This window comes from Gymnogyps californianus, chromosome 5, assembly GCF_018139145.2.
Source record: "Gymnogyps californianus isolate 813 chromosome 5, ASM1813914v2, whole genome shotgun sequence".
Lineage (NCBI taxonomy): Eukaryota > Metazoa > Chordata > Aves > Accipitriformes > Cathartidae > Gymnogyps > Gymnogyps californianus.
The window spans coordinates 25,003,969-25,125,864 of NC_059475.1; the positions used below are offsets into that span (position 1 = coordinate 25,003,969).

Below are 121,896 nucleotides of genomic sequence, written 5' to 3' on the forward strand. Positions count from 1 at the left end.
TGGCTCCTGCTATGGGAGGATTTATGGGTGCTCTCCCTAGTCCTGCCACAACTCACTGTGAGGTTTTAGGTGAGCTGCTGACACAATCAAAGCATGGAGTAGACACCTGTCCTAAGAATTGACTCTGATAGCCAGACTGCACTGCCTGCAATAACCTTGTCAGAATAAAATGTGCGATCTACAACTTCTACCTGTGGCAAGTTTGGAATAACCACTGTTGGTCCAAGAAGAGTGAGTCTTCCTTTCATTCACACGGCAGAACATATGTCCTAAATCCAAGTTACAGCTGAGTGAAAGAGGAAGAACTACACACAATAGGTGGGTTACGCTGACTAGCTGGCAGGGACAGTTTGTTATCATGCCTTTTGTGACTCTAGTAGCAGCAAACAGGTCATTCTCACTTCAGTCTGATCTCATCAACAGACTAGCAGCCAGCTGCCAAGAAGGTGGAGGCAGAAGCACTCTGTTTCCCAGCCTCGCGCTCGCTGGGAGAAAAAACAGTTGAAGTATGCAGGAACAAATGTATACACGTTGCACATGGGCAATTCTCAGCCCATTCCTTTGCTGTCTCTGTCTAGCACTGGCACAGTTCAAGAATTAGGTCCCCTTAAAACAAGTAACAGAAGACATTCTCTAAATTTCTCTTAAAGATGTAATTGAAGACAGAGTGAGTTTGGCTGCCACACGAAACAAGATTCATGTAGGAAAGGAACTACTTACCCCATGAAATGTCACATTATTCTGGCCTGTGAAGGAAGCCACTTACCAACTTAACAAAAGAACAGAAAGAAAGCGATGGCTTTAGGAGCAAGATGGAGCATGAAGGGAAAAGCAGAAGAGATTGAATAGAAGGAGAAAGTACAACTGAGCACTCTTAAGTCCACTGCCACATAACATAACATGCTCAAACTGATCGATTGAACATAATGTTGTAATGCTAATGAAGAAAAAAGAGAGGTAACTTGGCCATTTCACTATCTGCAGCTACTGCAGTTAATGAAGTTTCGACATTGTGGTTTTCTGTCCTTTTTGTTCCACCCCAGACTAAACCAACATAGAGACAGGACATCCCTGCAAAGCAGCAGGGGCCAAAGAAGCAGATGGGGACAGACTTGTTCCTCGCTAGTTGTGGTTCGCTCTTCACAATATCGTTTCCTGTGCTTTGCCTTGTGCTGTTAAAATTCTTGCAGGCAAGGGAGAGAGGATGGCTTGTAACACAAGCACAACATGTGAGCTGTGACTTTTGTCTTTATTTCTAGCCCAGGTCCCTGAGTCATAGAGTATGTGTTAATTCTCTAAGCAAGAAGATATTCCTCAACTGCTTCAACAGTCACATTTTTAAAAAATAAATCTTCTATTTCTTCCATCAGCTGACAAATTCAGTCTCTCTTTAGATTTTTGTATTATTCTTATTATTGTTCAAATCAAGACAACAGATTTACTGGCACCATAAACTGGAAGACTGACAGAGAGACTCGCACAGAGTGTGCAGTTCATATATTCACCATGCCTGGGCTGGACTGACTGCATCCTCTCAGAAGTAAGAGCTGTTTTTCTTGCTTTTGTCAGATCTTTTTCAGTGCAAGGTTATACAAAGTTATTCACACCACCCGGTAGGAGCAGCTCTCATGAGGAAAGCCCATACTGAATACCATGGCATGCTTTCTGCAGCAATTACCCAGCTGGTGCTGTTTCCACATCTCTGCAGATTTTTGATGACACTAACAGAATGGTAAATCAAAAACAGAACTACCTTCATTTCTGATGCATTAGAAACCTGGTCATTGTGCAGCCTTAGCTCAGTCTTTTTGTACACTTGAAGACAGCTTCTTCTATTTTATTTTGGGATATGCAACAGAAGGGAGAACACCAGATGATTTGCCAAATGGAGAGGAATTAAACTGTTCCAAGTGCTATCTGGAGTTTACTCACAGACACATACGCCCATATCACAAACTGTCTCGCTGCAATATTTTTCCACTAAAACTAGAAGTGGTGCTAGATGCATTATTGTGCATTTCTTCATGAATTACAAGCTTCCTATGTACTCCAATGCCTTTGTATTTGTAATATGTGCCCTGCTGTTTCTGAAATGCATGTTGGTACGTCAGAACCTGGCTGCTGTCAGCAGTGAAAGTGTTAATGCATCAAATACAATAAAGCTGCACAAAAAATAGCACCCCCACCAACTAAGGCTTATTCATTGAGAGGCAGAAAACGCTTTTGTTATCGTTTTGACTAAACTCCTCTGAATTCTCTTACAGTTGTGCTGATTTTTTATGCCACACCCCAGCACCAGCTGTTCACATGCAGTGGGCACCCCTGTATCTTGCAAATGAAGAGCGTTTGCAGGTCTGTAAGTATATTAGAAATGGCTGGGCTTTCAAAGCTGGGCTTGTTCAAATACATAGTCCATCTTGTAATTGACTGTCAGCTTGATTTACAATGGCAGTTTTGATGGGTTTGGAGATTTCAATCCAAAAGGCCCTCTGAAATAAATGAGGGGAAAAGTCAATCCAGTGAGGCAACTCGATTTGTTAATATCATCAAAGAACAGGGAACGGTTTAGGCAACACATCAGCCCCAAATAAAATGCACTCAGGATAGAAGCAGCCCAGACAGAGCCAGTTTATAAAACAAATCACAGCAGCTGTAGAAATTATAGAAGCAGATGGAGGAATGAAGGTCAGAAAGGGGAAATAAAAAAATCAGTCTATTCAGAAGCAAAGCAAGGAATGAGCAACAACATTTAACTTCTGAAGATTTTGACCTTTCAAATGCTTTATGTCATTTGTGGAAGAAGCTTCATAAGAATCCAAATCATGTTATGGGCTTGAAGTAGTGGCATTGTGAATCTTCCCGTCAACCACAGTTTGCTTCAGAAACATCGTGCCTGACCATTTAATTTTTGAAAAATCCTGAAACTCTGGTTAAACATTAGGAAGGGAGGTAAAGGGGAAAGGAAGAAGATGCTGATGGAGACCTCCATGTTCCTTGGCTGGTCTCTGGAACAACAGACCCTCATCTTCACTCCCGAGGCTCTGAACGCCTTGCATTTTGCAGCCATTGCCCTTCCATTTTTAAAGTGAATAGAGGCACTCCAGATGTAGTAAGGTTATCCAAAACTGAGAGGACTAAGGGAAAACCTATTTTGCACCGATTGCAAGAGCTTGTCAGCAGGTGGAAAATGTTAACACCTTGTTTTCCAGCCACAACTTTGTCAAGTCTCACTCCTGTGTTTAAGCTAAATTTCTTTGTTTAGACTAATACACCTGAGATTTTCACTGAACTAGAATCATTCATGGACATTTTTGGCTTTGTTCAGATGTAATAAACAGCAATAAAAAGTAAAGCAAAGCTGACTTCAAAATCTATCACATATTTTATATAGAAACTTATATATTAAAATAGGACAGTTTTTGAAAGAGACCCAACAAATTAATATGTGAATTATGATCTTGATTCTTCATGTAGACCCAACTGACTGATTTGGATAGTTTATTACTTTGCCACTGGGATCCTCCCATCTCCTACTTCTGATTTCTGTGCTTTGCTGTTAGACTACAGGAACTCTGTAAGTCAAACAATTAGCCACATCAGCAAGCAGCTGCTTGGTAATAACAATTTATGCATGCCAGTTTTGAACTTGTCATTGCAAACTGCAAGTGCTGTGGTCAGTCTTTAGGTGTACCAATCCTGTTGGTCAGGCAGGTTAACCCCTTTGGTAACTAAAACATGCACAGACAGACATTTGGTTCAAAATCAAAAGTTTTTCCAAAGTGAACTACAGAATAAGTCTCCATTTATTAGCACTGCAACAAAGTCACCTCTGTCCTCTTGCCACTGAAGAACAAGGGCTTCTGAATGCCTGATTCCAGTCAGCAAGGGGAGCATATACATATGCCCAATATCCAGTCCAAAGTCCCATTCCTAGTGCTCCAATTCCTCTCTTCCCTTGTATAGATAAGGCACTCTTCTTCACTCCTTGAGAAGGTTTAATCATTTCTGGATTTAAAACCCTTTTTCTCTTTTGGGAAATTATGTCCATATTATTTTCAGTGACAATGTTTACAAAAAGTTTTTTTTTTCAACTAAAAAAAGTATATTTTTTAAAGAATATCATTCTGTTCCAATTTCTGTTGAAAAATATTTTACCTTAGAAAATCAGAGGAAAACATAAACCAAAAACAATGTGAAAATATGTGTTTCAAATAAACCAATATATGAAAAAACAGATGGTGCTTTTCATCAATCTTAATTCTTCTTTACATCAATACTCCTGTTTTCCTCATCTTCAGAGCTTACTGCAAGTTCATTTAAGATGCATCACCGTTCTCCTTCCATGACTTCCTATCTTCTTGGCCTCATCATTGAAAACTCTCTTACCTTTCCATTCACATGCATCTCCTAATTTCATATTGATACCTCTTTCCAGTTTCGCACTACTGCCGGAGTGCCTTTCAATCCAGACAAAAATAATGTTCTAGCTTTAAGGCTCTACCACAGTTTCTCCAAATATATCAGCTGTAACTGTGCTCCCTGTTACACAAAACCAGATCCATTAACCAGACATTTTCTTATGATTCCCTTGACTTAATTCATTGAATTTTGTCTTTGGATATTATCACTTACCTGGCAAAAACCTATGGGATCTCATTAAAATTGCTTTCTTTTGCCCTTCTCCAAGAAGAAAATGTAGGACAACCATATTAATTAAAATATAGATACATCCCAAAGTCTCAGCAACATTCCCCATGAGGAACATGCTCATAAAATTCCATCCATTCACATTCCCCAGGATCTGGGTTTATTTTTTTAGCTGTCTGTAGCCCTCTGGGATTGTTGGCTGGGGACTCTGTCTGGAGGAAGGGAGGAACTGCTGAAGCTGCATAATGCTACTGAGATAAATCATTTAGCACATTTCCATATACAAATGGCTTTATTAAAGTCATTTAAATAGGGCCAGAGATGCTGAGGTTCAAAATCTCCGGAGAGGTTAAAAATAAATCCCAATATGGGATTTGACAACAGCAGTCTTCAGGGCACTATTACAGAAAGGGACAATGCAAAGGAGATTCAAACATGGCATTTTGGGATGGTAGAGAAATAATGGAAATAAAGTATAAAGGAAAAGAATCGGAAAGAAGATATGGCTGAAACAGAATTTTCTCAAAATATTGGAAGTCTTTGAAAACATGGTATCATCGGTGTGTTGTGATCAGAGAGTTGACTTAAACTAGATTAAAACGTAAACTAGATGCTTCCTCCAAAGCAGTTGTTCTCTGAAATCTAAAAAAAAAAAAAAAGATTGAGAAAGGATAAAACATAAAATAGCTGGAGTTCCCTGAAAGATGAGATGCAGCAACAGAAAGCCTCTCTGTGAAAGCTTTGTTTCCAGGTTTCTGAAGAGTCACTGCTTTTTGACACGGAACTCTGCTCCCCAGGAAACTCCGTTCCTCAGGACTGTCAAACCCACAGCCTGGCTAGCAAAGTGCAGTTGCTTGGAAAGTAAGTTTCGCTCTGATACTGAAAGAAGAAGTGGCAATTGTTTCTACTGTCTCCATGCTCTGTTCAAAAATGCAAAGACAATGTCTTAGACTGAGAAAAGCTCCTGTGAAACAGTGAAGGATTTCAAAGGATAGCAAGGGAAGACAATGAAAGAAGGAAGGGATGACCAAAGCCAGCTTTCCGCAGAGTACTGGAAGCCTTTGAAATAAACCTGGAAAGGACATTCACCAAGTTCGGTAGCATTTGTATGCTGAGATCTGTATAGACAAAATCAGCCTTTGAGTTCTGTATCTCCTTTGGATCCACCTGCTTCTTGACTACTACTTCTAAGTTCTACTTTGAGGCTGGTATTTTACATGCTGAAAGGAATATGAAAAGAGGGATACAAACTAATGCATGCTCAGTAGAAGCATACATTATGCCTGTGAACATAAAGGAGGGAGGACTGAGGGCTGGAGACTGGCTCAGTGTTCAGGAACAAATCCAAAATTATGCCATTGGCATCAGAATGCCTATTCCAGTTGTTGCTGCTGTAACTGAGAGCAGAATCCAGCTTTCTTTAGTGCTGGTCAAAATTTCTTCATCGTAAATGTGTGTGCCAATTCTGGGTGGTCCAGCATCTTCAGAGAGAGTCTCTACCTGCACCATGGGACTCCTGTTCTTGGGATAGAAAACTAAAAATAATCTGAGGTTTCTGAAGCATCAGTGTTCATATGCTATCCCTCTACAGGAGTCATTGCTCTCCAGCTGAAGTCGGACTTCCTCTTTCACAAATAAATGTGAGCCAGCAACCTGTTTTCTCACCTTCTGCTCAACCTTCCTTCTGCTAATCTGTGTAAAGTACAGTAGGAAATCCAAAATGAAAGGGCAATGCTAGAAACAGACTAACAAAGCAAAGTTCTCCTGTGGAGGCTTTGAAAGTAAGCACCAGGAAACTGGGCAAGTAATAAATGCTACAAGGTTCTTTCTCTAGCAAGGGAAGGAACATGGCCAGGATGCACTGGAGCTCCAGAGCCTGTTTCACTCCAAAATGCCTGAGAGAATTTGCAGTTGCACAGCAGCCGTGATGCTCCCCAGCCAGATGTCCCATAGCACAGCCCTCACCCTGTCAGTGTGTACATGTTGCTCTGCTATCCCATTGTCTACCACAAGAGGATTTCTGTAACATATGGAGTTGCATATCTGGAGCATCCTCTGGGTAGGAAGCTGTTGGAGAGAGCAGGGGAAAAATGCTTGTTGTATCTGCCACTCGGAAACAATTTACCAGGTGCTTACTTGATTTCAGAGCTAGCATATGATTTTTTATTTTATTATTATTTTTTCCCTAGCTGCTGAAAACATTCTTGTTCCTCTTACAAAGAGAGTGGAGCTTATTCAGCTGTCATGAAAATCCATTGACTCATGTTAGAGATACATCTGCCCCTCAGGACTCAAAAGTAAGCAGTCAGACTATTCTGTCATGCAAAGAATCGCACCTGCTCCTAAAATCCTTCCTGGGGTAGAGCATATTCTTCTTCTCACCCACGCAACTAGCAAGCTCCACTAGCTGGTACAGCATAGGAAGCAGAACAATATCTCTGCATCTTCTCCCTCTCACCTCACTTTTTTCCAATCACCATCCCACCTGACTGTATGGGAGCTGCCTGCTGAGTGCTGCTTAGCCCTTCCCAGACATGGAATACAGGAAGGCAATCTCCTGTTCTTCCCCCCCACACTTCCCCCAGCCCCAGTCACTTGCCTGAACACTACCAGACTGAAGCTTACCTTTAGACTGTAAAACCTTAGAGGTCCTCCCAGCTGACAGGGGCTGTGGAAACATAACATCAATCTTAATGGCCTCCTATTGGCAGTATCTAGGATCATCCTTGCCTGCCCACGAGCATTTATTGAGGTCAGTAAAACCACTCTGACATTTATGTGTTGTTTGCAGAAGAAAAGGGATGGCTAAAGACTTACATTGGAGGCTGAGTCTCCGTTTTATCAGGAGCTATTTGAAGAGTACTATTTGAAGAGTCAGACTAGATTTAGCAAGGCGGTTCAGGAGGGATCAATGGAGCTTTATTTCATATAGTCCCAACTTGAGAGGCAGGATTGCTCTACCTGAAATTGCTCTCGAGCTGTTTCTCAGCAGAATACATGTGGATTTTATGCAACTTGCCACCACCTTCTCTCCTTAAAACCCTTTATCTGATGTCTCAAAATTTCAGCCTTTGAGGATACATTATTTGGCTTTTACAAGGTGACCTCTTTGATGCTTCAGGGTGCACACAGAAGCCTGATAGTTGCAAAAAGGCCCAAAGCAACAGTATTAAGTAAGCACAAAAGCCAGGGTTTTCTTTGACGTATAAATAAAAACTGTAAAATTTCCAGGGAGAAGTTCCCATCTTTATTTGTCTCCCAAACAGTCCAGGCAACGGCGGCCTTTATCAAGTCGCTAATACCAGGGATAACACTGTCCCATTTTGGACCATCACAGGAGAGTAGTGCAATCAGGTCAGCAGACAAGAGCATCTGGTTCAGTCACGGCGGCAGCAGCAGCTCAGCCAGGCTGCTCTGCAGCTCACTGAGGCCGAAGCGCCTCGCAGAATAAGCCCCCTCCAGACTCTTCTGTTTGTCCTTTCGAACACCTCAGAGTGGCTATGCCAAGCCAGCCCAGCCTCCTCACCTCATCGGTGAGGTTCAGCAGCTTTCCTTAGCCCAAAACAAGGAAAAGGAGACAAACAAGGTCACTGCTGATAAATAACATTTTCTTCATCCCTCCTCCCCAAAGCCTCAGAGTGCAGAAACTGGGATGTAAGACCTAGGTCCTCTGCTCTGGTGCTGTACCAAGGACCTGTAAAAGTCCTTTTAACTAACATGAGGCTTAAAAGATTAACTCATTGCTGAGACCAGACTGTGATTCTCCTGATTCAGCAGTACTCACTCAGTGTGCCTGAAAAGTGCTTATAAATGTCATCACTCAGAGCCTATGTGGATGACAGATGGAGACAGACAAAGTGGTGATGGCAGGGGTAGAGGGTGCAGTATTTCCTTTCCTTTTTTGTTCCTTAGTCAAACAAATGGCAGTCAAATAACACCCTCCAAACTCCCCCATCTCTGCAAGTTAATGGCAGCTACAAGATGTAACATTCATTAGTTCAATGGTTTGCAATGTAACTCAAGGCTCAGCTGGTATTTTTTATGTGGAATGAGGCAAGAAAATATAATCGGAAGGCTTGGTGGCTGCATGATGCCTATTTCTTATTTCTCTGATTGTACCTGAGAGTTAAGTGTGAAATTTTGCATTAAAAAAAAATGTTATGTTATAGTAACAACCCAATAAACCTGACTGTGGAGCTTTTAAAGAAGCAGAAAGCAATGAACTCTTAGTACTCACTTGTAGGAGTATTTGAAGTAGTCCTTTTAATTAGCTGTTATTCTTGATCACTTTTTCCAATAAATTAATTTTGTACTGGTAAAAAATAACAGAGCAAGAATGTTGGAACCTGAAGTCCTCTAACCAAAGAATAAGTGTGGCACATGCAGCAGCAATACAACCTCTCCATCCTTCATTATTATTGCCATCCTCTTTCTCTTGGTGCCAAAGGAGCAAAGCAACCTGTGTCCTTTCTTTGGGCCATATATATCTTCAGCCAGGTCTTTGCGTGTGGAGCAAGAAATGCCAGGTGTGCTCCTAGGTTACCTTTCTTTAATGCACTGGTTTTAATCCAGCTCTGCTGGCCTGTTGTCTATATCCTCTTTATTCTCTGTGTCAAAAACACTTGCTGTAGGTGCCCGAAATAGCTCCATATGCCTTTTTTCCTATTCTTCTTGGTTGTTACATTCTTCCAGCTTCTTCCTCTGTGTCTACACATCTATTATCATTGACCCTGTCATTTTCTACATTCCAATCACTGTGAACACATCCATAATACAGTTATGGCAATTGTGTCTCTTCGTATCCAACAGCTGCATCTCACCCCAGCAATGTCTGCATTTTGCAATCTGCATCTATGAAAATACAATAGTAATGGACTATAGTGAAAATTCTGTTGCTACCCATAGTGGTTCTCATTTTCTGTCCTTCAATGGGTTTTCTGCTCCTGAAGAAATTATTTTCTTTGCCAACTTGGAAGCTAAAACTTTGCTATTTTTTATGGTGTTTTTTTGCTTAGCTCAGTAATGGTCTGTTGTTATTGTCCAGAAGGGAGCCCCAGGTGGGATCTAGGCCTGAGACATCAGCTGTTTAAACAAGTGGAACGGCTGTCATTAATCTTTGCTTCTGGAGCTCATACCAGGAAAATGGAGCAAGCAGGGAATTGGTTCTCAATAAAAGAAGCGTCCTTCAGCCTTGCACAGTTTCATGTCCAGCCACTAATCAATATATATTGTTCCCATAGATCACAGTAGCGGCAGGTGAGAAATTGCTTGGACTAGAGGCTTGTGTAGAGTGGACATGTGAGGATTTCCCATGCACACTACAGACAAATCCATCTTCTAGAATAAGACTGGAAAGAAGTATCAGGAAAAGGCAAGAGATGATACCAAGGATGTCTGGGAACAGACCCTTTGGGAGGAATATTTAAGACAGGAGGAAAGTCTGGTTCTTGTCATAAGGGTTTTCTTGTACTTCAAAGATCAATACAAATATGTTAGAAGATACAACTTTGCAAAAACACTGGCAGCTGAGAGCTAACTGAAAAGTGTCACCTGCCTGCACACCAGACCCTCCTTGTCTTAGTGCCTTATTCTCACTAGTGTCTCAAACACCTGCATCCTCTGGTCCACACAGGCCATATTTCTCTATATTACTTCTTTGATCTGACTGCCTCACTCTTACCCCTTTCTCCTCTCTCCACTGAATCTCTCTTTGTGACACCGGGGTTGTATTTATCAGCAAAAGTTATTCTTCTTATACAGGAAAATTCCTGAGTGCTATAAGCCAATCCAGCCTCCCTTCGGCACTTGAACTGGCAAAGCAATTGCTACAAGTATGATTTACAACAGCCCATGAGAGTGACCCCAAGATGCAAGAGGCCCATACTGCTTAGATATAGGAATGTAATCTTCAGATTAATGCTGTCTGAGTCCACAGACCTGAGTTCAGTCTGGCTGAGGCATCACACTGAAATTTGGCAGCAAGCCAGAAGTTCCCATCCTGCGCCTGGTTCTTTGTGAACAGCAATCAAAAATCTACGGTTTCAGAACTACATTTCGTACTAGAGGCTTTAGCTACAAGTAAATCATTTTTTCTTCAGGAACAAAGTAAAATATCAGCAACATTTAACTGGCTGTGGTGATCAAAGTCTATGCAAAGGCTGCTATTTCATGGCCCATCACAATCTTATCTCTTTCCACTGCTGGACAGTAGGGCACGCTAGTTCTGGCATACACTGGATTGAGCATCTCTGAAGGAATGGTTTAACGGGCCCAACAGCTGTCTTTTCTGTTAAGAACAGAGGATATCTTAAAGTGGCCCATGATGGAGAATAGAAAGGTTTTAATGGCTGAGAATTTGCCCAGTAGGTAATATAGCCTCTTTGTTTTCAGCTGCTGTGCAGGAGAGGTTACAGCAAGAGGCGTTTCAATTCCCAGAAGGAAAAAAACACTTCTGGTTATATTACCAAGACAAATAGTGCAGTGAAATCAGTTCTGAGAGACAAGAATTGGTCCTGAAAGATTGACAGAGTAAATTTTCAATACAATTCAATTCATATGCTCCTTTGGTACTTTCTGTTTTTTCCTCATAAGCAGGTGGTAGGCAGTGCAGAATGTGGCAAGCTTTTTTATATGATTGATGGTTTAGACGCTTCAATTAAAAGTATGTTTGCATGTTTGAGGAAATCTCTGTGATGAGGGAGAAGGGAGAGCTGTGTGTGCGTAAAGAAGAAAGTCTTATTTTGTGTGTCTATTAGCACCTCTGCTCCTGTTTTAATTCTATCATTATTTGACCAAGGGGATAAGGCACCACAGCACACTGCTGTTGGCTGGAAGTGTGATACCCAGCTCCTCTCCAGTGCAGTGTCCGCACCACCCTGCCAAGGACATGGGGAAATTGAGTGTGAGCTGGGAGTTTTGCCATTGCTGATTGAGACTGGGTGCCATTGTCACACAAGGACTGAACGTGCTGTTCTTGATGCCTTCTGTCACCCGTCTTATCATTCTCTAAGGGCCTGGCTAGGGAGGGATAAATTCAGGGAAGCTGTGTGTCACTACGGGTCTGAGCATTTTAAAAAAGTGAAAAAAAGAAAAAGATTGTTTCTGCTCTGGGACATTATCATCCAGTTCCCTTTTTCTCCTTGAGAACACTGGAAATGCCCACTGCTGGTGTACCTCCTCTTCCAAGCTGAGGAATTCCCTGCTTTGGTTTGGCAGATCTGGGGTCACAGTCCACCCCCCGTGTCCCTGCTGGCTGCCGGGGCTGCGCACGTGGGCTAAGTGGATGCTGCCAGGCTGCTTCTGAGTGCTGGGGCTTCACGCGCATGCTGTTTTGGTTTTACAGACTTTCTAATAAGCGCTAAGGCCAGACACCTTGGATTGCGCTGCTGCTAAAGAGAGCCTGGCTCCTGACAGTGGTTTTGAAAAGGACATTACACCTTTTTTTGCTGAATGAAAATGAGTCATTGAGGATGACACGCAGTGAATATTCAGATTCCCTGCAATTCTTAAGATAAATAAACTTGCTTTTCCTAGAAAAAGTAGCCTGTAACATGTCCTTCGCACATGTTTTTTATGGGATCCAGTATCTTTGGTACGTGGATATTTCTTTTGCCCTGTAAGAAATGAGATTTTGATTGATTAATTTTATAAATGGCCTTTTATTATGGTCATGATTGCTGAGAGTGATCATAAGCAAGTTTTCTTCTTTTGCTTTCACTAGTTTATTACAAATTACACTAAGGAGCATCCCATTGAGTGACTGATACCTTTACTGCCTAAACAATCCTGGGATGAAAAATGCCTGTGTCTGCTGGCTGTGCGAAAAGCAGACTTTTGTAACCATGTTGCTATTAGCTGTATTCTGAGCTGGGAGTTCACTGACAGTTATTTGCAAGGTACTGAAACAACATTGCAAACTGGCTTGGCTCCAGCTGTACTTTGGAAGGAGTGCATAAACAGTGTATATCATTCAAACCCGCCACGTTTCAGAGATGTGCTTTTGTTGTAAATCTGGGATACAGAGCCATGTTAATGTATCCATATGGCTTCCGGACTACAGGTGTTACTTCAGTTAGCTGTCATGTTCTGTTAATCTAAGGGGTGTTCCTACAAAACTGCCTCTCACTAGCTAAATCTGAGTAATCCTCTGGAGGTGCCTCTCTTTCTTTCCCTTGATTATAGATATCTTGGTATATTTTGATCCCCAGTGGAAGTACTTGACTTAAACATCTCAGACGAGATGGAATGAAGCCAGTTGTGTGCATCCCCACTGAGAGCCATGGAAATTGATGCAATCCTGATGTGGTCAGAGAGATTAAGACTGTGCAATTTTTAGCAAGATTGCTAAAGCAGGCAGCATACATCAGGCTGGATCCATAATTTGGGATGCTGAAAATATTCCCATTGGAAGAAACATTATCGCTGGGTCAGAGGGGGCTTGGCCCTCCTGTGTTAGCTTTAAATATATTTAGAGAACAAATCAGGTGAGCAGTCCTTTGTATGGACTTCTGTGGTATTTGGAGCAGGAAGGTGTTTTAATCAACAGAGGCTATCATGGAGTATAAGCCACATTGTTGTATCATCTCCCCCAACTCCCAGCCCCTTGCAGGTTGACAGATTGCTTCTCAGAAAAGTTTCTTGTGGCCATAGGCTCTGTTGCGGGGTGATAAGCCTGGCCTTTCCCTCGTCTGTTGTCTGCACTGACTTAGGTCTGAAATGTACATGCCCAAACCTTACCTGAGTTTCCCTTTATGGCGGCAAAGATAAAACCTGAGACATGCAGCAAGGATGCGGCATTAAATTATTTTGACAGAGCTAAGATTACTTGCCCAGAGTGTCAGTCAGGAGAAAGGAAGAAGACAGCATCAGAAGTACACTGATAAGGCAGCCGAGGCTGGAGTGCAGAGAGGTGTCTTTTGAGGTGGAAATGCAGCAGCCTGGGCATAGAGCTTTTTAGAAGAGGCAGACCTGGTAGCATCTGCAATCCTATGCCTTGAATCCTGCAAGACTCTGAGAGCCCCTGCCCTTTAAATGTCTATGGCTGTTGAAGATAAGCAGGACATGAGCAATGGTAATTAGCATCTCCCTATCTTTTGTATGCAGTCACTCAGTTCCCAGTACCATGGTACATACACCCTAAAACATTGCTGTTTAAGAATGAATAAATCAACTTTTATCTGGATTTCCATATGTTTCTTATAAATATTCATGTATTTAGTTTCACAACACCCTTATTGCTCCTTCAAAACAGGGATTTAAGCACCTGAATGACCTAAATTGCCAGCACAAAGTATTAGTCCTCTGAAGGGACAGGCTAATGCCCCAAAATCTCACCCTAAATAATGGTCTACATCAACTCAGAAACATGTGCAGTATGGAGAAGGGGGCTTGCACAATCTTAACTTCTTGTGCTGTTTCTTAGCCAGAAGACCATCCTTTCTGTGTATTGTTGTTCCAGCATAAACAACGAGACTGTAACTTACTTTGTTTAAATGGAAATAAGTCTTAAAGGAGTGTAGTGAAGTAACAAGGGAAAAAGTTCTACTTAATAGGTATGGTCTGAGCTCTACCTGCATAACTTCATTAAATCTTTTCCAAAAAAGGGGATGCGGGACAGATATTTGGGTTTTTATGCAAATAACCTCACCAAGCAGAGGATCCTTACTGCAGCCTGTGAAATTATTAGCTGCTCACAACACTCATCATAACTCCAAGCACAGCATCTTAGCCACCCATGGCTTCTGACTGTCCACTTGCAAAATCGGTGTCATGCCTTCAGTGCCTTGATCATCGGTAGTTTTTTGCCCTTCTCTGGATGGATGAAGGCGTGAAACTAAGGGGCTATGAATGTTTTTACTTGTTCTTAAAGTTAGAATTCCAGTTCATAGCATTGCCACTAGAATAATTACTTATCAGATTTGTCATTAATTCTAGTTCTTTTTAATGCATTAGCATAGAGGCTGTAAGAACCAAGGGAACAGAAACATTGGAAGCTGCTTCTCACACATCAGTGAAATAATAAAACACTATGAACTGAAAGAGGAACATGAGCTTAAAAGAACAAATTGCATCTGGAAATTTTATTTATGTATCAAAATTAATTATTGCAAGTTCCACCTCGGTAGCACTTGAGGATTTCATTACGAGATCTAATTGGACTTATATGTGCTGTAAAAGTTTTTTATCTTTTAATTGGTAGTAGAGATCAAAGCAAAGAGAATGAGAGACAAACTTGGTATTTGTTCCATAAACTCATCTTCTGGCTTCATTTGCATTTACATGGTTCTTTGGAGCTGCTCACAGCACAGGCTTGTATTAGCATGCCAAAAGAGAATCTGCTCCTGGTCCTTCAGTTCGGTGCTTCAGAAATTCATCAGAGTCATTCAGCCAGTCAGATCTTAATTACCAAAGGATGCTACTTCAAGTCAGCCCTGAGTATCCTGCCTCTCCTCATGCCTCTCTGGATCGTTTGGAAAAAAGACAAGTAGGAGCTGTTGTGCCATTTTACTGCACTGTCCATGGTGAAGCTGCAAGCCTACTTTCCCAAGGGTGAGTGATTCCTTGGAATAGCTCATCTGAATTAAGTTTGTGGGTCTGGACCATAGCCCTTTTAAACTTCACCCAAGCCGGTAGCATGAACATTTTTGGTTGATTCTACCTTAAATGTAGCCAAGCTGAAACAGCTCCTTCAGAGCCCATGGACGTTAGGAATGAGAATGACTGAATTCTGTCTGCACTGCCCAGTGCTGTTGTGTGCATTGACCCCCACTAATGCCCACCCAGCTGGCACCAAAACCAGAAGCACTGTAGCTGTTCTGTCTAATTGGCATAAGTTAAAAATGAAACACATCATACAAAAATGAAAAGCCTGGGAGAACCTCGTCCCCACCACCACTTTTCACGGTACGATCCAACAGTCACTGGAGCTGAAACCACTATGAATGAGGGAAAGTGAAATATCTCTTGAACTGGTGTGGAGATGCTTCTAGAGTCAGTGATGAAGAGCTGGATTCTTCCAGTCCAGTGAATCAATAATAGCTGAATTCATTAATACTGAGGCAGCAGTAGCAGCAACAAGGGGATATAACCCACCACCATCTCAAGACTGCCATGTGCAAAAGCTGGCTAGATGCTAATGCTACTGACACACAGCACACCAAGACAAACAGTGGGTAGAGATGGCCTACATGGTAAAAGCTCCAAGACTAGAGGTAGTGATGAAATGGTGGGTGGCTTTAGGGTCCCGGTGGTGAGATCAACAAGTGACTACACGTTGGTGACACCAAAACATCTCCTCATAAAAGTCAGGCAGCGTTCTTCATCTGAGCTCAAGATGAACTAGCCCAGGTGCATCCCTGGACCTTACATTATAATATCTGACATCAAGCTGTAAGTGGACACAGCAGCAGGAAGGGGAAAAGTGGTATAAAAGGGCCTCTTGAATGTTGAGCATTTATGCTGGCAAGTTGGGAGGCTGAATGAACAACAGCTGCCAAAGAGACTGAAGAGTTTGTGTTGTACTTATCATTCACGTGTTCTTGATTGATTTGTTGTATTTTACCAAAGACTAGCTGTGCCCTTTCTTCCTTTACGCTTTTATTTTATATGCAAACTCAATGTTTACGAGAGAATGCCTGTCAACGTTTCCACTGGGAGGTGTTTAATCTTCCCAATTTTCTGTGTGTTTGAGCCATGTGTGTTACATCTGTAAGAAGCCTACACTGGTACTGGCCACCCAGCCTGGGAGAAAGGTTATATGTGTCAGAAGTGTAACATCTCCCAGCCTCTCCATTTGAAACTGTGAAAGTTTCTGTGAACCTTTCTGGTTCTCCAGCAAAAACAGGTTAGATTTTTTCTAAATTTGCAAATATAAATAACTGGCAAGCTGCATTCACACCACAGACGGAAGCAGAGAGGGTGCAGGAACATTGTTTTCAGAGGCTGTTGACCTCCTTCCTGTCACCTTGCTCTGTCACCTTGCAGTGCTTCACTTTGCCAGGTAGAAAAAGGAGACCACAACATTTACACATAGATTTCCAGAGGGCAGAAGGTCAAACTGTCATTGTTCAGTTGCTTTGGGAACCTTCAGAGAAAGTGACTCAGGAAAGACAAAAGGTGATGCTGACCCCAATGACACCATCATTTTCTCTCTGCGATGGTCCTGGAATGTGTCCTCCACTGAAAAACATCCTGCTTCCCATGGTGTTTGGACAGAAAATGAGTATTAAGGAGGAAGTCTTTCAGGAAGCTGCTTTATTTCTTTCTCTTCAACTCATTCTAACTCTCACCCTCTCCTTGAAATGGCCCAAGGGCTTCAACAGTAGATCCTTCCCTTTCTTTTTCAGATATTAATTAAAGAATTCAATCTTCAATGCATTTATTATGATAAACTAGCCACGCAGTGTAAAGCAATCTAATTTTCCCTACTCCGCAGAGGCCAACAAAATGCCCACTTCGGGGCCTTAATATAATGAAAGAGCTGAAGAGTTATTTAGAGCCACGCTGAAGATTGACGTGTTTGAGTGGGTCATGGGTGCTTTATTACACTCTCATCATTATAAAAAAATGCTTATTCTGTGATGAGTTCCAGGGTGACAGAAAGCAGGCAGAGCATGCTTTATAAAAGCACTTGTAAGAGCAGCCAACATCTCATAGAAAGTATGTGCAGTTCTGTCTCTAAATTATTAGCCTCTCTCAGCTAAACAGCTGCAGAACTGGTTGTGGCCCGAGATACAGATGGGCTACATAGCAGCACATTTCTTCCTGAATCAAATGGTGGTGCACTGTACCAGGCCACATAAACAGACAGATGGGAGGAAAGGCTACAGCTTCTTTCTCATGGTTAGTATGCCCCAGTGGCAATGCTGGGAAGAAAATTTTGCTCTTACCTGGTATTTTTCCTGTCTGAGAAAATGAGGATTTTTGAGATATGATCTTCCTCACTCAACATTAGATAGTCCACATGAAGAAAGCTGTCTGAAATGCCTCCACCTTCAGTTTGTACATTACCAGATACTAGAAAATCCAACCACAATACACAAAACCATAGGAAACCAGACGTCATTAGTTCATTTGCTCTCAGAACTACGTGTTTATTTACAATGGTAATTCTCTTGCAAAGAAGCTCTTCGTTGCATGAAAGTTGTCTTGCATTCATAATCCTCTGCCTGGAACATCCTAATCCTCTGTTTGCACAGGGGTGTCTATACTGTGAAGTGTTAAATCGTTGAAAGAGGACACTTCACAGACCAACTGCCCAAAAATGGCTTTGGAGTTTTGGTGTATCAAAATATACATGGGGGACTGATCTCCCCCTGCCTAGGTAATCATTTTACATCTGTGCAAAATGTACTTCAAGCTTTTCCATTCTGATTCAATTGAGTTCTGACACCCTTTATGCGTTAGTTTAAATGACAGCATAAGTGGCAAGACAACAGAAAATCAAGCGCTGTGATATGGATATGCCAGCTCAAAATGGATAAAGCAATAATAAAAAAGATTAGCATTGTGGCTTTCATGCCAGAAACCCTAATATAATTTACATACTCTACAGGAATCACAGGAAAATAGGGACATAGGGTTGGCAGGGACTGCCTAGGTCATTGAGTCCAGTCCTCTGCTATCGCAGGCAACAATGTCATATAATCCCTTTCATAAATCCTTTGACTTGCCAATGAAATGCAGCGAACACAGGGGAGAACACTGCAGCTGTTCAGAAGAGCACAGAAAAACCCACAGCCTGTTTACAATTAAAAATACAATTGAAGTTATACAGACTTTTAATAGGGATGAACCAAAAAGTTTGGTTTAGTTCATCTCTGACTCCAAACTTTTCTGGCATCCAGGTGGGAAAGGGTTACATGAGAATATCTGATGCAAGAGATTCACATTCCTCTTTCACATATAAAGAGGGAATATGAGAACTGAGATTTGATTTGAGCACCAGCGTGGTCAAAAAGTGCCCATGGATCTTGAATAATCAAGACTGGTTGAAAATTCCCCTTTATATATCACTTGAGGTATATTCAAGATGACATTTGACTAGGTTTCCTGTTGGTTCCAGGAAAGGCTAAACAAATCCAGAAGAGAGAACAGACCAGCTTAATTGCTGTTTTGCACGGGATATCAGAGGCATTCATCTATGACATGGAGAGTTCTGAGAAAACCACAGGTGTTTCCCAGAAACTTGGAAGAGTCTGTTCAATTTGTGATTCAGACATTTAATTTTGTCTTGCTCCTTTGCAAGTTACATATAAATAACCCATTACTAGTTGAGTTGGCTGCCGGAAGGGCCAAATTCAATGGCAAGAGAAAAGGATTAGCTGGAATGGCTTGCTGGGACTGATAAGACTAAACAGTCTGTATTGTAAACTTCTATAGAGTGCATGTCAAGCAGTTTAATCTTTTGCTGCTTCCTTGCCAGTGGCTGATACTTCTGTCTGTATCTTAATAGGGGAAGCATAGGTCTCTCTTTCAGAGCTCTTCCTGCTCCAGACTGTATTATTAGCCAAACTATAAGCAGTACATAATCAAGACATTTGAACCCATGCCAGAAGCAGAAGCCTGGACTGTTTCCTAAGCTGAAGAAGGCTGCTCCCTGCTTGTTCCCTGCAGGAGGCGATTCTCAGTGCTGCATCGAACAAATGAGGAAGAGATTCACAACTGCAGAGGATCTTCTCATCAAGCTTGTTCAGTCTGGACTGAGAAATGGCTGGTTTGGTCAGCACTAGGTAAAAGCTGAGAACGTGTTTCAGTGGCTCCCTGTTGTCACAAACTCAGAGTGAAAAGAGCAGTGAGTTGGTAAGGGAAAAAGTTTAGCCAGTCCACAAACTTTGCCACAAACTTAACTCACTCTCAGATATCTTCACTAGGCACTGGTTCACACCTTTTGAAAAAGACAAAGTGGGAATTGAGGCCAAGCCACTGTGCTTCTCCCAAACTGTCGTGAGATAACACGATGCCTGTAACGTTGTTATAAAGTGAATGTTGCACTTTTACTGTGTATTATACTCAGTTTTCCATAGTATGTGTAAGATTGTATTGTAATTGCAAATTTCTATTATGAAAGGATATAATTATACTAGAGAACCAGTTGCTTGGGATTCTCTGAAGGATGCAGAGACGAAAGAGGCACTACATCAAGGAGCTGGTGCTCATTTGGAATATGTTACAGATGAGATGTTGGGGAAGAGAGGAAAATGGCCAGTTTATAGAGTTGATGTACCATTCTGTCAGAGATGTTAAAGATAACGGGATGTACATAATGAGCTCCTCTGGCCTCTGAGCTTTGGAAAAGAGATGAGAGAAACAAAGAAGGAATGTCAGAAGTAAACTAAGAGTTAAAGCATTGGCAGAAAATAAGTGAACAACTTCTAGCCTGGTTTCAGCAGCTTTTACAGGGCAGATATGCCAAGGAAGATGATGGAACTGAAAATCTAGGGGAATAAAAGAAGTAAGAAAAGTGAAGTTTAGTGTTAAATTTATCTGGAGTGTTCCAGTAATGGCCTGACTTACCAGGAAATTCCTCTTATACTTACTTTGCTCAAAACACAATGTTGATATTTCTGTGTATGTGTATGACAATAATTTCTTGATATTTATACTCAGTAGACTAACCTTTCTGCAACATTCCCGTCTACTTCTGAAAGTTAAATCTTAGTGTATTTTCTCACAGGAATGAACTGGACAGATAGGTAACTGTTCCCTTGCATGTTTCCATGGCCCACACAAAATTGACCCAAACCAGTCATGCACAGAGAGCGTATGCTTTTAAGGGAGGTCAAGAAATGTAGAGGTGAAAAGCATACAGGCAAGTATTTCTAAAGCAAAATAGCCTGGTTTTTGTCAAAATGACTGCAGAAAGAATACCTGAGTGCAAATGCACATGGCAGACTTAGGAAAGGCTTTGTCAGCAGGCAAGCCTATTAAATACGTTTCTTTAAGAAATCCTTAAAATATATCTTTATGTCCTTCTTCAAGAGATTTTAAAAATTTTAAAAATTTAAAAGTACTTTCTTAAAAACTTTTCATTGTAAGGTTCTTTTCTTCTCACTTCCACTATTAAAAATTAAGGCATCCCCTTGTCTTCACTGAAGTGTATTCATCACATATCCCACAAAAGTCCTTTTACTCCCTGATAAACATTATATGTATATTCCCTACATTTCCCTGTCACTTGCTTAGGTCCGTATTTTAATTAGTTCTTTCCCCTTGAAAAAGCAGGGAAACTCAACCATGTACAGTGTTCATAACAGTGTCACAAAATCTTCACACTTTCACCACGGTGAATGTAACCAGTAAGTGAGTGTCCTATAACTTCCATGTCTTGGCGGAAAAACCCTGGAAATACCAGATGCTAGCTGGCCTTCACTTTGATAAAGGAATTTTTAGATTGCTTATTCCAATAAGTGCTGTGCTGATTCTCCTGATCATTACAAATACCATCAATGTCTCACTCCCTGATGCCAGAACAGAAAATGAAGGTGAGGAAATAAGTGCTATGGACCTGAGACAGCACTCCTCATCTCAGGGGCAGGCTATGGTGAGGTGAGCAGGGACTGAGCAGCTGGCCAGGTGATGAGCTGAGAGGCACTGGTCCAATGAGTTCCTGTGGTCCCAGGGGTACACAGACAGACGTGAAAGAGCATCTCAAGCACAGTGCCTTGAAATGCAAGAGAGAGGGCAGATAACCTACACAGCACGTACAAACGGACACAGGGATGGGCCACTCCATACACTGGGTAAGTGTCATGGCACAGCCGTGCCAAGAGGTGGCAAGGCTGATATTTCCTGAGATTAAAGGCAGGGAAGGGATAATTTCTAACAAGAGCAACAACAAGTAACAAAACAAAACAAGGTGAAAAGGGAAAGAGGAAATGAGATAAGGCAAGGAGGTCTTCTAAAGGAGGTCCAAGACAAAGTAATGTAAGTAAGCAAACCAAACCAGGGAGAAAAGGACCAGGTACATTCACCCTTATTCATAAAACTAGGAAAAATGCTCAATGCTGCCACATGTTGGAGAGTAGAGAGAATAAAAGTATAAGGGTTAAAAGAAACAGTAGCTAATTATGATGTACTTCATGCCTCTCCTCCTAGTAGTTATAGCTGCAGCAGCAACTAACTTGCTCCTCTTCCTCTGTTAGGAGAGAGGAATACTCACAAAATGCACTCAGGTAGTGAAGGATCCCCAGTGCCTTTCCTGCAGACTAGCACTGTCTATCCACGGAAAAACCACCTCCCACATCAGTTACCCCAAAGACACACCGTGCTGTTCTGGAGGGAATGAGATGTCGCTTTGGTCTCTGGCCATTCAGTCATCAGCTTCCCTGTTCAGTGCTCTCATAAATGCACTGGTTGATACTAATAGGGATGGACCGAGCAGAGAAATGACTTCTTTCTTTCCCAGCTTTCAGGCTGTGCAGCAATGCTCAGCTGTGTACATGACACATAAAAGCAGTCTGCTCATGGTTGTCTCAAGTCTACCTCCTGCTGGGCAAAGTTCATGTCTATCTGAAGTACAAGAGCAGAGCATATTGCAACTGTGGAAATGTCACCAAATTACAGCAAGGTGAGCATTTGCAAGGGAAAAAAAGGTATGCTAGCCAGCAAGCATTTTCAAAGCATGTTAACAAATCCAGCTAATCTCACATGCCAGCTCTCCCCCACCCCATTCCCATTCCCACTGAATAGACACTAATTGAAAATTATGTTTTCAATGTGAAGCCTTGTTCTAATTTGGTCTTGTTTAGAAGCATTTAAGGATCCTATGGTTTGTTGTATTTCAAAGTGATTTGCATGAACTCCCCGGGGAAGCCAACAAAGGGCACTGTCAACATTTTGCTGGCAGAGAGCAAGGGTTTCTACTCAGAACAGAATATTCATGTGCTCCAAGGAGCACAGATTCTTGGGGTAGAGGAGACAGCTGTAGAGCTCCAGTGCAAAACATCTAGGAAAATGCTGCAATATCTGTTCCTCTCCAGGGTTTTTGGCAGTCCTTTAGCAATCCTAACTTCCCTGGTAGGCACAGGAGAACTCTACTGAGTATTTAAATAATTTTAAAAAAATTTTAATGGGAAAGGTAGAATTGCCAATGCAGTTTAGTTAGGCGTGCTCACAAAAATGGTTTCTGGGCTTTAAGTCACATGTACGCATCACATTGCATACTCTAAAATCTTTTCATGGAATTCTATACACTTCCACACATTTATGACAAATGAGTATACAAAGTATAAAACATTTTGTATTTACCCAACAAAATATGTAATCATGCACTCAGGCATGCATTACACACATGCCTATATATTTGTCACGTGCATGATGCCAGACATTTTGTATGTGTACATGTGTGTGGATTACATTATACATGAGTGTCTTTGCAGATCATACAAGGCACAGGAACAGCCTGCACCTTACAACATGCACCTGCAGGATCTGCATGCAGCCAGCTATGCCAATAAAGTTCAGATTGCTTATATCTGTGTGCATTAATGAAACCTGTGTGGTTTACTACATCTTCCAATCTGTATGTATGCAATACATGCCTGTAGATTAATTTACTTAATACAGTATGGTATTGAGGAGAAAAACATTAAGGAGTACAGTGAAGTCTTCAGAAGACAATTTATTGAACAGAAAGCCCAGTTCCTATTTTTATGAGTTTTTGGATTAGTGTAAGACCTGGTCTACATGCAAAAGTTTAGCTGGCACAGCTAGATTAAGAACGTAACAAACTACCCCATTAATTGACATCCCCATGACAACAAAAGTCTTAGAGCTATGCCAGAAAAAACCTAAAGAGGTTTTTTTTTTTTGGCAGTCTAATTTCTCTAGTTCAAGAAATGGGAGAAGGGAAAAGAATATTTTCCTTCTTTTTTAGGATAATTGGAGATAGAAATTACCATGAAACTTTTTCCAATGTAATAAAGGCCTGAATCTACCTAGGATGATTTCTCTCATTAGAGTGGCTCAGAGTGTTAAAGGGATACTATTTAATTCAAATCTAGTCAAGTTCCAAGCAGAAGGGATCGGCAACTCAGAGATCCTATTTCAAACTATGATTTGGGGCACAGTAAGTGCTGCAGACTGTGGTTTCCATAGCCATGTTTACACAGCCCGCTACAGCCCACAGTATTTCATCCAGGTGGCAGGGACCTTTTATTATTAAGTGCTACTTTGAACATACATTCCAAGTATTCCAGGTATTCCACCCCCATTGCTGGGATTTTTCTGAAGTACCTCTGGAGAACATTGACAAAATGAGCTAAAAACAAACCTCAGATCCTCACGATTCTTCTCTCTCTTTTGTCACTGTCTAGCTCCTTCTGCGTAGCCAGAGTCATTTTCACACTCTCATCAGCCAGCATAGATGAAAACAGTGCCCTGTGCCATTGCAAATGCCACTGCAAATACACAGAAGCTGTGGAGAAGTTTTCACAGCTTGCTGCCATGTGGCTTTAGCACTGCCAATCTGCCACTGTGCTGCGGAGCAGCTCTCACACAGTTTTGGAAGCAGTGGCAACAGCTGTCTCACCAGCAGCAGCCTCAGGAGCACTGGAAGGCACAGGACGTCAGACAGCTCAGCGTGGGAGCTGGATCAGCATCCATGGCTGAAATGCTGGTTCTGAATTTATCAAGCAAGAGGCAAGCGGTGGGGAAGGTCCTGGGACAACCATCAGCATCTACTGAGTTTCCGGGTAAGACAGACCAAATTTTTGGATGTCTGTGCAGGGTTCAGCTCAAAGTCACTGCTACCTGCCCAAGCACCAGAGTTCCTGCAGGTAAGCATGCCATCCTTGTTTGCCCTGGCTCAGTGTGGTGCAGACAGATCAGACTTCTGTGCTGAGGTGGGCAGTGGCATTAAAAAGGTAGTATCAGCAGATGTTACAAGGTTGGCCAATATTCAGAGCTTGTTGAGGGCTTTGTACACACATGGTTGGGAGTCTGAAAAAAAGAAATGTTGGATGTCTGTTCTCTCTTTCTCCTGCACAAGGTGTCAGAGGCTGTTAGAATGAATACCATTGCCTAGGGCTGCAATACCTGGATGAGCACAATGGCAGACTTACTAATATGAATGCAGATGATCTAGAAACAGTCCTGACTCTGATAATGCAGATGATCTAGAAACAGTCCTGACTCTGATAATGCCAGAGACTCTCAAACTCATATTCAACAAAACTGCTGATTTGTTCCTATCACCGTAACAGACCTTAATGTTGTTGGTATTCTCCCTGTAATTCTGGAGAGACTGCTCATCCTTTATGTGTGATTAAATCTTTTACTTGATAACATGCACGCTAGAAAGAAGTTGTTTAATTATTTGTAGCTAAAGGATAACATTAGAAAGCATCCAAGTGTCAAAAGGGGAAATGTTGCTGCTTCGTAGTAAGTGGAAATGCCATGGAGCACTACCTGCTGTTGTTCGAAGCGCCAAGTTTTGCCCAATGTTTGTGAGAACAAGGTGGAAATACTCCATGAGTGCTGGGAGGTAGCAGTGCACAATTCCTTCTCCAAAGTGACAGTTGCTGGGGATATGTACCAAGGGTGCCTTATGTTCCTGCTTCTGGTGATTTTATACTTACGTCTGATTAAACTTGTGGCTGTGTTGCTTTCTTTGTGTAACATTCCATGAATATTGCTATGAATTTCAAGACTTTAACAAGGTATTGAGAGCGAATACTTCATGGATGGTAGCACAAATATTTTATGTAGTTATTTGAAATATTTCACAAAACAGTAGATGAGTATTTTGTATGGTTTGATTTGTGTGATTCCAGAGCTATATCTTATTCAAGTTGTGGAAATACTTCATCAGAATGGCAGGGAATATTTCATGAAATATGCCATGAATATTCATATGAAATTGCATTGAAAGTTTCATGTCTAGCCACACTCCAATGTTTGGAAAGTATGTTTTATGGAACTTTCCTTTTGAAAGTTTCCTAAAAATATTACTACCACTTTTCAATTACATTCATGTTTAATTCAAAACATTTTCGAAAACAGTAACTTTCTTTTTCAGTGACTGTGTAGAAGTGAAAGGGTTTTTCAACAAGTATGAAAAGCAAACCCAGTCATTCCTTTAGTGACATACAGGCCGGAATGACAGGACAGAAAATCCCATAACGAATCACAGTAGTTAATGGCACTGATGTATAATCTCATGAATAGCAACAATTAAAAGAAAGACAAGTACAGAAAGGGGTTCCCTCCCTGGCAGTTGTAAGGGAGTACTTCAGCATTGCAAGCACACTACCACTTCATCTCTAGCTCTTGTACCTGGATGACCAAGACGTCTTCCTTGTCAGTATGACAGTCAGTCCTAGAGCTGCTGGTATTTCATTGCCCTTCCAGGTGGTTTCCTATAAACTGTTGCAATTTCCATATCCTTACTCTTCAACCTCCCCTTGCCCATTTCATTACAACTTTCTAAACGTCCTCCTCCCAGTCTGCCTTCCCAAGGGCCTCTGAACCTCCTCCTTGCCAGGAGTCTAGAAACTGGCTGAAAGTCAACAGTGGGTACAGCTGGGCTACTCCTGTCCTGCTCCAGTACACTGACCCTGAACTGGCAGCATGGAAATAAAAATGCTTGGAGTCAGAATTCAGAGATGAAACCTGCCCTGAGTGAGCCCAGAGAAGCAGTGGGCTCATGTTTAAATGTCCCAGGAGGTACAAGGGATCATGGCATGGCAAGTCGATGATGACCATGTTAGCAGAGAGGCACAATGCAACCGAACTTCAGCCTGTAGAAAATTAACATCCCAATCATTTTATACCTTTTCAAAAGGAGGGTGGCGTACTCGTTATCTCTCCCATTAATATGCCCTAACCAGCATTGTATATGTGTGGAACTTTTCAACAAAAGTAGAATAAACTCAGTATAAACCAGTCATCTGTCCCCCTTCCATAGGTGCTCTTTGTGCTGAACAGTTTGTAGATGCTACGTCCATTTTTAAGTCTTCTTGCCAAATATTATGTTTCACAGTAACATTTTACTACCTTTCGAGATGTTTCCTCTCTATTATTGCTGCGTGAATGTTCCACACACACAAGAGAATCAAATTGACTCTGGCAAGGGCTGAGTTTTCAGTCTTTACACAACCTTGCCTGTGTGGAAAGGCACACAGCATTCTGGGCTCCAAATAGTAGTGCCAATTAACTATCGTTAACATGCAAGGCACAAATGCTTTATTAGGGCTATGGTAGCTTCTGAACTATAGAACAGAGTGAGCATTACTAACAGGTTCACAAATCACTTAAAAGGATAGTCTAAAATTCCTACACACCGTAGCAGGGTAAACAGTAAGACGGGTACAATGAGACTGCTATTACACGTACAAAGGCAGCAACGTGGAAAAAATAGGAAAAAAAAAACCCAACTTTATTTCTCTAATCTCATTTTCCGGCTGAATTTGGAGACGTCACTTGGAACAGCCTAGGTGTAACGTTTTTTTCAGACAGCAACGCAACACGGTTCTCAACACTGCGTGGAAACCGTTTAATAAAGGCTCGGTATTGCTCCGTTGACGGGAGCAGGTACCACTCGACGAGACACCGCCTCCTCTCCTCGGAGCGGGAAGCTGCCAGCGCCGGCGGGAGCCGCGGGGGGGGCGCCCGGCTGCATCTGCGGGGGCAGAGCGCCACCTGCTGGCGCGGAGGGGGCTGCGGGGCCCGCGCTGCGGGGCTCGCGCTGCTCCTCCACGCAGCGGGCGCGGGGGCTGCCGTTCCCCTGGGAAAAAAAGGCGGGCAGCCTCGCCGGGGAGAAATTTTGCAAGACAGTCAGATGACGCTGGAAGGAATCGGGGGGAAATCTGTGCATGGCTGAAGACAGCAGTTCGATGCTTATAGCCGTGCGAGATGCCTTTGGTGTGTGCCCATAAAAGGCTTTACATCTCTGAACATTTTTATGCATTCACTGTATTCCCCCGTGGTATCTGGACACCTTTTTTCTGAAAAACACTAAGAAATTTTTAAGATGGATGGGGGATAATTCCTATATCCCTTCATTTGTAAAACTAAGCTCTATTAGTGACTCAAGTCCAATTCTACAGCATGAGAAACAGAAAATTAGAAGAATTCAGGATCAACTGCTCATCTGGCATAAACCAACAAACAGACTCATTTTCAGACACTTTATTATCCACCGGGTATCTGGCCCACAGAAACCTGCCAGGTTTGGTACCTGAGGATTCACGTGATGCTACAGTGTGAAGTTTTCATTAAGTGTGTCTTCTCCTTCTGTCATGGTCATAATAGAAGTCTATTATTGCCAATGTCTATGGCTTTGTCTAAAGTCTGTCCTCCACCAACGACCAGGGCAGTCGTGGGACAAGAAGAGCAATTTTTTTCCCTCTGAGGAAAAAAAGCAAATTTCATTGATTTCACAAGTAAATTATTTTTCCTCTGGAGAACCTGCTGAAAATTGTGCAGAGATCTGCAATGATGCCAGTGTACATGGATTAGTGGGCAGTGTGCAGGAATGGAAGTCAAATGTATAATGATAACACTTCGTTATCAAATGAGTCTGTACCTTACCATAGGGTTATCTCCACATGCATTGGCATGAGGAGACTGAGAAGAAAGAAGAGAGGAAAATCCTGACTGATGGCCAGATTAATCATATTTCATGAAACTAGAAGGCTTGCACTGCAGAGTCTGAAAAAGCTATGTGTCATTCTCAAATGTCCATTTCAAGCTTTTGATTTTCTAAAGATACATTTCCAAAAATATCCCAACTTTAACAAACCAAGAGATCCCTGACTAACTTTGAAAAATAATTTCAAACAATGTCTCCTAAACTTGTAAGACCATCAGCTCTTCATTCATGTTTCTTCCCTATTAATGCTAAAGACTAATGGTGATTAATTTTAAACAGATTCATTATAAAAAATATTTATTTCATATATTTTCATATATATTTCATATATAAGTGAAAACTAGAGATTGGAAAATGGAAATTTTTGTAAGGAGAGAAAAAATGAAGAGAAGAACGATGTAAAGCAACAAGGAAGTAGGTGAGGGAAAAAAACAAAAGATGACACATGGAAGATCAAAGGACAGAAATAGAACGAACCTCAGAGAAAATATTTTCTTAATGTGGCTCTGAATACCCCTTTTCATTTTGCGTGTTCTCTGTTAGAAAGCTGATGAGCAAAGCTGAATGTATCATTGCCAGAGAAGGTAAAAAAGTGTAATTCTAAAGTATATAATATATGTTATGATACAACATACATAAATGTGATTAAAATAATACATATATACTTAGATATAACAAAATACATAATGTTATTATAGTATTTTGAATTCGCTTACTATCCCACCCCACCCATTAATCTCCCTGTGGTGCCACCAAAGTCCAACAGTTGAGTTCACTTTCCTTTCCCATCACTCTCCAGTATCTCTAGCGCCTGTTCTGCTCCACCACTGAGTGCCAGTCTTTCGCGGAGGGCACACAACCCTTCTCACACCCATTTTCATTCATGCCTACTTCTTCTCGTTTTTTCTCCACTTTTTTCTCCACAGCTCTCATACATACAGTAATGTATAAATGCTACATATTTATCTGATTATCAATGTTTGCTATAGAATATCATCACAGTTTAGTAGCGTGCTGTTGAGGAAAGAAGCAAGAAAAGGAGATAACGAGGCACCTCCATCTATGTAAACGTTTCGGGGGGGTAAAAAGCAATTAAATGGGAGGTTCATCTTTCTTCTTTTCTGGCCAAGTAGTAAAAGCTTGCCATGGCAGTGCTGATAAAGATGATTATGAAGAGTTTTAAAATCTGCATTCAGGTGCAATGCTGCCTGGAAGATGCTGGAGGGCAAGAGATTGACATCTCTTAATATCCGCCAGGCTGCCTGAGGAAGCCGTCCCTTCCTAGAAAATGAAAGGTTCAGGTAAGCTAGTCATGCACGTAGCTCTTTTGATGCATTAAAAATATTTTTTCTCTCATATTACATTTTGTTCCCGCTACTAAGATTAACCAGCATATTCTTTTAAGAAGATTACTTTGGGTAAATGCAATGGTCACAAGCCCACCAAGGGTCAGGCCGTGGTTAGTGCTCTCCTGGATCTGACAGCAGCCACAAGCTTTTGCACCCTCAGAGCCCATCAGAGCATGCAAAAACCGCATGAACCTGCCTGCGGACAGGTAAAGGCACCGGGCCTCAATTCAAAGAGGTGGAGAAAGGTGACTGATGTGGTCACTGCTGCCACTTGCTGAAACACTGTGAGAGCAGAGGAACAACGCAAGGAAGGTAAATGCCTGATGCGCTGTACATCCCTGCATGAGCTCTGGAGAGAGACCGGGGCTTCGAATGCCTCCGAAAGCAGCCTTCATCCTGCTGGAAAGGATATGAAAGAAAGGTCCAGTGTTTTGCTTAGCTCGGCCTCAGGCTGACATGAGGGGAATCCTCTTTCATTTTAAGTGCCTGTGAAATCAGCAGGATGCTAAAGCATCTTGAGATGAGGGGAAGACACTGCTACAGCCTTTTTTTTTTGCCACAATTTATATTTAGGTCATTTGAGCCTAGTGTGTGTGTGCTGCCTCCATTGACATTAGCTGCAGATACTTCGGTTTTTATGTGCTGGAATTAGGGGATATTTTCCCCTGCAGGAAAAGATGAAAGTCACCAAATCACGGGAAACCAGTCTCTTTCTTGCACCAGGAGCTCGGCATACAACAGGCACTTCCCATATGTCTTTCATAGCATTTGTATATGAGACACAAAAAGGGATACAGAAACGGGTAGCTGGGGGAAGACAGCAATCAGGGAAAGGAGGAAGAGTGCAAAGAAAAGCCCAGAAAAAAAAAAGCAAGGCTGCAAAAGGTAAAGGACATGGCACATCCCTGAGCAAACACACACATTCCGTACCACTCCCCTGACACCAGGAAAAGCCGCTGGGTACCGTGGCTCGAGATTGAGGGCAGGCAGATAAAATTCACCTAATTTTGAAATACTTTCACCACCAGGCAGTTGTGAGAGTGCACTATGTTTTGCGCTCCGATTACAAAAACCCAGACACGAGGCGCCACGCAGGAGCCGGGGCACTTCTGTTTACATTGAATAGCCGTTTAATATCACGTAAGCTCCATTGGTATACAACACATTGGGGGGGGAGCGTGGGTGTAGGTGCGCGCAAGGCTCCGCGCACCTACACCCACGCTCCGCTCCGCTCCGCTCCGCTCCGCTCCGCTCCCCTTCCGCCCCGCCTTTAACCCGGCCCGGCAGCTGTACCGCCAGCCGGCTGGGGGCGCTGCGCAGGCGCCGGGACACGGCTGCTCTGGGACTTTCGCCTCGTTGGTGCTGACGGCGGCGGCCTGAGCGGTAGCGGCGGCCTGAGCGGCGGTGGCGTCAGTGGCGGCGGCGTCAGTGGCGGCCTCGGTTGCAGCGGCGGATTCTGCCCCTTCCCCGCCGCACCATGCCCACCGTGGAGGAGCTCTACCGCAACTACGGAATCCTGGCGGACGCCACTGAGACGGCGGGCCAGGTGCGGCGTGGCTGCGGCCTGCAAGGCCTCGCTAGGCCTCGGGCTTGAGTAGTGCGGCAGCGCCGCCGCCGGGGGGAGTTCCGGGCTGGGCGGGCTGAGACGGGGCGGGCGGTGGGCGAGCGGGACGGGATGCCGCCGGAGTGGCTGCTCGCCCCGCTGGACAACCGGCTAGCCCCCGGGGCTGTTCGCGGTGTAGGTTTCCTCACGACCCGGGGCGGGGGCGGGTAGAGATGAGCTTCGCGCCTGCCGTTCTGCAAGGACGGTAGCAGCTCTCGTCGCTTTTGCAGCATCCTCTTCCTGTCTTGTCAGCAGCTCTCCTGTTAAATGTGGCGTCGCGGATATTAACTGGTTATTAGCTAGAGTTAGACTGCCTTTTACGTGGGGGCGGGGAGTTTCGCCTGGCGAATTCAGGTCTTAAAGAAGACACCGGTAGTCATCCAGATGTGATCCAGCACACTTGCAGTTCCGGAGAGCTTCTGGCAGGCTCTCTTGCTAAAAGGCTTGTTGGAGGAAGGTGAAGTCTGTTATGGTTTGATAACTACGTGTAGTTCTTTTCTTTTTTTGCTTAAGGCAGGAATGGAAGGTCGATCCTCACAGCTAAAGGAAGATTTTTACCTGTAAGATCCTGGCAGGATCTGCAGTTTGTTTATACCATTACTGAATTATTCAAAAAAAGAGGATGACTTGGTATATTACCAATACAAAATATTATGGTTAGTTTAAAAAAACTAGTTTTTGAATTGCATTAGGCTCTCATTTTACTGAATGGCTACTTGAAAAAGCCGCAGATAGATACTTTTTTTTTTTTTTTGGTCATAATGTGCATAAGTAGGAAAGTAGCTTTGCACATAGCTAGCAGTGGATTTTAAACTAGATACTACTATGCAAGGTCATTTGGAAAGTTCTTTAGAAGAACAAATATGGTGGTTCTTTGGGTTTTTTTAAAAAAAGAGTTTTTTTCTTTTTAATTCAAGTCCATTCACTTTGCTTGTGTAATTATGCCCTAGTGAAACAAAGCATCCTTGCAGACAGTCCAACAAAAACATCATCTCAGAGCCAACTGAAAAGTGCAACAAAAATGTTGGGAACTATGGGCAGAGATGCAGAATAAAACAGATGCTGTTACTGTGCTGTTTTACAAATACATAGTCCATCATCATTTTGACTATTGTGGGTAGCTTTTGTAAGATAGGAATGGCCATCTTAGGTAGAACAAACTCCAGCACAGTTAAGAAATGCAGCCTGTGACAGGGATCAATAGCAGATGTGTAAGAACCTCCAAGGGGAAGTATAGAGTGATGATTCCTGATATACTCTCCCAGCTTTGCCTCTCTCCAGCTTGTGGGCTTCCAGAGCCAGAGATAGTGTCTTTGTAATTAGTATATCTTGCTAGATTATTCTTCAGTGAACTTCTCTGATGCTTTTTTTAACTGATTATATTTCTGGCATACAAAAGTTCTGTGGCAAAATGTTCTATTACTTCATTAACCTTTGTGAAGGAGTTATCTCCTTTGAACTTGTCATTTCATAATCTTATTTGATGTCTCCAGTTTTTGCATTCTGAGAAGCCATAAGTAATTGTTCCTTATTTATCAGTTTTATCCCACTTATTACTGTATTATCTCTTAACAACCTTATGAACATGATCTCTCACTACAAAAAGTCATAGTCGCCCTGTCTCAAAAAAGAAACTTTGAACATGAGGAGAAGAGCAAGGGGACAACCAGAAGTATGACATTAAGAGGAGTACTTTAAAAGACCAGAAGTATTGAGCTTCTAAAAGAGTGTTTCAGTTGAGAAAGGGGCTCAGGTATGATGAGTCTACCTCATGAGTGGAATGAAGGTGAGAACTTGAAAAAAACTATAACGAAGAAGGCTTAAAATAAAGAGGAAGACGAACTTTTCTCCATAACACATTGTGAAACTTGTCACAGGACATTATAGAGTATGAATTCGTTCAAGAACTAATCTAGAGAAATTAATGGATGATTGGTCAATTGACAGTTATTAAAAATAAAGGTCTGGACACTGTCTCTGGCTTAGGACATTCCTGTGTTAGAGATTGGGAGGAAATGTGCAAAACTGAAGGATCACACTGCTTCTGCAGTTGCCTGCTTTTTTCTTGAGCATTCAGTGCTGCCAGGTACAGGGTAAAACAAACTCCTGCCTGAACTGTATTTTGCCTAAATGATAGGAGTAGTTAGCATGCAGTAATAAAAATTCATGGAACACAAGCTACTCTATTTCATAGCTGTATGAATGCTTTTTTAGTATGTATTAAGTTTAAGTAATTTGTTCCACAAAAAAGTTGTTCTTAATGTGCAGTCTGAGAACTTGTGACTATAATAATGTGTATTTCATTGTTAGTTTGTGCTGGCTCATTCCTGCCTTTGCTGTTGAGTGCACTGTGTTGGCACAGCTACAGAGCAAACCCGATGGGGATGTGGATCAGCTGAAAAGCAACCATTTTTTTCCTTGTTTTTTTTTTTTTCCCCCAGATCAGTGTCCCAATCCAGTTCAGAATCTGGCAACATGGAGAGCTATCAACAAGGTGTAGGGAATGTTTAAGGACTATTGGTACTGAATGTTAAAATACAGCTTACTTGAGAGGGAATTAATGCAGCGTACTGCTTTGTAAATTAGTATCTCTATTTGCTATGGGTAAACTTTTATGTGGAGTAGGGGTGATGATATATGTGGCTCTGGGAAATTGAATGTAAATGAAGCAAAGTGTCCTATGCTGTTGGTGCTGCTGTTCAAAGTAGAATAAGTGGTCTAAAACGTTGTTTTTACAGCCATGAGGAAAATTAATCGTAGAAGGTTCTGATTTTTGCTAGCATCCTAATAATGCTGACTTTTATTTCGCAAACACATAGCTAACCACAACAAAGACTTCTATTTATTCTAAAGTTTCAGTCCTGTAGGCACAAAGTCAGAAATGCCTATGTGATTCTAGTTGGAGCAGCTTGAGAATATTCTACTCTGTTGCTGAAGTGTTTATTTCTATATTTCAAGTGGAGATTTCTTTTTTTTTTATCTAATCTCTGTTAACAGATCTTTTAAGAACTATGTTTTATCTCAGATTAAGTTAACTGCTTGAATAGATGCCAGAGATGCTTTAGTGCAATATATGTTAAAAATCATTCATGATCTGTTCCAGTGACACAGTTGTTGAGAGAGGTAACTCTACTTGAGAGACAATAAACGAGCAGACAGAAGGCAGAAACTCCTCTGCCCAAGTTCAGGGAAGGTGATCATGTCATTCCTTGCATCTGCACTGATCTAATCACAAGTGGTGTGCAAGAGCTGTTAGCCTTAGGGCTGGCACTTTGAACGCTAGGCACTTGAACAGACAGAGTAACCAGAATAACAGTAAAAACCAGTCAATGGAGGCAAATTTTACTACATTGGCACGGTTACATTGGTCTAAGAGATAAATTTATTTCTTTGTATGAAGCTTCTATGATATCGTTCACTTAAATAGTTGAAGTGAATGGGAGAGAAAAAATCGTTTCCTTGTCTTGAGAATACCCCAAGATTTTTCTATTTATGTATTCTGTTTTTCCTCTTTCAGCATAAGGATGCATACCAGGCGATCTTGGATGGTGTGAAAGGAGGTGCCAAGGAGAAGAGACTTGCAGCCCAGTTTATTCCTAAGTTCTTCAAGCATTTTCCTGAGCTAGCTGACTCGGCTATCAATGCCCAGTTGGACCTCTGTGAGGATGAAGATGTTTCTGTAAGAATAAGAACCTTGTAGCAAGTTGATACATTGAATTTATATTTTTTTATTCTTTTCTTTTTTTTTTTTTTTCCATAGGCTATGTCTTTTGGGAGGGGAGGGTTGGTCTTTGGAGAACTTAAGAATACTTAGTTGTATTCCTGCAATAAAAGAATCTATTATGTGATGATATGGGAAGATACATCAGTTTTCATTTGTTTTTATCACTCCCATCAAAGGAATAGCTCTGTTGAAAGAAACTTAGGTACAGTTTATTTTAATATCTATTACATTTTTTCCTTTCAAAAAGCACTTTGTGGTAATTGATTCTAATAAATCGTGTTGGGAGGCAAGAAAATTTTGTTCGCACCTGAGAACCATGGGGAGGTGATTCTGAATGTATTATTCTTGCAGAAGTCTTGAGATGCTTCACACTGCTTCTGTGGTGTTGATAGAAGCTGTACCCAAAGGTTTGAAGCATCTTTGGTTATCAGATCTTAAATGATTTGGGCAGATCATTCAAGGATTTTTATCAGTGCTGGGAACAAAACCTAGAGTTTATCTCTGCCATATGCATAACTGTAAAACTATCCTTCCTGTTAGCAAATAAGACTCCATAGTAACACAGATTCCAGCCCTTTATTTTGTTTATCAAATGAACGATTTTGTGAACAGAGGTGCTGTTTGAATTTGGTTTTTCTCCAGTGCTGCTTAGATCTAAGAAAAATATATTATTTTCTTCATAAATATGTCATAATAATTTCATAACAAATAAGAAGTTTCGACTGCCATTAAAGTCTGAAACTTGAACATTGCTTTCTGAATATGATACTCATGTTAAAAGAATATGTGGTCATATTCTCAGATTTGGCTGATTTTTCTGCCAAACTTGGTAGTTGAATTGCCTGGTGGGGTTTTTTTGTAATTACTTTTTGGTTTTAATTTTTTATTTCTACGATACTGACAATTTTGACAGATCCGGCGGCAAGCAATCAAGGAATTGCCTCAGTTTGCCACTGGAGAAAATCTTCCTCGGGTAGCAGACATACTGACCCAGCTTCTACAGTCAGGTAGGAGACATGGTAGTTTCCTGGCTGATCTCCTTGTGGCACACCTAAAAATGTGTACAATTTTGTTCTGTAAAACATTTTCCGTTGATTCATAATTTGTTACAAAGCAGGCTGTCCCAGTGCCATTCATGTCCTGCTTCTGCTCTTTTCCCCCCTTTATATTTGCTGTACAGTTATGCTGCTACTTCTGCTGAAAGGTCGCTAATTATCCTAATCTAAACTGGAAATCTTTCTTTTAAATATAACAATTTTTTTTTTCATTCAAGTTCTCTGAAAGCATCTGTAGAAAAAGGGGGGGGGGGGGGGGGAGCAAAACAAAAGCCCCTCCAGGTATGGACTGCAGCAAATTGCCTTCTGAAAAAGAGTTACTGGATTTCTAATCCTCGTACTCAGGAACTTTAAAAATCCTGAAGGCATTTTCTTCCATACAGTGCATTTCTGGTACAAAATATTTAATTCCGAATTTAATACACAGTATGTATTTTTTAATGTCAATAAGTTCGAGACTGCTAAATATCAGATGTTCAAATTTGTATTAAAAATGCATGATTAAGTCTCCAGGCTTCTCAGAAGAGACTTTTTTTTTTTTGAGACTTACACGTTTCTTCGTTCAGTTCAAGAGGAAAATTGTTTCTCCCACCTAGAAATACTGTAGATTACTTAAGAGTGTAAAAAGAAATAACTATTTATTTTACCTTAATTGAGTAAAGGTCAGCTTGTTTATTCAGCTATTCCTTAAAATGAGTAAATATATTGATTAATAACTTCCCTTCAAGTTTTCAGTCCTATCAAGTTTGTAATGTTAAAGTTTTGGTAGGGGGGCTGAAGTGGCAAATGCCTTTTTGGTTTGCTTCCAGGTTTCATAATTGTGGCTTTCTACTTCCTCAGTCTAGTAGTCGTTAAAAATACAAGTTATGTTGTTTATAATTAAATGCTGAGGATAGACTACTTCTTGTGTGATATCAGAAATCTTTCTTTGTTTTTCTGCTCTTACGTTTGCATTTCAAGGATATGCATATCAGGTTTTTTCTCTCTTCAGATGATTCTGCAGAATTCAATTTGGTGAACAATGCTTTGCTCAGTATATTTAAGATGGATGCTAAAGGTAAAGGACACATTTTTCTATAAATGTCTTTTGTTAATACTTCCCAGTCTCTAGTAGAATGAGAACAGGACTCAATTTTGTATCTTCTTAGTACAATGCAAAAGTTAGAGACACAGACTCATTGTTTGGTTTTACAAACAATACTGAACTTTTCAATAATTGTGGATCTGAATTATACAGACCAATAAAAGAATGTGGATTCTTATGTCAAGCTACATGAAAATTTTGGTTTTTCTTAAAAGTTAGTATAGCAGTTATTTTAAAATGTGTCATGGAGTCTTACAGGACAAAACTTCTTTCTTCTGCATAGAAGGTTCAGCTCTCAACTTCTAAAATAGTTTGCGTTACCTGATTTATTCTCCATTCAGGGACTTTGGGAGGCTTATTCAGTCAAATTCTTCAGGGAGAGGATATTGTGAGAGAGAGAGCCATCAAGTTCCTCTCTACAAAACTGAAAACCCTGCCTGAGGAGGTGATGACAAAGGAGGTAGAAGAGTTCATATTGACTGAATCAAAGAAGGTGAGTGTCTTATTTCAGTACAAACTTAAGTATTATTAAACCATCCCTTATCACTGGCATTGCTCTGGAGGTCTGTTTGTTTAAACCACATGTAGAGTTAAGCATTGTACAAGTGCAGTCTTCTAGTTGTCCTATTCTGCTACAATTCAAAGTTTGCAGCATTTTTTTTGTGGGAATATTAAAATAATGCTAGGCTCTTCTCATTTTGTAAGAGCGACTTTTATTAGAATTGTAGAATCATTCACGTTGGAAAGGAACTTTGGGAGATCGATCACCTCAGTGAATCATGCTCAGTTGAATTCAGATCAGATTTCTTGGTGCTTTGTCCAGTTGGGTTTTGAAAACCTCTAAGGATGGCGATTTCCCATGCTGTCTGGGCAACCAGCTCCAATGTTTAGTTGTCCTCGACATGATTTTGGTTTTTTTCTTTATCCAGTTGGAACCTTCCATTTCAGTTTTGCATCATTGTCTCATTCTCACCCTGTCCACCTCAGTAAAGAACCTGGCTCCTACTCTTGGTGACTTGCTCTTAAGTATTGAAAGATTACTGTTAGGTCACCTCACCCCCTTATGACTTTTTTCCTTTAGGCTGAAAAAGCCCAGTTTCCTTAGGTTTTCCTCACAGGTCATATGCTCTAGACACTGATCACCTTGTTGGCTGGGCTTTCTAAAGCTTATCAACAGCTTCCTCCTACAGGCAGGCCCGATGCTAGGTGCAGTATTCCAGATTTGGTCTGAGGGCATAGCAAAGGAGAATCCTCGATCCCTTTGCTTCCCTCAGTCTACTGGCTATGCTCTCGTCAGAGCCCAGGACACTGTTCATCACCCAAGGAATGCTGCTGACACTTAGTTTAGCCTGCTGTCCCCTAGGACCCTCAGGGTCTTTTCAACAGAGCAGTTCCCCAGCCAGTCACCCACCAACATGTGCTGATGCAGGGAAGTTAGTTCATCCCAGGTACAGGTCTTTGCATTTGTCTTTGTTGGATTTTGTGAGATTCCTGTGCAGTCTCCAAGCTGAGAAAGATACAAAAAGTATTAAAACAATCAATAATGAGTAGATACTCATATGCTTCAGGCAGAATAAATGTTAAATGATTTTGTTAGATAAAAAATTTGTTTTTAAGGTTAGAGATCAAGAAAAATAATGTTTCCTGTGCACAACTTGATGGCAGTTACTTTAATGGTGCATTGTGTGCACTGAGGTGCATACAATTATACTGCATGTTTTCACGTGTTCCTTTACACTTGTGTTTTTAAATAACTAGAAGCTAAATTTAAATGCTAAATATTTGCATACTTAACCTTTTCAAATCAAGTAGTTTGGCTTGGAGATTTGCAAATTACCACCATAGAAATATGTTTTCTGGTGTTCTGTTAAGGTGCTGGAAGATGTGACGGGCGAGGAATTTGTTCTGTTCATGAAAATATTGTCTGGATTAAAAAGCTTACAGACAGTAAGTGGGAGGCAACAACTAGTGGAGCTGGTAGCCGAACAAGCTGACCTGGAACAAACATTCAATCCATCTGATCCAGATTGTGTGGACAGACTTCTACAGTGTACTCGGCAGGCAGTGCCACTCTTTTCAGTATGTATTTATTTGTTTTGCACGAGGAATATTGTGGAAAGTTAATGGCTGTAGCTTCTCTTTGGTGTTCTCAATGATTATGTTAGAATGACAGCATATCAATACTTCTCCACCTTCAGCTTCTAATGTATTAAAATGTTGGAAGACATCCTTAAAGCCTCCAGATACAAAGAGCTTTTGTGTTATTCTCTGCTCTTCAGTATTTTCTTTCAATTTTAAGATGCTGTAGTGAATTATGACAAGATTCTCTCATTAGGCTTATACATGTATGAGTTTGATTATTTCAAGTCTAGTGCCAGGCAATTGTGCTATTCTTGGGTTATAGGCAATCTTTTCAGCCCCTGTTGCAGAGAGCCTCTGAGTTTAAGCTACCTGGAAGGGTGTCTGCATTTCAGGAGTTAGAGGGAAGTTTAATAAAGCTTTAAGGTATAGCTGTGTGGTAGGCGTTTATAAGGGTGGTGGAGTGATGGGGGAAGAACATTTAACTCCTTCGAACTCAAAGAGTAGCCTGACTAATGTGTGGTGTTTTTTGCAGAAAAACGTTCATTCCACAAAATTTGTTACTTACTTCTGTGAGCATGTTCTGCCAAACCTCAGTTCTTTGACTACTCCAGTGGAGGGTCTTGATATCCAGTTAGAGGTAAGCCAAAGCTAAAATGTCTTTCAAATCATAAAAAATAAGCATCTTAGACAAAGACAGCTATTTTTAAAATTGTGAACTCCTTTCTTAAGTGGTTTTCAGTTCTTGGCTTGGAGGAAAACTAGCTATACTAGAAAAAAAAATCTGCTGTATTGAGGCATGACTGAGCATTGCCTTTTAAAGCATGTGTCATTTGTCCTGAGCTTTTGAGGAAAGGCTAGAATAAGTAGATTGGTGTAATCGCTTTTATATTGCTGTCAATTTTTTTTAAGCATATAGCATTTACTGAAATGATTGTTGCATGGCTTGTGCTAACTTAGCCTCCTAAGGGAGTGGCTGAATGTCTATAATTTTGCTTACATTAATCAGTGCTGCAGCTTCAGTTAGATCTCTGTGAATCTCACTTTGAAGGTGAGCTGTGCTGCAGACAGGGGAGATGAAGTTTTGTTTACTTGTTGACTAATGATGCTTGTTGGGATTAGACACACAAACCTGTGTTTCTCTTTGAGGATATGAAAAACAGACTAGGCATGTTCCTCCTGGTATTCTTTCCTGATGTTTGGGAGGGGTTTAATTGTAATAGCTGACCTCTACTGTGCCAGCCATAATGATGTGATAATCACTTTTAGGTTGAAAGTTAAGCCTTTGTACTTTTCAGTTAACACACAAAAACCTGGCTATCCTTATGTGTAGGTGTTGAAGCTTCTTGCTGAAATGAGTTCATTTTGTGGCGATATGGAAAAGCTTGAATCAAATTTGAAGAAGCTGTTTGATAAATTACTGGTAAGACTAATTCAATTTTTACTCATGTAAAGCACTTTAAAAAAAGTTTTCATCACAACAAGTTATTTTTATCTATTAATCTATTTATCCTTTTTCTAAAGTGGCCATTTCAATGATCGCTCTGTCCATGATATAAGGTCAAATATCATTTTGCAATTCAGAGCCTTTGTAGATAGAGAGCTGTTACCTGCATAATGTTTTTAATCCAGTAAACTCATGTGGGTTTGTTCTTTTTAAATTTTATAGTCATGAGAGACTCATGTTGATCTCATTAAAGGCTGTATCTGCACTGACAATTTTAAGCAAATTCAGTGCTGTTTCAGAAGCATTGGTGCAGTACATTGTTGCTTCCTGTGGTAGCAGTGCTACCGTTACACTTCCTCTGAGTCAGAGGTGTCAAGTCACATGAGTGTAGGCAAACCACCTGCACCAGGACTTCATGCAGCTGTTCATCACGTTAGTATAGGGATGGGGGATACTTCTTAAATTCTCAGCATAAATAAACCCTCCAGTTCAAACACTGGAAAAGAATGGTCAGTCTGCGTAAATGTGTCTCATGCATTTGTTTTTCCTTTCTGTTCATTAGGAGTATATGCCCCTTCCTCCAGAGGAAGCAGAGAATGGAGAAAACGCTGGCAATGAAGAGCCCAAGTTGCAATTCAGTTATGTGGAGTGTTTATTGTATAGTTTCCATCAGCTCGGTCGTAAACTTCCGGACTTCCTCACAGCCAAGCTGAATGCAGAAAAATTGAAAGACTTTAAAATCAGGTAATCATTTAGAGGCAAGTGTTAGAGTTCTGTTAGAAAGTGTGAATTATTATTGTCTGGATGCTAAAGAAGCACAAATCAGATTGATAGAAGACTTATTTTAAGCATTTTTCCTAAGGGGGAAAAAGATGAGATTACAGCTTCCCTTTGCTTATGCTTTTATTTTATGGGAATATGTAAAATTTATTAACAGATTGCTTTTCAATTTTTTTAGGCTACAGTATTTTGCTCGAGGGTTGCAGGTGTATATTCGACAGCTTCGTCTAGCACTTCAAGGAAAAACAGGAGAAGCCTTGAAAACAGAGGAGGTAAGTATTGTTCAGGAATTCTGATTTTTCTAATTGAGCCTACCAAAATAACCATTGGCACACATTAATGGGCTACAGTCTGCTGTAAGCATGCAAATAGATTAAGGGAATAATACTGCTAACATTTATTCCAACTGCATCTTTCCTGATGCTGCATTTTGCAAGCTAAGATGATCTTTTAGTTTCTACTGTTAGCTACTCTCTGCATCCACATGTGTTTGGCTTAACTGTGCTCTGCGTTTTGTTTTGAAGGGGAAATTTTCATATATTGGGGAAAAAAATTTTAGCGGGAAGTACACTGGAACATTAAAAGCAACTAGTTAGTGTAAAACTGCAAGAAGCCTAAAAATAGTTGTAATGAAAACTCAGAAGTGTACACACCTTTCACTAAGAAGAGCAGTCAGTTTAATGTTACGACTTCAAATGCAGTTGGCATAATTTAAAGCTACTAGGTGTTCAGTGATGTTTCTTTTTTTTTTTTTTACAGAACAAGATTAAAGTGGTTGCCTTGAAAATAACCAACAACATTAATGTTTTAATCAAGGTAAGTCCTCACATTATGAAGGAGTAAATTCACACGGTAGAGTAACCTGTGCAGAAAAAAGGAATAGATTTGAACTAAGCTGTATTGTGTTAAGTTAGTCAGTGTTAGCCAGCTCAGGGTTGCTGCTGCTTTACTGTTTCTGAAGAGACATGGATTTGCTCTTTATGCAAGCTGCTTAGCGTTTGCTGCTGTTGTTGGTATAGGGTATTGAGACCTGTTTTTGCAGCACTGTTTGCCCACAGGAGCAGAAGACTTTGCTTTAGGGGTCTCTGGATTCTGGCCAAGCCTTTTTCCTTGTCATTTCCCTTTACTGCAGTGGCACGAGGGGTAAGGAATAGTTTGAAGAGGTGCAAGGAGATGTGAAGGAGGGAGGAGGCAAAGCAAGCTGCTATACAGAACCTTTTTCTCCAAAGAGTCTAGGAGAGATGGGCTGCAGAAACAGACTTCCATCCAGAGCCCTTGAAACCATTCTGATTTCTTCTAACCACCTCTTCCTCTCTTCCTTCACTTCCCATCTCTCGCTCTTAGTCACCGCGATAAACCAAAAACTTTGCCCACAGTATTGAGAAGCCTGTCTCTTACCATCGTAGGGATATCAGATGTCTCCCTGCGGGAGCCATTGTAGTTCATTATAAGATGCTTTATGTGCATAGGGAGAGAGAGAAAGCACATTATGTCAGTATAAGACGCTATTCTGTTAATATAAATCTCATCTGAATTTCCTAGTAAAGTGTATGGGCTAAGGCAGCCAGATAAAGCAGTTAGCTACTGCTGCCTTCTCCCTCTGCCGTGGGACTTCAACAAGGATTTAAAATTGTTGGAAAGTAACTGTTATTCTGGAGTCTCAGTAGGTAGCTAAAATTTTGAAGTGCAATTTACATGAATTTAACTGTAGAATAAACTGTCCAATTTTGATTCCATAGGATCTTTTCCATATTCCTCCTTCTTATAAAAGTACAGTTACACTGTCCTGGAAACCAGTACAGAAGGCAGATGCAAGGTAAGAGTTTTTCATAAAAAAAGAAAACGGTGGTATTAATTTTTTGCTGTTTACAAAATAAAGATCCCAAGCTGTGTATATATAATATACACAGCACATGAGCTAGAAGTTTCACAATCAAATATAACACCCATCCTGGAAGGAATTAAGGCTGTGGAGTGATAATCTTAGTCTTGCTTTAGGAATACAATAGACCAAATCAAGTGGAGACTAGCTTACTTCCTCTTTTGAAGTATTATTCAGGGCATCTTCATTAGCTGCTGCTAGCTTCCAGTGGTTAATCTTTGGGGCTGAACTGCTATTCCTGTACTTGTCACCACAGGGGTATAATGGTCTGTTTTTGTTTTCTTCTGTCAGTCAAAAAAGAGCAAGTGAAGATACAACCTCAAGTTCACCCCCAAAGAAAGCTTCGGCAGGACCAAAAAGGGATGCCAGGCAAATATATAATCCTCCCAGTGGAAAATACAGCAGTAATCTGGGTAGTTTTTCTTACGGTAAGTTAGGCAGCTTGGAAAAACTTTGTCTAGTGACAGTTGTGCCTTGGGGTGGGGGGGAACAAACAAATTAAGCCAACTTACTATCAGGTTCTCGGAAGATCAGATTGTACTGTCACCAATTTTTGTGTGTAATGGTCTCTTTCTAGCTGTTGATCTATTACAGTGCTTGAGTGTTACCAGCCTACAAACTAGACGTCCTTTGCAAGTTAGTTTTAGTAGTGTTTTAATACATAGAGTTAGTAATTGAACTATTGTGTTCTCTATTATGACACACAGCACTCGCACCCCAAATTTCCCATTGGACAGACCAGTTGCTGCAAGTGGCAGAGCTGGGCCGCCTCCTGTCATACGACTGGACCTGTGCTGAATTCCTATTACAGCCACTGCTGATGTTGCAGACCTGATCCAGAACTTCTGGGAATTGCCAGGTTCACTGTGCAGACACACGGTTATGTCCTCATGCTCCCAGTCAGAGTAATGCTGTCTCTCTGCAAGTCATATTTCTGGACAAAACATGAGAGCAGTTGCAGACTGGCTGAATAGGCGCAACAATGGCAGCAACCCATTCTTGTTGTGTTCCCTGTAGGCCCATTGGTCCTACCTCTGTGAAGTGAACAGCCTGCTATGACAAATTATCGTCCATGCCCATAGGTTGAAAAACTGATATAAAGCACTGTCTTATATATAAAACAAAGAGAAAAGATAAAATCTTCTGCAGATTTCTTACTGCAGACTTCAGGTGATGCACCTGTGTCTTTTAAGATAAGTTTGTAATCCTATGGTTCTAAAAATCAGGAAGTTTTCAACCAAAAATTTGTTATTGCTTGCTACTGTTTCTTGTTAGCGAGATGCTTAGGCCTCTGTTCAGCTTTTGATTTCTGTACTCTTTAAAATAAGCACACAGTTCTCTTTGTAGATTTATATGACCTGTATTTTAAGACTGTACATGAAGAGAAAGCATGGAAGGGGAATGAGAGTTTGATATATTTTTCAAACAAATCCAAAGAAACTTTAACAGAATATGTTGTGGGTTTTTTTGCTGTGATCAGATTTGTTCTTAACAAAGGGAAAGGAAAAGTTTTCTACAATATACAGATTGTGGTATCTGTCTGTGTCTAAGATTTTTAATTGTATATAGTTAAGTACCAGCCCAGCAAAAAAACTTAAGTATGCTGGCGATAACTTAATGTTAAGGATAGAAAAGGACAGATAGACTGACAAAGCTGTGGTTTTCCATCATTTCATAAAATCACTAGGAGCAAGTCAGACAAATGCCTCAAGATCGATGTGGTGTTATTGGATGAAAGGATGAGCTAGATAGCCTAATGACATTCTTTACAGACCAGTTTTCAATTCTGTGATAATGGATTGGCCCAAATACAGTTCTAAAATAATGGGACAGTTACGTATCATAGTATTAGTATGCAGAAAGACTACATTTAGTTCAGAGGCGCTAGTTCTCCTGACCTCCTTTTACAATTAGTGGGGTCCATTGTCTGTTGAAGTCAGCCTTCAATACCTCCAGTTATTGCTATTTCATTTTAATCTGTATACAGCATAAAACCTGTATGAACAGTTTTTACTTTTATTTCAGAGCAAAGAGGTGGTTTCCGGGGTGGACGAGGAAGAGGCTGGGGAGGACGTGGCAATCGTAGCCGAGGAAGAATCTACTGAGTAGACTGCTAAATATTCCATGCCCCTGAAGGGCTAAAGTGAAAGTGCTACTCAGCAAGTTTGCTTGGAGTATTGTTTCCTTCAAGGACTGCCTTCCACTAAGACTGACTTAAATGTTCTTTATACCTTTGTATGTATGATCTACTTTTCTAACGGACTACAACTTGTCCATAGTGAAACTACAACTGTATTTTTGGATGCTTACAGTCAGCGGTTTTGGGTTCTTATTTTTGAAGTGTCTTCAGGATTTATCCAAAATTGGAAAAGAGCGTAGATGTTTTATCAAAAGCTACATCTTGACAGTTTGTATATTAACCTAAAAATCAGCTACTGCATAACTGAAACTATATAATTGAGTTTATGTATTAAGTAATGGACAGGAAAGGCATGACAACAGAGATACATGTCAGATAAGCTTAGCAGCTGAAGTAATCCTTTCCTCATCTGTAACCATATTTTGCAATATGTGGAGAAGAGTACCATTCTTAAATTTGCTTTGATTTACTTTTTTAAATGGACTTGAATGAGATACATGCTGGTTTTCTAAAGTTTGCAACATGGATGGAAATTTATTTTGCTTGTAGCATGAAGCAGTCCTTTTACTTAGAGATGTGGAGAATGTGGTGTTTTTTGGTTTGCACATCTTACTCTTCTCCGTGCATTGTAATGCAAAAGTGATGTTTTGCAAATGAATTTTTAATGTTTAATATGAATGTGCATATAGTTATGCCGTGAAATTTCAGTAAATGAACAGGAGAAACAAAACAATAAATGACTAGAATTATTCCAGGAATGGGTAAAGACTGATGCAGTGATTAAGCTTCATAGGCTGGAGCTGGGCCGTAGCAGTACCTGGCTCTTTTCTATGTTTTGCAGATTTCTGCATTAGTTGGCACTTGAGGGTTGTTTTTTTTGTTTTGTGGGTTTTTTGTTTTGTTTTGTTTTGGGGGGTTTTTTTGACCAATACAGTCGCATTTAAAAATATATAAATAAAATTGTATTTTGGGTAACATTGAAAAATTCCAGCTATGTAGTTCAATTCAGGTGGAAAAGTTAACAATTCCATGCTATTTTTTCCATAGCAAGTTGGGATTCTTATTTACTGGTGTACACCCAGAAAATACAATGTAAGAGCACAATGCTTTTTTTTTTTTTTTTTTTTTTTTTATTCTCACCGCTCAATATTTTTACTTCTCAGGTCATTCAACATTATAAAGGAATTAGCAGATAGTAAAAAGAAGTTGGGACAGAGGAAGAGAATTTTAATAAGTGTTCCAGGGTGTGTTGATGTAAAATAGCTTAGGCTTTGGAAGAATGAAGATTATTTCTTATCCTCCCTTTTTTTGTCCAGCCATTTGATATCCACAGACACAGACAAATGCCTGAAAGTGATGTTTCCCTACCTAGCTCCATTTGTATTTGCTTGTGAATCTGACTCAGGTGTCTTCATTAACACACTTTGATATTTATCACTACAATCAGAAGCCCAGAATACCAAAACTATGTCAGAGACATTGATGCTAAATTAGAAGTCTGTTTTTGCTTAAGTCTGGAGCACTAGGCAGCAAACTTTGGACATTCCAGGACATGTGAGCTGACTGTATTTCTGATTACATGCCAGCTGCTAAACTCAGATTTGTCACTAAAACCAACGAACTTGGCAAAGAGCTTTTAAGGACAAATTCGTGAGATCAAAATGTCACTCTGAAAATAGGCACTAGATAGTAATAAGCTTCCATTGGGGAAAAAAAAATAGACATTTTGCACTTGTGGCTATAATATGTGTTTTGAGGGGATTTTAAAATGTAATCTTGAAGCCTAAACATATTTAGACTAATAACTAGGTACTAGCAGCTTGTTTTCTCACTGAATTTTGAGTGAGTTTTCTTTACAGGACTCCTGTTTTTCAGAGGTGATGTGCAAAGTTCTTGTGGCCTCAGAAGTAGTTAGATTCCCCCTCGCTCCAGTTTCATATTTAATTTTAATGCAGTGAGTTGTTGTGGAGACACCTGTTTACCATCTTGTTGAATTGTAAATGTTCCCTTACGCTTTTGGAATAAATTCATTTTGTAATTTTGTTTGGCTCATTGTTTCACAGTTACTCTGCAACATTTTGTGTTGGCTTAGTAAAAGGGTACTGTGGTACCTTTTTGTTTTAGTGACTTACTCCTTAGATTGCTATAGATGTATTGAGCTGTTTGCCACTAAGGAATAGATCTTAGCAAGACTGCATTAGCTGTTTCAACTTTTACGTAATTCAACTTTTAAATGCAAAATTTTGGATAGGAATTTAAATATTCAGCAAAAGCTGCATGTCATACATCTTATTTGGGAATTATCATGTGAAAAGGAGTCATTCATTGTCTTACTCAACCTCCTAGATGTTGACAGTGCAAAAAAATTTGTTAGTATCTTATGATAAAGCAAGAGTGGCTTGGAGTAGCAGCCTGGTTTTTTTGGTGAAATCTGTAATATGCCCAATGTGAAAACTCTGGCAGCAGTAAGGAACTATCATACTTGCGGGAGTATGTTCTCTATCCTGAGAGAAACTGAATCTCTTGCATTAGTTCAACCACTATGACACCATTTGTAAACTGTTTTTTCTTGTTTCTACTTAATGGGTTTGAGTTACAGGCAAATTCTACTGTTTAACAGGCTCTACGAAGCCTGGTGTCCCCAAGCAGCAGAACTGTTTGCAGCTTGCTTGAAAACTTAGAAAGGTCGAACAGACCAAAGTTTGAATTTGGCAGCTTTTAGATCTCGCTCAGGACGGGGAAAACAGGCTGCCGCTGCTGGGTTGGTATTTACCGTTAACCGGAATAGGAAAGGAAAAGTTTAGATTTCTCTGTGTAACTGAAAAGCATTAGAAGGAAAAAGGAGTGATGTGTTTTTCAGAGCTACCTTTAACTGGCTCTTCAGTGAACTGGCATTAATTGTGGACAGCTGCAGGTATAGTTTGCTTTGATTTGGGCAGAAGGCCGTCTCCTCGAGCTGTCGTGGCAAACTAGACAGAAACTGATTTTTCTTTAAATGAAAGCGTTCAGCGCGGCGCCACACGCTGCTGGTTGGCGTTTAAAGTCAGCCTTGAGCTCCAGGCATCGGCTCTGCCTTTCCCGGTGGCTGCTTGAAGTGCACAAAGGCTCAGTTAACGGGACTCGGCTTCCCCGGCTGGGTTAGATGTGCGTGGAGCTGTCGATACGCGGTGCTGCAACACAGAGCCCCCACCCGTGCCTCGGCTCCTGGCGCGGGGGGTGCCGCCGCGATCCGGCCTCGTTCGCCTTGTGGCTGCCCGGCTGCTGCCGGGGGGGGGGGGGGCGGGCGCGCAGCTCCGGCCGGTAGGCTCCTGCCGCCGTCTGAGGTAGCGACTCGGAGCCACCGGTTTGCCGCCGGGGAAACCCAGCCCACGGCCTCTCCCCGCGCCCGTCCCTCCGGAGAGGCGGCACCCCCCCGCAGCGGGAGGCACCGCCCGCTCGGCCCTCCCCCTCCCAAAATGGCGGCAGTGGCGATTCCGGTTCCGGGTGGTGCGGGCAGGCCGGGATTGGGGAAGATGGCGGCGGCAGGAGCGTCCGGGCGGGGCGGGCTGGGGCGGGCGTGGGTCTTCTCTGGCTGGGCGCTGGGCCTGTGCTCGCTACTGGCCTCGGGGACGCGGCCCGCCGCTGCCACCACCCACTGGGTGGTCACCGAGGATGGGAAGATCCAGCAGCAGGTGAGCGGCCCGGAGGGCGCGGGGAGCTGCCCACCACCGCCTGCCCCGGCCCGCTGCGGCGGCAGGGAGAGCCCCTGCCCGCGTCGCCGTTCACCCGCAGCCCCGGCCTGCCCCGAGCCGTGCGGCGGGGGGTCGGGGCCCGTTGGCCTGGTGCGAAGCTCTGCCCGTCCGAAAGCCGCTGCAACCAGCCGGGCGGTGGTGGCGGGGGCTCGCGGCGGCCCCGGCACGGGGGGCTCCCGCGGCGAGCTGGCGTCGCTCGCGAAACGTGGCTTGAAGTCGCCGGAGCCCCGGGGTGAGGCGGCGGGGAGGAACGGTCGGTGGGTCTAAGCGAGCCGAGGACTGACTAACTGGGACTGCGTTTCGAGCAGCGGCGGTTCGTGCTTACCTGCAGCCTCCCCGAAAGCCCGCAGCTCGTTAGGCCGTGCTGCTGAGTAAGCACGAAGCCGGGGTCCTGCTTTGGTCGCGAAAGCAGCAGGACCTCGACCCTCGCCCGCAACCCGGGCTGTGACCTTCCCGTGGAGTTAGGAGCCTTCCCAGCGCCGGCGGTGGCTGCGCTGCCCTTCGCCGTGCGGCCGGTGCCGTCCCCGGAGCGCCCCGCGGGCTCCTTCGCCGTGGCTGGCGCAGCCCGAGTTATGAATGAGTTTGCGATTTTTCACATCCCCGCCGCCCCCGCCCCGGCTGCTTTTCGTTCCTTCTGGAAGTAAGAAAGAGAAACGGTGGGGTGTCTGCTTGGTGCGGAACCACACGCGTGCCCGGTTCTGCAGTAATTTTGTGGGTTTAGTCAAAGCGTCTTACCTTGATACCAGGCTGTGCCTCACGTTCACTAAGTGACTGAAAGAGTCGGTATGTGTTTCATCTTTGGGCTTTTTCTTACTTGCTTTGCTCCATCTTTGTTGCAAGGGGAGCAGCACCAGAAATCCACTTTCGTGTCAGATCTGCTTTGCTCTTAAGCAGAACTGCCGGATCGGTTTCCCTCCGGAGTGGAAGAGTTAATCGCTGTAGCAAGCAGTGTGGCCTTCCCCCCTATAAAAAAGAGTGTGGGAGATATGAGTGTCTGTTAACAGCACCTTCCTTTTGTGAGAATTTTTGGTCGGGCCTCCTGTCAGAAAGCATTAGGGTCCTCAGACAGGTGGAACTGACTTTCTCTGCAGGAAGCCCCTGCTGTCTTTATGGTTCTCAGGCACTTCAGCTGTCTGCATGGATCCAGGCACTCTCTCACCCTAGTTAATCATAAATTAATGAATGACAACACTTCCAGTGCTATCTTACCTCCTTTTCCCACTTTATGTAGTGGGGAAGTGGTGAGAGTATATGATAATGGTCTGGAAGCATCTGTGTGTCTATATTAATTGTATATTATCAAATTTGGGTCAAGTGTTGATTTTGATTATTGCATGAAAAGCAGCTGTGACTTGAAAAAATCTAATTAGTTAAAATGAGTTGAAAATCTGATTAGCTAAATTCAGCACTGATTTTAAGAAATGGCTTTTTATGATGTCAGTTAACTGATGGTACAGGTAGAAGCTTCCACTGAACCATTGCTATGCAGTAAGCTGTTCTATTACAGTTACCAGTGCTTTCTAAGCAGGGGCATTCGCATGTTTCATGTATAAAGTTCTCAAGGTCTATACCTGAGGTGATAAAGTAATATTGGTGGAATAACTTCTCTTACCTGCACGGTCAAAATTAATCTGTCCATTTCCAGCAAGGAAACTCAAATTATAAATATGGTATTACTTGGAATATGAGGAGCCGGATTCTTCAGTAGCTGGGATGTAGTGCTGCTAATTGTCCAGTGAGTTTTTTGTAATAAGATGTATTTCAGTATCTGTCACTGTCATCTCCCTGGCTCTTGTGAAAACGATACTTAAATTTGTGGTTATTGCCATCCCTGCAGAGCACCTCTGAATTTCATTTTTTCCACTTATTTGTATTTTGGGGAATGAGAAGAGTGGGTATTTTCTAGAGTGAACTTGAATGTTCTTTTAAATGCCAAAATGTAATTGTGGTTCAATAGTTAGCAGCAAAACCAACAGATAGTCTCCATTGTCCAGCAATAGGAAGGAATTGTCATTGTCCCACTCTGCACTGGTGCAGCCCCACCTCAAGTACTGTGTGCAGTTTTGGGCGCCTCAATATAGGAAGGGCATCAAACAGTTAGAGTGTCCAGAGGACGGCAACCAAGATGGTGAAGGGTCTTGAGGGTAAGACTTATGAAGAGGAGCTGAGGTCACTTGGCTTGTTCAGCTTGGAGAAGAGAAGGCTGAGGGATGACAGTCTACAGCTTCCTCAAGGGGGGCAGCGGAGGGGGAGGTGCTGATCTCTCCTCTGTGATGACCAGCGATAGGACACGAGGAAATGGAATGAAGCTGCATCAGGGGAAGTTCAGACTGGACATTAGGAAAAGGTTCTTCACTGAGAGGGTGGTCGGTCACTGGAACAGGCTCCCCACGGATGTCGTCATGGCACCAAGCCTGTCAGAGTTCAAGGAGCATCTGGACAATGCTCTTAGTCATATGGTTTAGTTTTAGGTAGTCCTGCGAGGAGCAGGGAGTTGGGCTCGATCTTTATGGCACTGTTCCAACTTGAGTTATTCTGTGATTCATTGGCAATGGGATGCGCTTCATAATTGATTTATCAATTCATTGGTAGAACCACAATATTCCAAAATATTTGAGCTATCTTTCTCCTAGTACCAAGACCTAAGTACTTATTAACAGGATGTAAGCCTAAAATTTCCCTGCAGAGCATCCCTTTGCTTTAATTTTTCAGAATATTCTTCTTTAAGTTGATATTTATCATGAGAACTTGTATTTTTACCAGTACAGTTAGCCATTCAGTCCTTCTCTCCAGCTATTTTTACTTTGTGCATTTTCAGTGGGCCTTTTGTCCACGTTCGTCTCGTAAACACTTTGGCTGTGCAGCTTCCTGTGTTTCTCTGCAGTGTCTGGCGTTTCAGCTTCTCAGTGTATGTGGAGCATTGCCTGTCATCGGCTTCTCTACTAGTTTTAATTAATCTACTCTTGTTTTGAGAAAAATATTGTCCCATCAGATTTTTCCGTAGTACTCTAGTCTCCTTTGAACATCCAAGTATCGATCCATTGTGCTAGTTCTTGCTGCTTGCGCAGCAGCCCAAGTTTGAATTTTGAAGTGCCTTACCTACTAGAAGACAGCTGTGTAAGTCAAGACTTGCATTTGGAATAAGCTTCAGCTCCTGCTGGTTCGGATGCAATAACCTAAATAGGGTCACAGAGTAACACCTCCTGCCCTGCAGCTCAAAGCAGGGCCAACTAGATGCGGTCACTGAGGGCCCTGCCCAGCTAAATTTTGCATCCAGGGGTGGGGATTTGACGACCTTGCTGGGCACCTGGTCCAGTGGTCAGCTGCCTTCAGTGTGAACTTTTTTTTCATCTTTCCTAATCCGAGTTTCCCATGGAGCAACAGACATACGATGCCTCTCACTGTCACACCTCAAGAAGAGTCTGGCTCCATCTTCTCTGTACCCTGCCTTTAGGAAGCTGAAAACAGCAGCAGTATGCCCCTGCAGCTGAGCCAGCCTGCTTCTCTCAGCTGCTCTGTGGGTTACGTGCTCCAGGCCCCTCAACACCTCGAATGGGGTTTGCTGGCCTTGAAACCGGGGACAGAAAGCTGAAGCAGGTGCATTCTCACGGGTGCCTGGTGGAGGGGGATAATCACTCCCCTTGCCCTGCTGGCTCCAGCCTTGCTGCTGCAGCCCAGGATGCAGTTGGCCGCCTCAGCTGCAAGGGCGCGCTGCTGGCTCATTGCCAACTTTTTCCCCACCAGAGCCCAAACACCCTTTTCTGTGAAGCTGTTTTCTGTTCAGCCCCAGCCTTTCCTGCTGCATGGAGCTATTGCATCCCACGTGCTGGGTTTCCGCTTGCTGTTGTTGACTTCACGAGGTCCCTGTCAGCCCGTTTCTCTAGCTTGCTGTCTCTAACCGCAGCCCTGCCCTCCACCATGGCCACCCCTGTCCTGCGTTTGCAGAGGACACCAAGCTTGCTGAGCTTCTTTTTTCCCCTGTTGTTAGTAAAGACATTAAACAGTGTTGGCCCTGGTATTGATCCATGAGGGACACTGCTGATGACCAGCCACTGTTGGACTTTGCACTGCTGATCACAACCCTTCCAGCACAGCAGTCTCTAACTGGAAGTGGATAATACTGTCTGGTGGCTAAGGGCGGTGGTATTACCTAGCATTTACATTATTTTTAGAAATATTAGCATTCTCAGTCTGAAACACGTTTTTAAAGATTGTCACCTTTTTGCAGAGGGACAGGCTTAATCTTCACTTGGACTACCTCAGTTTATCTGAATGAAGCCCATATAATTGATTAAGATGTGGGCAAAACTTAAGTGGTAGTAAGACCCAGATATTTACCCTGCTAGATGAGCCACTAGCTGTGGATGTCCGGATAATCACCAGTGACAAGTGACTTCCCTGCAGCTTTTAGTTTGCTACTGTGAACCTTGTCTTCCTTGTTACCGAAGTGCGCTATGGATGAGGAGCTGAAAGCAGAAGAAGTTACAGATCCTGGCCCATATACAAAATATAGTAGCTGGAATCTGTTTGAGGGAAGAAGGATGAGAATGTTTTATATTATTGCCCTAAAATCTCCACTAGCTGTTTCTCCTTATAGTGCAGCAAGGGTGTAAGCCTTTAATATGAGACTATATTCAAGTGAGATTGATTTTCCTGTGGCATAAGACAGCTAGCAGTACCCTGACTGAGACTTGAGCTGGAATTCTTAGTGGTATAACAACCTGGCAGGGGTGGCAAAATTAAGGCAAACCAAACAATTTTCTGTATATCAGCAAGATCTCACCTAGTAAATGGGAGTGCTTGCTAAGTAGGCCCTGCTGTTCCAGTTTCTAGTGAGCATTTCTGAATGATGAAACAATTTAATTCCCAGCAGTGCATGTAACATTTCGTTGTCTCAGTAAGCCATCAAGAGAAAAGCCATCAAGCTGTATCTGTTGCTCTAGTAGCCTGTTTTCAGGTCAAATACATCATTCTCTGGATCAGTTCATATTCTTCTTTTGGTCTGAGTCCACCTTCAAGTGTGTGTTCCTGCAAAGCCAGGGACTGAGTAATCGTCTCTCTTTAATGAGATTATATCTGCTCAGTGCACATGTTTATAAGCGTTGTCAGTTCACAACTCGCGGTATAAAGTTCAGGCTAATATATAACTGGTTTTAGACAGCGCTTGTCTGCCAGTAGGGAAACTAGCCACTCTACAGAAATACTAGTGTACTTCAAGAGAAGAGAGAACTTGGCGTAAAGAGAGGACAAACAAGTGACAGATTAAATGCAATGCAGGAAGCAGTTTCAGTAGTCATTCATGGCTTTACTGATGGGGACCAGCTGCTGTCATCTCTGAGAGACCTGACATATCAGAGCTGAGGTAGGGTCTTTTTAAAGATCCCTTGATGGAGGCGATTAAAGCCGAGCAAGCTGGCAGGGACTCAAAAGGACTGCCTTTATGTGGACTACTATAAACGCTGAAAAAGTTAATTGTGAGTAACTAAACTGAAAGAAGCAAAGAAACTTCCCAAGCAGATGGTCCAAAGCAGGACTGCAGAAGTGTTGCCAGGAGCAGAGAGCCTCTGAGAAGGAATCTGAGTTGGCAAAAAGTTGGTTTGTTTTGAATGCGCTGTCGTGTGTTTTGAAGTTTGTTAGAGATGATCTGGAGAAGAGAGTGAACAAGCAATGCTGGTTAGCCTGTTTGGGGCTAAGAAGACTAGCCGCTCAATAAACGTGACATCTGAATTTCATGCCGTGCAGTAGTGTGCTTAATTCTGGCTTAGTACAAGTAAAGAGGGGAGACATTACCTAACAGTTGCTTGTTTGGTTGCAGATTTGAATGTGAGTGTGCCTCAAGTTGCAGCAAGGCAAGACAATTCGTGGATGGCTTTAGAGTTGGTTAATGCATTACTAGTGTCTATCATCTGACTGCATATATATGCTAACAGGTTGAGATGAGAAAAGTGGTCCATACACTCAAGACTAGAGGAAAAACAGCCATCCAAAACCAAGGAAAGCTGAAAGTCTAGCGCAGCCAAATAAAAAGCTATTTGCTGCTTACAAAGGCATCTTCTGTGATATATTAAGCAGTTACTCAGTCCTATCTTGAAAATGACAGGTGGATGTTTGCTTTGTTCTTTCTCTAAAGGTTAGTTTGCTTGGCCGTATGACCTCTTTCTTGACTGAATTTCTTATCCTTCCAAGTCTGTTGTGTGCTAAACAAAAAAAAAAAAAAAATGTTCATTCTTACTGAAGCGTGTAACGTAGCATGCCTTCCCCAAAACAGTTGCCAGTAAATGTGCTGCTTTATGAGTGTGTGCAAAGAGACCTAGGCTGGAGGTTGGTGTGAGTCTACTGCACTTCATTAGGTGTCCTCCAACCCCAGGGTGATGAGCTGAAGCATGATGGCTTTGAAGCATAGGTCAGCTTATCCTCAGGAGAAGGGAAACTTGTTCTGTTTTAAAACTTCTCCCTTGATTACCAAAAGACTGTGGGATTTAGGCCTTCCTCTAGTGTGAAAATAGTAATTTAAAAAAAAAACAACCCTTCACTTTAAATTTTCTGCCTTTTCATAAGTATATTTGAAAAGTTTGAACCTTAACACTTTTGTATAGTGAATGGCTGAGATGCTTAATGTTCTTGTCCCCAATGGGGTGCTGCTGACCTAGAACCGCACTTCACCAGCGCTGCCTGCTCGCAGGGGAGCACAGCCTCGTCTTTCTGTATCGCTGTGAAGGTCACGGCTAGATCCAAATTTGATAAAAATAGGCCTTCTGGTAGCCTGTATGTGGAGTGCAGTCAGAAATGCAAATTTTTTGTTCTTTGGGGCAGTGATAGAGGAGAAGTAGCTTTTGCTATTCTCAACTCAAAAGTGAAAGATTTGCATCTGAGGTGGAGGAGCTAAGAGGCAGATCCGAAGGGCCACTGAAATACGGCTGTTGGTGCCCATGCCCTGCCCCTCACATCTGCCACAGTCTAGCAGGTAACCTTATGCCAGGTTTTGACTGCTGACAGCAAAGCCTTGATACAAAAACGTCTGCATTTAGCCCAGCATGGTAATATATGCCAAGGTGGTTCAGTTTGTAAGTCCAGAAGGCCTCAGTGGTGGCTCTGACCGTGTGTAGGCATCGTGTCCCACTCACTCCTCCACCCCTGGTGTTTCTGTACAGCCTTTGTCCTCCGGGCACAGGGTGACTCCCAGGTCCGATTTCTCTTAGCATCCTCACACTTTGATTTCCTGACCTCTCATCCTGTTTTCCGTCACTTTTAAAATAAGGGTAGCACAAACTGACAAGATGATACAAATCAACTGTTCAGAACTGATTATTCCATAGTGAAAGCTGTGCTTGGTGCCTGGCATGCCTTCCCCATATTGTGAGCTTCACAGCAGAAGGATAGCCTGGAAGTGGCCCAAGCACATGTTTGCATGAGGGCCCCATCAAAGCCCAGAAGAGCAAAGTCAGCAAGACTGTGAAATCCGCTGTTATTTCATGTAGCTGAACTCTTTTTTTTTTTTCTTTTCCTTTACATTTAAAGCTGAATCTCTACCTGTTACTAACCCGTTAGGAAATGAGAACCATGGTATAAAGTGCCTGCCCTAAAAATACATCATTGGATAAAGTCATTTCCCTTAAAGTTTAACCAGAAAAAACTAATGGGTTGCCTGCTGTTCATTTGCTGAAGAAATTACTGCTCATGGTTAACTTTTTTTAGGTATCTTGTGAGTCTAATTTTTCCTCTTCTGTACTTTCAACATTAGAACACTTAATACTTTTAGGATTTGGCAGTGAGCAGGAGCAGGAACCAGTCTGCCTTTATGAAAACAAATACTTGTTCATTACAGATGTATATGAATGATCTTTCCATCTCTTGTTTTGATTCAACTGGGTGTATGGCTGGCATCTGTTTTGCTACTGTAGAAAATAAACCTTAGATAGAATATACATGTTGGAAATTTGTTTTTTAGCCTTAAGTATGAACAACAACACATTGCAGACAAGTGGTGTTACAAATAAAGTCTTGTTTTCCTTTGATGTATTTAGATCTGTTATCTACAATATTCATAGCTGATGTGCTCTCTGGAAGTGATCTCAGTTGAGCAGACCTACTCAGTAATACTGCAACTTTGTTAGGTTTAATGTTTGAAGTGCTACAAGTGTTTAAAATTTCTATTTTCCCTGTAGCGCAGCTACTCTTAATAATATTCAAACACTTAATGCTGTTTGTTAACAGATCCTGCAGCTGTTTTTAAATGGCTCGATACTTTATAATAAGTTATAAAAACTCAATTCAACGTCATTTTTCTGTGTGAATTTTTCAGTGACATCCCTTGGAACAACTATGTTCTGACAGTCCCTGCCCATCATTTGGATAAGCCAAAGCATGTATTTTCCAGTTTTGTAGCTTGTCTTGCACTGAAACCTACACAGAATTTTTTGCAGCTTTTTCAGAGATGCCATGGTAGCATCGTGTTGGAGTGTAGAGTATCTCAAGACAGCAAGAATATACCAAAAGGCAAGCATCAGTTTTTAGATCCTTTGCTCCCACTTGAGACTCCAAGGAGTTCCAGCCTATTTGAATTGCCTTCATTTCACAAGTACAATGACAAAAGATCACTATCTATAAAACAAGCCTATAAAACAAGTATGAGGAGCCCATTTTGCTGTATGTCATCATTTGATGTAGTATCTTTCCAGCTTCTTTCTGTCATAATCTGCCTTCTGCATGTAGTAGAAAGCTTGTAGGACATGCAGAGGCACTAACAGCTGTTCCCTTTTTGGTGTTCCTGTGCCTCAGTTAACAGTGGAATTTCCACATTAAAAAAAATGGATTACTCTAAAAAAAAGCCTTACCTAAAAATAGTTGACTGAGGCATTCAGTGACACTTATCTTAAAAATTTACTTCCTGGTGCAATATAACTGGATTGTGGGGAAAAAATATACCAGAAGGTTTGGCAAAACTTACAAGTCTAGTTACTCAGAGACTTTGATATATGCAGGTAACACAGGAGACTCTCTAAAACTTCAGGGTTTGATTCAACTCCGATGTCTTCTTTTTGTTACACAAATTCTGTGTGTTTCTTGTTGAATCAGGTTCTTGGTGTACTTTGTGACAGTGAATAAATTTGAACTGTGCTTTATAAAGAAACTTTCACCTTTGGGCAAAGTTGAACAGAGAACACATTCTAGAAGTGGTTTACTGACAGGCTTTGTGCAGTGTAGCTATAGGAGCCATCAGAGTTTCAAGGAAAGCTTTTCAGCACTATTTTTATCCTGTTTACTATGTTTGAATTGAAGTCAGATTCTTGCATTTCAAGCACTTCATCTTGAGTGTCACGGTTTCAGCACTTTGGAGGAAAAGTAAATGAATGTGGTGCTCTGCCATCAGCCTAATGCTTTGAGTTAAAAATTAGTAAGTTGGAAGAAGCATCTGTTCTGGCGCAGGAGTCTCCACTCTCCTTACCATAAGGCTGTAGGTGCTCTGCAGGTTGACATCTGTTCTGTTTCATCCTGGCAGAGTCTTGTGGGGAGTTGCTTACATTTTGCAAAAGATGAGCTAAATCACAATATCCGTCTGTTTTTCGCTCTTCTGACTCCCCTAATCAGATAAGGCACAACAGACTTTGCATGAAGGGGTGGTAGTATTAGCAGGCCACTGTCCTATATTGCAGAGAAGCGAAGCTACCATTTCTAAAGCAGTTGGAATTTATGGTAATATCCTCAGCTCCTGTCTTAAATGTGACAGGAAGCATCAAATGTGAAGTGGTTTTTAACACTTGGTGGGGGGTGATATCTGCAACTTTCTGTGTGGTAGGGGAGGGACTGTAACACACTGAAAAGAGACAAAGTCCTGCCTGGCAGTAGATTCGATCCTAAGGTAAAAAGAAGCATCTGAGAACACCTGGGTATTTGATTGCAGCTGTTACAGTGTTGAAATAAAACATGACAGCTTTTGAAATAACACCTGCCTTCTACTAAGGTTTTAACTGTTGAAGTCAGATCTATGCTAGTTTCCAGAGCAAAGTTTTGTTCTGTTTTCCTTACTAGTTAATTGTTCAAAAACTGACATTAAATGCAAACACTGTACCACACACATTTTCAGCAGTGCTCAGAACAAATACAAACTTTTATTCATTCCAGCGGTCCCAGGACTGTATCGTCAGCAAGTCTGGTGAAGCTTAGTAAGACGAGGGCCACGTACGTCCTTTATTTCAGAGCAGGAGGCTTTCAATACACAACTATTTGCAAATACCTGAGCTGTCATAAAAGAGGGGAGCTATGGCTATGAGCTAGTAAATGCATACCATTTGTACCGTAAGATCATATGCAATTGTGGATATAATGTGCTCTTTCCTCAAAATGATCCAGTACCATTAATGTTGCTTACTCTTTTCTGTCTGAAGAAATATTTTCTCTAATGGATGCCATGAAGATGTAGTTCAACTGTGCAAAGGCAACAGACATAAAGAAAAGAAAAATAAGTTGATATTTTTATGCAGAACTTCTCTGGTGGAACCAGCCTCTTCTTGTTTTGTTTTAAATACTTTCTTGAAACTGGAGGCATTTCTACAACCAAATCAGTCTCTGGGTGACTATTAAATAGAGGCGGTGTTCTGTAAGAGCACAAGCATGACGTGAGACTGAAGGAAACCAGTATCTTCTAAAATCTACCTAGAGTATTTAGAGTATTTTTCTTGTGGCAAGGAAGGGGTGTAATCCAGAACAGTCTCCAGATATCCATTAAATAAATTTTATTCGGACTGTTGTATTCTGACTGAAGAATTATTTGACAGGTGAGTGAAGCTCAGGGCTTTTCCAAATATTCAGGGTGTTGTCATCTCTTTGGATTTTTCTAAACAGCAGCCCACTGGAAAGTTCTGGCATGTCTTATGATTTTATTCAGGGTATAATTTTCTGGGGTTTGGGATATGGCTGCACTGCAAAGCAGGAAGATGCTAGGTGGCACTCGAGCACAAGCAGCACCAGCAGCAAGGATGGGGCGAAGTGTGAGCACCCAGATGGCAAGCCCTGTGGGGCTCAGAGCGTGCATTCTCGATTTCAGCACGTGCTGCTGCCCACTTATTTTTATCACTGCTGCTACCATTGCCTCTGCTGTGTAGATTATGCAGATATAATATCTTTGTTTGCTACCTACTTACTGTGCTAAATTCTTCATGAGGTGGCATTACTACCCTCGATGGCAAATGCAGTATTGGTGCTCTTCATAGCTGAGTAGGTCAGCTTTGTCTTTTTCCAGCTGTAGAAACCGCTGGCACTGTAAAAGAAAACATGTTTGATCTGGGGAGGGATGTTGTAAAAAGGTGGATTAAGAACCAGAAGTCTTGACAGTATTGCTGGCTGGGTCTGAGAGGAACAGGTTGCAGTTCGAGAGCCACGTGGCTGTTGCTACGGAGAGGGGGATGATGACGTGCTCACCTGAGGCCAATTCAGACTAGCCTGCTGATCTGGCTGAAAACTAATTGTTTAATCTTTTAAGTTATTTTCAGCTGAATTGGCTGGCTTGTTTCTCAGTGGAGTTTTACAGGTAGTAAGAAAAGGGAGGATTCCTCTGCTTGGCAGCAGTGTGGTTTTTTGGATCAATCTAAGCAGATCAGGAAATTGCACTTTAAATTCTATGAAATTCTTAAGTTTGAGCACCATCATCCTCCAGACTGATGCCTGCTGAAGGCCAAGTTGCCATTATTTTCCTCATTTGCAGGCATGATATTGTAACATCTCTTGTGGTTTTCAATTAAGAATCTGTTTTCCTTTGTATCGTACAGCATTTTTTTGTAGAGCTGAATGCTTTTTATTTCTTCAGTTATTGTTTTGCAATGCGTTCATACTGTAAATGTATAAACTGAAGAGTATAAGAACTGATACAGTATATTCAGCTCACTTTTACAAGCTGCCAAAGTGCTCTGAACACATTCGATGTCCTGGCTCAAGTTTCTTCTGCAAACCTTGCATGATTGTCCAGTGTAGCTGCTTAATTTTTCCATTTTAATTCTTTCTCAGAAATTATTGCACGTAAATTGGATTTTTATTTTTAGGAGCTAATAGTAGTCTTTACTCTGATAATTTCTTGCAGTGGAAGTCTTTGAACTTTCAGAGTCAGAAATGATCAAATGTAAATAAATGTAAGGTTGGATTTACTACTAAAGTTTTGGGTTTAGAGCTTTTTATTTACGCACTGCATTGGTCTTAAAGAGATAATGACTGCTAAGGTTATTTAATAATATTAACTTTCTACTGGATTGAAGGGGTTTGCTATTATTAGAAAGTGCTCATTTACTGGTGACAAACTGAGGTCAGATCTGGAAGTGAAAATCTGAAGACTAAATAAAAATATCAATGCATGCTGCTTAACTTGAGATGATTTCCTGGTGGATTGACATAACTTTATGAATTAATCCAGTGACATTGCTGTTCAGTTGTTGTTGTCACTTTGATTTCTGCTGCCAGGTAATAGTTGATAGGAATTTGGTACTTGTTGCATTGCTTTTCTGTCAACCTGTGCATGCTGGATTGGTAACGTGCCATTCCAAATTCCCAAACGCTAAATTCAGACCTAAGTCTCATGAGACTGTTTTATCAAAAATTAAAACCAGAAGCTATCCCTGAATATCATTCTGTTTCTGAATGAATGATAAGCCAAGATCCTTCATCTTTCAGAATAAGGCTTTCTAAATGGTAGTACCTGCATAACTTCGTGCAAAAAGTCACTCCCCAGATGCAGTTTGTCATTGAAAGTGGAGCTGATAGTTGACTTTGCTCTCAGTGACTGTGTAGTATCATGCAAGCAGCCTTTAGTTGTCAGAGGAACAGTGCTATTTTGGAATGGGCGATTAAGTGCTTTAAACACAGTAAAACTTTCCCTTGTTTTCTTTGCAAATTCATCTCTCATTTGCTTGCACATACCACAGTAGTTTCTTTAGCAAATGAGGCATGAACAAGTGCTACATTCAGTACATAACTCGTTTTGTGTGCAGCCAGTTCAAAGTGAGGTGGGGCCCATAGAGGGAAATAAGAAATATGACTGTAAGTAAAATGCTGTAGACTTTAGTACTTCAACTAAAAGCAACGTTAGTTTTTTTGATATGGTATTTTCTGTGGTTCTCTGGATCATTGTGGATACTTGGTCACCCTTTACTGGCAACAGTTAAATCCATAATCTCCAAATTCATAGAGTAAAAATTAACTGGTGTCAGTAACACCTATTATTTTCTATTCATCTGGTGATAGAAGAGAATTAATTTGCTAATGCAGAAAATTAGTTATGCGTAAGTATCTGGACTGTGTAGGTAGCCATCCGCCAAAATGGCCCCATACTAAAAGAAGCAGTTCAGCTTTTGATTTGGAAAGGAGTACTTAGCCAAATTTAGCCAAAATGACCCTTAGGGTTTTTTTGAGGTGGGGGGCATAAAAGGAATAAATGTTTTCATCTTGGAGGATAGGATCCTTAGTAGGGAGGCTTGCGAGGAACATAGATTTCACATTCAGTAGTCCAAAGAAAGTACATTTGAGCTTCTTATCTGACTCACAGCCAAGAGAACATGGCCCAAGGCTCAGTCTGTTGACAGGACACATTAAAATGACCAGGAAATTTGCTGTTGTCTTACTGGAGATGCAGTTCTCTGCAATAAAAGACAGCCCCAGAAATGTGTCCAGGTTGTTTGGCAAGTTGACAAAAAATGAAGAGCTGGAGCTCAGGAGGTTTTACATCTTTATGCAGTAGCTAGTTCCGTATCCTGAAAGCTTGAATGGAAACTGAGCAGATCCAGGAACATCTTGGTGTAGATTGTCTACCATAACAGTCGTTATGTTAAAAATGGGAGATCTTGCTGTCCTTGTAACCCTTCTTCCTCTCATCCTGTCATCACATACTCCTGTCCATTTCCTTGCTTCTGTTCTCATACTCATTGAATCCTCCATGAACTAATTTAATTTACTAGTTCAGATAAAGCAACCAATAGGGAATTGCATCCTGTTCCACTACTGAGTTTGGATTAGCTCACAAGAGAGCCTGGTGGGCACCAGAGCTGGCATGCAGGACTAACTGGTATTGTGCTGACAGGGTGGAGGAAACGGGGCTGGAAGCCTGGAGGTGAGCCTTTCAGCTGTGGTGAGCCTTTGGATCAGCTCAGCTGCTCATACACAGCCTTCTCAACTGTAGTGACTTTCCCCCACCCAGTCAGGCAGCAGAACTGATTTGGCATGAGGACAAGGCTGGGGTATTTCAGCTGTGGAGTGAAGTGCCATAGCTTACTGAGCCCAATTAGGGACCAGTAAAGGTCTGGCATGTAACCACTCTTGTCTGTGACTTACCTATAATGTCACTCTTCATTGAGCTGCCAACTCCCGTGCATAGCTTTGGAACCTGTAGCATGGTCTTCTATACCAGAGTTTTCAGTCTTTGTCTACTGACCTCTTGATTTTGTTCATTTACTTAATCCTGAAGGCAATAGATCTTAATGCTAGGCCAGTGTGTTAAATTGGTTGCATGGAGGAGTTGACTTGAAGCTGAAGTACTTTATGCCTATTGAGGGACATGATGGAGGAATTTTAAAGCTATAAAAGAAAATAGGTTTTTGCAATTGCAATTTAAGGTATCTAGTATTTCAGCAGTAGGTACTCTTAGTAATTTTTTTTGTGACAAATTTACTTTCCTCTTATGCTTAGAATTTGTGCGCCTGAATAAACTAAAATAGGTTTAAAATTAAAGCATGGTTTGAATTGGGTTCTCAAATCACGATGTTGTTCGAAGTACAGATTTAAAATGTGGATGTATTATGAATGCTGAGTGGCCAGAAAACCTCTGAACAGACAAACTAGTTGAATGAACATAACTTCTTACCTTTTAAAATTGCTCTAATTAGGAGAATGTCTTACCTTATGAATTGTTGAAATGTCTTGCAGGTGGATTCACCAATGAACTTGAGGAACCCACATGATTTGGTAATACTAATGAGACAAGAAACAACAGTTAACTACCTCAAAGAACTGGAGGTAAAGCATAATGTTAAGTACTAACTAATTTCTGAAAATACAGAATTTTTTTTATAAGCTTTTTAGTGATAGATTTAGATGGGGAGCAGAAGTCATTACTGGCATAATTGTGCTTCAGTGAAAGGATGAAGAATTCTTCAGATCTCAAGAATTTTGTGCCTCAAGTTTGCTCAGCTGGTTATCAATGTCCCCAGCTGCATCATTCCCTGTTGTTATCCATAAATCCTAACATTTTTAAATAAAGTCATTTAGGTACTGGATTCTGTAGCTGACTACTATATTCCAGAACTATTTGTAGAAGTGTTGTCTTATATTTGTTATAGCTGCTATTTAGAGTACAGCCTGTGCTCCTCTCTGGGTTTGTCAGGCCATTCTTTCCATTGCTCTTTCTGGGACACATCCGAGAGCCAGATCACCTCTGTTTTTCTTCAAACCCATTTATTATTGAAAAAGGGTCTGAAAACACCCTTCTGAAAAGGGCTTTAATGACCTTCGAACTGATAACTTAAACTAAAGTTTAAATATGATATGGGCTGGGCAAGCTAACAGCTCACAGCCTTTCTTCTGGCCATGCAGTTCTTTCTCTTGTGCCAGTTTTGGTTTTGTCAGATTAGCATAACTTGCTAACTGGGAAGTTAGATGAGCATCAGAGGTAGCTTTAGGTGAATGGGAGGAGTGGAAGGGAGGAAAAAAAAGCAGGACTGCCCTTTATGTGACTGTATTCAGCCAGTCTTCCTCATCGAGGTATACTCGTTTTTGTGGTAATGGACATTTTGGCTGTGGATGGAACAACAGTTACAAGCTTTTCAGGACATGAGTTGTGGGTTTGGAAATGACTAATGTACAATTTGTGGCATACAAATGACTTTCAGCAGAAGCTATCTATTGTAAGATCTTGTACAAGTTGCTACTACTGTGTATATCTCTAGTATTGCATAGTAGTGTGTTATCAAATGTATATGGCTTTAATTAAAAATGCAGATTTTCTTCTCATTTCACATATACAAATCCTTATGATATTTAATGAGTTTTCAGTTTGCAGATCTGGGTGAGAATTAAATACAGCTTACTGTGCTGCAACAGATCGTTAGTCCATTGACTGCTCATAGTCATCAATACTTATGAGCTTTATGGGGTGAAAGGTAGCTCCTGAGGCACTTAGGATTCTATACATCATAAGCTGATCTATAGAAATTATTCTCAGTCTCGATTCTTGCATTAGCCTGCCACCTCAGTGGTACTTAGCGTGCTGAATGGTTAAGATCATTTTGTTTGCAATGTCTGATATTATTTCCATGACGTCTTACAGTGGAGGAAAAAGGTCCAAATATGGAAAAGTCGATGTACTGTTAACAACTATTTCTTCTTTTTCTGAATGGCCTACCATGAATTTGGAATGCTATTAGCCCTCTTTTTAGGTACACCAGGAGAAATAAGGGCCTGTTCAAGTCATATTATCTCTAATGAAAGTATTTATATTCCATCTAAATCAAAAAATGTCCTACAGATGTTATAAAATAAGGGAAACATTCCCAAAATTTGAAGAGAGTGGTTTAGATTTTCTTCAAATGGACCTTGTTTTAAGGAAAAAGTTGGACTGTTCAACTCATAGCAACTATAGCATTTGCTTTCATCAGTATACATTCTTCTGTTTCCTTTTTTTTTATTCCTACAGAAACAGTTAGTTGCTCAAAAGATTCATATAGAGGAAAATGAGGACAGAGACACAGGGCTGGAACAAAGGCATAATAAAGAGGATCCGGACTGCATTAAAGCAAAGGTGCCCTTGGGGGACCTAGATCTATATGATGGCACGTACATCACCTTAGAGAGCAAAGATATCCGGTAATAAGATACTTTATATTTTAAGATTTTTACTGAATGAAAAAATCAACAAAACCTCTAAATGCAATTAAAAAGAAAAATACTATCACTGACTGTTCTTTATATGACAGTTGTTTTATTTTGTGTTAGTGTGAAAGAAAATTGAAACAACCTCTGCCACTAATACGAAAGGTCATAACGCAGAAATGCTGTCTCCCCTAAACTGTCCATGTTAGCCCTACCCTGAAACTTCTCCATTCTATTCCCAGCCTCCCAGTCAGTTCTGCCTCTGTAACTCTGTACTGATATGACCAGACATGTGAATTAAACTGAAGTGCATCATGTAGAAGGGGGTTGAATTTGCTTGAGTGTGCTTTGGATGTTTTGAGCTAGATACATTTCTTGTAGTAGGAACTGTCTTGACTTAAATTGGAATGAAATTCTGTTGATTACCAAGCTGTTGAACCTTCTGGTCATACACATATTGCTGTGTTTAGCAAATAAAGGATGTGTGGACAGTCTGCTTGACTTTCAGCTTCATTGGTGATTCCTCTTCACGGCTGACTGTTTTGTTTTTCTAGTTTTATTTTTTTAACATAATCAGATGAGCACTTGAAGTGGGAAAAGATTAATTTTATCCTCAGATACCTTCATTTGGGCTTCTCGCTAATACTTGAGATTTGTTTGTTTGTTTCAGTTGAAGAGTCTTCTAATCTGCAGGCATTGCCATTTGCCTGGCAGACAGGTCATTAATCATAGTAGTGATACACTAGGTTGACGCTGATACATTTTGGAGGCTATCCAAATGTTTTCTATAAAGCAGGCAGAAATTTACTTTATCCTACAGTGGTGACATCCTGATACAACTGAAATCTGGGAAGACATCAGAAATGGTCTAATGTGCTCAAATACAGGATTTTTGTAAGAGTCAAATCAGAATACTGTGTCTGTCAACTACAATACTGTCTCTTACGAACTTTAGCAGTATTTTAATCTGGAGTCTGCTGTGTTATGTTGTTATGCCCTCAGCCCTGAAGACTATATAGACACAAAATCGCCAGTGCCTCCAGACCTGCAGCAGCCAGATTGTACAAAAGTGCTAGATCTTCCATACAGCATTCATGCTTTTCAGCACTTACGGGTAAGCAAGCAAATGCAAGTATGGTTTTTTGGGTCTTTTTTCCCCATCAGCAAGAGGAATAGAAAACTCTTACTGGCAGTTCTCAGTCAAGGTTGAAAGGTATTGTAATCTTTCAAGACTGTTTCAGGCTTTTTTTAAGTCACAGTTGTGCCCTGATTAAAGTACCTGCTAGTAGGAGGACAGTTCCATCAGTTACACAGATCCTGTTTCTCTTTTGTTATTGTTTGCCTTATTTTAGAGAGCAGTTTTAGGAAAATGGAGTATTTTGTTTTCATAACACAGGTTTCATTAGTAAAATGGTAGCTTTCATTGGAAATGCTTCTAACTTGTGAATTGTTTCAGTTGAAAATTGGAGAGTGCTGAACAGGGTTGTTAAACTGTATGAAGATTCAGGGTCAGAAGATTGTTTGCAGGCTTGTTGGTAGCTCCTAACCTACTTGACTGTCTCTTTGGTATCTGAATGCCAAGCCCTAACCCAGAGGATGAGATAATTGTTCTTTACTAGTACAAAGTTCACCAGCTTTAGAAGGGTTACAGTGGAAGTGTGGTGCAAAAACTGTTTTTGTCAACAGTATTATATGAGCAAATTTTCTAATGCAGATGCAGCTTTGGTGCTTATATCTTGATATTTATTTTATTATAAGTCTTTAAAATAACTTTCATCTACAAATAAAGATTTTCTTACGAACAAAACAGGAACTGAAGTTTTCTAGCTCTGTTCCTGGGTCTGGATGTACTTTTGAAACAAGTACGTTCGTTGTTGGGGAAGGAAGAAAAAGGAGATGTAGGGATACTTTCATAGTGTGCATGTAACCTGACAAACATGAGTTAAGTGCTTCAGTGGCCATTAGTGAAATCAATAGCTGCCAGATATACAGTGCTGCCAGAAATGAATATTTCTCCTGTAGCATTCACAAGCAGAGGCTGCTTTTGGCTGCTTCTAGTGTTTGCCTGTCTATAATAATATATATTATTCATCTGTCAAAGGTAACATTATCCTGTCAAGTCCGTAAGATCTTGATATGAAAGGATGATAGGAATGTAAAATAACCAAGCTGTAAATTTTCCTGGGAGTCATGCTCTTGTGTATATTTCTCTACTTTTAGTTAAAGTGTCAGCAAATACCTATATTCAGTTTTTATTTTAGGGTGTCCAAGAAAGAGTTAATCTTTCCGCACCCTTGTTACCTAAAGAAGATCCAATCTTCACATACTTATCACGGAGGCTGGGAAGAAGTATAGAGGAAATAGGTCATCGTATTTACGACGGGCTAATGAAGGTATGAAACCGTAATCTTACTATATGCACAAAAGAGTGCTAGAAAGATTAGATATGCCTGGTACATGCAATCAGATCCAGTACTAGTTTTGCACATGTATTTTTGATTTACATTTCGGTTACAAAAGGCAGACTAAAAACATTTTCTGCTAGGCAAGCAGAGGTAGGAGAAGGCATCAGCAAAGCCAGTAAATAGATACTTACTATCATCTTTAATGACTCATGTATTTGTGTGGTCTGGCAAGCCACACTCATTGCTCTGTCAAGGTAATAAGAGCTTTTAAACAAAAATGCAGGTACATAAAGAACAAAGAAGAAACGATAGTACTGAAATGTGTATGTTTTTATTAAATGCCTTCCTGCAAAATATAGGAACTCTCATTGAACTCCAGCTAAGCTGCTGATGCTTAAACTACTGTCATTTCTCATTTAATCTCATTTTGAATTTTTACGTGTCTGAAAGGCAGAAGTTCTGTTTCTTTAATATATTTATATGCTAGTTCATTATTCCTGAACATTCACAACTATTGCCAAATGGCAGCTTTCCAGAGGAAGAGGATAACTTAGAGCAGGTTTGGTGCTCAGCTTTCCATCCCATAGTAATTAAAGCCCTGATTAACCTTTTAGTTCATGTCTTAGTAGTTAGTACAGTTCATGTGTTTCTCTTTACTGCAGAACTCTTCTTCCTGGGTACTCTATAATATGGCTTCTTTTTACTGGCGAATAAAGAATGAGCCATACCAAGTAGTAGAATGTGCCATGCGTGCCCTTCATTTTTCTTCAAGGTAAGAAATGCTAATAAAGGTATCTTTTCAGATTGCTTTTCTAGTTATCCTAATTAGTAAACAGGTTTAGTTTCTAAGACTGTATCCTAAGGAATAATCCATGTTACTTGTTCTTAGTCTTTATGTGCTATACTAGGCGTATATAGAATTTAGACATTTTCCTATCAAATTACATATATAATATGTGACTGAAGAATGAGTGTATCCTTATGCATGATTCTTACACAGTCTGACCTTCTTTTAATGTCTGTTTTTTCTTTTTTTTTCTTTTCATTTTCTTTTCTTCTTTTAGGCAAAATAAAGATATTGCACTGGTAAATTTGGCAAATATTCTGCACCGGGCTCACTTCTCTGCAGATGCAGCTATTGTGGTCCATGCAGCTCTGGATTACAGTGACTTCTTTACCAGCTATTACACTTTGGGAAATATATACGCAGTAAATACTGTCTTTATTTTCCAAGACTTGTAGAAAACCGAATATTATTTAATCTTTCTGGCCTGCCTTATAATGCTTTACTCTTTTACAATGTATCTTGTGTTCCACATGCATTTCACACTTAATGTTTAAGATTCTGTCAAGATATTTTCATCCAAAAGTCTGTCTTTCAGCAAAGATTTTTATCTGCATTTGGAAATAAATCCCAGGGAAATTCTCCTGCAGCCTCTTTTTAGCAGATATAGTGGCCTGAGTTTCAGAAATGGCAGGCTGCTTGGCACCACAAATTAAAATTTGAGTTAATGACTTCTTTAAAAATGGAATTTTTTTTATTAAATATTACCGAACAATGGCTAATTCTCTCTCTCGGTCATTCTTCAGATGCTTGGAGAGTACAACCACTCAGTCCTGTGTTATGATCATGCTCTACAGGCCAAACCAGGGTTTGAGCAAGCTGTAAAAAGGAAACATGCTGTCCTATGTCAGCAAAAACTTGAGCAAAAATTGGAAGCCCAGCATAGGTAACTAAAGAAGCATCCTAGTGGCAATCTCACTTTTATTGTTCTGTTGCAGCAATTATTTACATTTCAAATAGAATAATGATTTTCAACTTCCTATATTTCTTTGACTATGCAATAAAGTTATTCATAAGAACACTTTAAGAAACCCAAAGTTGAAAATGTGCAACATAGTAGGAAAAGCTGATACTTTAAAAAGCATTCAAAGTAAATCTTTTATACTGTTCAATTTTCAAGATCACTTCAGCGAACATTAAATGAATTGAAGGAATATCAGAAGCAGCATGACCATTACCTTAGGCAACAAGATGTTTTAGACAAGTACAAGCTCATCCAGGAGGAACAGATCTTGAGGAACATCATTCATGAGACACAGATGGCAAAAGAAGCTCAATTAGGTACAACTTTTTAGAGTTCATGCTCGTTATAGCAATGAAGAATGGCACATATTCAGATTAATGTCAGGACATAACTTTTTAATACATTAAGATGGCCCTGAGTGGCTGTTGTGTTTTGCTTATTAAAACAGGGGATTGCAATATGTTCTTGAACAGGGTTTTTTTCGAGACTTTCGAAGACAGAGTTTCCTCTGTGCTGAGTAAATAAATAAAAAGGATTGACCAAATTGGGGGCAGAGGGATTGACTGTATGCTGTCTTTGTCTCCTTGGAAACCTGACTTACATAGTAGAAAAAAATGTTTTGTGCTCTGCAGGGAACCATCAGATTTGTAGACTGGGCAACCAGCAGCATAGCTTGCACTGCCAGTGGGACCAGCCTGTTCGTTATCACCGCGGAGACATTTTTGAAAATGTAGAATATGTTCAGGTTTGTCTGTGAATTGATACCACTGCTTTAAGTTGCATCCCATTTGCCTTATTAGCAAAATAGTTCAATTTTTTTGAGGCTTGACCAAGTGGGTACATTTTGGGTGTGGTAATTATAGTGAGAAATTATTTAGTCTGTTTTCCAGAGTGTGAAGTATTTAATACTAGTTTCCTTTGCTAGTAATACAAGCTGAGATTGACTGTGGATTATAGAAATTTAGAGGGTTTATTGTATAAGACTTTGTTTTACTTGGAAAAGAGAACTATTAGAATTATTTGAATTAAAAAACTTTGTTTTATTCTAAAGGTTTCCTATGAGATACCAGCTGCTTCTATATTGACTCCTTTTTCAGCCTGCATAGAACAGCCAAGTATTTCTTTCTGGGAAGTACAAGAATCCTCACTTGAGGAATTACAGCTTTCTCTTACATAAATATACTACATTTCGGGCATGCTAGCAGGAGCATAACATGTTTAATTTTCCAATTTAGTTTCCTGCAGAGAGGACAAGAAAAAGCATTAGGCAGCTAACGTTAATGAAGAGGCAAAGGTTTTCTAAGGAGTTAGTTTTCTAGTGTACATGTGGTATATGGAACAAGAATTATTCTTTAGCGGAAAGAATATTCCAATATAACAGCTTAAAAGTGTGTTTAAAATAATACTGTATCAATCACGTATCTCTACAGCCTTAAAATGGATCATAATTTCTTTTGTTTATTACACTGTCATATGACTCAAGCTATGCAATTTTTGCATGCTCCTTCCAATTTAATCTTTTTTCCTACCAGAAGGAGCACAAAACTGCCATAAGCAATTAACAAATGGAAGAGCAGAGCTCAATGGTGTTGAATCTAATGAGTGTTTTTGCAGCCCAAAAATAAGGTGTTAGCCTGGTTTTGTGAGTATTTGCTGATTGTATATCTTGAATTAGACAGTGCAGCAAGGAAATCTGATACAGCAATACTGAGAAGTTTTGGAAGCAGGGTGTATACTAATACTGAAAATCCATAACGAAAGCCACTCAAGCAACACCACTGCTGTGTTAGAGCTACAGATGAAGCTTATGGCTTCATTTATTTTGCAATGTGGAATGTGTTCTGGAGTTTCCCCTTAACTAGTTTAAGAAACAGGAATAATTATTTTTAATTATGCTATGTTTTCTTCTTGGATGTTCTTCCTATTATAGTAATTAAAAATTCAGATTATCAAGATATTTTTGCAAGCCATGAGTCTTAGTAACTCTGACTTGAACTAGAGCTATGCAGTCTGGATATGTAGATTTTGTTTGTGGTCTGTTAGAAATGTTTGCTCAGTACCTTTTAGCATTTTTTTGGTGATTTGCACTTGTGTTTTCATTGCTGACTTATTTACAACATGAATATTACTTTTCCATGGTGTAAGTCGATCAAGAGGCTTAAATTTCCTTTTTTTTTTTCCTGCTACCTGAATTTCAGCTCATCAGTGAGGCTTAACTACATAAATGGTGGGGGAAAAAAATAATGTGCAGAAATTCAGCCAGTAATATACCATCTCTTTTCCTTATTAAATATTGTTTTTCTGTTGCTTCTAGTTTGGTGAAGACTCTTCGACTTCTAGTATGACATCTGTAAATTTGGATCTTCATGCAAACCAAAGTGACCACAGCCAGTCCTTGCAGTCTTCCCCTGTTGCTCGTTCTATTGTTTCAGTGTGGAGTGTGGAATCCAGTAGAGTGAGTGAAGAGGATAAGCTTTCCCCTTTCAAAGAGGAGTTGTGAAAGAGTGAATCTTGTCCTTGTTTGTGTGAAACTTCTTAGCATTTGGGCTACAGTTTTGATGTGTGGCAGCACTGGAGAACGTAACATTCTGAATTTCTTCAACATATAAGCATCTCTGTAGTCTCTCTGTACTAGTTTCCCATCATTTGAAACTCTACTACAGCACAGAGGGGGTTGTTCTTAGCTACCTTTGGAAACATCTGCTGCAAATAAAGTAAAGTAAACTAAACTATCTTACTTACTTACTATTTACTCTATCTTGAGTAAAGATAGAAAACTGAACTGCTGTTATTCCAGATGGAAAAATAATAGTTTTAAAGATCTCTGCTCTTTTTTCCCTCCAGACTATTCCTTATGTTCTTATTAGCTTGTTAATTAGAATATTAAAAATGTTGAGAAAATAATAAAAAATAATTCCTTTACCCCCTAGGACAAACAGCATATTCTTTGGCCTCAGCGATCAGAGTGCATGAAATCTTTCCCCAAAATTCCTGATCCAGAAGAACTGCCAACTTATTTCCTGCCTCCAGAAAATAGGGGATTCAGGCAAGTGTTGATTTTTGAAAATTATATTTGTAAATTTTCACACTAATGTCTTAATGAGCATTTTCTTTCTGGAGAGGATGGATGCAATTAGTAATCAACAGCACAGATGTGTTCGGACCTCTTTCTCTGGCCATTCCACAGAAGGAGGGTGTTTTCCTTTATTGCCGTCTTTACTGTAACTGTAACAGTCAGATCCAATTTCATGGTGATTCTTCCCTGACTGTTAGTACAAGGTGAATACATTAAATATCTACAGTATTACTAAAAGAATGAGGATTTAAGTACAAGTCTGAATGTCTTCTAGAGTATATTTAAAAAAAAAAAAAAGACCTTGAGAGAGAGAATGAGGTGTCTATTTAATAACTACAATTAACTGTTGTACGTTGCATACATCCTCTTACTTTAGTTATGATAACAGAAAATTGTGAAGACCAGAAAATACTAAAAAAAGATTAGGAGTGGAAAGCCCTGGCTTGTTCCTTTGGGACATAGGTAGAAAACCAGCTTAGTTGTAGAATAGTCAGTAATACTTGTTATTACATAGGATAAAATAAATGTGTCTATGCTGCAATAGCTGCCTTACATAGATAAATGCAATTTCATAATATCTTACTCACTTAACATTATAAGCTTTCTTCTCCTAGTCAGTATAATTCTAGTATTGAGCATGTGTTGAAGCAAAGGTTCCCATCCACAGATGTCCTGAAGCTTCCTTTCAAAAAAAAAAAAAAAAAAATTGTTCAACTTTGAATGTTCTTCCCAAGTAACTTGGCTACCTCTTGAAGTTTTTGAAATCAAACTTTAGTTTAAAAAACTTCAGCATTTTCTTTTTCACTTCTATTTAGTCCTAAACTTCATACAATCCTTATTAACATAATATGAGAACCCTCAGTGTCTTATCTCTACTGCATTGTCCATTATTTACAGGTATTCTATGCTTAAAAATGGAAGGTAAAGACCTTATTTATTAATGACTTTTCAAGGGAAGGGTGGTCCTTGAACTCTCCAGGTTTGCAGCTCATGTCTCATGGCAGTCTACAGTGTGAGGCATGTCAGTTGATATATAGCTGATTCTTATGTTTATAGATCAGTGACATGCAGCACATGCTATTAATTTGTCTTGGTTCTCCTTATTGCTAGAGTCCAGCCAATCCTGAGTATCCCAAGAGATACTGTCAGGCATGGAGAAAACCAGGCACCAGACTGTTCTTCCATTACTGATGCTCGTAACAATGAATCTCTGAACATACTGGTCAAGGAACTAGACAGTAGTCTAGATTTGAAATTCAAGATGCCGGATGATCAAGCAAGACAAGTAAGAGACATTTTCGTGTTGGTTCCCTTCTGTTTTAAAGTTGTCCTCTTTATTGCCTTAAAAATCTTACTCAGAATGTGAAAGATGCTGATATTTGAAAGATTACTTAACATCACAAGCCAAACAGTACTTCCAAAAAAGGAGAGCAAGTGCTTTCTAATAGGGCTGGAGAAAGGGAGAACTTGTCACTCAGCATAAGACTTGTCTGACTTCTTTCAAATGCTGACCAAAAGCACACAGAATAGGAAATTTAATTTACTATTTGAAATTACTGCTTTCTTTTAAAACTTCTAACAGTCACTTGACATGATTCATCTTCTTGGATTTTCCGATAACTATTGTATTCTACCAAGTTGGTAACTTAGGCTGAGATTAGCCCTTCATCTTGCTTTCTGGAGATTGGCTGCTTTAATCGTTACATGTTCACATCATCTGTTTAGAACAATTTTTTTTTTTTCCCCTTTCCCCTTTACTAAAGGGAAGACTTAGGGAAATGAGACTTGAATGACCCATGTAGATATATTTATTCAGTTGTTCAAAAAAAAAAAAACAACTAAAATCTTTGTTGTCCAGGTTTTGCATTCTCGTATCAACAATCAAACTATTACACAGGCGAAGATAGGAGCGTTTCTAGATGATGCCATGAAAAAGGTATGTCAAAAACTGTAGCATGAGATAAATTCAGAATTCTTATTTGAGGCTTGTTTCTGTACTTCTAAAGAAGTCAGTCAGTGATGTGCAAGAAATAAGCTTATTTGCGGCCTGTAACTGAGATGAAACTAACTTAAAAATCCATGTTTACAAGTAAAGCTCAAACATATAGAGAAGTATCCATTTCATTTAGCTTAGTGTGGACGAAACAGCCCTGTAGTTACTTGTTCTTGTTGTGACTGCAGGACATAGAACAGCAATATATTAGCTAATCCTGGCAGCCATTTGCTCAACTGAGAGAAATAGCTTGGAACTACTCCTCCGTCTTTCACCACTCCTTATGTGCCTACTTTTTGCTCTTCCTCCTCCTCCCCACTACCCTGCCTTCCCCCCCACCCCCCCTCCAAAGAAACCAACCCTCTGTCAATATTCTGTCAGGATAATTAGCACTCTGAGGCAAAGAATGTACATCTGTATAACACCCTGTGGAATGTCACCTCCATCTTGTGTGGGGCCTTTGAGAGTCATAGAATCATAGAATGGTTTGGGTTGGAAAGGACCTTAAAGATCATCTAGTTCTAACCCCCCTGCCATGGGCAGGGACACCTTCCTCTAGACCAGGTTGCTCAAAGCCCCATCCAACCTGGCCTTGAACACTTCCAGGGACGGGGCATCCGCAACTTCTCTGGGCAACCTGTTCCAGTGCCTCACCAGTCAAATGACAGGAAGCATTGAGATAGAGGTTGACTCTTTTTGACATGTCAAGCTGATATTTCTCAAATTAACTCTCTTGTACAAGTTGTGTCAAGGTCGTGTATGTATGTATTGCTTTTAGTCTAAAATTGGTACCATTTACTATGTGCATCTGTGTTACCCAGAAGAAAAATTAAGAGTAGGAGTTGCTTTCTATTACTATGCTGTTCAGAACAGTCCTATACATGTCTAATCTCTTACTGTTGCAGTGCATAGGTATTTTGGTTTTAACTGTAGTATTCTATTGCCTTCATGCTAAAAGTCTGAACTTCTCGGTCATTTAGATGCTGATCTAAGAATACTGTTGTGTCATGCCTGTTCTGCTAATGATAAACTTTCTAGAGCAGGAGTGCCGCAGTTGGTATCCTTGTATTGGGAAAAACAAAGTGCTAATAACTTGCTGAGGATTTAGTTATACACAGGTCTCAATGACCTTTCTTTGTAGTGTAATTGAGTGAGGAGTTTGGCATGAATAACATCCAAGTAATGTTATATATGTGCATTGCAAAATAGGGGTGATAAATACTCTAACAGTTATAGATTATGTAAGGTGCTCCGAACAAAGAGGTAATATATCCTATTGATATCTTCCAGTCCATCTTGAACCATAGGTAGAATCCTCCTGTGTGAGGTTGTTTTTAAAATCTGGAAGAAAATCTTTGTACTGATGAACTTTTTCAACACAGTATTACTGTAATGCCAGCTGTATTACATTAATACAATACTACTGTAAAGATTCTTATCTGTTTCGCTTCTTTAATCCTAGCTGCATGTTTCCTACTCATGCATGCATCTGGGCTTCAGATGTGTAGATTGGATTGGACATTAATTTCAGTTGTTGCTTTTATACTTTAAACTCTTTGTAGAATTAGGTAACACAGAATGCTGAAAATATTAAAAACTAGAATGTAAGTGTTTCTAAACCATTTCAAACTGCTCCATCTGGAAGTGGATGTTTTACATAGTTCTGTCCACCTGTCAGTATTTTAAAGTTTTGCTATTTCTCCTCTAGGATAAGTGTTTTGTTTTTTCTGTTATAGGTGAAAGAGGAGGAAGGAATGTTCAAGGTGTATTTGACACTTCCTCCATTCTTCCACCTGCCCTCACTTGTTGCTTGCTATTTTATAATCTTTAAACAGTATCTAATGCGTGTCACTTGTCAACTTTCATAATACAAATAGATAACTAAATCTAAGAAAAAACAACTCTGAAACCTTAAATTGACAGGAAATCTTGATTTTTGGGTATAGGACCTGGAAGCACACCTAACTACAGTTTAAAAGCTGCCTCACCTTCAAATTGTAACATTACATTAATACAGACCTATTCAGAAATTTTAAGACTGTGAAGTGGCTCACAGGTGTTGCTTCCTGAAGCAAGCTGACCATTATCACTTGTATATTTTAAGGGATTTTGTGATCATGATATAAGGCAGCCATATGAGTAGAGTGAGCAACAGCTGCTACTAAATTGCAGTTCAGACTGCAAATCATGTCAATTTGAGTAGAGCAGATTGAATAATCTGCTAGCAGTCACAGCAAAGTGTGATTCGTATCTAGTTAATAAGGTAGTGCACAAGGGTGAGGTTGGTTGGTTTGTTTGTTTGTTTGTTACCAAAAAGCAGGTAATTCTGTCTTCCTGAGACACCTCTTTGTGGGTGTTTTCATCCTTTTCCCTGACTCTCCTACAGCCAGAAGATCCTCTATGGCTTGTGCTTAATGAAGCTGGATTGTACTGGCGTGCAGTTGGAAATAGCACCTTTGCTATCACCTGTTTGCAAAAAGCATTTAATTTGGCTCCACATGAGTATCAGGACATCCCTCTGGTCAATCTTGCTAACCTCTTGATTCATTATGGTCTTCATTTGGATGCCAGCAGACTCCTGCTGAAGGCTTTGGCCATCAATGCCTCCGAGGTAAGAAGATGTTTTTTGTGTTTGTTCAGTGGTGAACGTCTTTTCCTTCGTTATTTTCTAAATACATGTTAATTACTTGTGCTTACTTACCTCTGCATGCAGTTCAACTTCCAGCTTGTGATTTGCAACAAATGTTAATTTTCATTTAAATTCTTGATCGTACTGGGGGTGATGCTGATTGCTGAGAATATAAACATCTAGACCAGAAGTTCTTCTAAAATAGGTGACAGACTTTTTGCCTCCCAAAACCTGTATTATCAGCGGTGGCTCCAAAGAACCTAATCCTGGTGTTTTGGCAATGTTTTCATCTAAAACAGAGATCCGTAATGCTGTCAGCATTGTATCTTGATTTTTAAAACCCTTGAAGTACCATGTATGTCACCAAGATCTTTGGCTGTATAGACATCTTTCTGTGCCACTTGACTTTTTATATGTACTGGTTTTTTTGTCCCTAGATTTCATCTATATACCTAGAGGAAAAGCTGTGTTCTAGTTGTTTGGTGACTTTACTTCCAACCATAGATTCAAAACAGGTTTTTGTATTTCTGAATGGTAACATTTTAAACATTTTGTAGAGTTATCATGTATGTCAGGTAGAAAGTTTCTGTGTAAACTGTTTAAACTACTGGACTGGCCAGAACAATTGTGAAAAGGAAGTGGGTGGCACCTCTTCTCTAGCAAGTAGTTTTGGTCTTACATTTGAGATGCTTCAGTAAGAAGTTCAAGTTACTTTTTCCTGTGCTTCTACCTCTGTAGTTAGATAAACAGAAAGCTTAAACCTGCTGGGCCACCAGTCATCTAGCACATGAAAAAGCTAAAAACAGAATAAGCTTTTTCAGTGTGGCATTCAGGAACAATTTTGCAATTGTTGGAAAGGAATCTAGCCCATTTGGGTGGCAGGTAAGAGTGCAAAAAGAAACTATAGAAAGAACTATGCTTGAATGATGTGCCTTAAGAAGAACGCTTGAAAGCACAGCCTTGGAGGGGAGGAGCCTAGGGATCCTTAGGACCATGCTGTGTGAGTAGGACTTTTCTTCAAAAATATTGGTGAGTCCTACCTCGTTACAGGAATGCCTGCTCCTGTTTTTTTCAGGCATTCTCAGTCCTGTAATACCTGTTGTATCAAAAAATCTGGCAGGAGGATTTGTACTTGAATAGTATTTCCTGGAATATAATGGAAAGTAAATACAAATTAAAATAAATTACAGCTACAGGGAGTGAAGGATGTACTATATTAGCAAAAGCTTTAAAAAAAAAAAATCCTGTTGCTCAGCTTGCACCTTTTTCTGAATGGTGTTTAATAATACAAGCTGAGTTTGAAAAATCTTAAGCTACTGATCAGTCTCCACATTTTCAGATAATGAATGTAAAATTATTAGAATGGGAAAAATGACTGCTAAATTACAATATTATAGTCATTATTCTAGCATTATACTGTTAATTGCAGCAAATTACTTTGTGTAAGTGAAAGACTTTTCAGTCAACAAACAAAATGTAATGCTTTACTATGTGCCTGTATTAAAGTGCTAATTAAATTCTACCCAGTGAAAAAGGTGTTTATAATTTGTACTTTAAAAAAAAAAATACATATTTTAGGGAGACTAGCCAAAAGCAGTGGACAAAAACATTAAGTTTTATAAAGAATTGAAAGTAAACATAAATGTATACCCCTGAGCTAGTGTGACGTTGTTGTTTTCAGTAACCTAGTTCTGCTCAAGTAAGTCCTGAACACTCTTGACAAATGAAATGCATCTGTCCTGCTAGAACACTAGTAATATTTTTGTTTTTGCTGACTTTTAATCATTCTAAAATGTCTTCAAGCATGTCAGTTTAGTTCTGTTCTACTCTGTGCCGTAAGCATTATGTTTATGATGGGTTATAAGTACGTATTTAATGCCTCATTTCAGCTTGTGTATATTTAACAGCTGGTTTTTGTCATAGGAAAATGGAATCCTGAACACAACCTTATGTCAAAACAGCTTTCATTTAGCACCAATGCATCAAGCTGTTAGTTCTCCATTCTAAGAATAGGCAGTCCCTATTTAAGAAGTTTTCTGAATCCTTTCCAGCCAAATTTGGGAGGATGTGGATTGACAGGGCTTTTTCCTAGTTGGCTTCAATTTTAAACAGTGAACATACTTATGCTGGGGTATGTTGCTCTTCTCTTTGCAGCCCCTGACTTTTTTGAGCCTAGGAAACGCATATCTGGCTCTGAACAACATTAGTGGAGCCCTGCAGGCCTTCAGACATGCACTGGATTTGACGACCAAGTGCTTGGAGTGTGAAAGCAGCCTGAAGATGATCCGCTGTCTGCAGTTTTACCCTTTTCTGTACAACATCACTTCTTCTGTGTGCAGTGGTAAGCAACTGCTGAAAGATGGACCACAAGTGAAATAGTGTCAATTTGCCTTGGGTGTTGCACCTGAAATTCATGATTACTCTACTTTTTTTCCACAGATTCTCCCTTTTGCTTTATAGTGCTTTCTCCCTATAAGGACCAAGGTTGAGGGACTGCTTTTAATGGAAAAGTTACACTTCATTAAGAAGTGCTTGAGGATGACTTCTAAAATAATCTAGAGGGCTGCCACTGAGTGCAAATTAGTTCCTGAGTGTGTCAGTAATACCTTAACAGCCTCACTGATTTCTCTTACTGGTAAATGAGGAATGCTGGATTCAGTATTTAGGGAAGTGCACAGCTACTACTGCTAGGCTACTCAACGGCCCCTTTGTACATCCCTTCAAATTTTACAGTCAGATGAGTATGTTTTCTTAAAGCTGAGGAACTTGGTGAAGAGCAGTTTAGTTTTACTTCATAACCTTTCAGTGTGTTCAGTACTTCGGATGTCATTTTCTAATGTTCAGTCTTTACAGAACAGACTATATTGTGTCAACATTATTTGTTTATATGGGGTCTGTAGTCACTGCTCTTAAACCTCCAAAAATCTGTAAGAAGAATGACTTTGAACCCAATCTTTCCCCAAAAAATATTTTAAAATATTTGAGATAGAATGCTTTATTGTCCTTAGTGGCTACTTGTATAAAAAAAACCCAGTGATAGCTTTTGGAGATGGATTCTTTCATTTCAGTGAATCCCACTGAATATTTCAAGTATTTTGTCTGTTCTTGCATATGGCTAATATGCTGCTCATGAGCAATCTTGAAGAACATTTATGAATATATTTTGTAATCCCTTCTCTCTCAAATTGTTACTAAGGTATCTTTCCATCTAATCTTTCCTTTGTTTTGAAATGAAAACCTCACATGAGAGAAATGCTTTTGATTTTTAGTATTGCTAGGACTTCCTCTGAATTATTTTTTTTTAATCCCCTCTCCAGTGGAAAGATACAGAGAAACCTCTTCTGATTTAGCATCTAGAATTACGCTGTCTAAACATAGACTAGAGGCTGTCATATCTCCTGTTACAATATGGATGATGCCATTGTAGGTGAAATTCCAGGACTGTGTCGTTAGAATAATACTGTCTTTTATGGCCTTATGCATTTTCGCTCTGATTGACAGCACGTCAGTTGTGCAGAGAAATGAATGCTGTTTCACTAAAGGTAGTGTAGTAAGTGGTATTATGGCCCAATTGATGGGTCTCTTACTGACTTCCATAACGTCAGCTCTTACACTGGTACCTTTCATTGAATCTCTTAACATCAGATTGCCCTTCTTTTAAAAATCCCAACAGATACCGGAAGCAGTAGTGGAACTTGCACATTTCATCACAAGAGACACTTTCACTGTTCTGGAAAAAAAAATTCAATGTTTCTTTACTTTTTATTAAGATCATCTTTAAAAATGGCTGTAACTCACAAGGTTAAACTTGTTCCAGTCAAGCCTTAATTATAGCCACGCTATTTTGAAGTTAAGCAGAAAGTCATTTAAAAGTATATTCACAGAACTGAGATGGTAATGAGCAATGGCTGTATTTGAACCCCAAAGTGATCTTTTACATCTTTCTTTTCTTTTGTATGCTTTTCTTCCTTAAACTTGTCATAATACTTAAAAATATACTCCTCTAGTTTGGCTGATTCTTGGCTGCTGTTTGCATTGGTTCCTGATCCAGGATGTTCATTTTGAGGTCAACTATTACTGCATGTGCTGCTTAGGAAGTTTGTGTTTCTTCAATGTGAGGAGAAACCCATATCAAAAGTGCTTATGAGAAAAGTGTTATCTGTCCTTTTTTGCTAGCTTGGCCACAGGTTAACAAAGTGAGCATGAATATATTCATCTGGTACATTGGGGTTGTTTTTGTTTGTTAAGGAATCTGTGAAGCTGCTAAATCAAGAGAGAGATGAATATGCCTTAGCATGTTAATTTGCTCATTAAATTTCAGTATTCCAGTATTTAAGTATTTTACTTTGTATTTATATTTTTGCCTTTTTCTGGGACTCTTCCTGTCTTAATACTTCTTTCTTTTTCATTTCTATTTATAATATCCTTTAGGTCGTCTTTTGCCTGAGTGCAAGAAACCTGAAAGTATGAACCTGACGAATAGTGTAAATGTTCTTTGTACATTCTTGTGCAGAGTGTAAAATAAACATACTGGTTAATTCAACCTTGATGATGATATGTGGTTTAAGTCAAAACTCAGAATTCAAAAATGGAAAGGTAGATTTGCCTGTCTTATTTTCATAAGGTTTGGGGAAATATTTTTTTCCCCACTGTAAACTTCAACTGACTCAAGAGAAACCTTGACAAGCTGTATGAAAGTGAGGTTAAGTCTCCAAAACCAGAATTATTTCAAGAATGCATACCCAGAAATCACACTTCGCACTTACAGGTATCCTGAAATTTTGGGAGTTTTCTGTTCATCCTTCAGTCCAAAGAAAACAATTGAAAAGAGATTGTAAGTTTGAATTTTGACCTTACATACGTAATGCAATAGTATATACGATTATTCAACCACTACGTAGAACCTAAAAAATGCAAACTGTATTTAGATACTAATATTTAACATTACCTGTTGCACTTACAGCATTTGTTAAAACGTTAATATCATGTAGACTTACAAGATTCATAAAGCAACATAATCTGCTCTTGTTGGGCTCCATGACAGACGGAAAGGCACGTTTTGATGACAAGGTGCAAACTGAACACTACTTTCACACACCTTTCTGAATGGGACTTCAGGTATAGAGCTAATGCAGCACATTTGTAAATACATGTATCAAATGTATGCTTGACAATCCCAGTATCACTGAGTTGTTACTTCAGGAGATTTTCACAGCCTTTCAGATCATGTGTTGCTGCTTGGGGACATCTGATACCGAATTTAGTTTGTCCTCTTGTTATTATGCACTAGATGGCATGTCATAACTATTTATATCCTTTGAGAGGGATATGTTATGCTGAAAAATTTACCAAGAAATTGGAATGTCAGATGTTGTCTCTGGTTTAATATCTTGTTTTGATAGGCATTCATTCAGTATTTCTGAGAGTAACAGCAGTAGGGCTGCCTGTGCTTTGAGTTGTAGGCCCATGTGATAGCTGTGTTTTTGCTTCGCCTGTCAAAAGCCTCTATTCATGAGAACTGAACTAACTAGCGAGACACGGAGTTCCTTGCTCTGCTGCCGTGAGCCATGGGCAGAATCCAACAAATGGTCAGTGGGAGTTATATGCTAGCATGGGATGGAATATGGGATCAACAATCTGAATTCATAGTCTGATTTTTGATTACAGTATGTGCCTGGTGTATATTTCAAATAGGTGAAATAGGAATTTTCTCAAGCATGTTGGGACATTTGCTGTTAGCACAGGACCTCGGAAGTGTGATACACTAATGCTGACTTGTTGGACGCTTGCTTGTATGCTCCTGTCTGTACTGCTGCCTGGTACTGGTTTTTTTCTAACTTACCTCTGTTCTAGATAGAAATTTATATTTCAAACCCAAGTTACTTCATGCATGTGAGAAGAGGACTTAAAAACCTCAGACCAACACTTTTGTATTTAACTTCTGCCTCCTATGTTGAAGCTTATATAAATATTTGTTTTCGTTGTAAAAGGATTTCTAAACCTGCAAAGGTTTTTGGTGGTTTTTTTTCTTATGGAGGTGGTGTGTGAAGTGTCCAAAATTCAGTACAACTATATCACCTATGACATGTATTTTAGGTAACTGCAGGAGTTCAGTCAGTTGCGAGTGATATGGATACTATACAGCAACAGTGCTGCAGTGCTACATATGCCTCCATTACTTGGACCAACAGCCCGCATACTGCCTTATTCCCAAATAACTGAGAAAATGGTCAGAAGACTTCATTGTTACAGGATTATCCTGCCGTGGTCCATCTAGAGGTGACTTGGCAGTGTTAAGGGTGTTGCTACTGAATGATCAACTTCTATGTTACTGGCAAGTCAGTTCCTGAAGCATGTTAAGTAGCAGAAACTTTATGTTGCTTGACAGATACCTGGGCAGCCGTATCTGACACACAAATAACAGGACCAAGAGACTTACCTAACAAGTGTAAAAAAACTTAATGTGAAAAACATGGTCAACTCTCAGAGCTGCAGAAATGAGATACTTTGGCTTTGTGCTGCTCATGAAGCTCGTAGAGAAAGCCAATATTATTTTTGTCGGATATTGAAATGATGCATTGCCAGGATTTGTTTTGCCTACCTTTATGGCTTAAAAAATTGCGAGTAGCTTTTATCATGTGATAAGGTCTGTAGAGGCATATCCAACTAACGCCTAAGGGATTGTTCCTGTGGCACTTCGTTATCTGATGTGAACGTGCAGATGTTGTCAAGCCTTATTAAAAAGGTTACAATATACTAGAAGCATATTTTTAGTGTGGTGGTCAGCTGGCTGTTGAAACATGCTGATTTGTTAATTGTTGTTGCATAGGACTTTTCCTTATGTGTGTAAACAGAATTGCTGCTTGGACAAGCAGAAGTCATTTGTACTCAAAATATTTTTATCTTGGCTGTAAGCATCTCCCTCTGACTGACAGTTCCAATTCGTTATGACCTCATGCACTTCACATTCTTTTAGACAAGATCAAAATTCAAAATCTTAAACTTTGTTAATAGACTGATGGTATTCAAAACATGAAGCACAACTTGTTTCAAGCTTCAAGTTTCTTTAGTCTCACTGTCTTTCACTACTTGGCAGGATAGTGCTTTTACAAAAAGCTCTGTTGGAAGTAGAGGCAGTGTGAGTACATTATGAATGTACGTGCATGCCTTCAAGATATCTGAATGCTTTTATGTAGTGAGTGTGTATGTTTGTGAAAGCAATGCATACTTCCTTACTTTATGACTTAGTTCTGTAATGTATACAGCAATAGCTTAATGATCCACTTTAAGCGTGGTTTTAGTGCCCTCTTGTGGTACAAATACCCTATACCACGTGAAATCAAAAGTCTTGTTTTATTTCACCTACTTCCTCTTAAAATAAAGCATGGGGAAAAGGTATTTGATCTTTTAAGGGTATGGATTTTCCTTTGTCCCCCAGCACTTAAATTCTTACAAAGTTAATAAGCTTAGACCTTTAAGCAAATTGACCTGAAGAGGAGAGGTTGACCTGAAAGGAGAATCTCTGCTTGAAACTCTAATAGTAAGCTTATGGACAGATTAAATAACTTGCTTAAATCAACATCACAGTTTAAGCCTCTGGCTCTAACTTGACAGCTGCAATCACTTTGAGTTCCCTATAGAAATTTCAGATAAACAAACACTAAGCAAAAGCATCACGTACATTTTCTTTATAATAGTGTGTTAAAACATAGAGATATGAAATACTTTGCATTTTTAAACGCACCTTTCACTTACTCAGCGATCCCCTACAAGCTATGACTGACTTGGTAGTCCCAGCAAGGGGCTGCTAAATTTTGTTTCCATTTGCTATAGCATGAGGCCCTTTTAGACATTTTTATCATAATAGCATTTTAGTTTCCTCCTTCTCCAGCTGCTGTATCTTGTTCCTCCAAGGAATGCTCATCACTTACAGTGTTAACAGGTGGAAAGAGGGGATGTTTATTCTTGGGCAAAGGGTGTTGAGCTTAGCTCAGAACTTAATCTTGTTTTAGTTGAAGCAAAAGGCTAGAATCTATACCAATTGTATGGGATTCTGAACTGAACACTACTATATGTTTAAAATTCAGCTTTTTCTTTCTTTGACTTGCGTATCATGTAAAGGCAGAATTCTTGAGTGCTCCCGAGCCTTATTTAGACTACCACAAATATTAGCAGTCTTATTTATCTTATTATATTAATGAAAGGGTTGGGATCTGTGACCATTCATTTCTCTGTTGCTTTTACTGTCTCTCCATTGCCTTGTGGCAAAGTTCATGTGTATAAACAGAATAGTCAACTCCAGCAGGGTTTTTAAACAAGCAGAATTCTATGAAGTGCACAAACAGCTTGTCAGAGCTCTCAGAAACGCATCATGACAAATGTTTACGTTGTCATGTAATAGTAGCATAGAGAAAGTGGGTTCTGTCTTAAACAGTAGGAGTTCTAAAATAAATGTTATCATTTGAAGTTATACTCAGTTGCTTATTTCTACCCCCTACACGCACATGTGTGCACCCGCATGCCTATTGTTCACCCTGCAAGTTCCACCTGAGATCTGAAAGTCAAGCTGGATTCCTTCTCCCTCAAGCATCTCTGGCAATGGAGATCATACAGTGTCAGTCCATCTGAAAGATCTGTTGGTGCTGACAGGTGGAATCTAGGTCACTGTATTTGGGCTCTGCAGTGCTAAAGGAGTAAGAGAAGGTTAAATTGTACTTGTGTAGAATGAAAACATCTTACTGAATGCAGGCAGGTGGGAGATACGGAGAATGAGGACTGCTTTTTGTCATGTTGGAGGCAGACATCCCTAAGGGGTTGGGGGTGTCAGGAAATGTCCGACGTGCCTCTAACTGGGAGATCATGGAGAAATCTTATGTGAGAATATGCTTTGTGGGAATAACGTGACCCAATTATTTTTCAGTTTTGTGCTACTGTTTCTGCACCACTAGCCCAGTGAGGGAAGAAGCAGTTCCTACCATCCACCTTTACTGCAATAATCATGGCATTCCAAGAATTTTAGTGCCGTGATCTGGAAGATAGTTGACCAGACTCAGGCTTTTTGATACTTTTTACTATTTGATTTGGTGCCTGCTGTATAAATCACATCTTTCCTTGAAAAGTCTTTGTCTAGCATCTCTTGAGTGGCTGAAGGAAGTTGAAAGTGAAGGACCTCGCCCTGATAGTGCCATGCCAAGCTCACTTTGAAACCTGTCTTTCCTTTCCAAGCTCCATGTATTTTTCTTCTCAAAACTATGCAGAGATGTATAGACTGAGATTCTTAAATTCAAAAATCAAAGAATGTGGTACTATGTTAAACATGGAATTTTTAGCTAGACCAGTATCCAAAGGCTGTATACCCACTGCTCATGCACGTTGCTTCCAAGCTACTGCTTGCTGGAAAGCCGTTATGCATCTTAAAGGTTTCTGTAACCAGCAAACAAAGCGTGCTGTCTTAAGTATATCTCTGTTGCTTAAATGTCATTCTCTTTTGCATTTGTTAAACATGCTAATGGGTGAATTTGGTCTGCAGATTCTTTTTATGCTAACATTAGGTGATTTCTTTACATCATGCAAAGTCTGTCTTGCTAGATTACATACTTACTCTGCTTATTTACAGCATGACAGTGTACCTAACAACTTCTCCCAACAGTCATCAGTCTCGCTTTGCATCATGCTCTGTTAAGAATGGTATGCCTGCAACATTTGGTGTTCTATATTCATTCTGACTTTTCCCAGGATCAGAAGGCCATAGGCTAGCAGAGCAGGGAGAAGAAAGTCATGGCCTCAGATGCAGGAGTAACTGAGGAAATGGGGATGGCACGGTGGAAGGGCATTTAGAATTGTAGGAGAGTTCAGTGAGAGTTTACTGATGCAAAACTATTCATATATGAAGGAAAAGCAGTACAGTATTAAACTAAATATAATATTATGTTTTCCATTTTTATCTGCCTTTATAGTGCAAATGATTCTTCACGATATATTATCTGGATCCTTCAGTTACTTCAGCATAACTACATGCTCGTGTAGTAGGAGGATCATCAGGGGTTAGAGTGGAAGGGAAAAAGTTCTCTTTCCAACTAAATTTTTCAAAACCTGATACCTTCAGTTATCAGACATGCTAACATTTCTCTTCAATGTTTTGGGGGCTTTTTTTGTGATAGGAATGTAGAGAAAATGAGGCATATTTTCTACCGTCTGTGTCTTTATCTCTTTTTAGGAGGCTGCTTTGCCAGTGGTGTTTTCTTGCACGTAGCTGCTAATAATTCTTACTGAACCTGAATAGTGTGCACTGCCTAGAGCTGGACCTTTTTAAAAAGGTCCAACAACTGCATATGTTCAACAGCCTTTTTAGGAGGAATAGTAATTCCCTAGTTACATCTGCAGGAAGATGTGGTTGCACGAACAACTTTATAGTAAAGCTGTACAGACTGAATTAGTGAGTTGGTTAAAGCACGTTTGGAAGAGAAAGAACATGTGGTCCTCACTTATGGGAGAACTGACAGTGCGTAGTTTAGTGTCATTAACAACTTGCCAAGACCTTGAAGGCTGTATTCACTTGGCTTAAATCTGAGAACTTGTAAAGTGGTGATGTGTAGCCTCAGCCTGTAATGAGTCATGCTGAGATTGTCTCAAAGCAGCATGCAATACCACGTGCTCAGATTAAAATGAGCACTGCATGCTGAGCCATGGAGTGCCAGGCACTTAACTACCCCTGATCTGTCTACTTTATTGATTTGTTTTTTCCTTTTAAGGTTTGTTGCCTGGTTCATGTGAGTTTGTATTGTGCTCTGACTGTCCTCAAAGCTTTCAATCTATCATCTGTTCTGGCTACTAGTGACTGAAACTAGGGCAATTCAAAGTTTCCCTAGAGGAAGAGATTGATGCTTCTTGAATGCAGCAGTTTTGGGGAGAAGGGACATTCTTCCAAAAATTCCTAGTCTTTCTGCAGGCACTGTTCTATAGCTTTGTACTATTCTGGCAGTGTGAGGAGAGTATTTTCCTGTTGAATCCTAAACTAGCATGGTTGGCAGTATTCTTGTCAAACTTAACCTTCTGCAGGTATTCCTTACCTGGACTCAAGAAAAGGCTAATCCGATTCTTGTTCATCACTCCCTCAAAACCAGGATTGATTTTGGTTTTTTTATCTTATTTACAGTAACAATTCTGCTTCTTCAAGGAATTGTGTAAAACATGGCCTGTCAGACAAACTGCTAAGCACTTAAAAGCTATCTTAGATTAATAAGGGGCATATCTACCTGACCAGTTAACACATTGTTTTGCTATTTGAGTGTGTCAGTGTCTCTGCTTTGATCTCCAGTTAGGAGGCACAGTTAGGAATCCAGTGAGGATTCCAGTTAGGAATTTTCTTATCTGACAGTAAAAAAAAAAAAAAAAAAAAAAAAAAAATCTGGCATATAGAAGTCACTGAGGACAAGCCTTTGCCTGCAGAACTTACATGTGCTTGTTTCTCTTGCTTTCTTTCCCTCTTTCCCCAAAACAAAAAAAAAATCAAGCTATTCTGAGGCAGAGACTGAAATTCAGACTGGAGTGCTGCTTACCTTCCTACTCTATATGTAGGACCAGGGTCCCCTGAAAGAGACATTTTCTAGTCTCTTTTATCCACTGATAGGATTGAAGAGTTTAAATTTAGATGTTTAGATGTTTCTATGTTTTGGGCCCTATTCCCATGCATCATAGAGCAACTTATTGCTTCTAGATGTGTGTCATTAAAAAAAACAAGCTCCTATTTTAGTGGGTGGTGAGGAAGGAGGAGAATGAAGGCTTTAGGTAGTCAACCTCTTTGATTTTCCCCTCCCTGTTTTTAACTATGGAAGAGGTGTTAGGGGGAGGGTTGACGTTTTCTACTCTGTTATAAAGTAGCCTACTGAATTCTTCAAGATGTTTTGCATGCATGTCCCTTATTAAACTGCATTGTGTTCTAATTTAAATAGGTTTGTCTTCCTCTTTAAATTTTTTTCCATGTTTTATTCATCACTTCTTTATATTTCATAAGGAGAATTTGTGTGTCTGTTCATCAGGGACTGGTCTGTTATGCAATGGTAAGGTATTTCTCTCACTTAATATGAACAAAAAATCTGGTTATGTATTGTTGGCATTTGTATGTTTTGAAGGGTTTAATCAGAACTGCTGTAATGAGACAAATAGATAATCTTTCAATCTATAGCTAAGCCAATTTAGAGGCATCTTTTGGCTACAAATCAGATTTAAAAACTATTTCCTATGAGTGAGAACAGTTGGTTTACTATATAATCCTTCTAATTGAAAACCTGTTGTTGGAATAAATAATAAAAAAGAAAGAACTTTTGTATGCTTCATTTTGTGTGCCTGAGCCTAAGTTTTGACCATGTAAATCATCATCCTGTTGTTTGCTATACATCAAACCAAAGCTTGTTATGAGGCGCACTCTTCTGACTACTCTATTTTGAGCATGCCTCTCATCTTTGAAGAAGGGCCACTGACCACTCATCCAAGGGAGGAATTTAGAGAAGAGGTAGGAATTCATGAAAATCAGCTTTTAAAATACTTCATATTGCTTTTCATTATTTGTTCTCTATACTTAGCATAGATTTTACTTTTTCAGTTAGTAGTATGTCCTGTCCTTTGAAAAATGTTTATTTTTGTCCTGTAACTTCCAGTTTTGCAAAGGAGGGTTTATATTAAAGGAAAAAGCTAAAAATGAATAGCGTTTCTGTGTGGGGAGAAAACACACCAAAAACTTAGTCTAAATTTTGGGCACTACATTCATCATTGTCTGCTAGTACCCATATTGGTACTTAACTTGAAATACTTGACCAGAGGGGGAACTTACTACAATCTGTCCTTCATTATTCCAGAATAGTAGCTATGATGATATGTGAGTAGCAGATACTTTTGGGGTTGGGTTTTTTTTTTTAGTGATTTATCCTGTGGGTTACAACTGTAAAAGGTACTGAGGTACTCTTGTGTTACTGTTATGGAGCCTAGTCATGCCTTGTTGAAACTAGCAGTGATACTGTTGGGTTCAGAGAGAGCAAGACTGACTGCTTGGTGGGCTGTTTGGCTTTTCGAGTCTGCAGCAAGGCTTCGAACAATTTTATGCTTCTGCAGATGTAGGTTGCCTGTCTGCTTTGTATCTTTCCTGGGTCCTGTAGTGCACAGTGAGTATGTAGTAGGACTTGTGGATTTCTCTTCAGTTAAATATAGACCTATCAAACATTCACAGGTCAGTATTGCATAGCCAGGTAATTGTAATTAAGAACTTCTGCTTGTCTTCTCCCTCTACTTCGCTGCTCCGTTTGTCACTTTGTTGATCATTTTTCACTAAAAATAAACTGAGAACTCTTTGTTTATTTACACTTGTGTGTGTGGAAAGCACCAAATTTTCTTTGGTATTGCTTCTGGAGCACAGTGCTGTCTTGCAGTTCAGCAGTTATGGCTTGTGACCTTTCTGTAATGTTTTTGATGACAATCCTGTTCAGTCATAACTGGTTTGCAGTTTCTGCTTTTAAAGCTTAATCATGGGATTCATTTTGAAGTGTAAATATGTATTTTTTCAGGAAAACAGTAAGAAAAGGAACACATTAATTTTAGAGCAAAATCTTAATAAAACTATGTTGATTTATAATTCAGGTGAGCAGAGCAGCAATAGCTGCTAAAGATAGGTCTCTTCTCTAGTTACTGCTCATCCTGTTGCTTTTAAAACTCATCTCAAAATAACTGCCATGGATTTTTTTTCACTTAACAAATGTTTTGCAATCAAATATCTGTTCACATGTGATTGGAATAACATGGTTGCTGTTAATGGTTCACAAGATCTTTAGGAAATTACCATGTTCACCTTGAAACATCAAGGTAATTTGGGTATGCAGTGTGTTAATCACCGGTGTTAACATTGCCGTGAAAGTCAAAGCTCATGTTTTATATGTTGTCTGAAGGATGGTCTCTCAAACAGCACTTCCCCCTAACACTTCCCCATCCCCCCTGGCTTGTTAATGTCATATTGCGGTGAAGTCACCATGGTGCAGAAAGTAAGACAGTTCTTCAGGTGCTAGTTTGGCCCAAATTTTGATGACTGAGATGCCAGTAGTTTTAGATGCACAAAAGGGTTCTGATAGGTGAGTTTATTCATTCCAGATTATTTTTGTAAACCCTGGTAAATTATATTGCCTGTGACGTTAAGCACTGAACAAGATGTGTTCTATAAAAGTGATGGGTGACAATATGGTGGTTTTCAGTTTAATTTCTATAATGGATATATTTTAGCCTAATTCTAAATATACAGTGTCACCCAAGCAGTGAGCACCCCAAAAGTTTTCACGTGACCTAAGAGCAGCATTAATTGTTTCATGTGTAAAGTGGTAATATACCACCCCCTTTGACTTGTGTCTCTTTGTGTAAGCAGTGACTAGCAAAAGTAAAAAGAAGACTGCTTATTGATGCACTGGTCCTGAAGCGTCTGTAGATGAGACTATTCGTCTGCGTGCAGGGATTAAAACCTATTTCCATTAAGCTTAGTGATAATATTTTAGTGAGGCCTCGTTCTCTCTGCCAGATGTGCCGCAAGACACAAACAGCTACAGTGGCAGTTAATTTAGATTTTTAAAACAATCAATGCCCTCTTTAATGGTGAAGTTTGATTACTTTCAAGACCTTCCTCAAGGTGCAGCACTTGCATGTGATACACTGGGGGTGTTGTTTGTTCATCTTTCCTCTTTTCCATGCTTTTCACATTTCTTTCCTTGCTTTAGGTAAGTGGCTTTCAGTTTGAGGGTCTGGAGTCATCTAAATTGACAGAAGTTTGCTCTTAAACAAAAAAAACCCACGTAGTACCAGAAAAGTGTATATGTAATAAGGGAAGTTCATAATTGTTTCCAAGTGTGATTTTTCTGAGAAATGTGGCAATATGAAGTATTATAATAGTTCAGAATAAATATTTGTTATCCTTTATAGACGGAACAAGTCTTCAACATCAGTTACTGCCTCACTTCTCCTTCCTACTGTTTCTCCTTCCTTGCTACAGATGTCAACACTCTGGGTGTTTCTTTCCTTACACTAAGTGGCTTTCAACTTACGAGTTTGGAATCATCCAATTCCTAAACAAGAACTTAAGTCTGACTTCTTGTTTGGGGTTTTTTAGTCCTACCAACTGCAGTAGGTACCACAACTTTGATGGGTATTTGAGAGGGGTGCTGAAAATCAAGAAGGTGGTTAGTATTAGATGGGATGGATGATCTAGCAGATCTTTTCTGTATTTAAAATGTATGTTGTACTAATGCTGTAAAAGTGCATTCACATTGGCCCCAAAAAATTACAAACTAGAACTATATGAGAAATAGAGACCTTTCATATATAATACTGTGTTCTGCTTTTAATCTCCAAGGTCTCGATGCTTCAGTTTAGCTTTTGTATTTGCTTTTTCTATCCAATGGATTTGCTTTATAATTTAGGAACTATTGTCTTTTTTCCCCTCCCAATTTCTACATTAACCTGGCACAATCAGACTATTTATTTGTGTTATTTTCGTCACTTAAATAAAGGCCCAGACACTTACTTTGTGTCATCTCTATAGCATCTTTGTTTCACTGCCTGGAACATAGTAACCAGGTCTCATAATACACAAGGTAGGACAGACTCTGATCCACTTTCCTCTGAGCTTTCTTAGCTCTGCAGAATCAATAGGAAAAGTGGCAACAGCTGCTCTCAGAAAACAAATGAGCAAGAAAGTGATCCTTCTCTAGTAAGTTTTCAGGATGGAGTAAGCTGAATTGATCAAGTACTGTGAAGTAGTTTTAGACTTCCAAGTTTTGTAGCTGCATTATCACTGTGTCAGGACTTTACACCAAAATTCACATGTGCGTATTTAGACAACCAGAATATATGTGAAACGTTAATAAATAATACATAGCTGAGCATTTGTAGGGTGGCAGTCGCTTTTGCCCTTCACACAGCTAAGGTGCTCCAAGTATTGCAATGATACAACTAATGTTCTACAGCCAGTGAATGTGCCTGGAGTTTGGGGCTACGTTGTTCCCTTGCTGGTCTCACACTCTTACCTGGTGGTCTTCCCCATTGGTCTTCAGGCATCCAGCTGAGACAAGCTGTAAAGTTCTGACTTGCAGTATTTCAGCACCACCAACTTCATGGTGCGCTCATCAGAGATCTTGAACTTCCATTGTTTTTTCGACCAGCATTTTTTTTTTCCTGCAATGTCAGACAACTGAAAGCAGCAATTTGAAAAAATTAGGCCGCCAGGTTTCTATATATAGCAGCTCTCAGATCCCAAGAAAGCCGGTACTCTCATCTAGTCTGTTTTTAGCTGTCAGTGTTTGTAAATTAATATTAACAGAATTGGTCTTAAGTAGAATTTTAAGTGCCATCATGGTTTTTTCCTTCTGCTTGCTATTTCCAGTTTTTTTCTCTTTTTGGCGTTTTTATTTCAGTTACAAATAGTTGTCTGTTTTTCAGCTCCTTTGCTTTTTTCTTTATACTAATGATGAGTTGATCTTCAGCAAAGGGAATTGTGGTCGTCACATTACTGAGAAGCACCTGACTTGCATCAAAATCAGACTGGTTTAATGTCAGGCAGGGGGACTTATTTCAGCTTTAGGGTTCTATGCACACCATTTCTCATAAATTAAACATGAGGATCTCCATATATTGAAGTGATTATTTTTTTTTGTTTAATGCAACCAATTAATTTTATGGACAGTATGGGGGAGGTGGGGAGTGGATTAAAGAAAGAATCAATGACAGATAGAGTAGGAAAGGCAGAGTATAACTATGGCAGATGTTAGAGAGTTTATGAAGTTAACTGCTTCTGTTTTATGTATTTACTCATAACATTGTTTGACTTCTTTTGTATACAGCAGAAAAGGTAGAGCAAGAAATAGTTTTCACAGAGGGTATATGAATATAGGGGGGTTTGTTTGATTTGGTGACACACACACACACCCCAGAAAATACTGGTGTCTGTCTCCTCTGAAGATGCCACCTGAGTGTTCACAGATGCAAAAGAAGAGAGCATACAGCAAAAAGCTATAGTTTCACTTTGCTGAGAAGTGGTGGAACAGGTTACCCTTACACGAGAGTTACAGCCATCCTCTCGTCCTGCTAAAAATATTCCTAAAAAATATTCTTTTGTAACATGGGATTTTTGTAACATATAAAAATATTCTTTTGTAACATGAGATCATTGCATGAGAAGAAAGGAGTCACTGATCTACTTTATTCACATTCGTATTTTATGCTGCCAGTTGAAAAAAATAATGCTTTCCATATGCATGGAGCAATACAATTTACATTCGTGAGGGTAGAATGGGGAACATACTTGAGAATCTTGCATTTAATTTAAGCTTTGATTCGCTATGCGCTTCTTAATTCTTTTGTATATGTATGCTATTTTCACTCACAAGTGATTGAAATAAAGGAAGGAGGGATTTGAGAGCAGCAGCTTTGTACACAGAATATGTTTTTCTCCATGGTGACAGGCTTGCCGTGTGATGATAGGCAGGTGCCCCTGGTCTGTGTCTCGGTCCCATAGCTGTGCAGGGGGTTCGGGGCCGCTCCCAGCCTCTCACACGCGTGGAGAATCCTGTCCCTACCTGTGCGGCTCTGGGGGCCAGCCAGGGGAGCAGCTCTCTAAACACATCTGGCCTGAAAGACTGGCCAAGTAATTATTGTTAGAAAATCTGAGATCTTTAGTTAAAAAGTATTTGAGATCAAAAATACTGCTACAAAGTTGCAGGTGGCTACCCTTTAAAATCTCCGGAAGCTGAATTGTGTCTCACTGAGGGATGCCTAAAGGCTGGTGTGCGAGTTTGCACTTTTTTTTTTTTAATCTGCTCATTACTGGCTCTACATTTGGATTTTTCCAATGTTATTCCTAGATCTTTGTATTTGGTGGAATCTGAGCCTGTAACCTGACCACAGAATTATAGAAGTTAAATTTTCAGCTGAATAAACTTCTGATTTTTGGCATAGATTAATACCTGTAGCTTTTGTCTGTCTATTTAATGAGCTAGTCTTACCTACGTACTGTCTGTTGCTGGCACAGAAGGTCAGAGCCTGGCAATCCCATATCAGTCTGCCTTGGCCCTTTTTCTCTTGCACGTAAGCAAGGTGAGCATTATGGTGTCTAAGTGAAGTTCATATGGCAGGCAACTCCCACATACAGTGCAGTGTCACTAAAAATGTCTTGGGAATGCTCATTGGGGTGGCTACCAGCATGCAGTAATTTTCTACGTACCTACCTTGTACAACCTTCCGTCAAAAGACACCTGATTTTGCTTTCATTAGTAGTTCGCAGTGTATACCTAATAACATTGTTTCCTGTAACTGTTTTAGGTGATCTGCCTTGTCAAGAGGCAGGTCAGCTTTTTAATCACTGAATGAAGTCTTTGATACCTTGTAGAATTATTCTGTTAAATCGTATGTAGAAAACTAGAAGACTGTAGCTTCCGCAGTACAGCTTTTGCGCTTGTATCCAGGAGGAGTGGTCTTACATGGTGTATCAGTAAACTTCTCTCTTTCAGGCCACTGTCATGAGAAAAATCCAGATGGCAGTCATGACAAGGAGAAATACTTTGATGACCATCATAAGTCAGTTACAGCAGTGGCAGAAGGCCACTCTGAGGGAGGTACAGAAGATCCAGAAGTCCTTACTCAGAGTTCAGCAAGGGATCCCTCCTTCTTGAGACTGGAAAGTAAGTCAGCCTTACAAAATCAGTGTGGGCAAATGAATCTGTTTCTAGATTTTTCAGAAGAGCTGTCTTCCTTCCTCCAAGAAGCTATATTTCCACACACACACGCATCTGTAAAGTGACAAGTAACCCTTAAAACCAGTTTCGTTCTGTTCACTGTTCTTCTCCAAGTGTAACGTCAAAATGTGTTAAATCAAAAAATGAGATCAAGGTTTAGATGCTTTCCAAGCTAAAGGATGTAGTTTCTTCTAAGACGCTACAAACACATGTTGGTTGTACCTCAGTGAATTCTGTATCAGCTGTGCCAGACAGAAGGGAAGAAAAAAAGTGTCTATGGTTAAGGTACAGAGTGCTTTATTCAGTGTTTAATGCACATATGTAGAGAAAAGACACCACGTGTTTACTCCCTCAAACAGCCAGAATTCTGGTTTGGAAAGTTAGAAAGGAAACTGATGAAAGTGGTCTAGAGGTGTTGATTTTTGAAGCAACAGTTGATGCTTCTTTGCAGTGGGGAAGTCTGCATTCTGCAGTCCCCCTCTCCATTTGCAGCATGCAGTGAGTAGTCAGTGATATTTGGTTTGTGCAAGTGGAAAAGTCAGATCACAGAAAAAAAGATGCTTTTTATACGATTTGTGGAAGCAGCAAGAAGAGAATTTTTGATGTTTTTATGGTATTCCCTATTAGACGCAGTCACTGCAGAAAGCAACGGTTCAGAAGGAATAGAGGGGTTAGAAGATGATCAGATGTCTGAAGAGATGCTGGCTTTGGTGGATGAGTTTGAAAACTCTTGGCCTCAGGAAGCTTTTGAAGGGGCGCTGGAGGTAAAAGGTCGCCGGATGGACCTCCAGGGAATCCGAGTCCTAAAGAAAGGATCTCAGGATGGACTGGCTAGCTCCTGTTTTGGGGACTGTGGTGATGATGATGAAGCTGAATGGGTAAGTTTGGATGAGTTTACTTAAGTCTTGTACTGACTTACTATTGTGGAGGAGGGAAAGATGAGGACCGTTCAGGGGGTTTAACACTAGAATACATGTAGGAACTTCCCCTGTGGGCCTAAAAGAGCTGGTTCATGGCTTTTGTGAAAAGAAGAAGTAGTTTCAATCCATCTTCTGAAGGAAAGGCCTCTGCATCACTAAAACTGACATCATTTAGTCTGGACAAGAGGAAGCTGAAGGGAGACCTTATTGCTCTCTACAACTACCTGAAAAGAGGTTGTAGTGAGGTGGGTGTCGGTGTCTTCTCCCAAGTAACGAGTGATCAGAGGAGAGGAAATGGCCTCAGGTTGTGCCAGGGGAGGTTTAGATTGGATATTAGGAAAAATTTCTTCACTGAAAGGGTTATCGAGCATTGGAACAGGCTGCCCAGGGAAGGGCTTGAGTCTCCATCCTTGGAGGTAGATGTGGCACTTAAGGACATGGTTTAGTGGTGGACTTAGTAGTGTTAGGTTTACGGTTGGACTTGGTGTTCTTAAAGGTCTCTTCCAACCTAAATGATTCTATGATCATAACTCTTGATTATCAGCAGCAAGAGCTTAGGTGTTGAATGATGCTGGGTGCCTTCAAACTTCTTGCTCACAGGTACAAAGGAGAAAAGTTTCTAACCAAAAGTTCCAGTTAGCATGAGAACAGTGAAATATCTGTTGTCATCATGTTACAAACTAAATATATACTGAAAAATGCCTTTCAGTTCTCTAGCAGTTAAATTGGTTTTCTCTTATGTCAGAGATTGAAGTTGTGTACTTTGTTTGCATGATGTGATGCCGTGAAAGTGAGCAGGCTTAGAGAATGGGTTGAGATGGGAAGGGAGGGAGGAGGGAGAGAGAGAAAGGTCTCATCTGTCACATCTTTGAAATTGAATCTTTGGGTTAAAACAAATAGTATATTGGAGCTGATAGTGTTCATGGTGTTTCTTACTGTTAATCTTGCCAATACTCTTCTTTTGGTAGATCACTTTTCAGGTCAAACGTTTAAAGAAACCAAAAGCTGAAAGCTTGGATCTCCAGGACCCAGTTGGGAGAAATGGAGAAGAAGGGACTAATGGAGAAAATGAAAACTTTTACCAGACTGCCCTGGAGATCAGTGGACCAAAGATACCTTCTCCTGGACCAATAGGTAACCTGCTGCTTCTAGAGAAAGCAAGTCGTTTGCAGCTTTTCTATTACTCTGGTTTATTTCCTTTGCAGCTTTTATATTACACTGGTTTATTACCATAAATATGCATCACAAAGACTATGTAGTGAAATATGCCTTCTAGATGAGTATGTGGAAAAATTAGAAATCTCTTCCATCTGCACCTTCTTCATGAAGTGCAGCATAACTTTATCTGCTGAATGAGAATTTTCTAGTTAATTCCCAGAACTTCTGGGGATGAGGTGGTAAGAGTGGAGAATGAGAGGTAGATATTGTGCGTAGAAGTAGTAAAAGAGAGAGGGGATTTTAATGATCTTTTTCTTAAACTAACTTCTCTGCCCATTCAGTTTTAATCAGATGAGACACACCTCTTTGGGGACAAATGCAGGATGAGAGCCTGAATTGATTACTGACTAAATATAAGACACACAACTCAAAAACAAAAGGCAGAAAACTTGGTCTAATAAAAATAAAATTAAAAAAAATTAAATGTTCTCCTGTAATTGGTTTGGTGATATTGTAAGAGAAGAGACTGTCTTCCAGAAGACTGGAGTTACAGAAGAGTAGAGTTTTGCACCAACATAGGTGAGGCAGTTTGGAGAGAGAGGTGGAGTTTTTGCTAGTTGAGTAACAGAAATTGGAGAGTGGTCTATTATTATCGTGCAAGCTAGTTCCACTGGTGTGTTCAGGTGGACAGAAATCATCAGCACATGGTTGCTTGGGATGAAGTTTAGAGCTGCTGGAACCTAATGATGCCAAAGAAGAGAACCAAAGTAATTGGCCTCCCTACTTTTTGTCTTTCCTTGATTTCAGTGGAGGTAAAATCTTTGTCATAGGGCTGATGTGTAAGCGAAGATGGGTTCTCCAATACATTTTAGTCCTTGACAATTTGATGACCTAGAAAGTGATTTCACATTTTCAAGGCTTTTACATTAAATCTTTAACAAGCTCCTTTTTTAGCAACTGACAAATGTAAGTTACTGAATTAAATATTTAAATAGGGGGGAGGGATTACATGAAAACAGACTATCATTTATGAGCGCACACCTGTCCTTTCCTTGATGTATGTTCTCTCCACTGAGCTACTTTTGTGGCTTTATTACATAGCATCCCTCGATTGTAAAGTAGTTATCTTCCTAACACTCCTGTGAGACAGGATCCACTGACATCCTCTTTACAAGAACTAAGTCATCAAAAGTTTAAGTAACATTGGACATCACCTGGGGAGTTCCTGGTAGAACAGGGAAATGACGCTAGCTGTCCTGTGTTTGACTACCTCTCAGACTACTGAACTGTCTCTGTGTAGCATTTCCCTACCTCTCGCTGTCTTTTGCCGTTCATGCAAATAAGAACTCACAATCAGATAGTTCACAGTGGTGGTGATGAGAACTGATCATTCCCCTCTGAAGTTTCCCAGTGTTTCTCAAAGTTAATTTTCCTTTAATCAGAATACTTTACAAAAGACATGGTATTACAGACTGCATCATTACTTTGCAAAATTATGGTGAAGCGTTTTACTGTACCTTGGATGAGAAATAGGATTTGCATCCAAATGGGCAAAATTTCAGGTAACTAGAAATAAATACTGACATACTGCCTGTGTAGCTGGTGTGATAGACTAGCACGTTGTTAAACTTGGCTTCCCACTCTGCAAATTTACAGCTACAATGAATTTTTCTTATGTTCCAAACAGTTCGGATGTTTCTGATATGAGAGGAAAATGTTTCCTAACAGTTAACACAAGCTGGATTCCTAGGACTTGGTACAGTATCCACCAAATGTAAGGGAAAGATTTCAGAAGGCTTTGGCTCAAATGTGAGGATCAGGTTCTTGTTTCTCCCAGTGATCTATTTGTTAACATAAAGCAAGTTATTTAACCTTTCCCTGCCTTGGTTAACTTCTCTGCAAAATGGGAGGGCTGAAGCGTAATTGCTTAATAGTTTCAGAAATGTTGCTATCTTGAGTGTAAGAATGCAGTAGAAGCCACTGCCTGTCTTATACAATATTCATTGAAACGAAACAGCAGTGTTTTTGACCTGGGGTTGTCAGAAGGTGGAGCAATCAACTTTTATTAGTTTTTACTGTAGCTGTAGAACATAAATGATGATTCACTTATGAACTTTCTTTAAGGACGTTTAAGTAGAGACGTTACCTGTAAACAAGAGTGGCGATTGTTCTTAATGTGTAGCTGATGAAACAGGTTTTAAAACTCTACCTCCAATCTGTCTTGCGTAGGATCCAGTTCTGTCTTTGGATCCCACAAGTTCCATTCAGTCCATTTAGGTTCAGGAACGTTCTTAAAGAAATCTGGCTGCAGGACCGTGACTTTTACAACATAGGGAATGTATCCACTGGTATAAAGTATTTTGTAAATCATTGTACTGAAGTAGAATGTCTTTATGCTTCCAGACAGTTCCTTTTTTTTTTTTCTTTTTTCCCCCCTCCTTTCTCAAGGAAAAAGGCGTGACTATCGTAGCCTTGGCTGGCCAAGTCCTGATGAATGCCTGAAACTCCGTAGGGTAGAGCTTACAACTGTAGCCAGCACATGGCTTGCTGTTTCTGCTAAAAACATTGAGTAAGTATCTTGTATATGAACCTTAAATAAGTTACTCACACAAAGCAAGACCATTACATGGCCTTCAGTGTGCATAAACTGAAGATTTTAGTATTCTTTAAAGTAAGAAAGAACTGCCAGGATTTCAGAGAAGTTTGAAAACATTATGCAGTATTTCATCAATAGACTCACAAAGAAAAGTGCAAGTGCAGACAGAAGATCCAGTTTCCCTTACTTCTTGAGCTACTCGAATGAGATTCTGCCAGGTTCTGGGGAGTTTACACTCACTAAAGAACTTTGTAATGGCTCTTCTGTTTTCTTCTGCTGACTGATTCAACTTGTTTTATGACCTTTGTAGCATTACGGAACACATTGATTTTGCCACACAGCTGCAAGAACCAGCCATGGAGCCCCTTTGTAACCCAAACCTACCAGCCAGTATGCATACTTTGGACCACCTGCAAGGTGTCTCTAGTCGGGCCAGCTTGCATTACACTGGAGAAAGTCAACTGAAAGAGGTATGCCAGAGTTGAAGGCTGTCACACACAAATGGCCCTACCATGGCAGATTCAAGGCACATTTAGCTCAGTGCCCTGTCTCCAGAAGTGACCTTCAGTGAGTGAATGCCTGGATGAAACTGTAAGAACAATGCAAGCTGAAGGCAGTATTTTACCAGAATGTTTTCCCAGCCATCTGAGGGAAATCCTAAAACACTGTTAGTGTCTTTGTATTTATAGTTCTTGATGGATGAATTAGTGAAAGTCCAACTGAGCATATATAAACTTCTACCATTCTTAGTGTTCAGTGCCATGGAGTTACAACATTGTGTGATGATACAGGTAGTATTAAGATAGACAGTGATGTTCAGGTTGGAACAGGTTACAGTGTTTGTAAAAGGCTAGGAAAAAAGCAACCAACAAGTGAGGGACATCTCTTACCAGATTCTAGCATCTAAGCACTTGTTCTTCCTCTTCCACAGGTGCTACAGAATCTTGGCAAAGACCAGTACTCACCACAGTCATTAGAACAAGTTGGTACTCGAATAGCCAAAGCTTTGGAAAAGGTATGTGTAAATGAGAAAAATGAGAAGTCTGGGCTTAGCGCTCATGATTGATGTAGTGGTCAATCCAGTCTCGAACTGTGTGTCTGAAATCCCAGTCAAGGAATGTATTAATACTTGGACTAGGGATTTGTGTCTATTCAGCATCTGTAATGCCCTCACAGGTATTTTGTTGAGCTGTATCCTGTGCTTACACCGTCAAGCGTCTTGCGTAGCGCTCTACTAAAACCTAAGCTTGTCAAATTTCACAATGTTTCCAGCCCTGTAGTGAGCAGTGTTGCTGGTTGTTGATATATATTAAACTATTTCAACAGTTGTCAGCCCTCCTCTTTCTTTTTGTGCTACATTGACTTGGAGCTTATGGGAAGTTGAGTTAAGCCATGGCTAAACTCTCCAGTCACGCTCCTGGCATGCAGCGGTCAGACAGCTGACAGGCAGGGGCTTCCTCTCTTCTCTGCCTACTTTCTTTTACGTTATGCAGTGTTGGGCTGAAGTGTCAGATGCGTTCAGGCAGAGGTATGCTACCATGTGCAAGGCTGCACTTTCTGTTCTCCCCAGAGAAAGCCAAGCTTCCTAGCTAGATTAAGGCTCTAAGGACCTCAGCTGAGGTCCTTAGGAGGAGGTACGATTAGCGACATAATTTTCCCAGGATCTGCAAGGTAGATAAGGATGCAGGGATTGCTGTTATATGTTTACAACTAGTGGGGAGGATATCCCAAACTAATATAGAAAAGAGGGCTCAGCCAAAACAGTTCAGTGCCCCTAGCCTATTCTACCGAAAGCCATCTGAGGAACTTACTATGCTTTGAAACTGAAGCCAATATAGCTTTGTCATTTCCCGAAAGTAAAGATGTTACTCTTATGCTCATGTTACAAGACTTAAGTTTTTTTCACTTTAGATGCATACTAACTTTTTGTCTTACATGCTACAGTTCCCCCTACAGACAGCAAGCTTTATCCAAATCAGGTGAAGATTTAGTGCTGAGACCAGAAACAGAATTCTCAGCAAGGCTAGCTGTGTTGGAAATAAAATGCAGTTCTTCTGTCTACCAGTCTCATTCAGTATTCACAAGAGCTAATCAAACAAATCAAGATGGCTACTTATCTAATTGCATATGTGAGCATAAACATTCATTTACTCTATCTGAGTCCACAGAGTTCAAGCACATAGTATTTTCCTTTCTAACATGTGACATGGGAGTCAGCCAGCTAGAGGCACCAAACTTAATCAGCTAGGCTTGTCAGGCTCCTGCTCTGAGCTGCATCCCAGAGCATCCTTTCTCTTTCCAGTGACTACAGAGAGCCTCCGAGTTCAATCAGCTAACTTAGTTAGATTTTTTGCTTTATGTTGGGTAATGTGTATACACATCTAGATGCTCAGCGTCAGACAGCTGTTTAGAAGCTGTTGTGGCTGCTGAAACTGTTGTTGCTCTTTAAAGCGATTTAGCTGCTGTTCCTTTCTTAAGAAGGAATTATGTTCCATTTGGAATTTGTGTTTCATTTGGCAATCTCATTTACCTGGCTATTGCATATATGTTGTTAGATAAACTTTTTGCTGCTTTGAAATAGTTTAATGCTATTTTTAAGTGTAACACCCTCTAACTCAATATATCAAATAAATTGGAAGCATGAAAGACAGGAAGATTGTTTACTACAGGTTTTTACATGACTGGTTTTTGTGTTCTTCTTTTGCCAGAATCAGACTTCATGGGTCCTCTCTAGCATGGCAGCTCTTTACTGGAGGGTGAAAGGCCAAGGAAAGAAGGCAATTGATTGCTTACGGCAAGCATTGCACTATGCACCCCATCACATGAAGGTGTGTACACATGTGCCCACTACTCAGATGAAATAATGTTTTACTTGTCACAATAGAGCTTTCACAGACTATTGTTAAGGCCAACACTGTGTGTATCAAGTGTCTATAATGTATTAGATATTAGCTAGTTGTGGTGAAACCTCAAGACTTTCACCACCTGTTTAGTGTGGACTGTCTCTTTTTAAAAAATAATGATAAAAAAAAGATAACTGTGAAAGAGGTTCAGTGGAATTTCCTGCAGTTCAGTGGGTTTGACACCTCTCTGGGCAATGGGGGCTTGAACTTCCATCTGTTATGTAGGACTTTGAATCTTCATCAGCCTATGTCTGGACAAGTCTTCTAACCTAAGATGTGGGGAGTGTATCTTCTGGTTGTGCTTTTAAAGAGGGGAGGAGGTGATATCTAAACAAAGAACTTAAATGCTTAAATCTTAAGTGTTTGGGCTGTGAATCTCAGCTGGACACTAGTGCCTGACTTTGTGCAACAGTTCTGTACTTTACTCCAAAAAAGGCAGTACTTTGAACAAAATCTTCTGGTCAGTGTTTCAGTTGACTAAAGTGCTTTGTACTCTTCACCTTGCCACATGGTATGCTGAGCATTATAATGTCTATTCTTATACACCAAGATCCCCCTTGCAAACTGATAAATGCAATATAGGCTCCTCACTCAACATTGCAGATTTCACTTTGGGACCTCAGCAACAAATTGTGCAGCACTGCAAAATCTATACTCCTTTTTGAATCTTGATCTTAAATCCCTCTCTGAAAATCGACAGATGAAGTAATTTACATTCTCAGGATATTATTAGGAGGATTTAGCCATTAACAGTAGAAATGCCTCAACTCAGAAATGCAAGTCCTATGTATCTATGTCCCCCATAATTCTGTCTCTTTGCGCTTGTCCTTTTAAAACAAGGTTGGAACCAAGATCTAATGCAACAAGCTCTGGCTTATTTTCCTGTCTTTCTATGTAACTGGGAATGGTTCCTCAGAAATGGCGCCCTTAACTCCGTGACTTGTAAGGGTCAGAGTATGGATTGGAAACTACAGTTTGGCAAGATTATGGTACAGTAGTGCTGTTTTCTAGAAATGTGATATAATGTTGCTTGGGACTGGCTGACTCTCCAAATTTGTGCCTTGTTTTTATCCTCCGTACTGAAGCTGCCTCCAGAGAAAACTGTGGGTCTTGTTTGTACAGATACAGCTGCAACTTGAACTCAGTGAGAGTTAGCACTGAATGAACAGCTATTTAATATTTTGTTTTATTCTCGTCTTTGGTTTTATGCACTCTCGCTACTTTCTCTTGCTTTTTCTCATGTAAATAAAAGGTCACTAATTTTCCTGTGCGCTGCTTTTGTGATTCTGACTTCCATAATATCTGCTTTGCAAACATGAATGACTTACCCACCAAAGGTACTCCTTGGCTTGTAGAGGTCAAGGAGGCAGGGATCAAATACTTCCAAAATTTTTTATTGTCCTGTTGAGGGCACCTAAGACTTGCTACTAAGCAGTATTTTGTCCTTTGAAGGTGTGAAGCCCAGCCTCCCAGAGAGTCTGTTATGGCTGTCAGGGCTCAACAGTTTTGTCGGTCAGACAAGGTCACAGTCTGGAAATCCAGGAAATAAAAAACATAGCATCAGTGACTAGCTGAGAAAGTTTTATTTATAGCTGTTATCCAGCATCATATAGGAATTCTGTGGCAGAGGCAGCATAAAAAACAGTGCATCAGTTGCACTAATGGTTAGACCCTTTTTTTCACTTCCCTGCTGTCCCCTTATATTCATATTTCTTCCCCTTCTATGCAAGAGCTGAAGGAGGGCAGTCAAACAGCTTTTCTTGTCTCTGAGAATGCATCTCATCTTTGGGGAAAAAACTAGTGTAAGAGCACCTGAAAAACAAAGGTACATACTAGGACACAAGTGAGTTAATTTTTCAGTTGCCTATACAACAGTAGTGTTTGTTACTATTGTGAACAGATGTGTGCATGTGAGGGTTTTTTGTTTATAACTGTGGTCCAAATGCCCTTTTGTAGTAAAATAGGTCTGACTCATCACTTTCAAAGTCACCAGATAGTGGAGTGGGCAGTAAGCAAGTGAGAGTGGCCAGGTGGTAGAGTCTTCTGTTTGTCTTGCTGATCCTGAGACAGTTTCAATGGAAAGAACCTCACTGTTTATCGCTTGCTCTTCTCTTCTAGGATGTACCACTAATAAGCCTAGCAAACATCTTCCACAATGCAAAACTCTGGAATGATGCCATCATTGTGGCTACCATGGCAGTGGAAATAGCGCCACACTTTGTGGTTAATCATTTCACACTGGCAAATGTCTACGTAGCAATGGTGAGTGTGCTGTCACCCAGTTATGTCTTGTCTTTGGTACAGTGTGTGTGCATATATGTATAAAAATATCTTATTTTCACAAGTAATTTTGGAGGAGCAGCATTCAAGAAACTGGGGTAGGATCAACAAGAGAATATTTTTTGAATGCCAAAACTCTTATTACTCACTTTACTCTTACTACTCATTTAGTACTTGAAGGCCAACATTTTTATAAGCTGGCTTCAGAATGCTGTCTGCAAAGCTTTGTTAAGACAGTAGCAAACAATTGATAATTTTGGTTGGCTGCCTGTCTAAACACAGGATATTTTTATAATACTGGAAAATTAGTGATAAATTGGGTCTCTATCCTGAAGAGCTGAGCTTAGCATAATAAGTAAAACCCAGTTCACAGTTGCAATGAACAAACACAAGGGAAGTTTAGTTTCAATATCTGGATTATCGACACCCAAAATAATTCACAGATTGAACTCGAATTTCTTCATACTGTTTATATATTCTAATCTGCAATTTAGCTTTCAGTGCTCACTCTGAACACAAAATGTGCATTCCTTTTATCTTACTAATGCTGGATTGGTTCTTTCATCCTTATCGTTAACAGGGCCAGTATATTTGAAGGGTGAAAGAGGCACCATTAAACTGAGACATAGTTGATATATATATATGTCTGTGTCAAAAGTATTTTCAATTACACATGTTCCTATGTATCCCTGCCAGTTTTCAGCATTTGTCATAGATTTGTCCTTAATGTTTTGCTCCTGTGGTTGAGGGGATCACAGAGATAACAGGGCAAGTTGAGCAGGTAATTGTGTTATGGCTATCAGAGTTGAGAAGAGTAGAAATGCACAGTACTGTCAAACACACAATGGAAACAAACTGAAGAAAGGCATGACTTTGTTCTATTAAGGTATTACTTCTGACAGTTGTCTGAAAGAAATGAAGTAGGAGTTTGATGCTTGAGTTGCCAATGTCTTTTTAAAGTTAGCACAGTGCCGAAGGATAACTTCATTCTCTGTGGATCTGAGAGCTATCTCAATGAAGCCCCATATTCATTATATGAAATGACTGTAGCAACAGGACAAAATTTATCTTCTGGGTCAAATTGTACTAAAGACAAGTTAGTTTATTTACATCATATTTAACGTGCTGTATTTGAGAGCTGACTCTGACCAACAGGTTGTAGAAGATGTCATGCTAATTAATAATATAGCATTATAGAGGCCAACGTTCCTTTATTTGCAAAACTTTTCAGTAAGTTGCCTTACAAAGGGGAAACAGTTGGCCATGTTAAGGACTGAGAACTTTGGATGGATGCTATAGGAACTATTGATGTGGGAATCTAAAGGAACATCAAAGTAATATCAGATCACAGCAAATGTAAATGATTGCATCTAAAAATGGAAAAATCTGATTCTTGTTTTCATTGCTGTTTGTCAGTGCTCCCACAAACTAATATGGGATTTTCTATGTAATTCCTGTTGCAACGATATTAAAATACACTTTTTTAAAAAAATCAAGACTTTACAACTCACAGTGATCTACTTAGTGTTTATAATGTGGCTTGAAATGAATATTATCTCTACTGTACAAATAAAGTTACTGCGAAAAGGAAATTAAGAGAACAAAAACAGTGTTGAAAGTGACTGAAAAACCCAGAATGTTTTGGGTCTTTTTCCCCTCTCGTTTTTCTTCTAATATGCTATTGGATGTTGGCATGCTTTCCTAGTTAATAAAAAAGTGGAGTGGCATAGGTAATTAGATTTCAGCTATATAAAAATAGGTGTTATTTCAGCATGAATGCTTCTTACTACCATTCTGGAGTCCAGCTTATCAATTGAAATTGTCTAGCTACTCTATGCTCTTTTAAGTTTTGGGGGTTTGTTTTGGGGTTTTTTTTGTTTTTTACTTTCTTTACTTTGAGTAATCTTTTGAAAATAATTTCAAGTTGTTTCTAAAAATGTTAGCTTCTCAGTAAAGTTGATGTTTTTGCATTGTCCAAGATTTTAAAGCTTTGACCTATGTAAATTCTGACTGAAATCTGTTTTTAAAAGTTACTTTTACAGCAAGAATGCTAAGATCTACTATTAAAAGGCAAAGGCGAGAACATTGGTCAGTAATGCTCAGCAGTGATTTGACTCCCTTTGATGGAGTATGCAGAATTGGGTCATTAGCCCAAGAAAATATCAGAGTTATTTGGGGGAGGGGAAAAAAAAATCCTAAACCACAAGGACTGGTTCAGTTACTTTTGTGCATACCATACTACTCAACTACTTAGGACAGGAAAGGCATAGAAAATATAAGTGTTTACTGTTCTTTAGAATCTGACTCTTTACAATCTTGTTTCTTTCCTTTATAGGAAGAGTTTGAAAAGGCAATGAAATGGTATGAGTCAACACTAAAACTTCAGCCGGAGTTTGCCCCAGCAAAGAATCGAATCCGCACCATTCAGTGTCATTTACTTATGAAAAAAGAGCGACGGTCTCCTTAGAGATCAGCATCTTTCTCTCTCTTTTTTTAAAAATGTCATTATTCTCTATTCTGCTCTTAAGTGTGCTAAGATAAATTGATGAATCAAAATTTTTAACAAGACTTTTAAAAAAGAGATGGGATTTGGATCAAGGGTTCTTTTATTTTTTTTCTCAAATATAGGAGCATCTTTGGAAAATATATTTCACAGACCATAATTTTAAAACATCCGTGTAAATATTAAACCAAGAAACTTCCATGAGTCCATGACCACCTGTACCAGGACCCAGGCACTGTTAGTTTTTCCTTAATGCTCAGATTGGCATCAACATCCAAAAGAACTTGCTTCATGTCTTACGATCTAAGTCAATGGAAATGCAAAGCACACACCCATACCAAATAGTAAGAAGAGATAATCAGCAATTCATCCATGTGAAACTCATGCTTTGTCCAGTCTTGTTCACTCCATACCACGTTACCTGCTTTTTTGGAAGGAGAGGGACAGGATTTTAGATGTTTATAAAAAACATTAGGAACATCAAGCATTTTTGGAATTGTTTATTTCTGTTGGAGGATGAGGAGGAAATGAGGAGGGAAAAGCAGGACACTAACGTGAAAGTGGTTTTTAATCTTACTTGCAGAAAAAAAAAAATCATTAAAAATCCCAATAAGATGTTTTATATTTGTCTATATATTCATAGCCCTCTGCCTCCCTGAATGGTTGATTTACTAATTCTTTGTTTACTGTATTTTTAGCCATTTCAGAATAAGGTGCAAGTTTATGCTCACTCTGAGCCATACTTTCAGCTGCCGAGGAGGAGGGAGGCGGTGTCAAGGTATCATCAGCAAATAAGCCAGGTGGAAGATTTCCAAATCAGTTCTCTCTTTGGTTGGTGGAGGACATGATTCTCCAGACATCGTTGTTGAATCAACAAGGGCACATATTTGAAATAAAATAAATTGTTTATGAACAAAACACAGCTTCTCCTCTGATCTTTGTGTCATGCGCCGTTTGCGAGAGTCTAGGCTTGAGGAGCTACAGCCTTTCCTCAGGAGCAGACAGAGCTGGGAGGCAGGAAAGCCTTTAACACTCCTGATTAGACAATGATTTTCTGCGTATCAGTGGAAATTTTCCTGCACCTCTGTGCCTGACTCCTTTTCTGTGTCAGAAGGAAATAAGGGAAAGTTAACTAAATCAGCTGTCTGTCATGTAACCTACCCTGCAGCTTTTAGTGTTAAACATACTGCTTAGTGATTCTGTTTAAAGAACTAACAGTGTTTATGAACTTACTCTTTTTTTTTCCCCCAATCTTTTTCCTCTTTCAGTGGTGCAAATTAAGAGCAAGTATGGCAGTGGTGGAAACTATGACGTCAACGTAATTTTTTTAATACTGTAACTTTTTACTTCATAAAAGGATCCCTCAATATTTTTATATGTAATTGAAGTTGAGCAGTTCTAATGCAAATTTATCTCTGTTTTACTGCAAGTAATTTTTGTTCATCTAGAAAGCCTGACAGAGGTATGAGCAGGTATTGGGTAGATTTTTATGAAAAATGGGTGAATGTGTTAAATTTTTGTCAACAGAGCCAACAGCATGTCAAAGCCTTCCCTTCCCAAGGCTGCTTGAAGGGTGGATGTTGTTGACTGGAGATGGGCATAGCTATTTCTATATAATCTCCAAGAGGAAGATCACTTTCTGGATGGTCTGATACATCACCACTAGGATCATGGACTGGGATAATGAATTACAGAGATTCTCACATAGAGGTGTGGGAGGGGAAACCAGTAAGGCAGGTACAAGTAAATAGAAAGAAGTTCCATTTGAGCTAGAAAAAAGTTAGAGCAAAGGCTTTTCCTTGAAGTAAAGCAATGCGCAGAGAGGCTGCTTTTATTCAGTTTCGTTAACTGATCTGCTTTACTTTTATAGTGGCTGATAAATACTTGGGAGTCACTTAAATAGATTTGGTAAATCTTCCATTTCATGTGCTAGTTTTAAAATGTAATGTGCAAAAACTTCTCTTGGTACAGAGGATCCACGTTACCACTTGGTTTCCTAATGTGTCATATGGTCAAATCAAGTGATTGCCACATGCTGAACTCTTTTCTACTGCGTCTGTCTCACTGATGATGAGAGATGCCGGGATTTAAGTGAAGAGTAAGGCTGGTCCATAAACCTAAAGCAGCAATATGTGGAGCACAGATGGTCATCCTTGGCTTTGACAAAAGATGGAATTAAAATAGACCTTTTCTGGATCACCAAGGATTATGCTTATAGACAGCACTGACGGGCACTTAAAATTAACCATTAATACTCACATCAGTTTACATCTTGCTTACTGCAGTATTTTTTTATTAAGAAATGCAGTGCACTGTATACGGACATCATACAAAAGGCAGGAACACTAAGTTTTGTGTGCGTGACCATACTATAAATTGGTATTACCACCAAGGAGATAGCAGGCTTTTGCTCCTCTTGCTCTGTTTGCATTTCTAGAGAACTTGCACCTTATAAATGGTTCTTGAAAACTGCGGTAGTCTGACTTCATGTAATTTTTTTCTGAATCTTGATTAAGTACTTTAAGGGTATGTGTACTGCCTTACTCTCATAAAATTTGTATGTACAGCTGTTCATTTGCTACTCAGTTACTGTGTGCTGTATCTGCTATACAACTAATTTTAAAATAGCCCATGCTTCCCTCTTACCTAAAATTTCTGAAAATACAGTTAATTCCTGGAAGCGTACTGCAGAAGCAGTACATAAAACTGAAGCAGGGAAGCAAAAAGATCTACTCGAGAGCATAAACTTGACCTAATGCCGGCAATAGAGCGTGTGTCTTAAAGATTTCACCCATTGATGAACCTACTGGGGAACGCTGGCTTCCACCCTGGAGAAGGCGAATGGAAGACTCTCATCTCCATGTCTTCAACTCTCCTGTATAAATGCAAAGAATGGTGGTTTTGAGTGGTTTGGCTGTGTTCGAATGTTAGTCAAAGAAAAACTAATTATGCTGATCTTACGAACAGAAGACAAGTTGGGCAGCATGTTGAAAGGGAAGCCAGTGAATTTTACAGAGCAAAGGCACAACTCTCTGCAGGATGAGCTACCTATTTAAGGATGACATTCATCTCCTTCCGCTTAAGCTATTTTAAAATAAGCTAAGGTAGTTGTCTAGGCTCTATCTTCAGTAAATGGAAAAGATTATTATCTTGAGAGGGTGATCCACCCTCCCTGTTGTAGAACGTGACAAATTGCCTGTTTGAACTGCCTGTTCCTTTCCATTGACTGTTGAGGTAGCTTTGACCAACTGGACTTCAATATGATTTCTAATAATGAGACTTAGTAACTCATTTTGTATTGACTGGCTCTGCCAAACGTACCACCAAAGCAGTCTAATTTAGGGATGACATAACCATAGGTAAATGGCACAATCCTCTCTTCTCCAAAAAATGGGTTTTTTCTCAGTTGTTGTCAGAGCATACCCAGAAATGAAGTATAGATGGGGATAAAAATGTCTCCATTTGTTTGCAGATAGCAACATGCTCCTAACATTATGGGGCTTTTGAGGGCAAAATCTACAGGAAGAGAATCAGATACTTCTGTCTATGGAGTGGCGGTTTTCATTCACCACTGATGGCATAGTTGTACTGGTCAGGGCTGCACTGATGCCATACAAAAAAGAAAACCCCAAAATACCATGTTGGCACCCAATGTGACCATAGCATCACATTCAAACAACAGATTTTACAATGCAATGGAGGCTGGGATCTTAATTTCTGTCACCTGTGGACACCTTGCATCACCTATGATGGCCATTTTTCAAAACAGACTGAAAATCTTAATCGGAAAAGTTTTCTGATGGAGCTTACAACCTTCTTTCTCCACTCTCTAACCCTCCCTCCTTCCCTCTTACAGGAAAAAGATTAAAAACAAAAGAAAAACCCATAACCTCTCCCGAACAATTGTATGATATAGCCTAAGATGCTGTATTAGCTCTCTTGTGGTATTGCAGTGATGCTTTCGCTTCCTGTGATTTTCAGTAGCTGTCATGAACTTGTCTGGCTAGCAATTTAGGACCTCCTGGGTTTAGACCTCCTTCATGAATAGTAATGTTCCTATCCTTGTAGCTGTCCTCCTGTATGACTTCAGGCAAGGCATTTCCTGTCCTTGCTGTACCTCTCTTCCTCCCACACATTGTCTGATGTCTTTTTAGAACATACGGGGTTTTTTGGAGCTGGAATCATTGCAGTTTATGTCTTTGTATGAGAAACAGTTGTAGTGCCAGAGAATACAAATAGTAGCAACACAAATTAAAAATAATTGTGTGGAGACCTATGAAGCAGGGAATAAGAAGAGTTTAGTAGTCTCTGTATCAGCACTGAAAGAGTGAAAATGCTTTAGAAGAACTTCCCTTGGCATTCAGAAAAATGCAAGCTCCTCCTCTTCTCTGGAGCTACTGGATGTTGTGTGGCAGGTTCAGGGTCGTCCTCCCATCTCAAGCATCACTTAGAGGTGTCCTTCTGGAGTGCTGCAGGTTGCCTTGATTTCTTAGAGGACCAGCTGGCCATGTTTGGGTCAACAAGACTGTCTGGAAAGAAATGTCCCCAAAGAGTAAGCTTTGTCACTTGTGGGGTTGCTTTTGTTGATTTTTTTTTTCCCCCCCTCTTAATTTGCTGAATGTACTCAAGTGTGCCAGTATTGATTCAAACAAAGCAAACGGGTCTATGAACACTGAAGCTTATGAAGCTTTCCTATCAATTTGTGGTCTTCTTGCTGAAGTCTGATGGTTGGTCATCTGAGAGAGCCAACAGAAGGTTGTCCTGCGAATGACTACCAGGAAAGGACAGGCAGCGAGCTTAAAGGCAACTTATTACTATTTTTAGGGAATCTGCACAAGAGTGATACAACCTATATTCTGTACATATAACGTTAAGAAAGTGAAAGTCTGAATTAAGTGAGAGGGTTCTCCTACTTTAAGATTTTCTCATTTTTAAGTATTAAAAAGCTCAGGATTGATTAGGAACAGTGTTTTGATAAGGCTGACTGCTTAAAAAAAGCAGCCCCTTGAACTTTTGCAAGTAGTTGATTTTTTTTAACCTTTTAAAGCTAATGATCTGCTTCTGGGTTCCAGAGCAAAAATAATAGTAACTGAGTACAATAGTCCCAGAGGAGGTGCAATGACAGTGCCACAGAAGGAACAGTTTCAAATACAAGTGAGCATGAGTTAGCTTTGTAGTATTTATAATCTAGGAGGATTGTCTTAGGCAGGTGTTTTGATTTGTTGAGTTTTTTTCTTTAATCTAGTTTCAGGCTGCCTCTTCCATGTTCGGTCCTTCAGAACTGGGTTATTACTAGTCTAACAGAGTTTTGCTACTTATATTTATTTGTGCCCACAGCATGCCGGGTGTTTCACAGAAGAGCCAATCTATGCTCTGAAGTGTGTACAGCCCCAGACATCTGCCCACAGTAGGCTTTCAGTGGTTACAGACTTTGTGGAGCTCATTCCGTGGCCAGGGATCAGATGGCTGTTCAGTCAAACCTTCTGGCTGCAGTCGGTCCACACCACTGCTGGTTTTAAAATCCAAGCAATCCATATTTCTCTGAGAAGACAGTACTCCGCCAAATCAAGCAGTCATCATTCTAGTACAATTTAATAGAAAACTTTAATGCTGAATTTTTGACTGTTCTGCTTTTCGGTCTAAATCCAATCTTGTCTTCTCTCTATAATTGTCTAATTCTACTGTTGTTTTTTAAAAAAAGAAATTATTTCCCAGAGCTGCAGGTGTTACAGATTACAGTATGATAGCATGAGTTACCACTATGTCTTATGAGTGCCTTTTGCTGTACACTGTCTTGTGGTCCATATACTGAGGAGCAAAGAAGTAATATTTAAAAGTCATTAAGAGACACTAACTTGTGGGCAGATGCAATCCAGACAAAATAAATAGATGGAGGAAGCCCAGGCGAAGCCAGTTTTATCCAACTGCCATGCTAGGAGCTAAGGTAGCAAACCACGTTCTCTGGGAACAGGGAAAAGAAAGCAGGCTTTAGCAGTGAGAATCTCAGAGGAGGGAGAGAAAGCTCCAGGTAAGAGCGAGGAAGACGAGAGTCCTGATTTTGTAGCATCAGAGACTGTTTCTGATTGCACGACCAGACAAGGTAAAAAGGACAAAGAGGTGGCCTGAGTGGATGGTTTCTTCTGGTTGTCTGGAGAAGTCAGAGGAGAAGGAGAAGGATATCTGAGAAGCCGTGAGTCGATGCTGCAAAACCGTTGCCATTGACACGTGGTCCTCTGCATGTTCAGATGCGCCATATGTCCTCGTAGTCTTTGGAGGACGAGAGCTGCTCAGCCTCCCCAGCCAGCACAGGCGCGGGTGCCGAGGGACAAGGATAAGCATAGAAACATCCCCCAGACAATGGGATGAAAGCTCCCGGAGCGCCCTCCCAGCTCCCAGCGCAGAGGGAGGTCCCGGGCCTGGGGCACCGTCCCTGAGAGCGCCCTGCCCTGCCGCACCAACCCCTTGGTGCACTGGCATCCCTCCCTTTGAACACCGTTGTGTAACACTGCAGAGTTGTCTCCCGTTACTTTGTCAGTCCATTTTCTAAATCGTAGACATTTTAGCATCCATAGTCACCTATGGCAGGGAGTTCCAGAGTTCAGTTTAGTTTCCGGTGAAGAAGTATCTGTTTGTTTTGAACCTGCTAGTTTCCTGTGATGTTTCCTACTTCTTGTATTAGAAGAGACCACGAACAGTTGTTCTCCCTCACCTTTTCCGTTACATGCTTATCTAAGACATGCCTTTTTGACTAAACCAAGGCCTGACTAGACTTGGTTTGGCTTTCAGCCTGCTGACTTGTTTGGGAAGGTAGAACACTTGCTCAAAAGCGAATTTTTTTTTTATAAGGAGACTGTACAGCATCTGCAATCTGCTTTTTTTCTGGCTTCTCCACCTGGGTTGCAAATACTGCTGGAAAAGAAAGGTCAGGACATGATTCAGGTAACTGAGGTGTTAACACCGGGGTGGCCAATTTACAGCCCACGCACCAGATGCATCTTCTGGCCCACTCACTCTTGCCCTCTTTCTCGGGGCCCTGCAGGTGCAGTGAGGTCTGTGTCTTGTCGTGTGGCGACATGACGTGCCTGCCTGTGGGGTCATCGGAGGAAGAGTTTTCTATGCAGGCGGATGGCATGATGGCATGTGTGTATGTCCCTAAGCGTGGATGGATGCACACATTCGCATAACAAAAAGTACATGACACGTGCCCTAGCTTATCAGGTGATGGAAATAGGACACCTGTTTGCTGATCATTTGATGATCATGCATCTGGCCACACAAGCTCAGTGGGGTCACAACAAATGCTTTTTGAAAGACTTTGTACTAGATGGCATTGTCCGCCCTACCACACCAATGTCTTTGCATACCAGCATACAAATGCATGGGTGTACCACTATGAGAAACAACCCTGTGGTTAATTGTGACCATGGGTTATAAAACAAATCACCGATTCATTCACTGAGCCAGTTCTATTAACTATTAGACTGCCATAACAACAATTGGGACTAAAACCTTCGTAATCTGTGCGTTACCTGTTGGTTACAGTAGTGCCTTATGGTCTTTTTCAGTGAACTGAGACACATGAATTGAATGATCTTCCAAACCCTAATTAATTAATTCCTGACTGTCATCATAGGGCAATTTTAATTATTTGGAGCAGCTTGGTCAGCACATCAGGTTGCAAGAGCTCTGCAAGGGTTCTTATCCTCGTCACTGTAGGTTTACATGGGCCTTTCTTTAAATTTCTATAGCGACACCCTCCTCGCACTCGTATACAATAGCCATCCTTAGCAGGAGCATCACTAAAAGCTCTTAAACAATAGGGTGGCTACAACCTGACTGAAGTCCTCTCCAGCTTCTCCAGCTGAGGCACAAAGGACAGCATTTCCTCAGGAGCAGATCAGATCAGTGCAGCACCGATGCTGGTATCCTGACACAGAGCCCTGTGTCCCCTTTCATAAACAGGATATTTTGTGCTTTCAGAAACCGAGAGTGTTTGTTATGAACCACTTTCACCTAAAACATTTCAAAGACATTTTGACCAGAGGAACAAACAATTGGGCATATTTTAATGTAGGGAAGGCTTTTTTTCTTCAACTGGAGGACCTGCAAGAGAAAAAAAAAAAGGAGAAAAAAAAAACCTGGGTGGGACTTTCCTTAGAAATGCTTCAGAAGAGAAGCCAAGATAAACCCTTTCTGTGCTGACTGTAATTTCAACCTTCCTCAGTGCTAGGCGGAGGAGTAGAGCCTGCCCATTAGCTACGTGAATCCAGGGATAGGGCTTTTATTTTCTTTCCATCTTTTTATTTATTGGCTTAGCCCTGAGCTTTTTCTTTTGCCCTTTTTTTTTTTTTTTTGAGTGACTAAGTGGCAGTTGTAGGTCTTTCAGTCTGGATAGCATGTCCTAGCATATTAGGTTACTGTGATTCGTCTGTTCAACATACAACCCTTCAAGTTAGTGAAAAAGAACAACAAGACTTCTAATATTGTCAGCGTGGCACTAGGAAGTTTGAGAGGGGAATGAGAAGTGTGGATGAATTCACAATATTAGTTAAAAAGTTGATATTTAGTAGAATGAACAACAAGGGCACAGCGGATAAGATGGAAATGAATTAATCCCTGTGACTCTTTCACTTCTTAGTGCCACCAGCAACCCTTGAGTACCATCTCATACCCTTGCTTGCACGCTACTCCCGAGGTCTCCAGCAAAATGGATCCTGGCTGGCAGGGCTTGGTTTTGGGGGGACTACCAATAAGGTTTACTCTTCCCCCCCCCCCGCCTTAATCCTCCTAGGATCCTCCCTTACTCACAGCAAAGTGGCTTCTTCTCAGGGCTGTGGTGACCAGCTTTAGCTCCCAGGTACCCACATTTCTCTGCACCCTGCTTCGTCCACGTCATGCAGCCCAGCCATCTCTGTGAGCACTGCTGCCAGCTCTGAGCAAATGGAGGAGACAGTGAAGGTCGAAGGAAGATGGGGCTCTGGAAAGAAACCAGGCAGTGGCAGCCGTCAGCCTCTAAGTGCTTCCCCTGTTCCTTACTGTCTCCTCCAGCCTCTTAGAGCTGCTGTGTGGGAGGAAAGAGCAGCACCAGCAGCTGGAGGAAGGTGGGAGGAGTGGGAGGAAGAAGAGGGAAGAGCACCTGGGGGCTGAGAGCCAGCCTCGCTGTCTGCTCCCTTTCGCAGCCCCCTCCGGCCGTGCTCTTGTCACCCACCTAGTAGCCAAAGGGGCTGAGGAGCAGGTAGCGATGTGAGCAGTGGCTTGTAGGGCAATCCCCCCCACCTCCCTCACCCTTACCATGTTTCTGCCTTTCTCCACGCCAGGAACAGAGCTATTCCTGATACTGAACCACTCCAGCACTGTCATTGCCTTATTCCCTGTACCTCTAAGTTAATGAATGGGCAGCTGAAGCAAAGATGAGAAGTGCTTAAGGACATAATTGTTATTGCCTCCTCTGTGGACATATTTGGACTTGGATTGATGGTCCGTCCTACTAGGAGCAGGTAAGAATTGTCCCATTCCAGCATATTTGTCCTCTCCCACAGAGTGTCCCAGTATCTTCCCTGGGGAATCCGTGTGATGCGAGGGCCTCACAGGTCTGTGCCGGTCTGGGAGCGTCAGGTTTCCTGAGCTGCAGTCGTGCTACCTGCCCCCCTCCTCTGCCACCACAGCCTTGGTCTCCACTGACAGAATTCTGTTTCTCAGGTCCCAGTTTTCGCACTGCCTGTCTCTGTGTGCCAGCTTTGGCCCTGTGACTGCCCGGTAGCACAGTTTTGTGCCTACACACCTGCAGTGCTGGAGCCTCCTAGATACCCACACAATCCCCTCCCTGCCTATCCAGGGGTCCCCGGATTGAGCCCCTCACTGCTGATTCATGGCAGCTCTCTGTCTGTCCCCTGTACTTCTTTCCCGGCCGGGCTGTGCCAGTGGGACGTTTGCCACTGGGGCAACGTTGGCGATGGCCACTGGGGCAACGCGGCGACGTGACGATGACTCCCCGGTACCCCCAGCTTCGGGGTAAACTCACACCCTGGGCAGGAGCCTTTCATGCTGGGGGCGGGGGGGGGGGGGAGGTCGTGTCGCAGATGCCCCGCTCAGCCCGCCGTCCGGGGGGGGAGAGCCGGGGGCGCTGCCAGAGGGGGAGAGGAACCGGCACCTCTCGCCGGCAGAGGCAAAAGCTGCTCCTGCCGCAGCTCGGCGGCCCCGGCCCCGGCGGCGGGGGGAGCCCGGGGCAGGGTCGGGGGCGGCGGGGAGGCGCCTTCCCCCGGCGCGGCCTGCAGGTGGCAGCCGGAGCCCAGCTTGCGGCGGCGGCGGCGGCGGGGAAGCCGGGCCGGGCGAGGCAGCGCCTCGCAGCCGGGCACGGCGGCACGGCGCGGCCCGGGCTCCCCGTCGCGCCCTCGCTGCCGGGCCCGGCCGCGCCCTGTGCCCCCTGGGCGGCGGGACCCCCGTCCCTCGGGGCTGCCGGGGGAGAGGTGCCCGCCTCCGCGCTGCCGCCGCTGCTGGACCCCGGCTCCCGTCGGTGTGCCCCTCTGCCGTGCTCAGCCACCCCTCACGGAGCGCTTCCCCGAAATCTGGCTCGTGGGTCCTTACAGGATCCGAAATCTCAGCAGCCTCCAGGGTCGGCGACAGGCTAGGTCACCACGGCCGCGATCCGCGCCACGCGTGGGGCACGGAAGTACGGGCCCCACCGTCACCTCGCCCCACCGGCCCGGTGGTGCTCACCGCTGCGCCCACCCGGCTGTCCCCTCGGCCCAAAATGGAGCCGAGAGAGGGCTGCCCTCGGAGAGTGGCGCCGGGCGGCCGGGGAGGGCCGCCCCTGCTCCCCTCCGTGACCAAGGTGCGGCCGCCCTTGGGGTGCCCACCTCTGCCCAGGTTCGCCCCTTTGCACTTCGGGGTCGGGCGGGGGGGTCTGGTGCGTTGCCGACTCTTTTGGCGACGGAAGACCCCGCGGCACCTCTGTAGGAAAACCAGGCTTTGCTGGGGTATTTCTGAGACCCACCCTGCGTGGGGCTGCACGCCGCCTTCGTTTCGCCCCCCTCCGGGAGCAGCTGTGTGTCAGGCTGAGCAGCACCAGCTGCTCCGTCAGACCCGGCGTCCCCGTGTGAGCTCCTCAGGGTGCAAAACCCAGCGGCCCCGCTGGCTGGGGCGGGCCGCTCCCCTCCGGCAGCGCAGCGGGGCTGCCGGGCGCTCCCTGACGCCGGGACGGGACGGACGAGGAGCGCGGGGGGGGCGGGCGGTGGCCCGGCAGCCAGGCTGGAAACCCCCGGCGCCGGTGCCAGCTCTGGCTGCGGGGAAAACTCCTGCCTCGCCCCCACCTCCCCGCCCGGCGAACGGCCCCGGGGGCGGCCGTGGCTCCCCCGCGGGCACGGCGGGGCCCCGGGGGGCTAAGGGGGACCTTCCCCCCCGCCCACACCGTCTGAAAAACGGGGCGCTTTAAGGCGGGGGATGCGGGACCCGGGGTGCCGGGGGTGGAAACAGGGCGGCGGTGCGGTGTTACCGGCGATCCCCTCCCGGGCAGGTGGTGTCCAGCACTGTATTTCTGAGGGGTTTGCCCACTTCAGCTCTAGATTCTGCACGGGAAAGGTCTTCCCATCAGGAGGTTTCTCCTGGCGATCCTCACAGCCCACCGAAATGCTCCTTTGTGCAGTCTCACGCCGATCCGCCCTTCGGGCTGCATTGTGCAATTCCCTCGCCTTTCACTGTGGGTTATTTTGGCCCAAACCTTAGTCACAGCTGGGCTAATCCATATATATTTCACGAATTTCACTATCTTTTCTTTTAAGTTGATCATCCTCAGCTCCTTTACCAGATCAATCCCTCACCTCTGCGTGCCCTCCAGCTTCTCACACCAGCCTACCTCCCCAGAGCTCAGGGGACAGCCTGTTTGCAGGGAGTTCCCTGCTCACCTTTCCTGCCTCTGGAGGAGGCAGAGGCATTATCCAGCACTGCATCTGTCCTGAAATATCTATAATTCAGACCAGAAGCCACCCCAGGCTCTGTCAGCTTCAAACCTTTTGGGCTGGATTCATACTCGGAGAACAATGACACCACTTTCTTCCAAACTGATTTAAATTCAGTCAAAAATCAAACAGAAGAGTAACGCTCAGGGCTGGGCTTGGCTCAGGACCTGGGAGTGAAACATCGGGGCTTCTCATCTGTTGGTCACCAGTCGCGCTAAGAAAGGTAACAGCTGCCTGTTTGGAGACCTGGAGGGGCAGACGTGGGGAGGTGGTGCAAGCATCCCCACCTCAAGTCCCACCACCATTTATTAGTCCCTGCTCAGACCTCTGGAAGGGGATGGGAGATTAACTGGGATGTTGTCCCTGCAGGGTGTGGCACAGGCACTAAAGGCTGAAGTAGACAAACCATGGCCATGGTAGGGACTTGTCCTGCCTGTGTCTATGATGTTCTTTAATATCTTAGGATACGTAGGGGACTGCAGTCTACAGGGTTCTCAGTCTGCCCCCCATTTGCCAGCTTGAAATGCTCTTTAAAATGTATTTTTAAAAAAATCCAAACACTATTAAATGCAAAGAAATCATGAAAAACAACAAGGAACAAAAGCTCTCAATCCTAGCTGAGCACTGCACAGACAGGAACCTGCTCTGACGTACATGAGCACCCCATAGGGATTAACTCTCTCCTGCCCAACAAAGCCAGCCTTCTAGTTTCTACTTTGCAGCACATTTTGTGTGCTATAAATGTATTTAATCTAGCCAGATAGGGAGATTAAAAGGTACAGGCTTAGTACCTATCTGCAGTTGCCTCTACCCAAAAAAAAACCCCCACAACCCTGGTCCAGGATTTTTCTGCCTGTATGACAGATCCAAAGAAATTTCCCTTGTGAAGCAGACACAAGAAATAGGCAGCAGAAGTCTAAAGCAAAATGAAAAGGAGAAGCTCTTGGAGTCATTTTCCCCTTT

General features: G+C 41.0%; 2 protein-coding genes across 3 annotated transcripts; both read left to right on the forward strand.

The window, feature by feature from the left end:
- The first annotated feature begins 31,028 nt into the window (after window positions 1–31,028).
- On the forward strand, window positions 31,029–46,478 carry API5 (apoptosis inhibitor 5). Of its 2 annotated transcripts, none has more exons than XM_050897350.1 (14): window positions 31,029–31,132; window positions 34,707–34,868; window positions 35,827–35,920; window positions 36,960–37,025; window positions 37,394–37,545; window positions 38,925–39,131; window positions 39,667–39,771; window positions 40,465–40,554; window positions 41,141–41,322; window positions 41,537–41,630; window positions 42,118–42,174; window positions 43,098–43,174; window positions 43,532–43,668; window positions 45,266–46,478. In XM_050897350.1, exons 1-14 carry the CDS (start codon window positions 31,064–31,066, stop codon window positions 45,343–45,345), a joined length of 1,572 nt encoding a protein of 523 aa, XP_050753307.1. In that variant the 5' UTR covers window positions 31,029–31,063; the 3' UTR covers window positions 45,346–46,478. The 2 variants fall into 2 exon arrangements, with proteins under 2 accessions (XP_050753307.1, XP_050753306.1); XM_050897349.1 differs by lacking the exon at window positions 45,266–46,478 and adding an exon at window positions 43,948–44,395.
- Window positions 46,479–48,814: 2,336 nt separating this feature from the next.
- Window positions 48,815–109,743, forward strand: TTC17 (tetratricopeptide repeat domain 17). The gene is made up of 25 exons (XM_050897114.1): window positions 48,815–49,051; window positions 64,013–64,102; window positions 65,778–65,947; window positions 66,956–67,067; window positions 68,215–68,346; window positions 69,021–69,130; window positions 69,423–69,567; window positions 69,949–70,088; window positions 70,323–70,483; window positions 70,799–70,911; window positions 72,481–72,621; window positions 73,097–73,212; window positions 74,353–74,527; window positions 75,101–75,178; window positions 77,622–77,846; window positions 80,019–80,205; window positions 96,395–96,565; window positions 97,247–97,497; window positions 98,508–98,673; window positions 101,146–101,266; window positions 101,604–101,763; window positions 102,225–102,308; window positions 104,002–104,121; window positions 106,315–106,458; window positions 108,812–109,743. Exons 1-25 carry the CDS (start codon window positions 48,836–48,838, stop codon window positions 108,941–108,943), a joined length of 3,660 nt encoding a protein of 1,219 aa, XP_050753071.1. The 5' UTR covers window positions 48,815–48,835; the 3' UTR covers window positions 108,944–109,743.
- Window positions 109,744–121,896: the final 12,153 nt, after the last annotated feature.

Excerpts from the sequence above, each read along its gene's own strand:
- TTC17 (XM_050897114.1), top strand. The coding sequence starts at position 48,836 with ATGGCGGCAGTGGCGATTCCGGTTCCGGGTGGTGCGGGCAGGCCGGGA. Across the intron at positions 73,213-74,352 it reads CCAGAAAATAGGGGATTCAG|AGTCCAGCCAATCCTGAGTA; the intron begins GCAAGTGTTGAT and ends CCTTATTGCTAG. Across the intron at positions 75,179-77,621 it reads TAGATGATGCCATGAAAAAG|CCAGAAGATCCTCTATGGCT; the intron begins GTATGTCAAAAA and ends ACTCTCCTACAG.
- API5 (XM_050897349.1), top strand. The coding sequence starts at position 31,064 with ATGCCCACCGTGGAGGAGCTCTACCGCAACTACGGAATCCTGGCGGAC. Across the intron at positions 34,869-35,826 it reads GTGAGGATGAAGATGTTTCT|ATCCGGCGGCAAGCAATCAA; the intron begins GTAAGAATAAGA and ends CAATTTTGACAG. Across the intron at positions 35,921-36,959 it reads GACCCAGCTTCTACAGTCAG|ATGATTCTGCAGAATTCAAT; the intron begins GTAGGAGACATG and ends TTCTCTCTTCAG.